This window comes from Ammodytes marinus, assembly GCF_949987685.1.
Source record: "Ammodytes marinus genome assembly, chromosome: 9".
In the NCBI taxonomy this organism is placed as follows: domain Eukaryota; kingdom Metazoa; phylum Chordata; class Actinopteri; order Uranoscopiformes; family Ammodytidae; genus Ammodytes; species Ammodytes marinus.
Window position 1 is genome coordinate 5,626,276 of NC_137213.1, and position 144,179 is coordinate 5,770,454.

General features: G+C 41.2%; 5 protein-coding genes across 9 annotated transcripts in view; 3 read left to right on the forward strand and 2 right to left on the reverse strand.

Moving 5' to 3' along the window:
- Positions 1–9,424: 9,424 nt before the first annotated feature.
- LOC307256071 (SUN domain-containing protein 2-like) lies at positions 9,425–13,763 on the forward strand (the record flags this gene model as incomplete). The annotated part of the gene is made up of 8 exons (XM_080034937.1): positions 9,425–9,513; positions 10,922–10,989; positions 11,352–11,419; positions 11,968–12,154; positions 12,249–12,364; positions 12,641–12,817; positions 12,946–13,035; positions 13,635–13,763. 8 exons carry the CDS (start codon positions 9,425–9,427, stop codon positions 13,761–13,763), a joined length of 924 nt encoding a protein of 307 aa, XP_079891063.1.
- A 2,213-nt stretch (positions 13,764–15,976) lies between these two features.
- Positions 15,977–39,313, forward strand: LOC307255672 (polypyrimidine tract-binding protein 2-like). Of its 2 annotated transcripts, XM_080034410.1 has the most exons (17): positions 15,977–16,025; positions 17,193–17,214; positions 17,579–17,630; positions 18,487–18,650; positions 19,134–19,205; positions 19,309–19,380; positions 20,032–20,190; positions 22,033–22,143; positions 22,588–22,756; positions 24,823–24,900; positions 25,779–25,891; positions 30,301–30,334; positions 32,501–32,593; positions 35,800–35,916; positions 36,932–37,031; positions 37,230–37,307; positions 37,521–39,313. In XM_080034410.1, the coding sequence occupies exons 1-17, from the start codon at positions 16,018–16,020 to the stop codon at positions 37,648–37,650; spliced, it is 1,572 nt and encodes a 523-aa protein (XP_079890536.1). In that variant the 5' UTR covers positions 15,977–16,017; the 3' UTR covers positions 37,651–39,313. The 2 variants fall into 2 exon arrangements, with proteins under 2 accessions (XP_079890536.1, XP_079890537.1); XM_080034411.1 differs by lacking the exon at positions 24,823–24,900.
- A 7,966-nt stretch (positions 39,314–47,279) lies between these two features.
- xrn1 (5'-3' exoribonuclease 1) lies at positions 47,280–80,993 on the reverse strand. 3 transcript variants are annotated; one of them, XM_080033696.1, is made up of 40 exons: positions 80,808–80,993; positions 79,109–79,341; positions 78,637–78,734; positions 76,286–76,395; positions 75,684–75,794; positions 75,508–75,593; positions 74,963–75,050; positions 74,616–74,784; positions 74,312–74,379; positions 73,682–73,807; positions 73,415–73,566; positions 73,151–73,240; positions 72,432–72,588; positions 72,105–72,224; positions 71,818–71,987; positions 68,624–68,741; positions 68,234–68,329; positions 67,692–67,795; positions 66,682–66,816; positions 65,829–65,991; positions 65,167–65,280; positions 64,907–65,005; positions 64,618–64,733; positions 64,062–64,208; positions 63,278–63,367; positions 62,965–63,100; positions 61,533–61,589; positions 60,772–60,904; positions 60,237–60,306; positions 59,114–59,300; positions 58,445–58,534; positions 58,264–58,347; positions 56,724–56,804; positions 55,391–55,528; positions 54,782–54,911; positions 54,085–54,242; positions 53,807–53,917; positions 53,599–53,704; positions 53,041–53,228; positions 47,280–51,722 (listed from the first exon to the last, which is right to left on the reverse strand). In XM_080033696.1, exons 1-40 carry the CDS (start codon positions 80,880–80,882, stop codon positions 51,375–51,377), a joined length of 5,052 nt encoding a protein of 1,683 aa, XP_079889822.1. In that variant the 5' UTR covers positions 80,883–80,993; the 3' UTR covers positions 47,280–51,374. The 3 variants fall into 3 exon arrangements, with proteins under 3 accessions (XP_079889822.1, XP_079889823.1, XP_079889821.1); XM_080033697.1 differs by having other exon boundaries at positions 54,085–54,239; positions 56,724–56,807; XM_080033695.1 differs by having other exon boundaries at positions 56,724–56,807.
- Positions 80,994–81,643: 650 nt separating this feature from the next.
- Positions 81,644–102,808, reverse strand: cop1 (COP1 E3 ubiquitin ligase). 2 transcript variants are annotated; one of them, XM_080033659.1, is made up of 20 exons: positions 102,011–102,808; positions 101,497–101,556; positions 100,241–100,338; positions 99,898–99,962; positions 99,652–99,753; positions 93,049–93,117; positions 92,532–92,591; positions 92,269–92,348; positions 91,556–91,619; positions 91,166–91,280; positions 89,409–89,544; positions 89,094–89,237; positions 88,233–88,341; positions 88,023–88,104; positions 86,871–86,987; positions 85,800–85,917; positions 85,453–85,577; positions 84,279–84,439; positions 82,972–83,016; positions 81,644–82,816 (listed from the first exon to the last, which is right to left on the reverse strand). In XM_080033659.1, the coding sequence occupies exons 1-20, from the start codon at positions 102,373–102,375 to the stop codon at positions 82,799–82,801; spliced, it is 2,133 nt and encodes a 710-aa protein (XP_079889785.1). In that variant the 5' UTR covers positions 102,376–102,808; the 3' UTR covers positions 81,644–82,798. The 2 variants fall into 2 exon arrangements, with proteins under 2 accessions (XP_079889785.1, XP_079889784.1); XM_080033658.1 differs by having other exon boundaries at positions 99,652–99,771.
- A 9,859-nt stretch (positions 102,809–112,667) lies between these two features.
- Positions 112,668–144,179, forward strand: part of pappa2 (pappalysin 2) — an 84,213-nt gene continuing 52,701 nt past the window's right edge. Inside the window, exons 1-9 of the mRNA XM_080034504.1 lie at positions 112,668–114,721; positions 123,622–123,854; positions 124,638–124,865; positions 125,193–125,791; positions 133,437–133,585; positions 137,206–137,345; positions 138,678–138,831; positions 139,276–139,468; positions 140,585–140,718. Of these exons, the coding sequence (XP_079890630.1) occupies positions 113,743–114,721; positions 123,622–123,854; positions 124,638–124,865; positions 125,193–125,791; positions 133,437–133,585; positions 137,206–137,345; positions 138,678–138,831; positions 139,276–139,468; positions 140,585–140,718 (2,809 nt within the window). The 5' untranslated portion in view covers positions 112,668–113,742. The remainder of the gene's footprint in view (positions 114,722–123,621; positions 123,855–124,637; positions 124,866–125,192; positions 125,792–133,436; positions 133,586–137,205; positions 137,346–138,677; positions 138,832–139,275; positions 139,469–140,584; positions 140,719–144,179) is intronic.

Genomic DNA, 144,179 nt, shown 5'->3' on the forward strand with positions numbered 1-144,179 from the left:
GACTCTACATAACATGACCGCGCCAAAGAGCAGACATGCGGCCAAGCGGCTACACTGCATGTGCAGGACATCTCCCCTTCACGTGACAAGCCAACTGCCATAGCAACCACACGACGCTGATTAACATAGCTTAATAACAACGTCAAACTTGCACATACACATTATTAACACTCACAATAAAGGAACAGGGTAACAGGCACTTACATTTCACGAACTCAAAACAGGGGAATTAAACAAATAAAGCAGGTAAAAGAGAGACGATGAGCCACTTGCTGGTTGCGCTCGCATCAATCACTCTCTCGGACTAACTGGCCGAAAACGAAACTTAACTTATACACTACAGACTAGGAGCAACTGCTCTTAAAGCGACAGTAACCATTAGTCTCAGAGCCTTTTATACAGCCGCCCCCAAATGTGCAAGGAACATTTGCATCAAATAAAAGGGCTTAACAGTCAGGTTCAGGGGGGCGGGGGATGAAGGTCGTCCTCCCCAGATGGGAGAGCTGGCAACATCACCAACCGGGCAACCGGTCGAGTGTACACCTGTCCTTTAATGTTCACATCAGCTGACCGGATGAATCCATCGTCGCTGCGGTGAATCCTGGTAACTCGTCCGATGGGCCACAGGGCCCGAGGCAGCTGAGGCTCCACCAACATGACGACTGCCTTATCCAGGAGGTCAGGGGGCGAAGAGTGCCACTTCTGTCTGGTCTGCAAGCTAGGTAAGTATTCCCTGATGAATCTAGACCAGAATTGGTCTGCGAGAATCTGCGAATGCCTCCAGCGTTTGCGGCTCAGGATCTCGGTCTCTGGATAGACCACTTGGGGAAGCGATCCGTCCGGCCGCCCCATCAGCAGACAGTTTGGTGTTACAGGGTCAATATCTGCCATGTCAGCAGACACGTAGCCTAACGGCTTCGTATTGAGGATGGCTTCAACTTCCAGGAGCACTGTGAGGAGGACTTCTTCCGGGAGAGTTTGGGCCCCCACACTGGTGTAGAGTGCAGCCTTGACGGAGCGGACTTCTCTCTCCCACGCTCCGCCAAAGTGTGGGGCTGCTGGGGGGTTGAACCGGAACTTAATCCGTTGGCGGGCGAGTCGATCCTGTAAGGTAGGAACCATGCTTGCATATGCCTCTCGAAGTTCCCGTTCCCCTCCTTTAAAGTTGGTCCCATTGTCGGACCACAACTCCGCAGGGGTTCCTCTTCTGGCGATGAACCGCCTCAGAGCCATCAGGTAGGCATCCGTATCCATACTGTTGAGGAGATCTAAGTGGACAGCCCTTGTTGTTAGACACTTAAATATGATCCCCCAACGTTTCTCATGACGTCTTCCCACCTTCACCAACATGGGACCAAAACAATCCACACCAGTAGAGTGGAAGGCAGGTTTGTGTAGTCTGAGACGGGCAGCAGGAAGATCAGCCATTTTGGGAATGGAAGGCCGCGCTCTCCAGCGTCGACATTCTGCACAGGTACTCTGGTGTCTGCGAATAGCCTCCCGTCCACGGATTATCCAGAATGACCTACGCAACTCGGCAAAGACCCGCTCGGGGCCAGGATGGTGCAGGTCATCATCGTACTTCCGGATGAGCAGACGTGTAGTTGGGTGAGAGGAATCCAAGACAACAGGGTGCAATGTTGAGTCCTCTTGGCCTTCCAGGCGTCGGAGCCGGCCGCCCACTCGAATGAGGTCCTTTGACTTGTCCATCTCAGGGGCCAGAGTAAGTAATCGGCTTCTCGATAAAACAGGTTTCCCTGACGCCAGAAGCTTGTAGTCTTCAGGAAAGGACTGTTGTTGGGCTCGCCGGAGAACCATCATCTCTGCGCAGCGATACTGATCAGCATTGGGCGGAGAACTGCCAGGGGTCTGCCCATGGAGTTCTTGAGCAGTAGCGTCCAAGAGCTCCTGCCAGGTGTTGTACTCCTTATCCTCAAGGCTGGTAGGGGAGGTGACTGTTACACCACAGAAGACAACTTTCCGGAGCTCTGTTTTGTCCTCGGAAGATTCTGTGATGAGGGTCTCTGGCCAGGTGTCTGGACCCTGGAGAAGGAAGGGAGGTCCCTGGGACCATCGGTTTGCCTCTATAAGGGATTCTAGGGTCTTCCCTCTTGTTAAATCATCCGCAGGGTTATTCGCTGAGTCGACATAACGCCAGGTGCACTTCTCCGTCAACTCCTGTATCTCGGCTACTCTAGCTCCCACGAAGACCTTGTAGCGGCAAGACTGAGAGTGTAGCCAGGTGAGAACGGTAGTGGAATCTGACCACAATACAATGCGATCCAGGGTCAAGGTAAGTTCCTTCTCAAGGACTTGAGCCAGCCGCGCTGCCACCAGAGCTGCACAAAGTTCCAGGCGTGGGATAGAATGCAGGCGTTTCGGGGCCACTCTTGAACGAGCGAAGATGAAGGAGAGGTGGATCTGACCTTCATCATCCTCGGTCCTCAGGTAGGCTACAGCTCCATAAGCTTGCTCGGATGCATCTGCAAAGATGTGACCCTCACGAGTAGCACCCTCAAGTTTAGCACCTGTAGGCACGTATGGACGTGGGAAAGTAAGGCGAGGTAGAGACTCCAGCTCGGACTCCCATGTGGACCAGGCTTGCAGGAGTTCTGAAGGTAGATTGGGGTCATCCCAACCACGTTGCTTGTCCCACAGCTGCCGAATGATGAGCTTTGCTCGGGTGGAGAAGGGTAACAGGTAACCCAAGGGGTCGTACTGAGAAGCTACGACTCTGTATATGTTCCTCAGAGTTAGGGTCTCGTAGGTCACCGGTCGGTGTTTGTAGCCAAAGGAGTCTGTTGCCCAATTCCAGCTGAGGCCAAGTGTTGACTCGAAAGGGTTGGACTTATCCTGTGCGAGCCATAGGTCCAGGCTCTCTGACCTGGCTTCATGAGGTAAGTGACTCAGTACGCTTGGATCATTGCAAGCCCATTGCCGCAGCTCAAAGCCTGCCGAAGCCAGAAGATCTCTGAGCTGATCCACCAGCAACTTCGCTTCACCCGGTGTACGCACGCTTTGCAGGCAGTTATCGACATAGAAGCACTTCTCCACCGAGAATCTCAGGTCGTCGTCTGGCTGGCTGTGGTCGACGACGTGGTGCTGTAGAGCGTACGTAGCACAGCACGGGCTGCAGGTTGTGCCGAAAGGCAGGACTTGCCACTCGAAGGTTTTGGGAGGTTCATCCACCTTCAGGTCACGCCACAGGAACCTTAACAGGGAGCAGTCATCAGGGAGAAGGCGTACCTGATGGAACATCCCCTTGATGTCTCCACTAACTGCAATAGGATGTTCACGAAATCTCAACAGGACTCCCAACAAAGAGGCGCCGAGGGTAGGGCCAGGTAGCAGGTACTGGTTCAGGGTCTGCCCAAGGTATTGATGAGAGCAGTTAAACACAAGGCGATTCTTTCCATTGTGGCTGACGAGGTGATGGGGTATGTACCAACATTCTTTAGGGGGGGTCTCCTGAGTCACTTCCCGCACTGCACCTGAATTAGTAAGCTTCTGCATCTCAGCTTTGTAGGCGTCCGCTTGCTTGGGGTTCCTTTGGAGACGCCTCTCAGTGCTGCGTAGCATGGCCATAACTGACTCCTTAGGTGCGTGCAGCAGTGGCATGTTCGCATGACGTAGCAATGGTGTAGCATACCTGAAGGTTCCATCTACCTCGGTACGAACGGTCTTGGCTTCAAGCAGTGCTACAGCCTGCTGATCCTGCTTTGATCGAGTGACCTCTCTCTCAGGGCGGTAAGGGACAGTATCTGCTTGCCAAAGCCTTTCAACGTGCTTGTATAGCTCATCTGTTGGTGGGGAAGATGAGGTAAACAGACACTGCACAGAATGGGCTGGCCGCCCCATGCATTGGACGGGGCCTTGGAGGGTCCACCCAAGCCTGGTGTGGACTGCGGCTGGGCCACCAGGTGGGCCGAGCCTGACTGGCTCAACAGGTGTTATGAGATGGGGCTGATCGGAGCCGATAAGGAGTGATGGCTTGGCTCCCTTCAATGCAGGTATGGGAATGCCACGTAGGTGTTGGAACTTCCTTTGAAGGCGGTCCACCGGGTAGGTATGTTGCGCCAAGCTGAGGCGACTAGCTGTGAATGCACCATCGATGATATAGCTAGTTTGAGGGTTAGCAGCTGAGGTGACACGGAAGGACACAGTGTGTCCATGGAGCACCTGGACATCCTGACGGACTGTGCGCAGTGGAAGATCTTCTGGAAGGCCCTTCATGCCAAGGGACCTAGCTGCTCCCGGTAGTAGCATGGTTCTCTCTGATCCATCGTCAAGGATTGCAAAGGTGTCTAATGTGCGCTCTCCATACTGTACAAGCACTGGCACAACCTTTAGCATGACCCGATTCCCAGCTCCATGTCGGTCGAGGTAGAGGGCGTCAGAGGCAGAGTTGGTTAGGCAGCTCTCTTCCCTAGCTGCATTACTGCTTTCTGCTCGAGCGTTTACCTCATGGAGAGCCAGCAGGTGTATTCCCTGACAGAGGTTACAGGGTTTCTTCAATGTGCACTGGGCTGCTTGGTGCTTTCGTGCACAGCGCCAGCACCGTTTATTAGCGATGATCCACCTTTTGAGCTGGTCTTTGGAGAGCTTGGCCATCTCACTACACTGACTGAGGTAATGCTCCGTGCTCTCGCAGTAGGCACAGTAAGCTTTACTCTTGGATGTATTCGTCGCCAGACTCTGGGAGGCAGCTCCTGAAGGCTCTCCAGCACCATGCAGGACTGTGACTGTTTGTTTCCCAGAACGACCATCAGTCCTCACGTTCTGCCTTTCTTTACTGCTTCTTGCAGTAGTTTGACTGTCGAAACCTTGACACCAAGACTCATAGCGGAGCCACTCTGACAACTCATATAGAGTGTGGGAAGCTCCAGGCTGCTTAAACTGATGTCGGCGGAAGTCAGCGCGCTGTTCTGGGGGGAGCTTGATCAGCAGTCGAGCTACATGTGAACCACAGTTCAGTTCAACTTCCCCTTCAGGTCCCAGGGTCTGCAGCAGGCCCACCAACGACTGTATTTGGAGGGAGAACCTCTGGAAAGCTGCAGCATCTCCACGCTTCACTTCAGGGGCTTCCAGGACTCTTGCTATCTTCTTTAAAGCAAGCTGATGAGGCTGACCAAACTTGTCGTGGAGGGCCGCCATAGTGTGAGTATAGGGGGTCGGTGAGTTTAAGTAGGCATCAGCTATGAGCTGGGCTTCTTCCAACTTCAGATGGTCCACAAGTATCTGATACTTGAAGAGCTCTGTAGCGTTAGGTGGGAGTAGGTTCTCTAGAGCTATGCGAAGCCTCGCAAACTCACTGGGGTCAGGGTGCAGGAACTTGGGGATGGTTGGTTTGGGGCCTCTATACACTTGTTCGGAAACAGGAGGATGTATAGGGTTCGGTGGCGGCATTCCAGGCATGGCTCCAGTGGGTGCTAAAGGGGTCGAGGCTGCTACAGGCGCTGGGCGCGTCAAGCCTCCGTAGGCTGGAGTAGGGTGTGAGAGTGGTCGAGGGGGTCGCCATGAGGGGTAGGATGGGATCCCCGTACCAGGAGGTGGGTACAGGGGCTGGGGTTGCTGCAGCATCGGCGGTGGTGGCAGATATGCAGCCTCTGTAGGGACGTAGTAGGGTTGGCTACTAGTATGCCTTTCCAACTTAAGGTTACGGACGGCACTTTGCAGGTCCTCTTCAGGTTCGGGCCATGGTGGAGGATCAGGCCAATCTTCTTCTGGTTCTGTATGAACAGGGTAACTCTTCGAGACTGCAGCGTTAGCTTGTTGAGGGTTCTGTGGGGTGTGTTTTGAGGCAGGGCTGGCAGCTTGACTCATATCTGCTTTCAATGAGCGGGCTACCTCAATTAGCTCTTTGATTTCACTCCGTGCCTCATCAAGGGCCTTCAGTCCGGAGTGGAAGACCTGTTGTGACTGCATTAGCTTAGCATTCTCCTCTTGAATGGCTCTGATTTCCTCGTGGTAGCGTGAATCCTGGCTCGGAATCATCTGGTATGAGGGGGCATGTTTAGGTAGGACCGCACTGTCGCGATCTCTCCACTGGCGGCGTTCTGGGGCTAGCTGAGGAATCTCTTGGTGAGCAGCATTCCCATAAAAGCTACCAGAGGGAGTCTGGTGTGACTGGAAGGGGGTCATCTGGACTGGATCCTCCCGTGGAATAAGCACCCTCTTCTCCATAGTTGAAGTTGGTGGGACCCATCGGTCTCTATAATGGGCTCCCTCATAGTCCATCTCGTAATCTCCAAGTCTGTCAGGTCGACGTATTTGCCGCCGAGGCCTCACAGCAGGGTACATCTCTTCATCTAACTCCATCTTGAATGCTATTATCCGGCTCGAAGGACCAAATGTTTTGTTGATAAATCGGGAGGGCTAGCTCAATATGTATAAATAGCATCCAGGAATGGTGCACCTATAAGAGTGCAAGGAATGAGGTGGCGGAGACGTAGCTTTCTTTTAGGCTATATTCCCTTTTGCCGTATTTATTCAAATCCTCTGTACTGTCTTGCAGTTTTCTATAAAACAATAAAATAAAACACCATTAATTTTACAAAGCATAATAAATAAATAACTATTGGCTAAACATTCATTATACAGGAAAAGGTCATACACAAAATATACTCGGATAAGATAAACAGACTCTACATAACATGACCGCGCCAAAGAGCAGACATGCGGCCAAGCGGCTACACTGCATGTGCAGGACATCTCCCCTTCACGTGACAAGCCAACTGCCATAGCAACCACACGACGCTGATTAACATAGCTTAATAACAACGTCAAACTTGCACATACACATTATTAACACTCACAATAAAGGAACAGGGTAACAGGCACTTACATTTCACGAACTCAAAACAGGGGAATTAAACAAATAAAGCAGGTAAAAGAGAGACGATGAGCCACTTGCTGGTTGCGCTCGCATCAATCACTCTCTCGGACTAACTGGCCGAAAACGAAACTTAACTTATACACTACAGACTAGGAGCAACTGCTCTTAAAGCGACAGTAACCATTAGTCTCAGAGCCTTTTATACAAATGTGGTGACGTAGGGACGAGCGAGGGGACTGCTAACTGCAGTAACTGACAGGAAGTTAGCTAAAAGACCCATTCCGCTTACAGCACCTTTAAACAAACCTTTATTTTCATGTGGCTTTCCATGTGAAAGAGATCTGTTGATGTTTGGACTTGAACTATTCTGTACAGTGTGTTTTGTTACTCCCATTGACTTTATAAGGGAAGGATTTTTAACACAATGTGTGCAGCTGCTGAGGCCTTATAGCAGCTGCACACAGTCTGCTGACCCAATCACGCTTGATTAAAGCACAGACCGCTAATGAAGCAGAATGAGGTCCATTATCTACATTGACTCTCCTTTGTCTTCCATCTTTTGAAGGACTCACTGTGCCATAACACCTTCATTAGTGTCTATTTGATAAAGAAATCAAAAAGGGTTTCACTTAGTGCTCATTTCCCCCGCTATACGGCTTCATCTGCAGAATGAAGCATTAGTGCTATATGGATAGCTTCATAATGAGATGCCCTCTGTTCCAATCCCCATACTTCCACACTATTTAGTATGCCAGAAAAAGATTTAGGATGTCCCAATACATGCACGTCAATTGTAGTATGCTGAAAATAAATGCCCCACTAACTCCAATAGCATTTTGCAGTATTTGTCTTTATTCTTGACATTTCTCGACATAATGAAGATAAAATCTTCCTTATCTGATTTTTTTTTTATGTGGCCCTAACACTCTTCTGTACTTTAATTTGTGGTGTAGTAAAAAGTAAAAGTAGGCAATGTGAATGGGAACGCAGGGATGGAATCATTGTAAGGCAGAATTCACTTAGGTATCAAGAGTATTTGCGTAAGAAGGCTATAATCAGGAAATGTACTTAAAGTAGGCCTATTTAAAGTAAAAGTGACTATTCTACTATTAATATTCTTACTCATGTATTAATGTAGAAACAGGCTTTGTAGCTTGAAATAAACTCCAGTTACATTTTATTTTCATTGTTGTCCTATTTATTTATTTGATTCATATATTGGTTGTCTGCTTAGTTCAAATGAAACCAATTCAAAGGAAAAGCAGCAGATTCTCAATTGGAGAAGTTGGAGCCATGACATTTTGCATTCAAAATGACTTGTCAAAATAGTCACAAGAAAATAAAAGTTTCATTCAAGTTATCAATTTATCGACTGATGTGTCATCTGTGCTTGTAGGCCTACATACTGTTGGAGAGTATACAATATTTTATTATATCTTTCATGTGCAAACATTTTAATTGGTAAGTGAACTAGTAAGCTTAGTTCAGATACATGTATTGAATTATAGTGGAGTAAAAGTAGAAGGTAGCATGAAAATGAAGAACTCAAGTAAAGTACAAAGGCCCTCAACCTTACTTAAACCTACTTGTACTGGAGTAAATGTAGTAGTTAGGCTACACCACTGCTTTTACTTTTGATACTAAAGTACATTTTGATAATAATAGTTTATATGTTATTTTATTAATGTAAGACATTTACTTGTATGGATGTATTTTTACATCATAGAATGCTATATTGTAGGCTACACATCTTCCATCACTTATTATTTCATTCTCATTGTTGATGCATTGATATCTAAGCTGTTTTTATTTTGATATGTTGATCATATGTTTTGTGTATAACGTCTATCAAATAATCACTAGCTCAATTAATGTAGTATCAAATAATGTAATGGAGGGGAAAAGAACATGATATTCCACTGAACACACCATATAAACTCAAGTCCAGTTAGTAGGCTATACCTCGGAATGCTGCCGTAGTCCTTAGTTACTGCACAGTTTACAGAACCCCACAGTTCCATGTCTCCATTCCGCTTCTGTTGATGACATTATTAGAATGTGACACAACAGAACAGGGCTGCTTGAAAGTGTCTGGCTGCAGTTGAGAAGAACACAGTATATTTCTGAATGCCAACAAAGACACACACACAATGCCTTTGCCTCTTCGATAATATTCAGCGGATGTTTCATCTATTTACACAGGTCAGTTACGAGTCTGCCTCACACACACGCAACACTCATGAAGACACACTGAGCTCTATCCTAATATGGAATATGAATATATGGAGGGTTAAGTTATTGTTTTACCCAACACAGTGACAGCACTGATATAAAACAGTTTGTGAAGAAATGAATAGAGTGTGCTTTAGTGAAGGTTTTAGTTTGATTTGGCTTTCAGATTTCAACTTTTCTTAACATAAAAATATCAAAAGATCACAATGGTTTGAAATGATTTTCCTTCAGTTCTGTGGATGTATATATATTGCTTTGTTCTCTAACTAATATACACTGTATGTGTTATAAAGCGCCTTTGCTTCGGCACTATGAGCCCCAACATGTAGGCCTGTTGAAGTGACCACAACATCTGTCATGTCTCGACAAAGCGGCCGCTTGAAGTCAAAAGGCTACTATGACGATGATGAGGAAAACCGCCTTTTATACAAGGAGAGTCCGTACAAGTAAGCTGCTGGAGAGAGTGTGTGTGAAGATGTGTGTGTGCGTATATATGCAATGATGGAAAGTATAAGTGTACATTTACTGAAGAACTGTCGTTAAAGGATTGTTTTTATGCTGTACTTTCCTAATGATAATGTTTAGGATTAAAATAAATGTATAAGACCTGTACATAGTTTTTTATTTATTTATTCAAAATCGGTTCTGCAAAAACTTTGGACACTAATAAGTTGTATAAAATGAAAACAATATTTTAACTCTGGCTTTATCCAAAATATAGATTTTGGGGATTTAAAGGAGATTTTTTTTAAACCTCATAATTCGTTAGATATTCCAAAATTTGCACATTTATTAAAATATTTATGAACATTTTTAAATACCAAAAACGTTTGTTTTAATGTAAACTGCCAAACTTTCATGATGTCATCTATAAGTTAAAACATGAACCCTATTCAGCTGCAATGTCTTGACTTATACATTTCATACAAACATATGATGAGCTAAAAAAACTAATATGTAAAAAAAGTTATACAACATAAAAATCTTCTCATACATAAATGATCAGTAATAGGTTCAGTAACATAATGTATACTTTTATAACTTCTATTCCTACTTTTGGTATTATAGGTTTTCTTGAGGTTACTTTTTGCAGAGCAAAACTTTGAATACAGAACTTAAACTCATAACAAAGTCATTTCATTGAGTGCTTGCTCCACCAGTGGCTGCGTGTGTTGTGTGCATGTGTGCATGTGTGTTTGAAGCAATCCCTGCGTTCCAATCCCCATACTTCCCTACTATTTAGTATGCCAAAAAAAGATTTAGGATGTCCCCGATACATGCAGGTCAATTGTAGTATTCTAAAAATACATAAATAACCCACTAACTCCAATAACATGTTGGAGTATTCTCGAGTATTTTTCGACATAATGATAAAATAAATCTTCCTTATCTGATTTGTTCTCTCCTGTGGCCCTATAACTCTACTGTACTTTAGTATGTAGTGTAGTAAAAAGAAAAAGTATGTGATTTGGAACACAGCCAAAGTATTGTCTTTCCATCAAATATCTCCACCCTTCAGTCCTTTTTTTTCAATTTTTTTTTTTGTTGCATCATTAAAAGGAGCTTTACTCGGAAGAAGAGGGGCCGTCGAAATTCTGGAGTCAGCACGGTGTCCACCACTTCCACCATGTCGGGCATATCTTTTGACGACACCCCTTGCCCTGGCTCATCCAGTGACTGGAGGGAAATCATGCTGGAGGCTGAGGCTGAGGAAACCAAGCCTGCTGCTGCTGCTGCTGCTGCTGCTGCTGCTGCTGAAGAAGAAGAAGAAGAAGAAGAAGAAGGCCCCCCGCCGCCGGCAGCGGAGAAGACAGAGACTCTGTGTCACCAGGCTCTGAACGTCCTCCTCCTCAGTAACCTCTGCACCAGATTCAGCCAGAAGACTCTCCTCAGCCTGCTCTGCGTCTTCCTCTTGTGTTTTGGTAATGATGACATCATCAGCTTTTGTTGTTGAAGTGGTATGGTGTAGTAGGGCCGTGAGTTGTTTTGGTAACACTTCACAATAAGGGTACATGAACTGATAGTTAATGCTAAATTATAAAGCTATTAATGGTAAGTTGCACAGTAAATGCACGAAGGAACTGTAAATGTTTAGTTATTAACGGATAGTTAACGGTTGGTTTAGCATGAACTATGCTTAGTTAAGTATAGTTAAACATTCACTAAGCATAAACTATAAGTTAATGCTTTCATTCTAATTCTGCATTAGCATTAACTAAGGATTAACTAACACTTAATTAATGTACCCTTATTATCCCCACTTAATGTGTGTCTGTCTACTCAGGAGGAGGCCTGTACAAACTGTATGCTTCAAGCAGGACCTGTGGCACTTCAGGACGACCATACTACATGGTACAGTTTGACCCACCAGAATGAGCTTTACGCACCGTTTTCAAACAGACATGTTCACAACTTTAGTTTGACTTTACTGCAGTTTTAATGCCACGGCTCAATTTTGAGTTCTTTTTTTAATTAACCTTTTTCAAAGTGGCTACAAGAGGAACTTTGCAATATATCTGAAACAGTCAGGAAATGAGACCATCAGTGCAAAGAATGGTATTCTTATATGATTTGTCTTAATGCCTTTGTCATGAATACGCTCACCCAAGAACAACAGCTGGCGTAGTGAAAACACAACTGCTTTTGTCCAAAGGAGGTTGCAGGAATGAACACAAACTGAAAGTTCCTCGGAGCACTTTTAGAAAGGATTATTCCCATTGCGATTCAGCAAGGCATAAAAAGCAGCGTAAAAACATAAGGGTTTCACAATATAAAAACTAAATTTCACTTTAAAAAATAAAACAGACAACAAGACAACAATCACAGTAAAACAACGGTTCCATTTAAAGAAAGTCAGTGGTGGTCAGTAACAGCAAAATGGATCTTTATTTGACCTTCAGTACGGCTGTGATAGTGAGTGGAGGGCCATGCAGACGCAGCTGGCCAAGCTGCAGGAGGACATGGGTGGAGTTGATGTGAGGGGGATGCAGCTGCAGCTAACAGACCTCCATGGAGAGGTGTTCCGTCTGAGGAACAAGCTCCTCCCCGTGGCTGACACCATGCCAAACTTTGCTCTGGAATCTCAGGGTTAGTCCTCCTCATCTTCATTGGAATTTGTAAACTTGATTTTTTTAAAAACTGCTGCTGTATGTGATTGACGATCGGGTGCGTTTGTGTGCAGGTGCGACCATCTCATACCATCTAACCTCAGAGACCTATCACACCCGGCCCCCGCTTATTACATTTTGGGGGATACCACTATGGTATCTACCGACAAACCCCCGGACTGTCATACAGGTAGGAATCCAGACATGTACACGCATGCACACATACAAACACACAAAGCACGCACGCACACACACACACACACGCATACACACACACACACACGCACACACACACACACACACACACACACACACACACACACACGAACACACACACACACACACACACACACACACACACACACGAACACACACACACACACACACACACACACACACACACACACTCACACTCACACACTATTTTACTAAACCTTCCTCTATCCCTTCCACTGGTTGTCATCAGGCACACTCCTCACCGCTGACTCCAGGTCAGTGCTGGGCCTTTGGAGGTAGACGTGGACATGTCTTTATCTCCCTGTCTCACCCCATCACCATCACCCATGTGACGCTGGGTCACATATCAAGCATGCAGGCCCCCGCCGGCTTCCCTTACAGCGCTCCCAGGGAGTTCTCTGTCTATGTAAGTCCTGAATTTGCCATCATTTAAAATTGAATCCATTTTAATGTTACACTTACCACTGTAACACAAATGAGAGCGCTATACAAGCTGTTGAATGACACGTCTCTATCTCTGTCTGTTTCTCTCAGGGAAAGAATACAGTGGATGGGGAAGGGACTCGCCTAGGAACCTTTGTATATGATCCAAACGGGGAGTCATTACAGACCTTCAAACTGCCCGTGAGTATTAAACCATCAACGCAGGCACAGGTTTTAATCTAGTCACTTACTCAAAGACAAAACAGTGACAAGTTGCCTCTCTTGTTTTACCGTACACTTTCTGTCGCTCACCAACTGGGGTTAAATGTTCACAAAATTTGGTTTTTGGTGTGTGTAGTCTGACACGCAACAGGGCACACACAACTGACATTCACTCGTCAGGGGAAATGATTTAGTTTGGCTCAAGCCTGCAGTACATACTGTACATTGTGGTGATACCATTGCTCACAGTTCAACATAGTCACAGAGGCACCAAGACACGCACCTCGCAAGCTGATTGGTTGATATGCGCATGGTAAAAATGCCTATAAAGTGCTTTGGGCATAGGGTAAGTCATTATTTGGTTCAAACAGAATATGTAACCAAAGAAAGTCACTTAGCCTACCATACCAAACATCCTGTAGCCTACAACACTGTATGCCCACAGGAGGAATATACTGTATGTGTAGTTCCTCTGCCTTTTTCTTCCTGATTTTACCTCCTCTGATTATTGTTTACTATACTCTTGTATGAGCATTTGAATAACTCTCTCAAATCTTTTCCACTTTGTCTGTCATTAGGGCCATACAAAAGGTGTCTTCAGATGTGTGAGGTTGCAGATTGAGAGCAACTGGGGCCATCCAGAGTACACCTGTATATACAACTTCAGAGTCCACGGGAAGATGCCACATATGCCTGTGACCGCTTGAGCAATAAACATATAGGCAAACTAAGAGCAAAAAAAAAGGCTTCATTTACTGGTCAAGCACTAAACTCTTGAAAAATAAAAAACAAACGTATTGGTGTTTAGTATAGAAAGAAAAGAGTATATCAGACGTTTGTGGCCCGCTTATCTCTACATGAGGCTAGCAGCTCCCAGCTCCAGGCTACATTAGCAGGTAGAAACAGACCTGAATGTGTAGTTGCATTCTGGGTAGTGTAGGCACCTACATGCATTTGACAAAAATGTAGAATGTTTGGAACAGAAAAGACGATATTGCTGGTTCATCAGCATCAAAAAGCAAAACTTATTTTTTATTTTTTTCAATCAAACTTTCCAGTGTTGTATGACAATGTATAAAATATTGAACTGCAAAGCTACTGCTACTCTTTTAGGAACATCTATAAATAATCAAACAATGACATAAAAAAGGTCCCAATCCCCCTTAAATCTCTGTCTCAAAGTTTGGGCTAAAAAGTATTTTTGAACTTCCGGCTCGGTTAGCGATGCTACAAACACCCGTGCTTGGCAGTTGAGCTGGATATGTGTTCATGTTTTTAACAAGAGGTACAGCTGCCTGTTCTAACAATGCCACATTCTGCCCTATAGTTTAAACGTTGAAAATGCATCATACTGTATTTCGTACCTATTTCTTTGGCATGATGATAGGCAGATCAGTTTAAAAGTGCCCTGACAGAATGGACTGACATTAAATGAACACAGTCTCTGATGGGCTTTCTTCCAGATTATTTGGCAGACTCTGATCCCGGAAAAGGGTGTGGCTTTTTTCAAAAATACATACATTTACTATATCAAGCAAAGAAAATTGGGGTGCCCTTAGCTCAGTTGGTAGGGCGTCCCCCCCATGGGCCTCGTCCAGCAGCGGACCCGGGTTCGATTCCAGCCCGCGGTCGTTCTCTGCATGTCACTCCCCTCTCTGTCCCATTTCAACTCTGTCTCTACACTATCAATAAAGCATAAAAATGCCAAAAAATATATATTAAAAAAAAAAAGCAAAGAAAATTGCACTGCTCCCTCAATAGTGACAAATAGCTCTTGCAGGTCCACAACATTGAATAACCTATTCCTGAATCTACTCTGCTTATCAAAATTGACTATGTAATTACAATTATTTCCCTTTGCCCCGACTAACTAGAACCTGTATACAGTGAATATTGCTATACATGTTTTCTAGAAACACAGCAGTTTCGTTGTTTATGAACTTCCATATTGTTATAATAATAATTATTATACCTTTTTATTCATGGGTGCCTTTCAGGCTGCTCAAGGACACCTAACATGTACAATTTATAAAAGATAAAAAAAACAGATGTACAACAATAAAACAGAGCAAGGATATACACAAACAATAACAAAGCAATAAAAACAGCAACATACAAAAATACTAAGAATTAAACAGAATATGCCCGTTTAAAGAGATGGGTTTTAAGACGGGATATGAATGTGGGCAGAGAGTCAGTGTCATGGAAGGATTGTGGGAGAGAGTTCCAGAGACGGCTGAAGGCTGGTGACCCCGTGGATGACATGTGGTCACCAGTGTAGGTCTGGTGGAAGTCAGAGAGCTTATGACCATTACTGTAGAGGGGTCTGAAAATGTTTAACATCTTCTGAGTCTTGTGCACATATTTGTACTTAGATAGTTTTGCCCATATTATTTAAAGTATTAAAGGAGCATGCAAGAAAAAATCAGTGAGGCAGAAATGGGTATAGTTGCCAGAAGCCTACATAATATATATTTTTTTTATCACAGGTATACTACAGTATGTCTGCAGAGAAGAAACTGATTTAGATGTAATGCCAAGTAAAACAAACACACGTAAAAACAGAGGTAAAACATTTATTTGTAAAGTTTTGTTGAGCAAGGTGACAAATCAGCAGAGGTCTTATTTAAACAAATACAATTGTGCAAACACTGCAGTTTAAAGTGTTTTTTTTAAAACTGTGGCCTAATATAAGTAAGAACATAATTATCCACACAGTTCTTAAAATGTTTAACTTTGAACGTAATTTTGAATTGTTCAAATGGTTGCCTACACTTTTGCATTATTTACTATAGGCCTACTATACTTCCAAGCAGAACATGGCGCTAATGCACTTAACGTGAGTGTTGGGTGCCGAAAGCTATTAAAATACAAGAAGAAGAACGCCCATTTTGCTTACACTAGTCTGGGCAGCATCGAAGTGTGCTGAAAATATCAACAGAAAGAGGACAAAGAGCTGCAATGGACGGGTAAATGTGTTTATGTTACAGCCAAATAAGCTTCTCGGGGGCAATTTTCCACAACTGTACCTTTGACAGACACAGTGACCGAACGAGCTTAATTTGAGATATGATAAATGCTAGCTCAGCTGCGAATATTTTGTTTCTGTAGCCTACATCATACGGGAAGAACATGACGCTAGCTAGCGAGTACACCAAGCCCCAGCCAAGAAATGCGGCATTTTAATGTTGTCTTGCTTGTAGGGAAACGAAAATGTATGTTAGAACGTGATTGAACAGCATATTTTACAATATGCTTTATATGTTATCCTCGGAAATGTGATAGTAGACATGCTAGTTGGGAAATTATATTCTAGTTGTGCATATCAGATTCTCTCTTGCGTAAAATAAATGTTATCGTTAGTTAGATATGAATATAGCTACCGTTAATGGTGACATATGTGTTAGCTGTGTGTTGAGTCATTGTTTAATAAATGGCAACAATTACTGTCGGTTAATATTAGTGAAAAGGTCGTTTAGCTCTTTGTGTTAAAATGACCACGCCATAGCCGTCACCGCACGCGCACCTGTTATTAAAGGCTCTTTTGTCTCGAGCCAGTGCTACCTCTGTCGCTGATTGGGAACTACTTCAGCTGATCCATTATAAGAGCAGGTGCCTTTAAAATTACTATGTACCTTATGAACAGTCGCCTCCATAGAGAGATAATAACATGTTACGTTGGTTTCAGATTGACAGAGCAATGTAATTTATTCTGACATTTTTCATATGTCATAGAATGAATTATTCCCTTATTTAGTATTCTAGTTTGATTTTGGATTGGTGTCGGATAACTTTGGCGAAGTAATGAAAAGTTATTATTCCTGATATACAACATAAAGAGGTTGCAAATGTAGGTACACAGCCAACGAGTTGCTGATTCACTGAACTGGTGAAACTGTTATGACTGTATACTTCTCTGTACATTAGGAACCAGGAGTCTCAAACGCATTTAAACCACTATATATCGTGTACATTTTATTCAAAAGGTCACTGAGTTGGGTTGCTGTTGGATTACCACACCACACCAGTCTTTTTTCCCCTTTGAATTGAATACTTGCATTTCTTTTTTGATATAAAGTAACATTATTTTTTCTTGTTTGTCTTTTTTTGTCTCCCTGCATTCTCACCATTGACAGTGATGTTGCAGTTGGTGTGAAGGCAAGCATTCTTACTTATTACTATTTTTACCTAAACACTTGCATTAAATGTTAACTTGATTGTGTTGACAAATGGACATCTGTTGGATTTTAGGTTTGAGGGAGAGGGGGGGGGGGGGGTTAGGTACTCATTAGTGTTGTCTGTGTGTAGTTATATGATAATATATTCACATATTACTAACTAACGTTTTATGATGGTAATACAGAGGGTGTCTTTTTATTAAGCGAAAAGGAAAGCCATACAATGAATTGGTAGAGAATATTTTGTGATTTTATTGCATTGCATCTCACTATGGCAGACAGATGATCTAGTGTGATGGTTTGACTCATGTCAAATGTATTTTTCTTTTCCTTTTTTCTTCCAGAGAGGCTCAGATGAGCTCACTATGTACAGCAGCAGCCCCAACTCCATGACCGGTACGTTCAGTCGTAATCAGGATTGGATCAGCAAACACAAGCCTCCAGCATTTAGAGCTGGAATCCAAACTGTTTTTAGTATAAATGACTAGTGATCAGAGAGTGAATGTCTGATGGTGGTCCAGATAAAACAGAGGCTATCTGAGATTTGGAAAAGTTACCTACCTGGAAAACCTGGAAATATGATAATCGTGTATGAAGAGCTGAAGTACCAAGTATCTAAGGGTTGGCGGTTCGATCCCCACCCTGCCACTTGTGTCATGGGTGTTGTGTCCTCGGGCAAGACACTTCACCCACCTTGCCTTGTGTGAATGTCGATAGTTAGCCTGCTATCGGTGTATGAATGTGTGTGTGAATGGTAACGTGTAAATTGGGAACAAGTCTCCCCATTCAAAAGAGTCTCCGGTCTCAATGGGATTTACCTGTATGAATAAAGGTTAAAAAAATTAAATTTAAATTGAAAAAGAAAGTTACTGTCTAATGTACAAACCAAAACCAGCATTACTCTCAGAAGTAGAATTTTGAATGTAGTGTTCAAATAAAGTATTCAAATAGCTGCATTGTATTTTTCTGTCAGTCGAATAAAAGTATGATCCACCAAAAAGGGAGACATTTTGACCTGGTCTGAGTAGGCAAGCAGAGGTTTATCTAACAGCATTAACATTGGCTTGGTTCAGCCATGACAGTCTAACAGTAAGCTGGAGTTTCATTTAAGTAATTGCACTTGAACTTTTTTCTGACTTGTTCTCTTAAAAAAATGAATTCCTTATTGCTTTAGCGTCAATGTGGCGTTTTGGAGGTCTATTCAAACATGTGTTGTATTGTAAATATCTCTCCATGTGTGTCCCATGTTCAGCAAACGGCAGCGACAGTAAGAAACAGCGTCTGGATGAATCCCCTCCTTCCAGAGTTCTTCACATCAGGAAACTACCCAATGAAGTGTCAGAGACTGAAGTCATTGCTCTAGGGCTGCCCTTTGGAAAGGTCACCAATATCCTCATGCTCAAGGGCAAAAACCAGGTACACCATACAACAATCTCTATAAAATCAATCAATACTTGTTCATTGTTTTAGTCCACCAACACAAAAACAAACCACATAATAAATACATGACAGACCTCACAATTCAGGGCTAACCATCAGCAGCAATAAAATACAGATATTAAAATAACATTGAAAAAAGGAAGAGAAAAAATATTTATTAATTAATAAAATAACTAACAGTAAGGATAAAGATAATAAAGATAAACTCAGTGGTCTCAAATTAATCAGAGTGATGGGGGCAAAATGGTACAACATTTTAAACAACATTTTCCGTTAAGAACTAATAAGGTATACAGCCAGTATTGAGAACTTCCCAATTAGTCCGCCTTCACTGTTAAATAACAAACTTCTCACCAGTTATACTTAGTGATGGAGATTAGACAACAACAGTCTAGTACAGCTCATTCTACTGAATATGTCCTCCCTTCTGCTGACGCTCAGTACTCCTGTGTTTTCCAGGCCTTTCTGGAGTTGGGCACAGAGGAAGCAGCTATTACTATGGTCAACTACTACACAGCTGTCCCACCACAGGTATGAAATAACAACCGGGTCCTCCACCATACATGGAACCCTTTATCAATCATTTCTGTTCTTGTGAGGATGTCTATCTGAAATGAATCTTAATTGTCTTTAGGTCAGAAACACTCCTGTCTTCATCCAGTACTCCAACCATAAGGAACTGAAAACAGACTCGGCTCTGAACCAGGTATGCACATAGATATATTGGTAACACTTTACAATAAGGGTACATTGATTCCCTTCTAGTTAAAGCTGGGGTGGAGGATTTGGGGAGAAAATTGCAGTTGGGATAGAGATTCGAATCCAAATACCTCAAGCACTCCACTTGTTCTCTTTGGTCCCTCCCCTATGGTCCCTCCCTGACACGCTCTACACTAGCAAATTTGTGCCAAAGTGAATGGACAGTCCCAACAGCCAATAAGAACAGAGAATCGGAGCCTCGCTCTGATTGGTCAAAGTGTACAGCTCATGTTAACTTTGACCAATCAGAAATCACATACTCCAGCTTTAATGCTTAGTAAATGCATACTAAACGTTAACTCTTCATTAACTAAAAATAAGTTAATTAATGCCTAGGTAATGCTTTACAAGTATTAACTAAGCATGGACTAACTGATATGCTTAGTTAATGCTTAAATAAGCATTAGTTTATGCCTATCAAAGCATTAACTAACCTATAATAGCATTAACTACGCATTAATTAACAGTTAGTTAATGTACCCTTATTGTAAAGTGTTACAAATATATTTGTACGCCAAACAGCATCCTCCAACCAAACAGGGCTGGACTTTATGCCTTTCCCCCATAATGCATCAGTTTGTTTCCCCATCCCCCCCAGAGAGCCCAGGCAGTGTTACAGGCAGTGTCAGCAGTTCAGGATGGAAGCTCTCCATCCTCCGACCCTGGAGTGTTGGACCTAGCTCCGCCCCCAAGCCCTGTCCTGAGAATCATCATTGACAACATGTTTTATCCTGTGACACTGGATGTTCTGCAACAGGTAAATAATACACTAGTTTGATTGGTATTTGAAGCTCCATATACAAGTTTGACATTTTTTCTGATGTTTGAACCTTCTTGGTGTATATAAAAAAATATATTTTAAGCAAAAAATTGCCTTTTTGGAGAGGAGAACAGAAATGAATCCGTATTAGAGTGGTGATCACTGCCACCCACTACCTACCACTTTGCTCTAATGGAGATTATGAAGTAAATCTGCATAGCTTTAAACTAGAATGCTACATACAGTCCCCTCCATAAGTATCGGAACAGTGAGGCCAATTCCTTTATTTTTGCTGTAGACTGGAAACATTTGGGTTTGACACCAAAATATGAATATGAGACAATATATCAACATTTAAGCTTTAATTTCCAGGTATTTACATCTGGATCTGATACACAACTGAGAAGATAGCATTTTTTGTAAAGGAACACCACATTTTTAGGAGAGCAAAAGTATTGGAACAGATAGACTTAAAGTAAATTGAAGTGAATAAGACTTAATATTTTGTTGCAAATCCTTCACTTGCAATAACTGCATCAAGCCTGTGACCCATTGACATCACAAAACTTTTGCATTCTTCTTTTGTGATGCTTTTCCAGGCCTTTACCGCAGCCTCATTCAGTTGCTGTTTGTTTTGGGGGGTTACACCCTTTGGTCTCCTCTTTAGCAGGTAAAATGCATGCTCTATAGGATTTAAGTCTGGAGATTGACTTGGCCAGTCTGAAACTTTCCATTTCTTGCCCCTGATGAATTCCTTTGTTTTTGCAGTTTTTTCGGATCATTATCTTGCTGCATGATGAAGGATCTTCCAATCAGTTTGGTTGCATATTTCTTTAAATTGGCTGACAGAATGTTTCTGTAGACTTCTAAGTTCATTTTGCTGTTGCCATCATGTGTTACTGTGTTGTTGTCAAGATGCACCTTTACCAAAGTGATGGAAAGGCTAAAGTTTGGAGAAAGAAAGGATCTGCTCATGACCCCAAACATACAAGCTCATCTGTGAAACACGGTGGAGGCAATGTCATGGCTTGGGCTTGCATGGCTTCTTCTGGGACGGGCTCATTCATCTTCATTGATGATGTAACACATGATGGCAACACTAAATGAACTCAGAAGTTTACACAAACATTTTTTCTGACAATTTAAAGAAAGATGCAACCAAACTGATTGAAAGATTCTTCATCATGCAGCACGATAATGACCCAAAACACACTGCAAAAACAATAAAGGAGTTAATCAGGGTCAAGAAATGGAAGGTTTTTGACTGGCCAAGTCAATCTCCAGACTTAAACACTATAGAGCAAGCATTTTACCTGCTAAAGAAGAGACTGAAGAGAGTAAACAAACAGCAACTGAATGAGGCTGCGGTGAAAGCCTGGAAATGCTTCACAAAAGAAGAATGCAAACGTTTTGTGATGTCAATGGGTCACAGGCTTGATGCGGCTAGAAAGCGCTATATAAGTCACGTCCATTTACCATTTATTGCAAGTGAAGGATTTGCAACAAAATATTAGGTCGTATTCACTTAAATTTATTTTAAGTCTATCTGTTCCAATACTTTTGCTCACCTAAAAATGTGGTGTTCCTTTACAAAAAATGCTATCATCTCAGTTGTGTATCAGATCCAGATGTAAATACCTGGAAATTAAAGCTTAAATGTTGATGTATTGTCTCATATTCATATTTTGGTGTCAAACCCAAATGTTAACCCAAAAATAAAGGAATTGGCCTCACCGTTCCGATACTTATGGAGGGGACTGTATTACATTTTGGGAACGGTTCAGATCCAACTTGGTCATACTTCTGTGTTATACTCTGTGCATTCTTCCATTCTTCCAGATCTTCAGCAAGTTTGGGACCGTGATGAAGATCATAACCTTCACCAAGAACAATCAGTTCCAGGCTCTGCTGCAGTTCAGCGACCCCGTCAATGCACAGCAAGCTAAACTGGTAGCTCAATACACACATATGAACATCATGGCATTTTAAGTTTATTGTTTTTTCTTAGAATTTTTTTTTTGCCATGTTAAGTGACTCATGTATTATTAATATTAAGTCAGCAAACAGTAGACTATTGTAGCAGCACGTAAACTGGTCTCCTATGTTTTGCAATTACATCATCAATGAGGTTTTACAGCCTTCAGTGTAGTTTGCAGGTAAAAGAAGGGGGAACAAATATTTCTTTATTCATTTATATTGTGTTCATGGCATTGGGGCTAGATTAGATGATCATAACTGTATGATCTGTATTTCAGCTAAATATGGATTTTTTTTAAATTATTTTTTTAGACTCTGGTATCATCAGGCTATACTGAGCATAAAACCCGTTATGTGTAAAAAGACTGTGAAAGCACTATTATGATTCTCTCCCCTTCCTCCCTCATTCTACTCCAGTCTTTGGATGGGCAGAACATCTATAACTCGTGCTGCACTCTGCGGATAGACTTCAGTAAACTGGTCAACCTCAACGTCAAGTACAACAACGACAAGAGTCGGGATTACACCAGACCTGACCTCCCCACTGGAGACGGGGAGTCTGTCAACAAGGATCATTCTCTGTTGGGTAAATACACCTCTATGTCCATCCATCACACACCTGTTCAAGATTCAACAGGTTTATTTGTCATGTGGAAAACAATTACAGCAGCAACAATGCAATATAGAGAAGAAGAAAAACAGGTGAAGAGAGTAACACCTGAGACACAGAAGTAGTGCAGCTAAAAAAGTCTATAGATGAGGTGCAAAATATAGATATAAAATACATTTAGAATGCAAAATAAAATGAAATAGAAATTAAATAGAATACTGTACATGGAAATAACGTTTAAAAATAATGTCCATATCTCCTCTCAAAGCCAGAGAGAGAGAGAGAGAGCTTAAGAAGGAGGTGTGTCCCGGTTGATTAATAACCCACCTGTTATCACAGAGTGTGCCCTCCACAGCTGCTATTGTGCCTTTGATGCAGAGTGGCCGTCTGAAGTGGAGGGCCCGTGGAGAGGGGAGTGACTGTTTGAGGAAAGAGCTTATCTCTTCCATGTCTTCTTGATTGGCCACTGCTGCTCTCAAGTGCTGTGTCCAGCCTTGTTTGGTGAAGCGTTAGCCAAAACACAAGCTAAGCACAGCAAGACTACTGGCCAGCAGACCAACTGAATACAGGTTTTCAGCAACATCTGAAAATGTAATTAATGCACAATAATCTATCAAATGGGATAGTCATTTGGGATGGATTTAGAATATTACTCATTTACTGTATGCTTAAAATGACTGTATGCTCATGCTACTATAAAATACATAATCAGCAATGATATTTTCTGGGACTATACACAGTAACAGACACACAAGCACCCCTTGATCCAAAAACAGTAACAAAGATGTTGTCGGCTGTAACAGAAGGAGGATGCAGATGAAAGGATGAATACATGAATAGATAGTAGTTCAACAGGACAGAGAAAGGATTGGCTTTGCTTCCACAACTGTACAAGCGAAATATGGGCAGCTAAACTTTTTTTTTTAAGAGACTTCTTTTAAGCATAAATGTTGTGAATGGGTAGAAGGTCGCATGAAGGATATATAGTAATACCACCATTACAAACAGGATAAAGGTTAAAAAAATAGACACATATAAAAAAAAATTCTCTAAGGTTGGCCCATCTTAGCTGACATTGTAGCATGCAATGTGTGACTGGTTACCTCAGTAGTGCAGCCATAACACATACAGAAATACCAACCATACTAAGAATTTTACATTAACTGCTCTTCTATGCACTAATGAATTGCATTTGTTCAGTAGATGAGGAAAATACTTTCCATGAGCTTATTGTAAATAAGACAAGCGTTTATTAAGATGTGTCTCTTCCCTGAGGGATTTGTTTCTCTGCAGTGAAGTGCATTGGCTCAGATGATTGTGTTCTGATGTGGTGAGGCTGCTACTGTTCATTAGTTCGGCTGTGATAATGATTAAGGCTTTTCACTTTAATGAGTATCTAATAAACATCTAGCCTTCTTCATGAATGCTTCTACTAGAAATGGTATTATAACCAAGTGAAAAAAATACCCGCCAATGATGTTGAGGTTTACTTTCCTTCTTACCAGTCTCTCTCTCTCTTTCTTTAAAAAAAAATCAAAGCCCTATCACAGACATGGAAACACCTGCATCCAGCAGTGCTGGTTAAAGCTCTGGCTACATGGGTTAAAAAACAGTCCTTAAATGAGTTGAATTGAATTTCAGTTTTTAAATCCAGGTTCAAATGTTTATAGTTTGAGATAAATATTTGTCACATTGACAACATTCCCTCATCATTATATAGTACTGTTAAAGTTAGGTTATTTGGGGGTGCACGTGGCGTAGTGGTTAGCGCACCGCCCTAGAGGCTCAGTCCTCATCGCAGCAGACCCGCTTAGAAATCCGATTCGTGGCCGGTTCTCTGCATGTCCTCCCCTCTTTGCCCCATTTCAACTCTGTCTTTCCAAATCTATCTAATAAAGTGAAAAATGCCAAAAAAATTATCTTAAAAAAACGTTAACATATTTTTTTGACTAAGGCTGGTTTGTTTTCCTGTCTTTACTGTGCCATTTGCTGCCATGTTAGATGAGTAGTTTGTTTTAAATGTAGTTGTCATTGTCTTGTAGGTACCCCATCTGGAGCGCTAGCTTCCTACTCTGGTGGAGGAGGTTACTCGTCTTCTATGTCCCTCTCGCAGGGTGGAGGTACCTATCCTTTGACTTTTCTTCATTCTGTGTGTCCCCTTCCTCTGTCTCTGCTCTTTAATGTCTAGTCATGTCTTGCTATAGTTTACTTAAACGTGAAGTAAGCGGTTTATTTATGTTAATATAAGTGTTAAATCACTCTTTATTCATACAGTGATCACTTATATAATGTGCGCGTTTCATAAAGCCGATCTCTGTCAGCTGCTTTGCAAATAAACTTATTGTAGTATCCCGAAATTTACAAATCGACACCTGCCTCACTCATACATACTATATACACTCCATGGTCTCACTGCTGGTGCACGCCAGAGCAACAGAGGGGTGAATGTGTATGCGCCTACAATGGCGGAGCAGGTAAAAATCCTTCCCAATGTCTGTTTTGATGGTTTTTATCATGTTTTATCACACTTATGGATCTGAGATGATGCTAGATAACTCGCTGCTTGAAGACCGCAATGCATTAATGTGGTGACGTAGGGACGAGCGAGGGGACCGCTAACTGCAGTAACTGACAGGAAGTTAGCTAAAAGAACCATTCTGCTTACAGCACCTTTAATGCACTGGGGCGGGATCATAGGTTTTATTGTAGTGGCCTCAGTGGTTACTTGATACAACAGCTACAATTCTGAAATCTCTGATCACTATAGAAGTTAACATATCTGGGATCATTGCATTATGATATGATTTCAGGGAGTCCAGAAGCCCACAGAAAAAGCCATCTATTTAAGACAGACCCTTGAAGTATTAATGAAATCCTGTTTCATTGTTGAAGGGAACAAGCGGGTGGGATCTGTCCAGTGTTTTGGTTCTACTCGACCTCTCTGCTTTGGTGTAACATCTGTGATTGTGACGGGTTGATTGTCTTGTGCTCCTACCAGGAGCCATCAGTCCACTGAGTGCTGCAGCAGCAGCGGCAGCAGCTGCTGGCCGTGTTGCCCTGTCTGGCTCCGGAGTGGCAGGAGTCCTGCTGGCTTCCAACCTAAATGAAGAGGTACGTCACCATCCATACACATAGTACTGTGAAGGAATGTGTGGAGTCTCTGCTTTAAGTCACTCCTTCTAACTATCCAACAAACAGTGCTGAGGGATTTTTATTTAGTCGATAGCAGTGTGGGTGTATGTATGCTTTCCACTTTACAGCATGATTTACCTTCCATCCACATGTAGTCTGTGTAGCATAATTACAATGGATTAAGCTCACTAGGTGGCTGTGTATGGTAAAGGGTTGAAGTATAGTACATAACCTTAAACTATAAGGTGTCTCAACTTTTTGGGGGCATTATGATAACTTAAATATTTGTGTTAGAGGTGTTTCTTCACTGGGGAATGAAAACTCATTGTTTTTAACCTTGTTTTTTGGCAAGGAAATCTTTATGCTCCATAAAATCCTCACAGGACAAACATTTTGCTGCCTGTAAAAATACATCCTACTGGAACATGGGAGGTACTAGGAAATGTCCAATAACAGATTCAGAAGACGGCCATCGCTGTTAATAACTGTTTCAGGCTAAAGTCAGAGTAGTAGCTCTTTGTGTCTGTACCACGCTGTATACAAAATGATCTATGGATTGTCACAGGTTTCATATTTAATGTCTTAAAATACTGCCTTACGTTTGAGCACATTCTATCTGTACATCAGCTCTTGTGTTGCGTTTTTGAGGCGTTGTGGATTTCTCTCAACTGAGCACCCAACATATTTCTATACTTTTATAAAATGTCAGTTTGTTCTGGACATTTTCACTTTATTCTCCAATTATAAATGTGCTCAACTCTTCCCTCTGTATCTCCATACCTTCAGTATCTATTTCTGTGTTCCATCTCTCTATCAGTTCACTCTCACTCTCTCTGTTTTCACACCTCTGCCCCTTCTGGTAAAGTCTCCTGGCAACAGCTGTTTAGTAGAAGGCAGCCTACTGTTGTGACTGTCTGGTGACACACGTTGGGAGTATGCTACAGTCCAGTGGCTGGGTAGTGGTTAAGTGTGTTGTGGCCATTCTCCATGTTGTGAGTGTTTAATCAAGGGGATGGTTTTTTTACTTGTTCATCCTCTCTCAACTTTGTCATCAAATGGACAGACTAACATCTATAGCCAGTTTTCATCACTTTGATGCAGTACACTTGCCCAGTTTAGACACCCAACATTTGCCATTTAATTCCAGGCTGATAAAATAGTAGATTAAGTGCAAGACCCTCCTGACAAAAAAACATATGCCAGTCATCATGATGTTTTATATGATATCGTGTCCTTTATTACTTATGTCATTTTTCACAAGAGACAATTATTTAGCTTATCTAGTTGATATATGCTGTGGCAGTGACCTTATACATGCTTTGAATTGTTTTGTGTTTTTAAATGAAACCTGTCTGTTGGCCCGAATTCCCCAAATTGAATAGAAATAAACACATGTCCTTGTGGTGCCCAGGTAGTGAATAGATAAGAATGTAGCCCATCCGGCTACAAGCATGACAAATAGCTTGGTAATCTTCTGCTTCATTTCCACTGAGCAGCACAGCACAGTCCAGTTTGGTACGGAACAGTAACTCTAGATCATGCTTGCGTTTCCACTTGCTGAGTCTGACAGTACCCATACTTGGTAGGCGGGGTTTATGCCAGATGGTCAGAGTATAAACAGCCTATGGGTCAGAGGCAGTTAATGATGCTCTCAGCAGCATCAATCTAACTATGGTGACATCATAGCAGCAGGACACAGTAGAACCCGCTGATTACTTCAATGAAGAGGAAAAACACCACACTAGAAACAGAGAGCTGCACGCTGACATTTGTATTTAAACACAAGACTCTTCACTCTAGCTGAGGAGATCACACACATCGGTTTATCTCTCGCACGGGAAAAATGATGAGTCTGTCGACCAATCACCGGATTGCAGTGTATAGCTCCACCCTTTAGGGACGGCTAGGTACCCCAGCGAAAGGTTGTTCGGTACGCTTTGCTTATTTTTGTACCCTTCTAAACTTTTGACAGTGTAAACGCAAATACAGTATCTCACAAAAGTGAGTACACCCCTCACATTTCTTCAAATATTTCATTATATCTTTTCATGGGACAACACTGAATAAATGACACTTTGATACAATGTAAAGTAGTCAGTGTACAGCTTATATAACAGTGTACATTTACTGTCCCCTCAAAATAACTCGACACACAGCCATTAATGTCTAAACTGCCGGTTACAAAAGTGAGTACACCCCTGAGTTAAAATGTCCAAATTGGGCCCAAAGTGTCAATATTTTGTGTGGCCACCATTATTTTCCAGCACTACCTTAACCCTCATGGGCATGTAGTTCACCAGAGCTTCACAGGTTGCCACTGGAATCCTCTTCCCCTCATTCATGACAACATCACAGAGCTGGTGGATACTGGAGACCTTGCGCTCCTCCATCTCCTGTTTTAAGAAGCCCCAAAGATGCTCAATAGGGTTTAGGTCTGGGGACATGCTTGGCCAGTCCATAACCTTTACCCTCAGCTTCTTTAGCAAGGCAGTGGTCGTCTTGGAGGTGTGTTTGGGGTCGTTATCATGCTGCAATACTGCCCTGCGGCCCAGTTTATGAAGGGAGGGGATCATGCTCTGCTTCAGTATGTCACAGTACATGTTAGAATTCAATGAACTGTAGATCCCCAGTACTGGCAGCACTCATGCAGCCCCAGACCATGACACTCCAACCACCATGCTTGACTATAGGCAATACACACTTGTCTTTGTACTCCTCACCTGGTTGCCGCTCCACACTCTTAACACCATCTGAACCAAATAAATGTATCTTGGTCTCATCAGACCACAGGACATGGTTGCAGTCATCCATGTCCGTAGTCTGTTTGTCTTCAGCAAACTGTTTGTGGGCTTTATTTTGCATCATCTTTAGAATAGGCTTCCTTCTCGGACGACAGCCATGCAGACCAGTATGATGCAGTGTGTGGCGTATGGTCTGAGCACTGACAGGTTGACCCCCCACCCCTTCAAGCCCTGCAGTAATGCTGGCAGCACTCATACGTCAATTTTCCAAAGCCAACCTCTTGGTATGACGCTGAAAACGTGCACTCAACCTTCTTAAACTGGGCCGCAGGGCAGTATTGCAGCATGATAACGACCCCAAACACACCTCCAAGACGACCACTGCCTTGCTAAAGAAGCTGAGGGTAAAGGTTATGGACTGGCCAAGCATGTCCCCAGATCTAAACCCTATTGAGCATCTTTGGGGCTTCTTAAAACAGGAGATGGAGGAGCGCAAGGTCTCCAGTATCCACCAGCTCCGTGATGTTGTCATGAATGAGGGGAAGAGGATTCCAGTGGCAACCTGTGAAGCTCTGGTGAACTCCATGCCCAAGAGGGTGAAGGCAGTGCTGGAAAATAATGGTGGCCACACAAAATATTGACACTTTGGGCCCAATTTGGACATTTTTTCTTAGGGGTGTACTCACTTTTGTAACCGGCAGTTTAGACATTAATGGCTGTGTGTCGAGTTATTTTGAGGCGACAGTAAATTTACACTGTAATACAAGCTGTACACTGACTACTTTACATTATATCAAAGTGTCATTTCTTCAGTGCATGGAAAGATATAATGAAATATTTGAAGAAATGTGAGGGGTGTACTCACTTTTGTGAGATACTGTACATGTCTGTGGAACAGAATTGCGGCCCGTTACCTCCGGGAACATGTGATCTGGTTGGCCATCTGCTTCGTGGTCCCGCCTCCTTTGGCTTTGATAATTCACTTTTTTACTCACCTAGTTATTTCAAGCTTTATTCTTTTCTCCATCCTGGAATATATGGTTTTCTACCTCCCTCCCATCGTTTCTGTCCCTCACTGGAAAAATGCATCCAGCAGTGTGTGTGTGTGTGTGTGTGTGTGTGTGTGTGCATGTGGATGTGGGTGTGTGTGCGAGCAGGTCTATGTCTGTATGTGTGGAATGGAACCAGCCATCATTCAGACGCCGTTGATGTTCCACCAATGCTCTGTTTACTGACCTCTGCTTTGGTTTTTTGTCTTCCTCTCCTTTCTCCCTTCCCCCCGCCTCCTATCTCCCCCCCCCCCTTCACACATTCATTTTCTCTCCATTTGGCCTCATATGTATATCTATCCTTTTAACGTTGTACACTTCTCTATAAACCCCGCCCCCCTCTCCTGTACACTGTCTCACCTTTCTTAATGCGCTCCAACCCACCTTTGGGTTTTGTATTTTCGACCCCTTCCCCCCCCCCCCCCCCCCCCCCCAAATGCTGTCATTCTTTGCTCCACCCCGCATCACCATGGAAACCACCACCTCCCCCCTTCGTCCAACGCTGGGCGGTCTGATCTCTACCTCCGTCTCTCCTCCTCTTCTTCCTCCTCTGCTCCTCCTCTTCCTGTCCTCTGCTCTGCGGTCTCTCTCTCTAAAGATGGTCACGCCTCAAAGTCTCTTTACCCTCTTCGGTATGTTCAAACCTCTACTATTCTATCTGTATATCTCTTCTCTGTTAATCCTTCTTCAGTGATGACGTGGACACGCTATTCTTCTGTATCTCCAAGCCCCTCCCTTCTGTCTCAATGTACACTGCACAATGCAAGTCTTCTGCCTCTATAATCAAAGTATAAGTGAGTCTTAGAGATGGTCTGATTGGTCAGTTTATCTCTTAACTGATGAGAACAAAGACACCAAAATCCACAGCTAAACCTGATCCACAGTGTTGGACTGTATATTGGGCCTTCAGTCAGCATTCAATCACATTGGGGTTCCTCTCAGTGTCAGGTAAGGTGTTTGTACCATACAATAGGGCTCACTTTGAAGACATGAATGTAGGTTTACTCCCAGCAAAAGGTTTGGTTCACATTTTATCAACCCAGTCGTAAAACAGTTGAAACAGTTTTTGCTCGCTATTATCATCCCTTGTGTTCATACTGACAGTTCCTGCCTGAAGCTTTCATAATGTAAATGATGGGTGGCCAATTTCAAGTTCTTCGTTTGATGCAAAAATAGATTATAGTAGATAGTGTATAGTATGAGAAACCAAAAAACAACCCTCTTTTTACACGCCTCCGCCTTTTCTAAAAACCTGTGTTCAACAGTATGGGCTTTTTGGAAGTCAAGACAGGCGCTGAAACAGAGCATTTCAGACAGAGGCTGTAAAGAGGAGTTTCAGAACTGGCACTGTTCAGCGTAGTCTTTTTGACTACAAAATGTCCTCTTTCACTATCCCAGCACCTTAACAGGGAAACACTAAGCCATTTTGTCAGAGCGATATTTTGGGAGATATCCACTTGATTTGTCTAACTCTGACGGCTGACTCCTCATAGAAGCTTCAGATAACTTTTTTGATAAGTCTTTGCACAGAAGGACTGTGGATTTTTTCCTTCTCACTTTTCTTTGGAAGTGTATTAACAGTGTTCTTTCTATGCTCAGCATAGAATGAAGGAAACTGATGATAATAATACAGGTTAGTAGTGAGCGCCTCCTGTGGCCGCTTCACAATACAAGATGCTTTTTATAAAAAAAACAAAAACCTTATGATCTATTGCATGAATTTATGGATTATGGTTGTGTTCCATTAAAGTTCCCTTGCCCTATTGGCAATAAACCTTAATTGCATCTCTTATGGAACTTATTTAGTTTTTTCTTCTACTCTTTTTTTGTAACAGCAAAGATCAAGGTAGAAAACATGTCAGTTCAATTCCATAATCTCATTGTACATTGTATAATGACAATAAAGATTTCTATAAGGAATTTGACAAAAAAAATTATCTTTTAAATCCCAAAGAAAAATGTCTTTGTGTATCATCAGGGACACATGGATTATGAGTGTTTATGTTCTCACCATATTATGGGTTAAATTGACCATGACAGTCCAGTGTACTCACACAGTTTCATTACATTTTAGCTTCATTGTAACTGTTCAAACTTCTGCCTTTCCTTTTTGCCCTTTTCTCTGAATTGTATTGCCTTAATCAAGTGAAAGTTACCCTTCACCGTTTCATGTTATTCTACAACCTTGCAGTTGGGATTACCTGCCTCTCATTCACCTACATTAGGCTCATCACAAGGTCACATTAGACTGTCAACCAGTCCAGCAATATTTACAGTTGTGTTCTTACTCGTATTGGAAGCTCTTAAAAAGTCTCAAGCATTACAGGCCTATTAAAAGAATGTATTTTTTAATATTCTGTGCACATTTCTGCCTTATGATAACGGCATGTCTTTGTCGTGTCAAAGGTTTTGTGAAATGTGTGTTTTTTTTCTACACCGCCCATTTCTGGTTTGACCTTTTTAAATGGGCCGATCTTCAAGCTGGATCTCTGAATCATACACACGCTGTTCAGTGTATGTCAATGTCTGACTTTTCTCACTGGTTGACAGTCATAACATTGAGCCTCTCGGTTACACAGAAGCTTTTGATTGAAGTTTCTAGTGGAAGTCAAATGGGAAGATTCCGTCTCTTCTTTTCATTTGTCTTTCTAGCACTAACTTTATTCCTTCCATCCTTCACACCTCTCCTCCTTTTGATCTTGGTCGGCTCCGTCTGTCCTGCTCTGTCTGTTCTCTCCTCCTCCGCCCTGCTCCCTCTCTCTCTCTCTCTCTGTCTCTCTCTCTCTCTCCACCTCCAGGGGTCTATGGTGATGTCCAGAGGGTGAAGATCCTCTACAACAAGAAGGACAGCGCTCTGATACAGCTGTCTGATGGCAACCAGGCTCAGCTGGGTGAGTTTCTATGGCAGCAAGTCAGTCACTCATCAATATATTGCACTGCAATATACAATTCTTTAAACTACCGTACTTTCCGTACTATATGCCGCACTGGACAATAAGCCGCAGGTGTTATAATGTTTAATTACCATATGTAAGAGTTCGTGCACAGAGGGGATTGTCGGGAAAGAGATGGCTGCTTGAGGAAGCTCCCACATTTCAACAAACAAGTTGCATATTTGCATAACGTACGTAAGCGTTACCATTTTGTGCAATAGTAGCTATTAGGGATGGGCACGAGTGTTTTCGCTACTCGTGTGATCGCTTGCATTCCTCGAGGATCAATCGATTCCTCGTTAAACTTTTTTCTATTTTTAGGACGCAACGCATCTGTCTACAGAACAACGGTTGACCGCAATAAAGCGTTCAATGCTTATGTCAAACAGTCACAGTTGCCATATGATATTAAGGATTTATTTTCCACAAGTTTAAAACACATTTTCCTAACTGAAAGTAATTAAATAAGCGGGCCACAATTTAAACCGATCGAGTAGGTCTGCGGTGGAGAGAGAAAAAAGAGAGAGAAAAAAAGCATGGGCTATAGTTGGCTAACATTCAAAATAGACATTTAAAATAAGAAGGGCAGCAAATACAATAACATTATTGTCCTACAATTTAAACACATAGATAGGCTAAATAACTCACCAAAGCAGTAGAAGTAGTAGGCTAGTACAGGTCCTTCTCATATAATTAGCATATTGTGATAAAGTTCAATATGTTCTGTAATGTACTGATAAACATTAGACTTTCATATATTTTAGATTCATTACACACAACTGAAGTAGTTCAAGCCTTTTATTGTTTTAATATTGATGATTTTGGCAAAAAAGTAAAGAAAAACCAAAAATCCCTATCTCAAAAAATTAGCATATTTCATCCGACCAATAAAATAAAAGTGTTTTTAATACAAAAAAGTCAACCTTCAAATAATTATGTTCAGTTATGCACTCAATACTTGGTCGGGAATCCTTTCGCAGAAATGACTGCTTCAATGCGGCGTGGCATGGAGGCAATCAGCCTGTGGCACTGCTGAGGTGTTATGGAGGCCCAGGATCCTTCGATAGCGGCCTTAAGCTCATCCACAGTGTTGGGTCTGGTGTCTCTCAACTTCCTCTTCACAATATCCCACAGATTCTCTATGGGGTTCAGGTCAGGAGAGTTGGCAGGCCAATTGAGCACAGTAATACCATGGTCAGTAAACCATTTACCAGTGGTTTTGGCACTGTGAGCAGGTGCCAGGTCTTGTTGAAAAATGAAATCTTCATCTCCATAAAGCTTTTCAGCAGATGAAAGCATGAAGTGCTCCAAAATCTCCTGATAGCTAGCTGCATTGACCCTGCCTTTGATAAAACACAGTGGACCAACACCAGCAGCTGACATGGCACCCCAGACCATCACTGACTGTGGGTACTTGACACTGGACTTCAGGCATTTTGGCATTTCCTTCTCCCCAGTCTTCTGATTTCCGAATGACATGCAAAATTTGCTTTCATCCGAAAAAAGTACTTTGGACCACTGAGCAACAGTCCAGTGCTGCTTCTCTGTAGCCCAGGTCAGGCGCTTCTGCCGCTGTTTCTGGTTCAAAAGTGGCTTGACCTGGGGAATGCAGCACCTGTAGCCCATTTCCTGCACACGCCTGTGCACGGTGGCTCTGGATGTTTCTACTCCAGACTCAGTCCACTGCTTCCGCAGGTCCCCCAAGGTCTGGAATCAGCCCTTCTCTACAATCCTCCTCAGGGTCCGGTCACCTCTTCTGGTTGTGCAGCGTTTTCTGCCACACTTTTTCCTTCCCACAGACTTCCCACTGAGGTGCCTTGATACAGCACTCTGGGAACAGCCTATTCGCTCAGAAATTTCTTTCTGTGTCTTACCCTCTTGCTTGAGGGTGTCAATGATGGCCTTCTGGACAGCAGTCAGGTCGGCAGTCTTACCCATGATTGCGGTTTTGAGTAATGAACCAGGCTGGGAGTTTTTAAAAGCCTCTGGAATCTTTTGCAGGTGTTTAGAGTTAATTAGTTGATTCAGATGATTAGGTTAAGAGCTCGTTTAGAGTACCTTTTCATGATATGCTAATTTTTTGAGATAGGAATTTGGGGTTTTCATGAGCTGTATGCCAAAATCATCAGTATTAAAACAACAAAAGACCTGAAATATTTCAGTTGGTGTGCAATGAATCTAAAATATATGAAAGTTCAATTATTATCATTACATTATGGAAAATAATCAACTTTATCACAATATGCTAATTATATGAGAAGGACCTGTATATCCAACCGCGTAATGCTCACTCCTGTCCGTGACTAATTACCGCGACTAATTCCTCGTTAACGGAACGTTACACCGTCGGCTTTTGAATCTCAATCCTATATTCCATAATAAAGGCTTCTTAAATGTTGTTTGCTCGAATGTGCCCGAAGTCAGCCTGGCTTCTTTACGTGATTTTCCAAGTTTTCCAGCACCGCATTCAGCTCCGCGGTGCTGTGGAGACCACACACTGGCTGCGCTGCACGGAGGTGGCAGTTATTTGCGGTTTCTGTTTGACACAACGCTTAGTTTATTTAACTTGGATCAAAATATTTAATTTTGTTAAACTTTATATCCGTTTTGTGCCGTTTTGTACACGTATATAACATTTTAAAATAGGGGCGGCCCGCCGGCCGGCCTAAAGGCTACAAACACTAAAAAAAACAAAACAATTTTCCTCATCCACCAATCGAGATCATTTGAAACGAGGAGTACTCGAGTACTCGATTACTAACGCCCATCCCCAGTAGCTACAGAATATATACTGTGCTGTGTAATAACAGGGTCGAAAAACGGGGAAAAAGTCGCGGCTTGTAGGCCGAAAAGTACGGTACACATTTCAGTGCCGAAGGTTTTAATAAAATTATTATATTAGATTATTACTCCATCAAAAAAAATGCATTAGTCCTTCGAACAAGCTTCTCTCTGAAATTTTTTTTTTGTTTTACATTTGAACACATAACACACACCCACAAAAAGATTTCTGTTTTCGGCCAAAATAGAAGATGATACAGATATTCGGCACAAGGCTGAAACTCGGCCCTGATATTCGACCGTTGGTCGACCCTTAGAAATGCTGTCAAGCTATTAGACTTATCACTCTTCCATATTTTCTGTTTTCTATTTTCTCCCTGCAGCTATGAGCCACTTGAATGGTCAGAAGGTGTTTGGTAAAGTGATGAGAGTGACACTGTCTAAACATCAAACTGTGGCTCTGCCCAGGGAAGGGTTGGATGACCAGCTGCTAACTAAAGGTAAGGGCTCGTCAGTAGCATGGATAGTATATAAAATGGATGTAGCATCCGGGCTGACCTCAGTTATTCAGACTACATCCCATTCTCCTGGCTGGTAGAAATCGCTGTGGTTGGGGCTTGGTTTATTTACACTGTCAACAGCCATTTGAGACATCCACAGGTCCACGACAAGTTTCAAATGAAATGAAGTAAAATAAAGCCTTCATGTTCCTCCTTAACTTTGTTCCAAGTGTATTTTTCTGTGTAGTGTATCTTAAACATATTTCACCTCAGTGGCCTCATAGGCTTTTATATACAAGCAAGCAGCAGTCAAGGTTCCAAACCATTATGTCATTATTATAGAAGTATTTTAAGTTGAGAACCGCCATTTTAAGTTGACTGTCCGCCATTTCAAATCAAACGCATTAAACTATCCAGATATTCTTACCCTATCTGTTTTGCAGATTATACAGATGTCGTAAACTGTTTGGAGCTCTTGGCGATTACTACTGCAAATGTGAAAACTGAGTCAGTGTTGTGTCTGAAGAATACAAGTTTGAAAAAAAAAACGAGCGACTCGCATAACACAACTGAATCTCCCAGTGATGTGTCATTTATATATTCATATTTAAAGTTTTTGTCATTATGTCAATATTAGGGCTGTCAAATTAACGCGTTAATTTCGATTAATTAATCACAGAAAAATTAACGCGATTAAAATAATTAACGCAGATTAATCGCACTTCTATATTGCCGTTTGACCCGGTGCAAAAGAGGTGAGATGATAGCGGAGCTGCACTTGTAACTTGCGGAAACGGCCCGCACGGGATTAAAGGAGAGAGACAGAGAGAGAGAGAGACGAACGGTAGCCTATACAGTTGTTTATAAACAGGCATAAAAGTGTCATATAAGTATGCGATTATTTAGATTAATTAATCACAGAGCCTGTAATTAATTAGATTAATTTTTTTAATCGCTTGACAGCCCTAATATATATACGTAAACATATACATGTATATATTTCTTTTTTTGACAGATTTCTCTGGCTCACCGCTCCATCGCTTTAAGAAGCCAGGATCCAAAAACTTCCAGAACATCTTTCCTCCGTCTTCAACACTCCACCTCTCCAATGTTCGGTAGTACAACCCACCACACACACACACACACACACACACGAGTCCAAATAGTCTCTTTGTCTGTCCGTCAAATAGTGTTATTATTGTAACGATGGCTTTATATTGGTCTCTTAGGGGACAACTCAACACTGCAGGTTGAGGCTTTAGCTTCACGCTGCTCTGCTTTAAGACCATAATCATCAGTCTTTGTTTGTGCAGGGACGGAGTTGGAGAGGAAGATCTACGTGTTCTGTTCTCCAACGGTGGATCAACCGTCAAGGCCTTTAAGTTTTTCCAGTAAGAATCACTTCATTATGATGCAATACAAATGTACAACTTCCTAATGATCATCTCACTTGACATCTTGATATCTTCTGTATTTTGTACATGAAAAGAGTAGTCATGCTATGGAACTGACTTACCCAGAACACAAACTGTACCATGCAGACAGACAAGAAATATGAGCCTTTATTGGCACTTTTCCCGTAATATTCAACTGTTTGTCTTCAGGGACCATAAGATGTCCTTGATCCAGATGTCTTCAGTAGAGGAAGCCATCCAGGGTCTGATGGATCTCCACAACTATGACATGGGAGGGAACCACCATCTGAAAGTCTCCTTCTCCAAGTCTACCATCTAAGCCCCACACACACATACACACACTGAGGTCCCTACCTTTTGGTCTTCTGTTCAACCTTTTCTGTTTTACCTCTCCCGCGCTAGCCCCCAAACCTTTTAATAGTGCAATATGTAATCACTGAAATGTGCTTCACAATTCAAAGTACAAATCAATCAACTCCCATTTGAGATTAGTTTGTAGCTCAAATATTGAGATAATCCAAATTCCACCTTGTGTATCTTCTGAGCAGTAGCAGCAGTGTGTTGGTCTGCCCTAGTCTAAAGGTAGTTTGCAAAGTAGAAGTCCTGCTTTGACCCATAAGACATGCTAAAGAGCAAATGCACAGCAACTTCTTATATTCCCTCCCACTGCTTTAACGTAAAAGCTGAGTTTTTTTCCATTCAGGATTCATCAGATTCCTGTTGTGTATTGTTTTGCGTCCAACAAAACATTTCCGCAATAACAGATTTGGTCAACCAATCACGTGACTCCTCTTTGCTTTTCTGCTAGGTGGCTATCAGCTGCTGTGTCTTTGTTCAACAGTGATGCTGCTTCACTCCTCCAAATCCCATCATGTATAAATCACATTTTGGACATTTCTTATTCTAAGCCACAGGAGTAAATGGGGTCGCAGAAGGTTAATGTGTTCATGTGTGGTTCAAGCTGTTCTCTACTCTAATCTGCAGCTCGAATATGAGCTTCAATAGTTGTAGCTACACAATGCTAGTGTATTACATTGTTCAATCACACAATGCTACTTTGGAGGCATTTTAGCGACTCAACACTAAACCAGCTCATAGCTTTAACTATTAAACTGCACTACACGGAAAACAACGTGTGGTTTAAATATCAGAAGTAATGCCATTTGACGGGGATCCAGCACACATAAGTGGATTAAAGCACTGGTGTGGTGCAATTTCAGGAGGCAGCCTCATGTAAGTGGCACCCTCTTGTGGTTGTTATTCCCCGTAGCTCAACAATCACTCTGAAGCAATGCATTCTGGGCGATGATAATACTTGGATGAGGATAATCATGCTTCGTTGTGGACAATTGAATTTACAAAAATAACTCGATGTGTACTGATACAACACCTTCCTGTCGTGTTGTAATATCTGAATGTGAAGTTTTCATGGCAGAGTAGAGCTACTGTAACTGTAATGTTCCCTTATTAAATCCTTTATAAACTATTACTGAGTGTAGGTGCACACACACACACACACACACACACACACACACACACACACACACACACACACACACACACACACAAATGCGGTCTGTTTGGACAAGGTTTCAACATGTGATTCTGGCCTTGGTCTCTGATTTTGGGGAGGAGATCTTTAGGGACCAAAGTACATGTGCCTTTAGTCTGTGGTCTGATTTGATCCGTCTTTGAACAGATCATTTTACCGGTAAAGTTTGTTGATTTTCATTGTAGGAACAGAAGCTTTTTTGTTCATTATTTCTAAATAGACAATGATCCTGGTCTTTCAAGCCCTCTGTTGGTCTGACATCAGGAGCGTATTTATGCACATAAAACTGGGTCACTTTTAACCGAGGTCATCTTGTGTGGGGTTTTTATTTTTTCACTCATCTCCGGCTTTTACTCACGGCCGCAAAAGCTTTTCTGTTGTTGTACATTTTCTTCTGGAGTTCATTTTCTTTTGTGAAAAGATTTCAGTTCAGCCCAAATTAAACATGTTTTTTTCTACCAACAATCCCTCAGTTAAATTGTGTTTGTGTGTTGGCTCAGGCCTCCGCTCTCATTCTGTATCTCTTTACCTGTCAATAAACTTCTCTCACTCTGCTCACTTCTGTCTCTCTGCTCTCACTTCTTTCTCTCCATTCCTCCCTCTTTAAGCTGTTTCTGTTCTTTCAACTTTTCTGCTGAGACACCAAGGCTTTAGGCAGCATTGACGACGATGTGAACTATTCTATAATAATAATTTGAGTGGCTTCACTAAAGATCAGTATATTTAAATGAATATAATATAAGTCAGCAGAAATCAACCAGGATGATTCTGGACTGGATTCTGAGATCCACCTTGGAGTAGCAGTATGGCAAATTTTAAATGATGGGGCATAAAGGGGTTACGTGAGCCACTTTTTACATTTGATGATTTTAAGATTTTTTTAAGTGTATTTGTTTCAAGTAATAGTTACTATATATACCTCGGGTTGTAGTCCACCCACAATAACTAAAACAAGTTATATAATAAGAATGACCCATCCAAAAAAAGGTTGTGCTATGGCAAATTAACATGATCACTGGGATTTGGGTTCATTTTGAACTTAATTTATGCCATTAATTCATAATGTAAAAAATGTGCTTCTGTACTGCATGTTGTTACCTAATTGGGGGAGATGAAAGAACAACACTTGCGTCTTCCTTATCATCACATATCACATGCTCCACTTTGGTTTTCTGGAATCCCAACAGGAACCCCAAAAAGTACGCCTTTGTTTACCAGACAAACATCTAATTGTGACAAGAACATTTCCCTTAAAGGGGACATATTATGAAAAACAAAACATTGCAGGTGTTTGGGCACCCTTTTAGGTTATTGGGGTCTCTACCAGCACACACAAGCTTCAAAAAAACAAATGTGTCAGTTTCTTCAGGGATGCTTTTTTAGAAAAAAGGGGGATTTGAAGGTTTCTTCCAAAAAACACAGACTGGTGACGAAACCGGTCGGTTTTCATTACCATAAATACTCCCACGGGAAAGCTTACCAGAAACTCGGTAGTTGATTGGCAAATCAAGACGCCCCGTTGGTAATCACACACAGCTGAGCCTCCACTCGCTCATGCAACAACAGAGGAGAAGCAAGCTGCAGTGTTAGCTCATCCTCAAGCTACCATCACACCCCAGCCTCGAAGCAGACCGGGGCTGAATGGATTTTTTGTTTGGCTATGCCCAGCAAAGGTTGGCAATCTAGTGTGATCTGCTGTTATACTGGAGTGTGGAGGAGATTGTGCCTGGAAGACAGAGAGGCTGTGTCTTGATTCAGGGGTTGCGGTCTTGGAACCGGCCTCGTAGGCTGCATTTGAAGACCGATTGCGTCATAGCGGCGCGCAAAGGCTGTCCCATTTGCAAGGCTCCTTGCAAGGCTCCTCATATGCGGTCGTGAAATGCAGCCTTCGTTTCACGGTTTTGAAGCAGTTTTGAAGGCTGCATCAGATGTATCCTTCGTGGCCCAACATATCCCATGATTCATTGCGTTTTTTTCAGAGATTGCATAAAATAAAATAAAAAATAACAAAACAGCAACGTGTTGCTCCATCTTCTTAACTTTTATCTTACTTTCTTTTTTTCTTGTACTTTTTTTTCTTTTCGTCTGGTAGACAACTTATTTTTCTTTTTTCCTCCGCTGACAGGGCTGTCTCCGTTGGCAGCAATCAGGGTTGCTAGGCAGCACAGGAGCGGCGAGTCGTCACGCAAGGTAACGGCTTGTTACGTAAACCGGAAATGCTCGTAAACGGAGACCTGCGGAGACCGTCTCGTTTAACAAGGCTCGTTGGCCTTAAAACCGGCCTTAAAATCGGCCTTCATAGGCTATACGCCTCGTTTCCACATACGTATGTCACTCGTGTACGTTTTACGGAAGGTGCTTCTAGTGTCCAACGGAAGGAAATCTCAAGAGAGGCTGGGCGTCCGTATCTCTGGCGATGCCACAGCGATCGCGGGCAGTCTCACTTGTGTCATTAAACTAATAAATCTGACTGTATTTCATATCAAAAGGACACAGATGATGACTGTATTTAATATCAAACTGATAAAAAACTATCCGACTGTATACAGTGTATCACGTATTTAAATTATTTAATATTTTAGCAGAATAACATTCACTCTTATTCACAAAGTGTTCAAACTACATGAACAAGTACTTTTTAATCATCAAACTGACTTGACAATCAACATTAACTGAGTGGAAGGACATCGCATGTAAGCTAACCTAGCAAAACTTCCATACGGTCTGTCCGTAATCCACGTAAAAAGTTAAATTTTTTGAACGTATATAATACGGACACCGGACAGAAACCGGACAGAAATATTACGGAGGGGAGGAGTTTCGGAGGCAAACGGACATTACGGAGAATCACATAGGAATGAATGGACTTTTGGACGGATGCTTTTGGATCGTATACGAGAATGTACGTATGTGGAAACGAGGCGTTAGCCTTCATAGACCGCGAGACTGCGTCCTACCAAGTGCGTGGTCTCTGAATCAAGACACAGCCAGAGACACCATCTCTCCTCTGGAAATGTAAGTAGTCCTATTTAAAAACAAGTCTCCGTTTATGAGTTCAATGTGTGTAATGTGCTTTAATTTATCCCTCCTATAATAACCAACGCCGACTGAAACGAGAGAATGTCTCTGGGTTAAGTAGTTAGCGTTAGCGCCCGTTAGCTTTTATGCTAACGGTTAGATCTGTGAGTCTGTCCGTGACAGCCCCTGTGTGAAAACAGACGGTAAAACTGTATGGTGTGTTGGAAACTGAGTATTTGTTTGTTGTTGACAGTGTGTAGTTATGCAAGCAGTCGTGGTACATGCAGCAGTAGGCCTATTACATCTCCAGTGTCATATAATAGACAGCAGGGTTCTCAACTTTTGGAAATTGTTTAGAGTGAGACAGAAGCGGATTTCCCATGCGAGCGCGCGAAGCGCGCGAGTGAAATTTTATTGTGTGTTTTTAACACAAGTTCAGTTCAGTATAATTTATTTGTTTTAGGTAAAATATAGCCTATTGTTGTAATTTTATGATGAAAGTATAACTGGATTAATACCAAATGCCAGACTAGTGAGATGGGTGTTGGGCCTAGGGTAGTTGTTCGGGGTAGTTATTTCAGTAAAACTCTTAGTTCAGTTCAGCAAATATGGATACTGGATATTACTGATGCTTGCTGTTTTGTAGCTTCGAGTGGCAGATTTTGAGGCCTTCAGGATAGGGGTTTTCTGGCTCCCACTTGAAGCACTGTGGCTCCACACCAGCCATTTTGACCATCATAATGGACGACAATGTTGCTTCTAGGGCTAGTCTGTTTCTGGTGCTGGTCTTGTTAAGACCAACCATGGAGAAGACTATTTCGGCGTCCGCATTTGAATGTGGGAGCACTAAAACCAACTTGGCCCCTCAACTAGTAGGTGAAAAATAGAAAAGCAAGACCCATATAACATGGGTCTGCAGACCAATCTTCTGAAATGTTTTTACAGTTGCAGAGTTTAAGAGTCTGGGCCTATTATCTCATAATCCATCTATGAACCAACTAGTTTCCACAATCTTTTTTTTTATTTTTGCGGGGAGCATGCACAAGCATTATTCATAGAAAAAAAAAATGTGGGGGGCCCCACACAGGGTCTTGAAACGGGCCCCGAGATCGTTAAGACCGCCCCTGCACGCTTGTCGTGCCGCCTGACGAAATGCTGCGGCTTCTCTCTGCCCGCTCGCCTCTCCATTGAGAGTGTATTAGTGGGCGCAACAAACTCCTCGGCCCGTGTGAAACGGCCTTAACTACTGAACGAAGGAAATCAAATTAGTTTTTCCCCAAAAAACAGGACAAATTGTGTCCCGGGAGAGATTTTTCTTTCCCCGGGACAGCTGGTGAAAAAAGAGAACAATTTCGGGAAAAACGGGACGGGTGGCAACACTAGGTGATGGTGGTGACGGCCAGGATTTATCGAAGCTATATATATATAAAAAAAATAGTTTGGCAGAGTTATAATTTGCGTGAGAAATGCAAGGTGTGGCGTGGAGCGTGTGAATTGCCTGAAATGCGTGTGTCTCACTCTCATTGCGTGAGGGTTGAGAACCCTGTAGACAGGAATAGCCTACTGTAAGTTGCCTCTGCTGCTGTTTGTTTCCTGTCCATTATATTTCAAAAAGCACACAGTATCACTCAGAACTCGTTTCTTCTTGAGCAAGGGCTATACTGAACTTATTAGTGGCCAATATATTTTCATTAGTTTGTAGCTTTGCCATAACTACAGATGTATCATGTATGTAGGCTACACATGATGTAACATTGAATGTGCCATGTTTTACAGCTATCTGGGTGACCTGACGGAGCGTTGACCCACAAGGACCGTCACACTATCTGTTCCATCAGAGGACTGTTCACTGGGTGGAACAGGTGGTCTTCTTCAGGGCCCACCAGCAACAACTGGACAGTTACATACAATATGGCTTTGCTTCTGTTTGAATTATGTACACTTTATATTTCCATTTCACTGGCTATGAATAAACTGCTTTATTTTTAAGTATGGTTTTGGTCATTTTAAAATGTAATGATACTGTTTCAAAGAAAAAATCTTCAGAGAGATAAAGGGTTGAATTAAAAAACGTATAAGTCAATGCATGTAGATCGGTCTGAAAACTAGTCCAACATCCTGACTATGAAAATGTGAGTTTCAAGTAATCTTTTACTACACGAAGCAAACAGTGACAGTAAGCAACACAATACATGTTTTAACAGTAAAACTTTATTATAAATGAGTGATCACAATACAAATGATACATTACCTACTAGATATTGAAAGGGTGTCAGATAATTTGCAGCTCTGACTGTAATTGTTTCTATATATATTTTTTTTACAAAAGATAATGTCTTTCCAGTGGATCTTGACATGATACATTCCTTTCCTGCCACGTTACTGTACATTTAGAGAGTTCATTCGTAAATACTTAGCTCATATTCTGTTACTGACTGTGACATATTTAAACTGTATTTACCTGAGGATAATGTCAGGGAAACCAGAAATCTTGATGCAATTTTCACAGTTTTCAGCTCAGACTCCTGCCTGACCAGGTTCAGTTGTAAAGCTTTTGGTTTAGAAGTGATAAGTGTGCTGATATTTGCTGTAGAAATGAAGGTAAACATGGTAACATCGATCTCCATGCTGCATTGGCCAAAAGTAAACAAAACTGACAGCTGGGCGTGTGCCATGCCCATATAGGTAGGTATAGAGTAAATGAGCAGGGCGGTGCATGCACGCCCATGTAGATAGGAGGGGGGTAGATGTCAAAATCAAATTTTTTAGGGAGAGGCCAAAAAAGGCCTGAAAAGGCAATGAAGAAATGGGCATTGCTAGAAAACTAATGGGCTTTTTGTACAATAGACCATTAAAACCTTTTCTAGTAGACCTCGGAAATACACATTTAAACCCGAGTTTTTGCATAATATGTCCCCTTTAATGACTGCTAACACGTCCAGTCTGACACGTTGGTTATGTTAGGTGACTGCTAACACGTCCAGTCTGACACGTTGGTTATGTTAGGTGACTGCTAACACGTCCAGTCTGACACGTTGGCTATGTTAGGTGACTTGTAAACATTTAACAGAGTAATATTTCTAGTAAGGGATCTCTACTCTTACTCAAGTATTGTTTTCAGGTACACTGAGTGAAAGGCACCTTGCAAAGGAGGAAATACAGTTCCAAGCGAATAAAACATTTTACAACTTGAAAATTTAAATATGTTCTGTTTTAGTAGCTTAATGACTAAAATCTGAATAAATGATTCAGTAGTGATGCAATTATTTATTACAAGTTGTGAACCCTTTTTAAAATGTGCCATTTGAAATTGATACGCATCATTATAATGTTATGGCAGATGTTATATGATGTGTTATCAGTGTTGTAACTGTAGTGAACTCTATTTAGACTAGTTAAACTCTAGTTACTACTACATTCATATTTGCATAATGATTCAAGGATTACTTTTTGTCTTTTTCTTTATAGTTTACTGAAACTACAACCTACAAACATTTATTGGGCTATAAAAGGAAAAGAACACAAGATTTTTCTTGTACTTCCCCAACACTGTGTGTTATACGTGGTTATACAGTGTGTCCACAACAACAACAACAACACACTGCTATATACAGTGGCAAACTTATCCATTTGGGGACCCCTTGCATCTACCGGTCTAATGTCCGCATAATGAGATGATACTCCATACAAACTATAGGCTACATACCCTACATACACTGACGTTTCGCGTGGATGTTACTTAAAGTAACGTTACTTCAAGAGAGTAATCAATGCTCATGACACATTTAGTGGCAATAGTTCTTGCTCCACTAAACCTGATTATTAGCCAACTATTACAAACCGTTAGCTTAAGCTAGTGAAGCTAACACAATGTAGCATACTCCTCCTAATAACAAGGTTTTTCGTGCGCTCTGTTGAAATAAAGCTGGTGTTTTGTCCGCTTTCATTCTCAGATACCAACTGATTTTGTGCATTGATGCTATGAAACGGTGAATACATTTTTACAACGCGAGTTAAGAAACAACCACGACACTTTTTTTCAACCAAACATGTTGCTTGTATGTAATTACGTCTAGCGACCAATGTGGTTGTAGTAATGATTGATGGCCACAGGAGGGCGACTTCACTCACGCTCTGAATAGGATTTAACTGAACGAGAGCTGGACTGACTCCATAAATGTCCGTGGGTGTAGTACCTCATTATAGCCACATGAGGGCAGTAAAGAGGCGTCATTATAAAGAGATCTATGTCTTATTGAAACAAGTACCTCTCACTGAAAATAGACAATAAACAGTTCTTAAACATCCGACAAATATACATATAATTTAATTTATAAATATAATCTTTAATTTTTACTTCATAATGTTTTCTTAGAGATTAAAGAGAAATTAAAAAGTGATTTTTTAAATTTTTATTACATTTATCTTTATCAAGTGTATTGTGTGTGTGTTCGCGTGCGCGCTTGAACTATTAATATTTCAGATATAGTATTTGTGATCAAATTTAAAATAAAAACATAATAATTATCTTAATTTGAGACATCTTTTGCTTTTGTTATATTTTGTATTCTTATTTTTCGATGATCATCCCTACAGTCAGAATATTCAAGGCATTTTGTGCACAATGTACAAATAGCAGTAAATGCACGTCTACAAGCTCTCTCTCTCTCTCTCTCACACACACACACACACACACACACACACACACACGAGTGTCAGCAGTTGCTTTAGACACTAAAGAGAGACTACAGTCGTGGTCAAAAGTTTTGAGAACGACAAAAATATTACATTTTCACAGGGTCTGCTGCTTCAGGGTGTTGAGGGGTTTTTGTGAGATGTATTCCCAAAGTTTGGTTTTAAAGGTCAGATATATTATTCAAATTTTCAGGTTAAAATTTATTATTTGGGGGCTTCTACTAGAAACTGTTTTCATGGTGTAATGTCCAAAAGACCCCGTCATATTTCTCACGTGCCATTGCTGAATTGCTCTCCTATTTTTATCCTCTGTCAGAAATGTTTCATTTTAAAGCCTGTCCCTTTAAAGCCCCGCCATGCCGGTTTGAATCTTACTGCCAGTTATTCAGGGATATCTGGGGATGTGCCTATCACAGGTAGTGCTCAGTTAGGTTAGTAATGAGGGGATAAATCAGACCAGGGTTTTAGAACACAGGTTATCAGAAAGGGTATGGTGGAGAAAAAGAGAGGGTTGTTTTTTTGTTCTCCTACTATCTCTTGACACACCAGGGACCCCTATCAATGTTGGAGAAAAAAAATCACAATAGGTGAGTTAGAAACTGTAATTCTAAAGTAATTGAGGATGGGATAACAAAAAGGACTCGGAGAGTTGTTTTAAATGACAAAAAGACGCCACATTTTAACAAAAGATTCATTTTAATTAAATGGATATGTACAGCACATTCCTGAATCAAAATAAGTCATTATCTCTTCATATTGAGGATTCCCTACTTTTAATTCAATTCCATAAAAAAAAAACCCCCAAAAAAACCCCCCATACACTTCAGGTGTGCTTCGACTTTACGACCTCCCCTTATTGCACCAGAGCCGTGTCGACTTGAGTTCCAGGGTCGGTGTTTAGGATAAGAGCCTTAAAGCACGCACGCACGCACGCACGCACGCACACACACTCGCTATGCTCGTGTCCCCCCCTAAAAGACAGGAGACAAAGTGGCTACAGCTGTAGCTCCACCACAAACATTATTATAACCAGATTGCTTAGAAAAGAGCCCAACACCAACCATAAAAATGGGGTAAAATACATAGCTTGAAAAAAAAAAAAAAAAACATTTATATATGTGTGTGTGTGTGTGTGTGAATACGTCCAGGTGTGTGTAGAGATGCCCCTAAAAAGCCAAGCATGTCAAATATCCCAAAGGACTTAAAAAAAACCACCAATCAAAATCTGTAGAACGTTCCTAAAAGCATCTTGAGAGATCTGGTAAACATAATGGAAATATAGCAGGACTCGTTAAATAACAGTGTTACAATGCTCTTTGGCCACATTTACACAGATACAAAAATAACCCATATGGGACGGTTTGTCATCTCAGTACTCTGCTCTTTTTCTTTCCTCCTTTGAACTGAATCAATCAAAGTAATTGATATGTGAACTTCATCATCAGCACATTTAAACCAAAACGTCACACAATCAATAAAATCCTAATTGTCAATTTTTTCTATTTCAATTAAAGATGTACAAACAGGTACATTGGCATTAGAAACTGTGTGAGCTCCCACACTTACAAGAAGAAAAAAAAAATCTTAGTTTAAAAAAAACACATTAGTGGAAGCAAGACAATTGAAATCTGCAACTGTGTAAAATAAGCCACAGTTCAAAAATATAGAAAGATTGACTTGTATCAAGTTTGCTTTTTGGGAATCTGGCAGTGTCCAATCATTTCTCGTGTCATAATTCTGCGTTTTACTTTGGCTGTGTTGTTAACAATAAAACCAGTAGAAATAAAAATTGCAACAGCAAGGCGTTAGGGAGGGAAACTAAGGATGTCACACTAAGCATATTAAAAACAGGTCATTTGAAGTTGAAACCTGACAAAGCTAGTGTATCTATCTTCATACACAAAGCCGGAGTAGAAGGCCCATTTGATGCATAAAGTATACACTGACAACCCCCTGAAAACATCAAACCAAGAGCAACGCAGCATCATGTGCATTCAAACTAGTTTAGTATAGATATACACATGTATAAATGTACATAAACAGTGTTTTTATGGAGCAAGGAGTTGCCGATGCAGTGGCACTCTGAGGCTGCATGTCCCTGAGAACTGAATTGAAAGAGGTTTTCAAAAACTTCAAGGAGTGTGTGTGTGTGTGTGTGTGTGTGTGTGTGTGTGTGTGTGTGTGTGTGTGTGTGTGTGTGTGTTCAATCTCAAGTCTCTGTCTGCATATAAGCCCCCTATGCTGTCCCAAGCTTCCACAGCAGCAGCCTGTGGTGAAAGGCTGGACATATATAAGGAGCTGAGCTTCTTACTCTACAGGTTTCCTTACACAAAGCTTAAGAGCCATTAGAACTCAGATTCTGCATGATTTGCACTCTGCAATTTCTACCCCCTGTAAGAATCCAGGGTTCAACATAACTTTTTTTTCCTACTGGCCCGCCGGGCCAGTGGATCTGAGTTTTACTGGCCCCTTGTATATTTTCACTGGCCCTGCACACACTTTTTTTTCTTCATAATTTAGTGTCAATTATTATAATACCTTTATTAGAAAAATAACCAGATCTAAAGGTAATATCTATACTGTAACAGTATAGATATTCCGTTTAGATTTGGTTATTTTTCTTTTAGTTAATTATATGAAGTGTTGATATTGCTCATACACATAATATAAAACCAGGCAAACATATTGAATTTGAAGCCTACAACTGAAAGTATGTTGAAAGAGTCGGCCAGTATTTTAAAGTCCAGTAGTTTGATGGTTGTTTTTATTCTTGAATTTGGGCAGTTTAATGAACAGTTCACCTGAAGAAGTCATGTTCAAACATTAAAACAAAAAAAAAATAAGAGATGAAGGTCTGATCATTCTTTGTGGTGTGGTAGACTGTTTTTATTACTTTCTCATTTCGCATTAGGGATGTGAATGTGTCGACCGAATGACCGGTTTTCCACTTGCGCTCAAGTTGACTTTAAAAATAGAATAGAAATCCGAAAATCAGTGGGTTATGCCGTTTTTTTTAATGGGAGATTTCACCGTGTATGTGAGTTCACGTCTGGTCGTGAGCGCGCTGCAGGAGTGTCACTTCTCCATGAAGTGTCAGCTTCACATAAGAGTCCGGTGTGGGACAATTTTTTCAAACTATTGATAAAAAAACAATGCAGTGCAAAATATGCAGCATAAGTTAAACGCTCGTCTAAGACTAAGACGTTAAATCACCTTAGAAACACACAATGCCTTCGTCCGATCACAGCAGCGTTTCACCGTGTGATCTCGCCAGCTAGTGAGCCGTCGCGCAGATGAACTGTGGTTTGTGGCTAAAATAATAACCGGGGATATTCTCCCCGTTAGCGATTTCAATGGGAAAGACTTCCGCGATCTGATTGAATGTCTCGAGCCTGAAAACACAGTGCCAAACTGCGCGACTATAGGAACTGTACAGTGAGCGGAGTCCCTCCGTTCGTTTCTGTCTACAACCGACACAATCACCGGAGACGCATTCACAGCGTTTAAATAAAGCCTCTCATTTGTATTACCATTGGGGCTTGGATGCAAATACTGTATTACGGCGGCAGATAAAGGAAAAGCGCAGTTATCATTTTCTGCACCTCAACCTCTGCTGTGGGAAGAAAGAAAGGGGGCAGAGTAAGTTGATTAATTTGTCGACTCGCAGGCGGACGGTAGGCAGCTCTGCCAACGGAGCGAGAGTGCACCCGCTTGTTGCTCCGCCTGTCAAAACGCCCACGCATCGTTTGTCCACTGGCCTTTCGTTAAAAAATATAATTTATATTAGGTTTATTATATTGAGTCTTAAATAAACACTGCTTTCATTCCGACTCTCAACGCGCATTTCAATGAACCATGATATAGTCTACAAAAAGATACTGAACTGTGATTGGCCAGTCACTGGCCCGGGCGGGCCAGTGACTGGTCAATCAACTTGCCCTGCATATGATTTTACTGGCCCCGGGCCATCGGGCTATACGTTATGTCGAACCCTGGAATCCATCTTTTGTTTTCTTCCGGCCAACTCTTTGCTTTTTCTATTTCATGCATATATAATGAATTGAGTTACACTGGGGTTGATGAACCTAGTTTTCTGCTTGTGCAGTTTATTACGACTTGGCTTGGATGTTTGTAGCTCTGGCCATTGCATTGTACTCACTAAGTATCTGCTTATGTTTGTTTGTTTGTTTTCCCATATTGCAGCAGTCAGGCCATCAGTCTCACTGCTCTGCTAGGTCCAGCTGGGTGTTTACAACTTCAAAAGCTGTCAACATACAACATAAAACATCATGTGATGAGAAATCTGCCACGATCGTTTGGTGAGTGCAAATTAACATAGGTGATAGAATTAATTGCCACAGTTAAAAAAAAAATCATATGAACCACAGCTCTGCTTACTCTACTCCCATTCAAAGAAATAGGCACTCGGTAAACACTACACAAAATAGCTTTCATTTAGGAAAAAAAAGAAACAAAGCTTTGGGCACGTTCTAGGAAAGTACACTGGACTCTTATACACACCGGTCAGCACGCTGTGGGCTCACACTGGCCACATACTGTAACGCTCAACAAGGTGACGTCACAAGGGGGAGGGGGGATGTAGAACTACAATAACCAGCTTTGCTAGGCTGCTATACCTCGACTCGACTCTGATCTCAAGTGAAGGGTTTAAAACGGCAGATTAAAAACTCCAAACACACACCTCTCTCTCTCTCTCTCTCTCTATCTCTCTCTCTCTCTCTCTCCCCCTCTCTCTCACACACACACACCCCAGCTCATTATTCAGAGACTTTAGCTGCCTCGAAGTTGACGGCTAACTTTCTGTGCTTCCTCTTGGAGGCGGAGCCGGGGGTGTGGCCTGTCGACGGTGCGTTCTGTCGGGGGGGCGTGTGAGGGGCGGGCTCTGTTGTCGTGGAGACGGCATCGGCCGGGCCGGCGCTAGTGTGTTGGTGAGGTCGCTCCACTCTGCCGCTGCTCTGGCCTTCACTCCTAACGGCAGCCTGTGATTGGCCAGAGGGCTGGCTGGGGCTCCTCTGCGATTGGTTCCTGGACACGGTGTGGGCGGCGCTGTAAAACTCTCGACCGTCCTGGTTCTTCTTGTTGGCCGAGACACGCTTTTTAGTCACCTGTTAAGGGTATATGAAAAAAATAAAACTTATGGTGACTATGGCATTACCATAAAGGCAACCTATGATGCGCATTTTATGGTTCAAAATTGTCATTTGGGTTTCTGCTAGAAACTGTTTTCATGGTGTAATGTCCAAAAAAACCTTTATATATATTATATATTTATAACTGCCGGATTTAATCCAACTGGCAGTTAGAGTCAGGGGTCTCTATCTGGGGGTGTGCTTATTATACGTGGAGGTATAGCTAACTTTAGTTAGGTTGGTAATGACCTAATAAAGGCTCATTTATGCTCCAATTCCGTGCGTAAAAAGAGACGTATGTTTATAACGTTATGTCCGTCACTGCCCTCATACTTCCATGCGTCCTTTATGTTGGAATCGACATTAAGCAAATCAACCATTAGTGGGCAGCATCGGCGCTCAGAGTAAAAAGTTACTCAAATAGGAAGAAGAAGAGTCAAACAGTGAATTAACTGGAATAAATATTTAATAATAGATCCATGGAAGAAACAGCTTTAGCGATATACTACCGATGGAAGAGGCTAAACTAGAGGCTGTATAATAGACAGCGGGGGTCTGTGAGGACATTAATCGCGACATGTCAACAAACTAGTCTTGCACGGACCTCCGGTACTTCTCTATTGCTGCCGTCAGCCTCCCGTCTAGCTGACATTCTTCCCCGTGCGATCCCCGCTCATGCTGCTCTGTTGTAGTTGTCTGTCCCTGTGCTCCGGCCGTGTAACTTCATAGATAGATAAATGTGTATGTAATTTCCTATCTACTCACAAAAACCTCTCCTCAAAAGTTAAGACATTTTCTAAAGTATTATGTCTTTCGTTTGTGTTTGTAAACAAATGTACAGTAAGTGAAAGTGAACTGTTGGCTAGGCGCCCCCCCGTGATCTTCGGTAGTAATGCTCCGTCCTCCGTTCTGTCCGTTTGGTACGCATCCGCAAGCTTGCAGGATACGTGCAGAAATACGGACGTAATGTACGCAGAGTACGGACAGAAGGCTCTGTCCGTATCCGTATCTAACGTAGAGCATAAATGAGCCTTAAGGGGAGAGAAATCTGACTGGGGGTTTTTGAACACAGGTTTTCAGAAAGGTGGAGAAAATTAGAAAAGTTTTTTTTCTCATACTTTGGGACTCTCTAGTCACGACGGGACCAATATTAATGTTAAACCATAAAAAAGAGCATTATGCATTATCGGTGACCTTTAAAATCAATAGAAATAAAACCAAAAAAGGCAACTAAATAAGAAATACAGCTAAATACTTCAACACATATCGGCTGCCTCTGTTGGCGCATGTTTACCTGTAATGGGACAAACTGGTTGTGTGAGCCGATGGGTGGGTTTGGTGCGTGCTGCGGGCGCACGGCACCGGGGAAGGTTCCTGCTGCTCCAAAGAAGGGCTGGTTCTGGTTGTGGTTGTGGTGAGGAGGCAGAGGCATCCCCCACATAGGGGCCGGACCGAAACCCTGGGGGGGCATCAGCAAGCCACCTGCAAGGAGAAAGAGCATACTCGTGACATAACCGCACGTTATTAAAAACACAAACGAAGACATCTTTGCTTTGGTCGTTATTCTTGAAGTGCATATAATAAAATGAAAAAAACAAAACAACAACCTCGTTTTATTTTTCTCTCCAGGGGATCAAATACTCTTCCATACTTTAGAGAAAAAAATCTCAAGAATAACAAAAGACTTTAATTGAAACCTTGGACAAGTTGTGGACTATACATTGACCCTATACCTGAACCCTATTGGAGGGGAAATGCCAACAAATAATAACCACTGGTGGAATTGTAGATGTGAGGAATCCTGTTGACAATTAGTCAAGAGATACAGCGGAAGGGGGGTAGAGAGACTGACCTTGCTGGTTGAACATGGGGGCCATGCCTCCCATGGCCGGGGGTCTGATCTGAGCCATTCCAGGGAAGAGAGGAGGAGGGAGGGGGAAGCCTGATCCAACTGAATTCTAGAGACAAGCAGGGGAACATAGGCAGAGGAGAGTTACACTGCTGTGTGGAAAACTATTTTTTCACAGCAATACATAAAGGTAATATTTGAGTAAGTGTACCAGTCTTTGGAGGGCAAAGAAGGCCGCTTTCTCCTTGGCTTCATTTTCTGACTGGCACTGTGGACCGTGAACCATCAGGCCATTTGACAGCTTCACCTGGCACACTACACCCTGTGGAGACAGAGGACAGGGTTAGTAGTGGTATAGGGCCAGCACACACAGACATATATTAAGCCATGCAGGTAAATAGAGGGGGAAAATTCAAAGTTTTCTGCCGATTTCTATCTTTTCAGACGTGACATGCAAAAAGACAAGACATGCTTTGGGGCTGTGTTTACCTGTCTGTTGCGTATGAAGCTAGAGTCGGGCGGTGGCATTCCCAGCGCCACACACACACAGGCCAGCTCCGACACCTTGCTGTTCATCATGGCAGCGCCCGACAGCCCGGGAGGAGCCAGCGCCGCCCCGTCACCGTGAGGCGCGTTCATGTTGGCTGCTGGAAGGACAGAACACAGGAGGAGAGAGAGTTGAGAAGAAACCCACCCTGCTTTCCAAAATCGCATACTCTTTCTTTTTTTCTATTCAACATACATACATACATACATACATCTGACCATAAAAATAATCTAGTTAGGATGCAGTAGGCATACACTAGGGACATACTTTTACTTATTTATTTCATCGTAATATTGCGCCTTGATCTTGCCTCTTGCTTTTATATCCGTCGCATCCCTGTTTGTTTTCATATAGAGGCTCCCGTCGATGTGACGTCACCTCCGGCGCGCACTGGATTGTGAGTCAGAATCCCTCAACACTTAAAATTTTGGCCGGATGTAGTAGACATCTGGATATTTCGAAGCATACTAAATCTAGCCAGACGAATCGGGACATCCTTGATCTTTATTTCTACCATACTAAATAGTAGATAGTAAGGGTATTGGAACGTAGCCAAAATGGCAGAATTTATATTTGTATACAAATGTATTGGACATGTGGTTGTATTGAATTAGCCTGTCGGGTGAAGGAGTTCTGTACCTAGTTTCTTGGAGGATCTTCTCCTGTTCTGCTGCTGGCCACCGCTGTTAGCCATCTCCTGGGGGGAGGCGGGACTTCCTGTTCCAGGGCTGTCAATCTTCAGCATCTCCTTCAGCATCATGGTTCCCTTCTACAACCACAGACAACACACAAAGCAAGAACATGTTCGAAGACTTCGAGGAACTAAAATGGGCTTTGTTCGGTTATTGTGGACAACGGGCTCACATTGTCACCGTGCTGCTATGTAGGAGCAAATAATGCAATTACCGCCGATAACATAATCATTTTTCAGTTTTCAATGTTATCAAAGCCGATAATGTAGTAAGATGCCATTAACGATACTGGATAAATTCTGGATAAATAATATATAATTTTATTTTATTTCAAATACCCAAATAATATTACCTTATTGGTTGATGTAATAAAATAAGGTATTATAGCATTGGCAAAAAGTGATGGAAATTTTATAAAAATTTTAGGCAAGTTTCTACATCATCGTATATATATATATTATTGGCAGTTACGAGGCTACCGACCGTTATGACATTAGTGGCTGCTACAGGCACTGTGTACACATGTTAATTCAACACCTCTGCCTCTGACACTCACCATGGCGAATGACTGTGGAGACAGCGGGCCGTCCGATTGGCTGGCGGGGGCTTGTGCGGGAGCAGGAGGTGGGGGCGTCTGCTGGTTGCCTGTGGAGATCTTCAGGCTGGCTATCAGGTCCTCAAACTCAGTCGTAGCCTGAGGGAGAAGCAATAGGTTAAGAGATGGAAGAGAGTAATGGCGCTTTTCCACCGCAAATGTAGCTCGACTCGACTCAACTCGACTCAGTTTAACTTGGTTTGGTAGCAGCACGGGTCGTTTTCCACCGAAAATAGTACCTCCTGAACGTGGGCGGGGTTGTCGTAAGGGGCTGAAAGCCAACTCCGGAGTCAAGTAGCAAAGCAGAAATTACGAGCAGTTGTTGCACTATTAACTGAACCAACCGCCAAAAACACGGATGAGAAATGTTTAAGAAAATACTCCCCTTGTATCTGTTTGCTAAAAGAAGTAGAATAATATTGCTACGGGCCGTTAAAAGGGAGGGTTTGTGTCCTGATGTGTGACTGCCACACAGCTGTAGGGATGCGTCACGTACATCCCTATGCACGTAAACACGGCATGATAAAGTTGACTGTTAAGTGCTTGTTTCAGGATACGTGTTTTCAAATGCAAGCCGTGTCTCAGCCTGAATATTTTATTGAGGTAATCAGTGCAGTCCGAGGCTTGTAATGTAATCGCTCGCTATCATGTCTGTCCCAGCTTGCTGCTATAGGCTATTTAGCCTAGCTGCTATGTCTCCTCTCGTATGTTCAAAGTAACTTCCCCAACAGCCAACACAACTGGGTGAGCTTAGCGAATATATGGAGAGAAAAAAATCGGGTCTGTGATGCAAATCAAATGAAAGCGAGCCAAAGAAGGCTGCACGCGGCGAGACAAAATACACATAAAAGTCCCGGAGAGTTGTTGAGAATCAAGGGGAGAATAATCAACAGAATGAAGCCGGCAGACGGTAGTCTCTGGCCAATCAGCGGCCGGCCGTCTGCCGACGTCACCTTTTAGCTCGACTCAGCTCGCTTGGACCCTAGAGCAAGGCGATACTAAAAAAGCAGCCGCTAGCAGGTACCAGGTACCATGAAATTGCGGTGGAAACGCCAAAAATGCGAGTTGTGTCGAGTCGAGTCGAGCTGATACCATGCGGTGGAAAAGCGCCATTAGTTTACACTGTGGACCCATACAAAAACAAGATTCTAACAATTCAGTGTGTTCTAAAAAATTATTATTATTATTGTCGGACACTGCAGCAGCAACAGCAGCTTAAAGATGCACATGAAGCCAGATAAGTCATTTAATTAAGATATACAAATTGTGTGTGTGTGTGTGTGTGTGTGTGTACCTTATTGGCTGTGTTCTGTGCGGGGAACAGGGTGTGGGCGTCTTCATTCTTCTTCAACAGTCGGATGCCACCAACTGGGGTCTGCTAAAGAAAGACACACAACCCAACATGATTCTAGCCACACATCCATGCATGGAGCAAAGCACACACTTACATTAAAAGCAAATGTCAGCAACCAAAATCACACTGAAAACACACACACACACAAATATACATAAACCATCCATGATTCGCTGGTGGGTTCATTTCCAGTAAAAGATCCTACAATGGCCAACAATAGCACATCAGGCTGCCTCAGTGGGAGCATATCAAGTAACTTCAATGGAATGCTAACAATGTGGTGCAACAGTATTCTGTGTATATTTGTGTAAAGCTGCTGATAAATATTCTTCCACACAAGCAGCTCAAGTTCATGAAGCTTTTAATTCTGCTTCTGAGTATAAAAACTCTCAGCCTCGTCCTGCTCTCGACATGCTGCACTGTTTATCTGCTGGGTTAGCGAGCTGCGCTTCTGTCCTTACTGCTGTGTCTGACTGCTGGCTCGTCCCCTGTTGGGAAGGTTCTTCCTAGAATCGGAAACACACAAGTTTTTACTTATTATCTTTAAACACAGTAACAGTATTTTGTAATCTTTATTAGTGGAATATCTACCAACAAAAATGTTGGAAAACTCAGTATAACTTCTTGTCAAAGCTACTGGCTGTATTCGTCTGCTAATGCCTCTTGTTGTGCCTATCAACACAACCGTACTTTGCACATAACTGTGACCCAAAGACAGTTATTTGCCTTTACAGTAAACCTTCCCTGTAGCAGAATCCTGTGCCATTTCATTTTCTTTTCATTTAACTTTTATGTATACTCAGGAGATCAGCCTTATTTCAGCTTAAAAAAGGTAAATAATGCTCGGTATTGTTAGACTGGGGTCTGTTTCACAAGGTTTTGCCATTCCTACTTACAAGCAGAAATCACAAAATGGTGGCAGCATTAGATTTTTGCAAATGATTGTTGCAAATAAACGCATGTCACTAGATTTGATCAATACAGTACGTCAAAATGAACACGAGGAAACTGGAAACTGAAAAAAAAAAACGGAACAAAAGATGATCTGAAAACTAATATGTAACTCAATGTTTGTTCACTAAATTAAAAAGGAGAAGTAAGTGATATGGTCCTTTTAGTTAACTTCCTGTCAGTGACTGCAGTTAGCAGTCCTCTCCCTCGTCCCTACGTCAGCACCACATGAACACACAGCCGTCTTCATCAGATAGTGCCGCGATGGAGAGCAGTGAGTTATCGTTCACGGGCACAGAGACCCGCCTCTTTATAGCGCCCTGTCTCCTGATAAAACGAGCGGGATACTCCAAATTTTATCTAGCAATTACTACAAAACTGAATGACTGGGAGACCTGCGTTATGAACTGCGCATACTGTTTAAGTGATTGCTGTGTGAATATATAGTGATTTGACACGTATATTAACAAAAGAATATCACTTACTTCTCCTTTAATAATGTCAAAAGCCCTCAAACCGACAGACTTACATTATTTTGCCAGTGAGCGGGAGGTTGTTGAGGAGGGCTGGTGTCCTGCAGAGTCTGCCACACATTACCGTACTCGTCTTTTCCCTGGATGAAGGAGGAGAGACACGGTAAAGAGGCCTATATAAGTGAAGGTTAGGGGGTTAGGGTTAGGGGTTAAAAGGGTCTAGACACAGTACGTTACCTTGGCCTGTTGTTTGTGGTTGAGACCTTTGGAGGGAGAGCTCCTGTTGCCCTGGGAGGCTGCCTTCACCGGGCCCTGTTTGCTGTTGTGCTGCAGACGAGGAGTGGAGAGGTGGAACGGAGAAAGAGAGAAAGAGTTTGCATGGAAGATTTAGATTCAAAAACTTTATTGTCCATCTAACGGTAGAGCAAACCTGTCCAGTGCAGGATGAGAGAAGCATTTCTCCAGGGCAGTAACATTTCACTGTAACTTATACGGAAACAATACGAGTATCAGGGCCACGTTGAGAAAAAAGAATTACAAGACCAAAGTCGTCATTTGGCGAGTATGAAGTTGTAGTTTGAGACTGTGCAATTTCAAAGAAGAAATATCGTCTTTTTCCCTGCATTTAAATGGTTACAGATAATAGGTTCGCCTGGATTATTTAGTTCTCATGAACATATAACTTTATTCTCGTAATTTTATAATTATTTTTCCTCCGTTTAGCTCTAATATTACCTCATAAAACAGTAAAAAATTGTTAAATTTTTTTGTATTAAATGTTTTAAAAGGCATATATAAAAAAAGGCATAAATATATATTTAAAAAAAGAAGAAGAAAAAGTCAGATGAAAAACAACTAGCTCAACTATTTTAAATTCCAAACAGGAAAAAAGCTGTGGCCTCTTACCTGTGTGGGGATGAAGGGTGAGCGTGGGGAGTGGTTAAGGCTTCCCATCTGGCGCTGGGAGTTGTAGTTTGCGGGCTGAGGCTTGACGATGGCGGTGAGTTTGTGTGAGCCGTGATCCACTCGCCCTCCGTGGGAAAGGTTGATGAGAGCGCAGGAAGGGAGGCGGTACCCACGGGGAGTAGTACACCTGAGGACCAATCATAGGCCAGTTACGGGTTATTGTTATACAGTTATTGGTGGGGAAAAGGAGCGAGCAGTTCCGAGCAGCTGTTTATTTTCATAAGTCAACTGCTGCTATACAACGATGGCCAACATTATTAGAACACCAGCCATTTCAGTTATTTTTGTTGAATTGGCCCTTAAAATATCCGTTAAACTAATGAAATATCAACAAATTCATCATTATGGTTTATTAAACATAGAATAGAGCCATGATAAAGAGATTTAGGTCAGTTTATTTACAAAAAAGGCCTATTACACACAAGCACTGTAAAGTACACTTTTGACCATGATGCCACCAATTCACACAAGAACCGAAAGGTAAGTAAAAAAAAAAGAGACTTTCAGGCGGACAAATTAAGCATCTCTAAATTCTCAGTGCCGAAAAAGACCTCAACAGTGTTTTTAAGAACTGCACCGGAAACTGATATACCAGGTGCATCTTAAACAAGTAGAATATCAACGAAAAGTTCATTTGTTTCTGTAATTTAATTTCAAAAAGTGAAACTTCCATTTATTCTAGATTCAGGGAAATTAATCTAGAATAAACATTATTTTCAGAAGGTTGACATTTCTGTATTACAATCCTTTTTTTGATTGGTTTTAAGTCATGTTCTAATATTTTGAGATAATAGATTTTTATGTTCCATGAGCTGTAAGCCATTATCAACAAAATCAAAACAAAAGACCAGTCATATCTCACTTTGTGTAATGAATATAGAATATACGAAAGTTACACTTTTAGAGTGGACTCATCCATGATATTTAGGTTTTTTAGATGCACATGTGTGTTGCTTTTTATTTGAGGTGTTGTTCTATTTTACATTTTCTACCAGAGGAAATGTAAAGCAGTGTGAAAGAACCCACTACATACCGCCTGCAGCAACAGTAACCACAGTATTACCTGATGTTGAGACCTCCGGCAAATTCTTCATCAAAGAGCACTTCATAGAGGACCTCGGCCTCACGCTCAGCTGAAGGGCAGACACAAATAAAGAACCGTGAGAATGATATGTCGTGTATAAATTGTATCCTTTGTAACAAAAACATTCATGTGCATATTAACTAGGGATGTAACAATGCACGTATTCGTACCGAACCGTCACAATACAGGCCGCACCGAACCGAACTGTACCATACCACAGCACATAATTATGGCGTAGATAACGTCAAGAAGACGTAAACAAACAGAATGTACCAGCTTTTTTTTTTTTTTATAAATCAAGATCTTTTTATTTTTATTTTTTGTATAGAAAAGTGAAACAGTTGTGAAGTTGTTACAGACAAGTAGTGTGAAAGAATAAAAAACAACTTGGGATTTTTCCTCTTTGAGAACTGAACCGTGACTTCAAAACCGAGGTCACGTACCAAACCGTGACTCTTGTGTACCGTTACACCCCTAATATTAACTTTAAAATGAGAGCATGTCTCCTCCTCACCTCCCTGTATGCCCATGACGGTGCCTCTCAGCCCCAGAGGGACGGTGAAGCTCTCCCTGATGTTGACCACTCTGTCAAACAGACGATACTCTGCGTCCGGGTCTGGAACTACGCCCTGCTGCTGCTCCAGAGGCTGCACACAATACAATACATTAGAAATACATCTGAAAATCATATGTTCAAATCGGATTGATTTTTGGTCAATGCCAACTACTATCTTCTAAATCCAAAGAAAACATCTTACAAAATGTTTTACTCCGACAGTCCAAAACATTTTTGAGCTTGGAAAAATTACTTGGAAAAATAACCAAAATAGTGGGGGGTTAATTTTCGGTCAATGGAACAAAAAAAAATTCTGAATGGTTTTGGTTTGATGACAGAATATGACAAAATGTGATGAACAATGTCTAAAACTTTTAATTTAAAAATTATTTTGGATAGTGATGGACATTTTTTAATATTTTCTACCACTCATTGTATTTAGATACGTTAAACATGGTCACACTATAATATTGTTCTAATGCATTTATTCCTTTGCCTGTTGATTTAAATACAACTTATATTATCAGCATCACTGTTACAATAACTAGTCTCTAAAACCAGATTGTAAAAGGTGCTTAATATTTTGAGTTTTTTCAAAGAACTTTAAAAAGTCTACATAACTTCAAACAGACCAACTCCTTCTTCAACACTACTTTTCACATATTTGTATGATGTCCCATCCTGAGATTATCAATGAATGTGAAAGAAAACCTTCTCACCCTGAAGAGCAGATGAGGCTTGACAGTCACACGGACCTTCTTGGTGCTCTTCTTCACCTGAGAGAGAAGAAGAGAGCAGAGGGGTATTTAAACTGGGTGGGTGGGTACACAAGGCAAGGCAAGGCAAGGCAAGTTTATTTATATAGCACAATTCAGACACAAGGCCACTCAAAGTGCTTTACAGGGGCAAGATTAGAATACATAAAACACATTATAAAACATTTAAAAGCGAATAAAAGAAGCAAATAAAAATAAAAAATAAAAACATGAAAACTGGATTTAATAAAAGAAGCAAATAAAATGAAAATTGCAGGTTAAAATGGAAACAAAAAAGTCTTCAGACTCGATTTAAAAGAACTGAGAGTTGCAGCACACCTCAAGTTCTCTGGGAGTTTGTTCCAGATTGTTGGTGCATAAAAACTAAAAGCTGCTTCTCCTCGTTTAGTCCTAACTCTAGGGACTGTAAGTAGACCTGTCCCAGACGACCTAAGGGCTCTGGACGGTTCATAACTTATCAGCATATCAGTAATGTATTTTGGCCCTAAACCATTTAGTGCTTTATAAACCAACATCAGTATTTTGAAATCAATTCTTTGAGTGACTGGAAGCCAGTGTAAAGACCTCAGAACTGGGGTAATGTGATCCACTTTTTTGGTCCTAGTGAGGACTCGAGCAGCAGCGTTCTGAATTAGCTGAAGCTGTCTGATAGATACCTGTCTGATAGATACCGGCTTCCTAATGCTACATTTCACAATATTACATGGAACTTATCACTATGATGTGACTACGCCAAATACTCATTTTTACTGACAGCCCTTGAACACATCACAATCTACGTTCCAAACGAGGGAAAGGAACGCATGTCATTTACTTGTAAGGTATTTTAAACTGCATTCTTAGAACACAGATACTATACAGGCATACTATCTTCAAACACAGGCATTGGTGCTGCTGTGGCTGGACATAGACACACACACTAGGGCTGGCCCGAATAATTCGAATATTCACACACACACACACACACACACACACACACACACGCACACGCACACGCACACGCACACGCACACGCACACGCACACACACACACGCTGCAGTTTTTATGCTTTGTGTGTAGGTGTGGTAGGATGGCCTAGAGTTAAGGGGGCCGACCAGTAACCATGAGATCGCTGGTTCGATACCCTGGCACCGGACAGGAGGATGTTATTTGTAACATTAGTGGAAGCTGGTATTACATCTGCGGTGCCCATCATCTCTACCATTGTGTCCTTGACACAAACCCCCACACTGCTCCAGGGGCGCTGTACTATGGCTGACCCTGCACTCTGACACCCTCAGAAGTGGGAAAACTTGAGGTGATATGCAAAAAGACACATTTCAATGTGCCCTGTGTACAATTGCCTTAAAATTAAACTAACTTAACTATAATTACCTTGGCTTTCTCCGTGGCTTCCTCGATCTTCTCCACGATGGCCGTGTCCAGCACCTGCAGGTCACATGAGGAGCGGCTGACGGAGCTCACTGGGTGACCCTTCAGCCACGAGGTGATTTCAGACACCCTCTCCGCCCTGTCAGAAAGAAACACACACCATTCATTATATTTAAATTCAAATGAGAAAATTCCTTTTTCCTGTGCTGGTAAAAGTGCAACAGAACACAATACAGTAGAGCAAGAGGAAATGCTTTGTGTTTTTTTGTATAAGTCCAACTGCAGGTTGGAATGTGTGGGTCGTTTGTTTTTTTACCCATTCTGCTCCGCTCCAGGCCAGATGTCGTCTTCGTAGAAAACATCGTCGTGACTGTTCCTGGACACCAAGTTGAATACCTCTGAAAATCTATACAAGCAGGAAAAAAAAACACATACCAAAAGGTTAAATAGTGCATTATTCAATATAATAACATGGCGCTGATAAATGCCCTGTTCTGATTGGTCCATCGTGGCATTCTACGGTCTGATATTTCCCCCTAACTGACCGTTGCTACGGACATTGGTCTAATGGGTCACTTTACAAGCTTTAAACAAAGCATTCCACTCATACCTTTTGGTATAGGCTTCCTAATGCTACATTTCACAATATTACATGGAACTTATCACTATGATGTGAATACGCCAAATACTCATTTTTACTGACAGCCCTTGAACACATCACAATCTACGTTCCAAACGAGGGAGAGGAATGCATGTCATTTACTTGTAAGGAATGTTAAGCTGCATTCTTATAACACAGATACTATACAGGCATACTATCTTCAAAACACAGGCATTGGTGCTGCTGTGGCTGGACATAGACACACACACACTCTTAAGGCATGTATTATAAACATGCACCAGGCATTACACGCCACCACATTTTTTTATGACGGTATCCACGGTAATTAAAGGAATAGCATTGCTATTTTTAACAAATGGTATACGGTAATTCCTCCCAACCCTAACCTTTAACGTGAATAAAGTGAAGAATGAAGGTGTAACTGGTCGGCACTATGACCCTGGATGAGTAGAGAATGAGACGGGAGCTAATGGCTTACCGGTCCAGGTATTCTGCTAGCAGGTCCTCCACGGCATTGGAGTACAGCCACTCCTTCTCCGTTTTCTTGGTGTAGCCGGGAACCTCTTCGTTCTTCTTGTTGAACTTCAGGTTCAAGCCCACATTGGCTTTCTGCTCCCCACAGGGGCTGCAGACAGAAAACACAGAGAGAGAGAGAGAGAGAGAGAGAGAGAGAGAGACAGACAGACAGACAGACAGAGAGACACAGAGAAAGAGAAAGAGAAAGAAAATAAATAAAAGCTCTGACCAATGGAACAAACAAAACACACAGCACTACTCGCAGTGTTAGCCAGCTAGCTAACGAGAGCTAACCCCCTTATAGCTGATTAAAACAAGCCAACTCTGTGTGTGCGAGGGCAAAGTAGTGTGTGTGCATGCTTTCTTGACATATGGCCTAAATGGCCCCTCATATAACTAAATATATACATGACTGCCATTCTCGCATCACAGATTATATATATATATTTTTAAAGATGGTTTTAAAAAGGTGAGAACAGCAACAGCAAAGTGAATGAGCTTGTAAAACGTTCACTCACTTCTTCTTGGAGCCTCTGCCGATGAAGATGCTTCCAGAGAAGCGGGACACGAGGTAGCTGGTGACCCCGAGGCGAGAGGCCAGCACGTACCCCGGACTGTACCTCACACAGTACTTCTGCAAATATACAAAGGCATGCAAGGCAGAAAGCACACGTTAGGCAAAAAACGGGTGGTCCAAGAGTCAACACCATTCCTCCATTCTCTCCCTTTTACATATATGTGTGTGTGTGTGTGTGTGTGTGTGTGTGTGTGTGTGTGTGTGTGTGTGTGTGTGTGTGTGTCTCTTACATGCTGATTCTGGATCAGGGAATCGAGCTGTGGTTCATGAGGCACGTTGAACACCACCCGTACCCGGCCGTCGTTGATGACATCACTAGAATCTTGCACCTAAAAAGAGAGTAATGAAAAGAGATTCAGGAGGTGGTAGGGTTTTAACAACACCAGCTTGGTTTGACTTTTAGACATTTGAAAAAGAAAGCTGCCGTCTTGCATTATTTCCTTACAATGAAGCGATGCTGCGGCTGAGGCAGTAAAAAGCAGTGACATACCTCTCCCATGGCTCCGTAGTACGGGTTGCCCACCATGAAGACAGTGGCTGTGGGAGGGAACAGCTCATCCAGGCTCTTGAAGCAAGTCAGAGACGAGTAGAAGGCCTGGATGTCCTGAGAAGATAGAGGGACACGGGGAATGTGAGTGAGATAGGTGAGGAGGATTCAGGATTATCAGGTACCAAGATTAGGTCTACATTATGTGAATCAGTGTGCTGTGACAATACCTTTATACCAATATTACATTTACAATAACTTTTATACATCTCTTTGAATATACAAAAGGTGTGACAAACTTTACCCAACAATGCTCACACTGTGACAGTTGCATTTATTGTAAAGCTTGGACTGATTGAGCTCGCCTCAGCAGAGGTGGTATGAGACTAGGTAAAATAATTGGCTAGTATCATTGTATTTTTACCGTTTGGTATTTGTACCAAATATAATCTAGAAGTTAATACTTTGTCTACCACTGCTTTTGCGTTCAGATGAAATACGAGAATGAAGGTATGCGAGTCGGGTATTGCCTTACTTTTATCCAAATAAGTGTTTCTAGTTTTAAATATAGTGCATTCGTAGAGCTCAACTGGTTTTCCATTTCTTGTATCCGTGTATTTTTATTTTGAATATATTTAATGTTGTGTTTGTGCACACGTGTGTACCTTAACCACGGTCTGGTAGGCGAAAGGCAGGATCTGCTTGGCCCACTGTTTCTCCAGCTCCACCACTCCGTTGGCTTTGGGGACGTATTTCCTGCCAGTCAACAGCTGGCCGTACAGAACCACTGATGTGTCGTTGATTATGATTCCTTTCCTCTTCACGAAACTGATAGACAGAGAGATAAAATATATCTCTTTAAGAAAGAAATCAAACAAGGGAATGTAACGCTGTATAGAAGCTTTAGGAAATAACAGGTTAAAGCCTCTGGAACCTTGGTCTAAAATAGTAAAGATCAATACATGATATCAAAGTTGTTCTCAATACGCTTTTATAAACATCTGATTAAAAATAAATGTTCATGGGGCGTCCTTAGCTCAGTCGGTAAGGCGTCCCCCACCGCCCAGCAGCAGACCCGGGTTCGATTCCCGCCCGCGGTCGTTCTCTGCATGTCACTCCCCTCTCTGCCCCATTTTATCTCTGTCTCTCAATAAAGCATAAAAATGCCCCAAAAATTATCTTGAAAAAATAAATAATAATAATAATCCTTCCCAATGTCTGTTTTGGTGGTTTTTATCATGTTTTATCACACTGACTTATCTGAGATGATGCTAGATAACTCGCTGCTTGAAGACCGCAGTGCATTAATGTGGTGACGTGAAGGGACTGCTAACTGCAGTCAGTGACAGGACGTTAGCTAAACTGACCATTCCGCTTAATGAACCTTTAAATGATCAAATCTTTTATTTGGATTGAAAAATATGCCTAACTCTTTTAAAGATGCTTGCTATCATGAAACCAACTGGGTTTACCAGGGCTTTAATAAAGAATGTGTGTGTGATGTTTGTGTTGTCGTACTGTTCAGTGAGTCCCTGGACGTCCTTGACCCAGTCCTTCTGCTCCTTGTCAGACAGACAGGTGACTTTAGTGGGGGGAGGAGTGGTCGGTCGGTCGTACAGCTTCTGCACACCGGGCGCTTCCTCAATATTAAACCTGACAAACACAGAGGAAGGTTTCACTTTAGGATAGGATAGGGAAACTGGTTTGCCACCATGGTCTGTATACAACCTAAAACACACAAGTACAAATATAAAACAAGCATGGTCACAGAGGGAGTATGGTCCACTACCATAGTAAAATAATAGAAGGTTAAAAGTGAGTTTTAAAAATAGGGAATAAATAACAATGTTAGGAAGTGCAAATGAGCAATGTTCAAGATTGTATCACCCTTATCAGTATGCCATATTGCCACAACCGGTAGTAATATAAATACAGCAGTCTCATGTTTTGCACCCATACAGAGCCAAACCTACATGCACGCTGCATTTGCTGATTGTCACTTTGTGTTGAATTTGGCGCCCCCCAGTGGGGAAGAAGTTTTCAGCATCAACAAGAGTTAACATGGGGGTGTGACTTTTTCCAACCCAATATTCTTTACATTCATAGCGAGATATTGCAGGTAACTCACAACTTGACAAGGATTCGTTAATACGTTGTTAATTGTCTGATTTCTGATACATTTGTTCCTACAAACGTGCAAAACTAAAAAGGCTTTATCCAACATCAACATTTGGGTTTTTAAAAAGATGCCAATCATGTACACATCATCAGTTAGATATTGACAAATGTGCATATTGATTCAAACATTTCTGAAAAGATTGTAATACAAAAATGTTTCACGATGAGTAAAAATAAATAATCCAAAATCACCTGCAGTGTCTCACATTTACTGATAGAATGTTCGCAATTCAAAATCACAGGGACACTAATAAAACATTTGGACAGTAACTTTGTTAATTAATTTGTGTCCATCGTGTGAAAGACCTGCACCACAGAAGGATGGTAAGAGGCCCTGTACTAACGCTTACCTGATATCTCCGTCTGCCACGGCTACGATGCGAGCTTCCTCCAGATGAGGCCAGTTGACAAACACAGACTTCCCCAGGACTAGAGCAGAGACATCATCACACACCTGAAAAGAGAGGTAGAAGGTAAGAGAGTACGCAGAAACAAACCAAATTTCACCAAAAAAATATTAAATAATGGTCATTCTTTGACACTTTCTTCACTGATATTATAGATGGATAACTTTGTTTTTTGATATTGATATTTCAAAGCTTCTAATTAAAAAAAAAAAAAAAAAAAGTACAGCTCTAGAAAAAAATCCCATTTGATTTTTACTAAACAGTATCTCTCCATTAAATAATTTATATAATTATCAAATTAGCTAAATTACAATATTTTGTATCTGGAATTTGGTTAGTTCTCTATAGAATAAAGACTTGTGTTCATTTTAAAATGGAAAAACAAGAGCTACTGATCATTTGGGTTGGTGTATTCATTTTAAATCCAGAGCTGGATTTTGAGCAGCGTTTTTTCTAAAATGAGTAATCAGGTAATACAAAGTCACCTCGTCTGTTTCCTTGCTGGGGAGGATGTTCAGGATCATGTTCTCCCCTCGGCTGGGCTGCTGGAACACCATCACTCCATTCTTCTTCTTGTAAAACTACAAAGAACCAGAAAGCCAAAGTTACGCACTATAGCTTTATGTGTGTGCACTTGATAAGAGATGGCTTCAGTAAATAAAAAAAGTCTCGGCTGAAAAGAATCAAGACACTATTGTTAAGGCATAGAATACACACACACACACACACACACACACACACACACACACACACACACACACACACACACACACACACACACACACACACACACACACACACACACACACACACACACACACACACACACACACACACACACACACACACACACACACACACACACACACACACACCTTGTGTTTGATGTGTTGCAGTGTGGGGAAGCCACAGAAGTACAGAGCAGAGCGGTCCAGAGATATTCTGACGTGGTCCAACGCTACGTGCCAGGCGTCCATAGGGATGTGTTGTTTCCTGGGACAAACAAACAATACAATGAATCATCAAGTGGACTAAGTGGGTCATAGATCTGAATTACATTTCTCTGGTCGTGTGCAATGTGACCATAAAACTATGGCCGACTCAACACACAAACACATATTTACTCTTAAACAGTGAGCTGGGGGGGTTTTCATGCTTTGTGAGGATAAAGCCATCTGGAAGTGTAACATCTTCATTTAATATGAAGATATTTGATTAATAAACTCCATCACTACCTATTTATTGCATTTTACCTACAGTTGAGATTGCAACGTGTAAACCTTTAGCGGTTTCATAATCATCAGAGTAAATCTACTTGACTCTTCCTTTCAAGTGCATTGAACAAATCAATGACTGGATGTGCCAAAATGTTCTTCAATTGAACAACGACAAGACTGAAGTCATTGTCTTTGGTGCCAGGGATGAACGATTACAAGTCAATGCACAGCTGAAATCTGTTATGTTAGAAAGCACACACCAAGCCAGAACATTTGGTGTAGTCATAGATTCAGACTTGAATTTCAAAAAACACATTAAGGGTGTATTCACACATGGAAAGTACGTTAGTTCACTTGCTTTGGTCCAGACCAAATAGAATTTGGATTTTTTTGTTTGGTGTGGTCCACTTTCATATTGCCCCTTTTGCAAGTGAACCAGCATTACGAAGCAAAACCACACGTGATCTAAGGTCATTCATTCATTGGACAGACATTCTGGGGTGGAGAGAAGCAGGAAGAACGAAGTAAAAACTGCGAATTTATCATTGATATAATATGGAGTTAAAAATAACAAAAAGGCCTACATCTAGCCTATAAATAAAGAAGAAAAAAATCTAATTATTGTTGTTTCATATGTTTATAATATGTAGCCCTATGACAATGCCACGTTATGTGGCTTCTAGCCTACGATGTGAAACATCATTTTTACTGTATTTTTGCTGCTGGACGCGCGACTCGCGTGAAGAATAGGCTCAAACTGAAACACAGCTGATTAAGCTGTGTATCAGCTGGGTGTCAGTTCGGTGCAGTTCAGCACCAAACTGACACGGGGACAGTATTGACGGTCCCGTTGGGAAGAACAATAAAAACACACACTTCATGCAAAGCGCAGCGTGAACCTGTTGGCACTGTAGGCTACGGGAGACGCTCCTCTCCATCTGATCGCTGATCCGCACGCATCATTATCAAATGTAATATTTTCGCTCGGGGCTCCCGGTCAAACCACAACTAATCTTCCTAACAATGGCGACAACAACACTTTCCCATAATGTGAAGCTGATGGCGATTTATTAAAAAAGAAAAGAAAGAAAAGGCCCAGTGCTTCCTGCAATTGGGTCGGATCGAGTCCGGCCAAATTCACACCACAAACGAACTGCAGCAGAGTGCGTTTTGAAGCGCATCGAGACTACCTCTTCAGCTGGGTCTCGCAGCGTTTGTTTGGTCCGCCCCCGAGTGCGATTGCTGTATTCACACCTGTCTGAAAGATGCGCACCGAAGGTGGAAGTGCACCTGAGTTCGTTTCAACCGAACTAAACACAGCATGTGTGAATACACCCTAAATCAATTACTAAGTCAGCCTACTACCACCTTAAAAACATATCAAGAATTAAAGGGCTAATGTCTCAGTAGGACTTCGAAAAACTTATCCATGCGTTTATTTTTAGTAGACTTGACTACTGTAACAGTGTCCTTGCAGGCCTTCCTAAAAAAAAATCAGACAACTTCAGCTAATTCAGAACGCTGCTGCTCGAGTCCTCACCAGGACCAAAAAAGTGGATCACATCACCCCAGTTCTGAGGTCTTTACACTGGCTTCCTGTCAACCAACAAATTGATTTCAAAATACTGATGTTGGTTTACAAAGCCCTAAATGTTCTAGGGCCAAAATACATTACTGATCTGCTGATCCGCTATGAACCGACCAGAGCTCTTAGGTCGTCTGGGACAGGTCTTCTAAAAGTCCCCAGAGTTAGGACTAGACGGGGAGAGGCGGCTTTCAGTGTTTATGCACCCAATGTCTGGAACGGACTACCAGAGAATCTGAGGTCTGCTGAAACTCTCAGCTCTTTTAAATCGGGTCTGAAAACTTTCCTGTTTCCCTTTTAACCTGTAATTTGTATTTTTTGTTCAAATGTTTTATTTATTTAATTTAAATTAGGGCTGTCAAATTAACGCGTTAATTTCGATAAATTAATCACAGAAAAATTAACGCGATTAAAAAAATTAACGCAGATTAATCGCACTTCTATAATGCCCTTTGACCCGGTGCAAAAGTGGTGCGGAGCTGCACCTGTAGCTCGCCGGGCCGGGCGCGTGGGTTAAAGGGAGAAAGGTAAAGAGAGAAGCAGGGGAAAGGGGCCGACTCGAGGGCTCTATGGACGGTTTATGGGATGCATGAAGGTAGGAAGACATCTTACTTAATTCTCCGCAGTGTCCATGCAGTATTGATTTAGTGGGTGTAACAATGTAGGCTAGGTTCAAAACAGTAGGCCTATCTCTCAATCTTCCTCCAATTGTGTTTGCTAGCTGTCTAGCACCCGCCCTGTGTGTGTGTGTGTGTGTCAATATTTTTGCATATAAGTAGGCTACGAAATGGTGGCAGTGCAGCGCTGTCTGTTGTGGGAGATGGAAAGTCGTAATTTTGTCTGCTTGTTTTTTTGAGAAAATTCGGCGCTAGTTCATGTATAAAGCTGGCTGAGGGGAGGAGACAGAAGTTACGAGAGACGGAGAGCGAGCGTGCGCGCGCGAGAGAGAGAGAAACAAACTGTAGTAGGCTATACAGCTGTTTATAAACAGGTATAAAAGTGTCATATAAGTATGCGATTAATTTAGATTAATTAATCACAGAGCCTGTAATTAATTAGATAATTTGTTTTAATCGCTTGACAGCCCTAATTTAAATGTTGAATGGCTTGAATGGCTCTGTGTCTGAAATGTGTTATATAAATAAAATTGCCTTGCCTTGCCTTCCTTTCTTCTTTCAATGACATTCTTATATTAAAGATCATTGAAGAAGGACAGATTATAGTCATCTTAAGTATTAGGGTTGTGTGTGTCTGTGTGTACACCTACTTCACATGGCAGTGGACTATGTCGGGGAACAGGTGAGGCAGGTAGGACTTGTACATGAAGTCCATCTGTTGGTCGTATGAGTAGACGGCGCACTCTGTGTGACAGTTCCTGGCCTTCTCTGCAGTATTTAGACAGGTATTACAGGGATCCATGGCTGCTAGAAGGCACCTCTGTCAAACAAACACACAACATTCACATTTAGCTCATAGTTGTTGCCATTGTTATTTCCAAGTGTGTGTGTGTGTGTGTGTGTGTGTGTGTGTGTGTGTGTGTGTGTGTGTGTTTACCTCATCTATGAAGGGAATGAGGACCACAGCCTCCCATTCCTGCTGCTTGCCATTGAGGTCCGTTTTAAAGTCCTGAGGGTAGTACTCGATGATGGACGAATTTTCACTGGTCATCAAGGGCTGAAATGTATATTTAAAAAATAAATTTGTAATACTTTGACCAAGAGAAAGCCAAAGATTACGGCTAGACTGTGTAACTTATGTAGCCCCAATGAGGAATTCTGAGTAATATCAACAATGTGGAAAAAAGTTACGCAGCATAGCTTTAAGTGCGTGCACATTACTACCTATACATTTGCTGTGTTTATATGGATGTGGGTGCTTTACCCTGTAAGACTCGGGCAGCAGCTCCATACTGGCAGCGGGCAGCACGGCCAACAGCTGCTGGAAGGGCATGAAGGGCGTCGCGAGGTCAAAGGTCAACTTTAACCCCGAGATGTTCCTGATGTCGGACAGGAAGGGAGCGTAGTGGTAGGGGTAGTACCTACACAGAGACACACACACCGTTTAAAGGCTGATTTGAGCATGGGGAAATAATACAGAGCATGCTGAAAAATAAAGATCAAATGGTTTTTTACATTATTTTCTCTAACTTCGGCTGTGTTCGAAACGGCCCACTTAACGTCCTCCCTCCTACACACTCAACTTGCACATGCACTACATACTGTCTACTTACTACGAAGTATACAGAAGCAATAAAGAATTTAAAAAAAAAAAAAATCCTTGTTGTTTGAAAAGACGCAATGCATTGTGGGGCGGTTGAGTAGGAAAAGTAACATATCGATCCATACACAAAATCACGGAAGTAAGTAGTCATCCGGGCATTTCTCGCCTACACAAACTCGCATACACAACCACAACATACTCAAATTGACGTCAAAATGAGTATGAGTAGGACGTTAGTAGGGCTTTTCGAACTCATAACTTACTCATACGTTTAAAAAAAAATCAAATTCATGGTTCTAAGACACTGTAGCTTTCACCAAAGTTGTACCGATATCTTGAGAAAGAGACTTGTATGAATGAAGAGTAGAGAGTGATCTCACCAGCTCCAGGATTGAACCCCGTGGTAATAGTAGTGGAGGATCCATTGGATGCCTTCTACGTAACACTTGGCCTGATTGGCTAGAAAGTCACTGCAAATCACAGAATAAAAAATAAATACATTTTAGGGTCGCGTTAATTTTTCAAAATTGGGCTATAGATATACTTTAAAACTGCACCTTAATGTGTACAGACAATTTTTAAGTAAATGTTTCGACCCGTTTCCTTTGTATTGTATTGTATTGCGTTTGTGTCTCTACACTCACTCGGACACCACATCCACTCCAATCTTGGTCATGTAGTAGGTGCGTTTGTACTGTCTGAACTCTGTTTCAAACATGTCGTCCTCCTCTTCCTCATCCTCTGCTTTTCCTCCTGCAGGTACTATCTCTGATGAACTCAGAGCCAGAGCTAAATCCTACACACACAGACACACACAAGGATTCAGTAAGTATTTAAATGGATACTACGTGACTGAATATGAATACAATGCGTATCTGTGGGGTGAGAGATATTTGAACAGAACAACAGACCTGGTTCTTGCTTGCGGCTTCCTTCTCTGCTGCCAGCCCGGCCGCCTCATTCAGATACTTGTTACCGACTTTACTCTCGAACCACTTCAGGTCCACAAACACCTCGCTGAAATGTTCCCGGTCGAACTGGAAGGGAAGAAGGCAAGGGGTTTGATAAAGGCCAATATAAAATGCTAGTAAGCTTTTAAATCAAGTATGCAATCATATACCTGACATAGAGGAATCAAAAATATATTTCTCTCCAACCCATGGTGCAATAAGTACAAAAGGATAAAAAAGATAAGTAATAACAATAAATCAATTCTAGATAGAGCAAAAAAAAGTAAGAGAAAACCAAGGCAAAAATCAAACGCAAAAGTTGAATCGTTGAAAATGTAGAACATTATTCACAATATGAAATTATCTATAAAATTGAGAAAATAAATAAAGAACATGAAATATCATAATAAGTGGGGAATCAGCAAACATCATTTGCTCTTTAAATGAGTTCCAGATGGGCCTTTTGCCTAACACTGGCACATTTACAGAATCAAAATGGAAGAACATTTAACAGTAGCACATTGTGCTATTTTGCTGTCGACTAAATCATTCAACAGAAAATACCACAGATACTAAGTGTTGTTGTCTCACCTCGGCAAGCTTCTCCAGGTATTTCTCAAAGTTTCTCATGTTAAGGTGGCCGTTCTCATTCAGATAACCTGAGTCAGAAAACAAAACAAGGATTCAGTCTCTTGGGATTCTTTTTGAATATACTAAATAGATTATAGAAGCAGGTAATATAAGAGGTTAATGCAAAAAAATACTTAAAGCGTTTAAAATACAATAGAAAGAAAATTTGAAACTCAGCATCTTGTAAATGCTTGATTCTTATAGAGAACATTTTGTCATCTGTCATTAACATAAAGTCTAGTGTGTGTGTGTGTGTGTGTCTTACCCCCCACGCTGGGCAGAACATTGATGTAGGTCTTGTAGAGCAGAGGCAAAGCGTCGTGGCTGATGTGTAGATGAGGGAGGTGAGGGATGAAATCATTCCCCACTAGGAAGCCCATTAGAATCCAGTCGTCTATTACTCGCTCCAAGTCATATTCAAAGCTACAGGTTTTCTGAAAAACACACGGAAAACATAACCAGAACAGACATCACCATGTTGCATTATACTAGCGTGGTATACACGGATAGACTACAACTGTCACATTGCGTGAAATGGCTTTGTGTTAACCAAATGTGTCCGCTTACTCCATAGTGTGTGTGTGTGTGTGTGTGTGTGTGTGTGTGTCTCACCCTGAGGTCAGAGAACTCATAGTCGATGTATTCCCTCATTAGAGACAGGTGAAGCAAGTGAAAGGTTGTCTCTTCTGGAGCCGTTATCCTGAAAAAAAAAAACGAAAAGGGTTCACTAAAGAACTACAAATACCAGCTGGTGGTAATGTACCTTAGCGAGGCATACAGTTGCCGAACGGTGAAAGTCCAGTGGTGTGTAGGAGGAGCTTTAAAAAGAAGGTTAAGCTCCTAAAATGCTACAATATGGTAAAAGGGTTACTGTGACCTAAGAATATGTAAACTTGCAGTAACCTTTGACTTCCAAAATCTATGTTTGTGTCAGTCGACAAAAGTGCAACGTTTGAAAAAAAAGTGTTTAAGAGATATGGCGCTGACAATTCACCGGGTCACAGTGACCCTTTGACCTCCATCTAATCAGTTTACATTCTAACTGAAGTGTGAGTCTGTGCTAAATTTGAAGAAAAAAAAATCCCTGAAATGACAAAACAGACATGCAGACATTTTAAAAAAAAGGAAAGAGAAATCAACTATTGAAATAGTCAAACCTTTTCTGGTTCTTCTTTCCTCCGAAGCGCACCTCTTCTCTGAGCAGGGAGAAGTTTGGCTCGTGGCTGGTCAGACCCAACATGATCTACAACACAGAGAGCAAGATGCCGTTAACATCCTAACAAGGTTTCTTGGCCATAATGTAATAATGTTAAGTCCTCATGTAGAACCATACCAAGTCAGCATCCAGGCCGTACAGACAGTGTCTGGTGTTGGGGTTGTGAGTGGGCTTAGAGCTCTCAGAGCGAATAAACTCCATGATCTTATGCTCTCCTTCCCCTGGAGTCTGTGAGGGAAGAGAAACACAAACGTTTAGTACAAGCTGATACTGGTATTAGACTGTACCTGAATCCCATGAACTAAACAGTGACACAAACAATTAGCCTGGTCCTACCAGACCATCGTACTTCATTTCATTTGTACAGAAGGTCTGGAATCGCTCAATTGACAAACATAAACTCATTTGAAGGCGGGTGTCTGTTGAAGATTAAAACTATTGGATCTGCCCAGTGCCACTCTGGATATGTCAACCAATCGCATAACGTTTCGTCGTCACGTAGGTCATGCGCCGGCTCCTGTTCTGACTACAACTGAAACTCAATGTCATTGTTCTCAGCCACTCCCTCTGTTCGTTGATTGGAGAAAACCCGCGAATATACCGCGGACCCAGACTGACTACTGAAGAGAAATGAAAATTGAGCGCAAGTAGGTAGGCGGGCGGTGCCAGGCTAACAAACTATGGCGAAAGTGACTGTTTTCTTTCAAACACACACACACCTCGTGACCGGACAGGTAGACGTTGACGTTCTCCCACAGCTTGTCGGTGGAGAGCTTGTTGTGGACAAAATACTTGAGCTGCTCCTGGAGTCTCACCATGAAGTCAGTGCCTGGAAGGAGGAGGTAGAGGGATTAATAGACACATTCACCTCTGATATGTTAGCACTGGATGAATCGTATCAATGCTAAAAACAATATCATATTTTACTGACAATAATAATGCCTGCTGTAAGCAAGAAAATGGGAATATATACAAGAAATGACCTCAATCCACACTGCCTACATTTCACAACACTATCCTGTGTACAAATAAGAGGAACAGTGGTGTGATCTTACTTTCATTCTGGCACACACTAAGTAGATGACTGTAAATGAATGAATGGTGGATCAGTAAAAACAACACATGATATCAGCAAAATGAGGCCAAACAGGCAACCGCACCAGAGTTTATAGGAACCCACCCTAAACTGTTTAGACACGAAAGCAGCATTACAAAATTGCAACGCTGAAGTTCAGCTGAACTCTGACCCATATGCCGATTGACTGTGTGACTGTAATGTACAAAATGGGGGAAAAAAATGTTGCAGGTGGCAATTATTATTAATAGAAGGTTGAAAATAAAGTGAGTTCCCTAGCCTAGAATGGACAGGTACAATCATATGAAAAAGTTTGGGAACCCCTCTCAGCCGGCATTATAATTGACTCTGCTTTCACAAAAAAAAGATAAAAGTGGTATGTCTTTAATTTACCAGGAACAGCTAAGTACTGGGATGTTTTCCAAACAAAGATTTTTTGAAAAGCAGTATTTGGTTGTATGAAATAAAATAAAATGTGAAAAACTGGCTGTGCAAAAATATGGGTACCCTTGTGGTTTTGTTGATTTTAATGCCTGTAACAGCATGTAAAACTGATGACTTTAAACGCAAAATTGGTTGGAGTATGTTGTTATGCCTTGAACCTCATAGAATTGTCTGTTTAATCATGAGAAAATGTATTTTAGGTGCCTAAATGCAAGTTCCACTTCTCTTTGACTCTCTGCTGAAGTGAGACAGAATGGGATCATCACAACTGCTCCCAAAAGATCTTAAAAACAAAGATTATTCATTGTCATGGTTTAGGGGAAGGCTACAAGAAGCTTTCCCAAAGGTTTCAATTGTCAATTTCTACTGTAAGGAACGTTGTCAGGGAATGGAAGGACACAGGCACAGTTGCAGTTAAACCCAGGTCTAGCAGACCAAGAAAAGTACAAGAGCGGCATATGCGGCGGATTGTGAGAATGGTTGCACACAACCCAAAGATCACCTCCAAAGACCTGCAAGAACATCTGGCTGCAGATTGTGTATCTGTACATGGTTCTACAATTCAGTGCAATTTGCACCAAAACATCTGTATGGCCGGGTGATGAGAAGGAAACCCTTTCTGCGCCCACGCCACAGATACAGTTGCATGGAGTATGCAAAAGCTCATTTAGACAAGCCAGCTTCATATTGGAAGAAAATGCTTTGGACTGATGAGACAAAAATTAAGTTATTTGGTCTTTATAAAAAGCAGATGTTTTGGTGCAAATTGCGCTGAATTGTTGAACGATGTACAGATACACAATCTGCAGCCAGATGTTCTTGCAGGTCTTTGGAGGTGATCTGTGGGTTGTGTGCAACCATTCTCACAATCCTCCACCTATGCCACTCCTGTTTTTTCTTGGTCTGCTAGACCTGGGTTTAACTGCCACTATGCCTGTGTCCTTCCATTCTCTGACAACGTTCCTTACAGTATAAATTGACAATTGAAACCTTTGGGAAAGCTTCTTGTAGCCTTCCCCTAAACCATGACAATGAACAATCTTTGTTTTTCAGATCTTTTGGGAGCTGTTTTGATGATCCCATTCTGTTTCACTTCAGCAGAGAGTCAAAGAGAAGTGCAACTTGCATTTAGGCACCTAAAATACATTTTCTCATGATTAAACAGACAATTATATGAGGTTCAAGGCTTAACAACATAATCCAACCAACTGTGTGTTTAAAGTCATCAGTTTTACATGCTGTTACAGGCATTAAAATCAACAAAACCACAAGGGTACACATATTTTTGCACAGCCAGTTTTTCACATTTTATTTTATTTCATACAACCAAATACTGCTTTTCAAAAAATCTTTGTTTGGAAAACATCCCAGTACTTAGCTGTTCCTGGTAAATTAAAGACATACCACTTTTATCTTTTTTTTTGTGAAAGCAGAGTCAATTATAATGCCGGCTGAGAGGGGTTCCCAAACTTTTTCATATGACTGTATCTTTATGAGTTCTGCTGGAGCTGCAGGATAGACAGGTTGTGAAACACTGAAGAGCATTCCTACCAGGAGTGATGCAGTTGGAGTCGAAGCGAGCCTCTGTGGGAAGCACCTCTCCTTTCTCCAGAGCTTTCTTTATCTTGTCCTCTGCTTCTTTGGCTGACCTGCACACACACACACACACAGAGAGAGAGAGAGAGAGCAGGTCAAAGTCAGAGTCTCACGCTGGTTTAAAAGCAAATATTGCATTTTAGTTGAAGTGTATCAGGGGCTCTTCTCTGCCTTATTAGGCGACTCATGCACGGCCCAGGTTTACAACTGTTATTCCAACAAAATTATCGATCCCCCGCCTACCTACCACATGTCAATGTGTCCCTGAGCAAGGCACTGAACCCTAAATGTCTCCTGATAGTTAGCCAGCACCCTGCGTGGTATCTGCTGCTATCGGTGTGTGAATATATGTTCCGGTTGTAATTCGCTTTGGATAAAAGCGTCTGCTAAATGACATGTAATGTAATGTAATGCAATGCCCTTCTACCTGAATCTGCGTCCTCTCTGCTGGTTCATCTTGGCCCTGGGCGCCACTCCGTCCACAGCCATGAAGAAGACCTGGCGCGGCTTGATGATCCTGAAGAGAACCTCCAGGTAGTGGAAGATGTCTGCAAAGATCTTCTCCTCGGAGATGCGGAAGTGAACGTCCTCGTCGTTCGGGTGAGAACACTGGTGGATGATCCCGTTCATGTCCAGGTACAGGTTGTCAAACTCTGGGATCTGAGGATGGAGAGAAGAGAAACAAACAATCAAAACAAAGAAATGAAATGACTACAACAAAACATTTAACTAAAATGGCAATATTCCTACAAAGCAACACATCTGTTGATTTTCCTAGACTATCTGGAACAGAGTGTTGCAACTGTGTACACAAGCCAATAGGCTAGCACGCAAATATAATAGTCATATGTGCATAGATAATGTTAAAATTCAATTAAAAACAACTTCCGGGTGCTGTTAATGATGCATTCGGGATCTTGGACTAATGCAAGTCATGTGTTTTGACACACAATGATCCCACCTTTCATGCTATGTTGTTGAGGAATTGTTTGTATACATTAATTGATAAACCATTTGAATTATAATGGCCTTAACTGACAAAAGATACAGTTCATATTTTTTTTTAATTGAACTTATTTTTTTTATATGCGGTTTAATCATTTCGAACTTAAATGAAAATTGAAATTCATTAACAAAAACAATCCTGTTTTACTCACTTTAAAACTGTGTGGGGGCCACAAGTCAACGAGTCAATTTTTGTCAGTCACTAAAAGCATTCTGTTCGGCTAATCCACAATAACATAAAAACTCTCAACCATAACACGGATTCTCATCGAAGTTTAATGGGCTACATTCTTATTGTGTTGCTAAACAGTTACTGTGGATCAACCTTAAGTTGCAAACAAGGGGGAATAACATCCTGTTTTACATAAACCAAGATATATGGAGATGTTACTTCTAGCATAGCAGACATTGCACTTTTCATAACACACTTATCAAAGACAGTCTGACGCAATGAGAGTGACACAAAGAAACGTCCGTCCAGCTGATGAAACTGCTGCCTGAGTATTGTAACACGGTCTACATACTATCTCAACACCGGGAACTAGGTCACTGAAGTTAACTCCTGTGCCAAAGAAGTGGCCACAATAACCTAATAAAGGGAAGGACAACTAATATATAAACGCTGTCTCCCTTGGTGTACTGACTGAGTACATTGGCTGTTGCATGTTAAACAACTTCACTAGTAACACAGTAGCTAGCTGCAGCCTCCATACATCGCTTGTTTGGGTAAAGTTCGTTAGCTAGCTTGACTGTGTGGCGCAGTTTATTGTTGTTCAGAATGTTTTTGTCCAACAAAACACTTGAACTAACTGGTTACTCGTTTAGCGTTATATTTACTTTGAGCTGTTCAAAGCCAAACTGTGAAGAGGTAGAATTCCAAAAATAGAAAGCCTGTTCTGTCTTACTTTAATGTTTTATTAATTTAAAATTTGGGTCATAACATTAGCATTTGTGTTATTTTATTGTAGTCAAATAATAGAGTCAGAAGTGTTTGGCAACAGGAGAACCGTCCTGTTTTTCGGACACTGGTTCCACGGCCCGATTCAGTTAGCTCGCAGCTAGCTGAGCTAACGCCGCGGCCATTGGCAACAGTGGATTTTTGCAGCTAACGATGTTCTTACCTGGTGCTCCTTGACAACTTCACTGAGACAAGGATAGCGCTCCGATATCCATCGGTAAAATTTCGGCACTCCCATCTTCAACGCAAAAGTATCAACCTTTTGGATATATGGTTCGTCAGCAGTCTACACTGAGAGGAGGTCTTATCTTGGGCTAGCTCTACTACTGCCAAGCTTGGACTGGTAACATAAGAACTTGAGTCCGGGGTTTTTGTTTCCAACGGCCGCTAACCAGCTACTTGTCCGTGGTCCGTCTGTTAAAACATCCGGCCCCCAAATCTGAAAACGGTCGTTCCGCTTTTTGTTTTCCTCTCTATGGAAACACATTCCCGCCAGAAAATAAATAAAGGTGAAAATAAAGAAACTAAGAAATATCAAATGATTCACTTACAAACACTAAACCAATGAGATACTATTTATTTTATTCATCATTATGTAAAACAATACTCTAAATCTTATGATTTTCTATTTAAAATCTAATAATTTGTTTTCTTTTCATAAGCCAGCATGTTATTCTATTAGGTTGAAGTAAACATTTAAACATGATCATTTTGCCATATTAAAGGGATTGTCATTACTAGAAAATGTATGCAAATGCTGGATGCTGCAAAGCTGACTGGATAGCTTAAAGTATGAAGACATGGACATTTATGAAAAGCTCTTAATTGGTACGAATGTGAATGTGATTGAATAATACAATTCATGAAAATGGAATATGCGGTATGCAAGTCTTAAATTAGTTTTTTAGCCGAGTTTCTTACCCCTCATTTCTCAGGGGGGATATTAATGTAAAAGATAAAAATCATAAAAAAGGATCAAAATGACACATTTTGTTTAGAAATAATTTATTCAGTTATACAAGTACAAAACACCCCTCTCACTCAGTTATCATAAAATAGGCAGGTCTTGATGGTGTTTGCCAAATCCCCTAGATGTCAATGTCGTCAACACCGATCACAGAAACTGGCAGCAGTTACAATGCAGCTTGGATATGTTAACCTACACTATATGAAGAGTAATTGCATTGCTTCTTTAAAAAGGAACTAAATCTGCTACTGCCAGGTTCTCATTTTCTTTTAACAAGCAACAAAAACGCGTGGAAAAATAGTCGCCTTAAGTTCCATGAGAATCGCGTGATCACAGACAAAGCACATCTCATCTCATTTTGTCCCGACACTGAACATAATTGTCAGAGAAGTTTCTCAACATTTCCTTAATCCATTGGTCTTCCTTGACGTCCGTACACTACCTCACATTCTACACTCTTAAGCCAGAAAAGGAAGTGACGATGCGCTCGACAGAATGAAATTCAAGTCATATTTTTATTAAAACTGCTTTCTCCCAATCTGAAACACACAAAAGATGTACACATAAAGGTGGGGGGAAAAACATGGCTGACAAACAAACAATGAGGGGGGAAGGGAGATTTAAAAGCTTCATGTGAAGACATAATTTTTTGCATGTCACTTTGTCTTGTGCTTTGGCCTTTTTTAAAAGGGAAACTGCATCACAACAGTAGCATTTGGCTGGATGTAACCCCCCTCTAGAGAGCAACGGCTTCGTTTAAAATAAAAATTAAAAAAAGGTACGAGTTTTGATTTGACCTAAAATCAGAAAGAGGGGTTCTATTGTAGCCGATATCACTTCGCGGAAAAACGAAAAAAAAAAAAAAAAAAAGCTTTTTCTTAAATCTCCATGAGTTCCATTTTGTGCCCAAAGCTAGGTCCTGTCGGTTGTCCCTGCTGTAGAATGACAGCACATCTTCTCCTGCTATACGGATGTACTGGTCCAAAGTATTTTTTGCTGCTAACCCAAAAGAGTGTAGCTCATTCAAAATAAAACCGGTTCCGGTTTATTTCAGCTTTCCCCGCTGTAGTCGGGTATATCCTAGTTCAGCAGGCAGCTCCCGGGCTCTCCCTGCAATCGGACTGATCCTCTACCAAACAAAGAGGCCCGTTGGTGGTTCTATCATGCGCTGAAGGTACGCTCGGCCTTCAGACCAACTCAAGTACCTGTGTGGAGAGGAAGAAAACAGACACACTATGTTACCTGCTAGCTCACTGTAGTCACAAATATACTGTTGATTTATTTTTTTTTTTCACTGTGATACTGTAAATTAGTCAGTCAGCTACCATTTTAGATTCTAAAGCACAAGTTTCACACAAACCTTGATTGTTCCTTGACTGTTTGCAGCAATCAGTACATTTGACTCCTGAAAAACAACAAAAAGTTATTCAAGGATAATACGTCAGAAGTAGTACAATCTAACAACTAGTTAAACAAAATGTCACGTCAAATCGGGACTCGCGTGTGTGCTGTGAAAAGAGTTGTGATCATTTTGTGGAGTGACTTTTTTGTATTACAATGTCATGCGGGCTGACATCCTTTAAGAGATTATGTAAATCTATCATTGTGATTAGGGCTGTGAATGTTTTGGAATCCCACAATTCGATTCGATTTGGATTGCTTGGGGGTCACGATTCGATTCAAAATCGATTTCGGGATTCAGTTCAAAAGAGGATTTCAATATCTACTCCAGTCCACTGTGTGCTAAGAGGCATGTTATGGCATGAAATCAAATTAAAGTCCACGTTTTATTTATCTTAATTTAAGTCTATTTTAGTGTGAAGCTTGTAATGCATGCCATTTTAAGTCAAGTCAACATACATATTTCTAAAAACTATTTTTTTTAAAGATTGAATTTTATTTTTTAATCAATTTTGGTTAAATTATGAATCGATTTAATATCGAGGGAGATGGGAATCGTGACTTTTACATAGGGTTGCAAAGGGGTGGAAAGTTTCCGGTAAATTACCGGAAACTTTCCGGAAACTTTCCATGGGAACTTTCGCTCAGGAATTTTGGGAATATTCGATTTTTGGGAATTGACTTGAAATTGGGGGAAATTTAATGGACTATCATATTCAAACTTAAATGTAGTTCAAATGTTCAAATGTGTATCTTCAAAAGTCTTGTGCTCTGGGCTTAATGTAGCCTCAATGCTCCAGGGTTCTAGAAATCATCTGTGCATGTGATGGAGGAATGCACAGTGCATGTAGGGGGCGTGGCCTCAATACCCCTGCAGTAAGCAGTGTGCTGTGTGCATGTGATTGAGGAAAAGCACATATTCTCAAGTGTGAAAGCATGAAAGCTGGTTTATTTAGTCAAGAATATGCTAAATATACATTTCCCCCGACTATATTTAAAATCACTGTTAAGGTCAAACCTTAAATTTGTTAAATTTTTGGTTTATTCCCGTTAATTCCCATTAATTCCCAAAATTCCCGTTAATTCCCGTTAATTCCCTTGGAAAGTTTCCAACTTTGAAAATTCCCGGAATTTTGCAACCCTACTTTTACATCATTAGATTTTTCACCACCCCTAATTGTGATGTGTTTAGTAAGAGCAGAGTGCCATTCTAGACCACTAGTGAAAGTGAAGGAGGAGGACAGTATAATGAGGAGTTGGACTCACTCCATCGGGCATGGCCCTCCAGCACACAGCGCTGACAAACTCATTGGTGTCGTCTTCCTTCTTGTCCTTGTCCAGGACGCTCTTCACTGTGTCAAACTTGAACGTTAACAGTGTCTTGGAAAGGCCTTTGTAGTAGAGGTACAGGGAGTTGTTTTCACTGCCTGTAAAAAAAAACACACACACACACACACGTTTCATTTACATCATTAATTAGTTATAGCTATTTGCGTTAGGCCTACTGTAAAAAAAAAATGTTCTGGGATTTTTCTGAGCAGTTTTCATAAGTCAGTTGAAATGAGTGGAACAGACCAGTAGCCTACTTGTAGGCTACAAAACCTTCGATAATTATTGCACATAAACAGACAGCAAGATAAGAGGTGTATCCTGCAATTCAAGTAGGCTATTTTGTGCTCAACAAAAGTAAACATTCTTTGACGTTAAACAGCTGTTGCGACCCGCGGCCGTTTAATAACGTGCATAAATTATAACTTATAATAGAGATCGGGAAACTCCGAGCACTTACTCACAAGGGCAACACACTCAGGGAAAGCTAGTTTCAACTGTGGATTGATAGGTGGTTATTGCGGCAACTTGCACGCTCACACAACAGAGAGAGAAAGAAAAATAAACTTCACTAAACCGGCGCTCCGGCTGACTGACGTGACGGCGCTAACTGACAGTTATAATGTCATCCACACTGAATTAAAACACATCTTAAAACACTATGGGCCGGTTTCACAGACATGGATTAAGCCTAGTCTTGGACTAAATTTTGAATGGAGATTGTCCATTGAAAGTACAATTTAGTCCAGAACTAGGCTTAATCCATGTCTGTGAAACCGGCCCTATAAGAAATAACAATCACTTTTCTTGTTGTTAACCCACCGGTCTCCTTACTAGCAGTTTGTGTAGTATGGAGCCAGGTGTGCGTTCGGATTACACAGTTTATTCAATCAATTCACAGTAACGCACCGCATTTAACGTTCAGTAACGATAACGGCGTTGTAACGACAGAAACAGTAATTAGTTAGATTACCCCGTTACTGAAAAAAATAACGGCGTTAGGTAACGTTATTCCCAACACTGGTATTGTTACAGAGAACTGGGGCCAGTTTTTTAACTGCTTGGGCAATAAGTAATCCAACTGTTTTTTTCTTCTTAAATCAATGCTTACCACAGGCAACATAGTCTCCATTGGAGGCCAGACCAACAAAGTTCTTCTCATTGATGTGACCCTTGAAGGAGCGCAGGCAGTGAGGTTTGTTGACATTCCACAACTTCAGCTGACTGTCTGTTGAACTGTTGAATACAGACAGAGTGAGTCAAGAGCTGCGTGGGCTATTTGGTGACGTGATCATGTGCTAGAAACATTATCAACTGTCAAGCCTGTAAAGCCCAAGCTTTTTTTCTTTTAGCCACATTTTTTTTAACACATATACATAAGGCTGTTCTTATAGGGACAATATCAAAAGCAAAGAGTTTACAGTAGATGACATGGGGGCATCTTTCCCCAGTACTTACGCAGAAACTATTTCCTCTCCGTTGACAAACTTAGCGTAGGATACGGCCTTCCTGTGGCCTTTGAACACCATGATGGGCTGCTTAGTGTTACGTAGATCATAGTAATGGACACAGTGGTCTGCGGGGAAAACCAAAATAAAGATGAGGAGTGATGAAGTATTGAGCTAGGTGTCACTGTCCAGGCATCTATGTGAACAGATAGATGAATATTTTCTATATTGTGTGTTCCTTCCAAGCTACAGTAAAATCTGGAGTTAAAGACGCAATTTTAATGCCCCTTTTCCATCTAAAATGTGGGGTGCGTCCTATATAAGCAAATGTACCAGTATAAAATGCGTAGAATTATTTAGACAAAAAGATGGCGCTATAATCAAGCTAAAGCTACATTGCCCCGCCTCACATTGATGCGACAAACCCCTTGGTTTGATTGGTCAGAAGACTCTCCCAGAGCATCATGTGGAATACAGAAATCAAAGCTCACGAAAAGAAACGATCGATCGATATTGGAATTAATTATGGACATAAAGACTACCAATCTTTGAAGAGTTTGGATTTTTTACATTATTTGTTCAGTTCTGGTTAGGTGACTGGTACTACTATGCAGGCTGGCTTTGATTCCAGTGTCCTAGCCTTACTCCAGACAGTAAACAAACAACTTCCAAGATGGAGGAGGGTTTTATTTCTTAGTGGACTTTTGGCCTTAGAGACACAGTGAATGGGGTAAATAAGCCGAAGCGATTCATTGCTGGTTAACACAATTGTCCCTGTGCTGCTCTGTTCTTCCATTGTTAGGTCACATGAAGGATTGTTTTCTGTGTGCAAGAAGAAAACACCCAATTCATATCGCATCCTTTGGGACAGTAATAAATTACATTGTCACAACTTTTGTCTGGACCACCGGTCAGAGTGACCGCGGAAATGTAGTAGTCTGCAAGGGGGAAACCGCAGTGGTGAATGAGGTGTATGTGTGCCAAAAAAAAAATAATAACAACAATACATCACAATGACAGAATAACAACTTTCTTTGCCTGAGAGCACATTCGTGTTGTCCTCAAACTGTCCTGCTCTCACCTGCACAGCCAAAGGCCAGATGATACCTGGAGGTGGGACTGAATTTAACACAGCAGACGTTGGCCTTGGCCTCGATGCTGGCCACAGAGTTGTCCAGGTTGGTCGACCATAACTTCACTGAGACACAAAAGCAAGACGTGTCAGGTTGTTGCAGATGTAGGTTGTTATAGAAGGTGTTAAAAATGCAGAAGATGATTTCTGGAAAAAAAAGTGTGATGGTCATGTATAGAAACTTATTGGCCAAGACAGCAGCAAAAGTGTACATTTTGTCACTAGAAATCCGAGGCCGTCTCCCGCAACCAAAACAGTGGCTGACAGAACTTTAATCTTATTGTATGCCTGAAATAATTGTGTTTTTTTTTTATTTAATTTTTTTGATCTTTATTTCTACAGGTAAATCCCATTGAGACCGAAGACTCTTCTGCAAGGGAGACCTGTTTTCCTTTCCCACGTTACCATTCACACACACATTCATACACCGATAGCAGGCTAACTATCGACATTCACACGAGGCAAGGTGGGTGAAGTGTCTTGCCCAAGGACACAACAACTATGACACAGGTGGCAGGGCGGGGATCGAACCTCCAACCCTTTGATCATCGGCCGACCCGCTCTACCAACTGAGCCACAGTCGCCCCAAAATGTGAAAGGAACAACAACTATACTTCCAAAATGTCTGGAGCTGTGTTGTAGATTATATTCCCAATATAGAAATTGAATCAGTGATAAATATAAATAGTTTTTGCATGTTCTTGGAAACAATACCGGAAAGTGAGGGGAGTAAGAGAAAGAGGTCAAATGGTGTAGTGCTGTTTAATTATGTACATATACAGTATATCTATATTTCCTCATATTCAATCATGTAAACAAAATGTGTTATACTGAGAACATGCACCTATCATCTCAATTCCCATCACTGTCAGATATTTATATATATATTGTTGATCCTTTTTTTTAAAAGTTGTATTAATTTATAAATATCTCTTCCTATTGACTTGATTGGTATTTACTTGGGCAGGGTGGGAGCATGGACACCATTTGTTGCTTTCTGGAGTGAATGATTGCTTGGGGAAGAATTCAAACAATAATCACAAAAGAAAATGGAAGGTGACGTATGTGTGAAAGCCTGTCCGGTGAACTATCCCTCCTTACCTTTAGCATCATCAGAACCGGAGGCTAACAGCTTGGGGTCCATCAGATTGAAGTCAACGCTCCAACACCTTTTTTCATGTTCCTGTGAAAGCAAGCAGAGGAAAGCTTAGGATGGTGTGTCATGAAAGACGTTAAAAATACAGTGTTATTTACCGGGATTGAAAGCAACAAAGAAGGGAAATCTCAATCTCTACGAGCCGAGTGTCATACCTGGTAGACTTTAGACCTCTGTCCAGTGAATCCATCCCAGAGGATGACGGTGCCTTCATAGTCACTGCTGGCCAGAAGGTTCTTGTGATAACTGCTCCAGCTGATACAGCTACAAACAAAAACAGGGTCGGAGAGAGCACTTTTACCTTCAAGTCACAGTTTTAACATCTTCTATAATATTTCTTATTCTATGATCTTTATAAGTGCTTTATTTTGGAATGAACTTGATAAAGATGTCAAAGGGAGTTGCAGTTTGCACAATTTCAAAACAAATTATGTTTCAAAAATTATTGAAAATTACAGACTAATAAGCTGAGCACAATGTGAATGTCACTATCATAAAAATATTGTAACGAATAATAGAGGTCAGCAGACAGACTTGTATGTTTTTGAATACTTTTGCGGATGTGTTTAGACTACCAGATAAGAAATTGCCACTTCACACTTTGCATTGTCACAGACAAACTGAACTGAGCTGAGAACTGCTAAATTGGTCTCTGAATGCCATTGACCGCGTCACGTCTGTTTGTTTTATTTTTTATTTTTTATTGTTTGTTTTATTTTTAAAATTTTATCTGTGTATCTAAATCCAAATCTGATGAAAATGGGGGTGGGACCTGATAAGCCTTTGGCTTCTTCCGTCACCCTTCGGACAACACAAAGTAAGATGTATGAATATATGAAAGAGAAAATAGTGTATTGTGTGGAATTGTCCGAAAGAATAATAATAAAAAAAAAAAACAATATTTCTTTAGCAACATAGGTCTTGGTTTCTGGACTGATTTAGACAAAAAAGATATGTTTGGTTTGCACTGCTATGTGGGTCTGAAAAAATATCCGTAGGTGCATGAAATAATTTACCTGATTTTTGAATTGCAGGTCATTTCGTTGACAGGATAATGGATGTCCACTGCGTCCTGGATGACTGTGCCGTACTCAAACACCTTGATCTTCTTGGTCACACCGGCGATGGCAAAGTAGTCACAGTCACGGTCAAACTCAATACTGAATAAACACAGGGTGGGAACAGTGAGTGGTTTTTCTGTGCAGCTACTCGTTACAATGGTGACCAAAAGCATAAAGCCAATTCATATAATAAATATCAAATAATAGCACACCGAGCCTTAAAAGATCACTGCCTTAAAAGTGTATAAGAGGAAAAACGAAGGTGTGTACCTGGAGACAATACTGGAGCCGTTATAGAGGTCACTGGCGTAGGAGAGCGTGGCGAGCGGCCGCACCGAGTTGTAGCGCGTGAACTTAGACAGACACTCCATGAAGTCATCCAGCTGGTTCAGGTTTCTGCCTTCATCTGGACGCCACACACACACACACACACACACACACACACACACACACACACACACACACACACACACACACACACACACACACACACACACACACACACACACACACACACACACACACACACACACACACACACACACACACACACACACACACACACACACACACACACACACACACACACACACACACACACACACACACACACAGTTAAAAATACTGGGTTAAGGAATTAATGATGACACAAACTACATACCGTGTTTTTTTACGGTAAGTTGAATTTAGCTATACGTCACTTTTTAACAGTAATTCTCATCACATTAAACAATAACCAGAAACAAAGAGCCTTTCTTTTGGGACTGAGTGCCACTGTGTTGATATTCTCTGGAAACAGAATGGTGGTTTCAATTCCTTCAATGCAAAATAAATGGCCACCCTTTCATCAGAGACAAACCCACTCTAAAGAAGTAAAGCCAGAACAACACTCAGTGCGTTTACATGCAGACTCATAATCGGCTAAATAAATGAATAAGACTTCAACAGGACTTATAATGCATGTAAACACCTTTATCCGATCTACTTCGCACAGAAATCGGCACATAAACGGACAAGCGATGTCGGATAAGAACACCTTGATAACTCGTTCATAGTCGGCATTCTACCTGCATGTATACAGGGATCGCATATCTCATATCGGAGTTATTGTTCTGCGCTTGCTCGAGAATCCCTGCGGAGGATTTCACAAGGAAGTGGAAGGAGACGACATAATAAATAGTAGTGTTGTTGCCGGAAGGGAACCGGACGTGGCTCTATAACCACTTGTTGCTACAGCGCCACCTAGCATAGCGGAGTCAGCTATGCTCCAGACTTTTATCGAACATTTGAAAGGCCATGTATACTCAGACAAGTGACGCGGTCTGTTTGAGTGGGAAGTTCGGTATATGTCTTAATCCAATCTAGTTGTCCCATGGAAACGCACTGACTGATTCATACATTCAGGACAGCTGAACATATGGCTCATTAATGAACAGTTATGTGTACATTAGGACTGCAACTGCTTCTCCTGCCGACTTCTTAGTGACTGTCGTGTCCTGTTTGCTTGTCTCTTATGTGCTCCTGTCTTGTGTTGTGCATGCTAGTGTCTAAATGAATGAGTTGGTGCTGCATGTTTGTGCGTTATGCTGCTGTATATGTTTGTGCTGCATGCTGCTGTATATGTGTTTTTATTGTAGGTGTGTTTGTCTAATCTACTGTTTTGTGCACTTTCCTATAATGTTTTATGCACGCTGTGTTTTATTGTCTGCTTATTTTATTGTCTGTTTGCCATTGCCTGTCAATTCGTTCTTACTATGTGTTACAGTATCTTCGGTCCCCTATGTTGTTTTTTTAATATTTATTTATGGATGCATTTTATTTCTGTCATTTTAGGTTGCCTTTTGAATATCTTAGGCCTAACTCTGGCTCACTGACAGTTGGACTGTTGATTAGTGTGCTATGTCCCTGAAATAAACCGATAAATAAATAAAATAAAATAAATAAATACACATGATTCTGGAGAAGTTGCTGTTGTCACCAATAACAGCTGAGAGCATGAAGCCACCATGACACCGTGGCTTTAGTACCTGAGATGCGTGACATCTTGTTGGAGAAGTAGCACTGCTCCAGATCCTCAAAATGAGCCGTCAGCCTCTTCCTCCTGGACGCCAGCGTGCTGTTATACCACGTCTGTCTTTTGCCCTGGGAAAAAAAAACACAATATTTAAGGTTAAGACCACTAACGTTTTACTTAGTGAGTGTGATAGAATTAAACTAATATATACTGCTTAACTTGACAAGGCCATTAGATTAGACCACTAATCAAACCACTTTAATTTGAAGGTAAAATCAATGAGCTGGATCTACATAACAACAACAACAACAGTTAAATAGATACCATCTCCGAACAAGACAGTGAAGAAATGTGAAATAGAAATGGCCGTAAAAAGCGATCAGCCGATCAGTGTTGATCTCACCTGTGTTGCTCCAACAAATCCTGGAGGATGGTTGTAGTCTGGAGTGTCCATAATACTACTGCAGCTATGAAATAACAGCAGACAGAATATACCAACACATAAGGCATATTATGTAATACAGTAATGGAGGAGCATTTTAACATCAAGACTATATCTACAGAGTTTGCTTTGCTATGGGATGGATGGATGGATGGAGGGATGGATGGATGGATGGATAGATGGATAGATGGATAGATGGATAGATGGATAGATGGATAGATGGATGGATAGATAGATAGATAGATAGATACTTATTGCTCTACATTCCCACACTTGTCAAGTTAAAACTGTACAAAACTTAAATAATAAAGTACTTTGTAAAAGTACACTTTGATTTATGATGATAGAACTCTTCAATACTAAAAATTACATGTAGAAAAAATATGTTTTGTAAACTAACTGCAGGCACTGCAAATGCAAACAAATCCTCCTTCCTTTAAACTACATAGTGCACCTTTAAGCGTTACTAGGTATTAGCCAAATAGGAATAGTACTCATTATAAAGCAAAAAATAAATAAAAATCAGTAAAGGACATCTGTGCCGGGAATGGGTTGCTACTTTAGCAAACAGAGAAGCTGAATGTGAATGGTTGCACTCTGATGGCTATGGATAAAAGTCAATTAATATCTATCAGTATTTACAGCAGGGCACTGAGGGGGCAGTGATGTGTTACCTGGGAGCTGGTGAGGGAGCCTCCACATTAGGCACCGTGCACTCAGCCTCCATCATGGGAGAGTACAGCCCGCTCATTTCCTGGAAGATGACACATAAACAACATGTTTTCTCTCTCATCTCAGGCTGTTGTTGTTGCTCATTTTCACAAAATAAAATACAGTCAGGTTATTGTGTTTACTGCTACTCTACATATCCATTTTAGAACATGCCTTGATTGAGGGCTTGGGGACAACATGGTGGAACATTATCTTGATACTTTACCTCGACGCGCTTAATGTCGTCTTCCAGGAAGTTGAGCTCTTTCTGCAGTTGCTCCAGTTGCTGTTGACGAGGACCGGGTAGACAGGTAAATATGCATTCGGACATTTTTTTTTTTTTTTTCATGACATATTCCCAGCGTTCCAAATACTTTTTACTTATTTATTATTATTATTATTATTCATAACATTGCGCCTTGATCTTGCCTATTGCTTCTATATCCGTCGCATCCCCGTTTTTTTTATATAGAGGCTCCGTCGATGTGACGTCACTTCCGGTGCGCACTGGATTGTTGGTCAGAAACACTGAAAATCTCTGACAGATGCAGTAGACATCCGGGTATTTATAACCAGCCTAAATCTGGCCACAAGAGTCAACACATCCTGAATCTTTTTTTTCTACCATACTAAATAGTAGATAGTATGGGTATTGGAACGCAGCCATTGTTTTTGTAAATGTCCCTCAAAACTGCATTGGGTTTGATTTTCTGTACTTTAGAATAGTGAGTACAGTACAGTACCTCTCTCTTGTTTCTCCTGGCTTCTTTAAGGAACTCCATGAGGATCTGTCTCTGAGCTGCTTGAGATTCCTAGTGGAGAAAATAAGACAAATAAAAAAATACATATTCTCACACAACCAAACGCACAGCTGCAAAACACCTTTGATTATCCTCTCAAGAGATAAAATATATATCATATAATATAAAAAAACATTTTAAGGTGCCAGTGGGGGGAAAAACATAATAAATGTCTCACGCTCACATTCTTAGATTGACATTGACGACGTACACACATTTGGTTTTTGATAGCGTGTCCGAGGGGGGTTAATAATAATAAATTACATTTACGCTTCGGCAAAAACAAAAAGGGTTGTATTTTAAGTGGTGTACTTCAAAAACATTTCAGGGCGCATCTGTTACATAGTAAAACAAAAGTCCCATGAAAACGTCAGGATGAAAATGTGTGAGCATTGAACTGTAGAAGCCAAATCAGCAGCTGTGTGTCTGAGAGCTCCAGAGACATGACACTGAATGCTGAATTTATGGGAAAGATACGTCAAAATCTAACGCCAATACTAAATGTGTATGTTCATTGATGGGAGTGTGAGGAACAAGGCTGTACACACTCACACTGGGCCGAGCGATTTTGTGAACAACAGTACACAAAATGCCCAATCTCTGCCATGCTGATGCTTTCTTCTAGGGATGCGCGTAGCGACTACATTTTCCCAAACGTTTAAAACAGACATTTTAATTTGGACTAGTCGACTAGTATGTAAGCGACACAACACTGAGAATCCAAAGCACAATGCAAACTATTACGTTCAAACTGTTTGAAGAGCCCTTCAGCCGTAACATTCCTCTCAACAATCACCAATCCGTAAATGGAAATGCTGTTGTTATGTGAGGGGATCCATTTCTTTTTTCGGAGAGCCGTAACTTATTATTATAGATTGTGCACATAACGGACGTCATCGGGCACACATGCTGGGGCACACATAAATTGCTCTGAGAAGCGGTCCAAGTATGATGTTTTGTCTGTGCAGAGATAGTTATATTAAGTGTGTTTTTTTATTCTTGTTAAACTTTTAGTGCTGTGCCCGTTTTGCTTCTCGCCGGACCGCAAAGTCCCCGCTGTGTGTTTTAAATTATTCCCCCCGCCGCGCATATAGCAATGAAGCCATTATAACAAAAAAGAAAATAAATAAAATAATTCATTTTTAGTTTTGCTTTTTATCTCTCTCCCCGCTCGTATTCACCTATAAACACACACATGCATATCCCAAACAACCTATGATCCTCATATATTTAAATCAATGTTGTGCTGTTTTTCCACGTGCCGGGCATTAGTTTACTAATCGACTAGTATTCGTGGCTCCAACTAGTGACGCAGCAGACGTTTAGACGTTTAACCAACTAGGTAAATGGTAAATGCCGGTAAATGGACATGACTTATATAACGCTTTTTAAAAGATTTTCTCAGCCCCAAAGCGCTTTACATTTCTTACTACATTCACCCACTCATACACCGATGGCAGTAGCTGCCATGCAAGGCGCTCGCTGAACCATCGGGAGCAATTTGGGGTTCAGGGTCTTGCCCAGAGACACTTCGACATGTAGCGGGTAGGCGTGGGATCAAACCTCCGACCCTGTACTCCAGAGGCGATCTCCTTATCCACTTCGCCACTGCCACCCTGTGCATTGCTACTTCTGCTGTTAACTGTAAACTAATACAAACACCATGGAAGGTAAATGACTGCTGTGTACAGCAAATATTTCCATTAAGGTTTGCTTAAAAGGCACATCCCTAATGAAACAACAGGACAGGGTCCCTTTATCCGACACATTGATTGACAAGTTGTGTAACAGTGACTAAGACTAGACCAATAAAATGTCAGCTGTTAAAGGGGTTGTTTACACCAGCAAAGATGACAAATACACGTGTGTAAACTTTAAAAAATCCAGTATTTCCTATCAGCTACAATACACGTGCAAGTTAATGTCATAGACCAGTGTTACTCATTGCGCGGCTCGCCAAGCTTCTATGTGCGGCTCGCATGGCAGTAAAAAAATACTGTGATATGATCATGCAGTTAATACAGATATTTCATAATACCATTAAAAACAAGCAGATCTATAACATCAAACCTGTTAAACTAACGTGGCTGCTCTCATACAAATAATGAATAAAATAATAAGTCAACAACGGCATTACAAGGTGGAAATACAGACTAGAAAATATATTTAAACTTGCTCAGCCGTACGCTGACTGACTGCGGGGTTGCCAGATTTGCGGTATTCATGCATTACAAGGGAGAATGTGCTCTTGGATAGATTGGGCTACGGTGGGGGGAAAAAAGAACTCACGGTCAATAAAAATATGTTATGCATACCGTCTATCACAAGCATGCTCACGAACATGGAGTATATTAAATCATTTTCAAAAAATAAATCTTGTTTTATATCGCTAAATTGGACATTGAAATTGGAGGAGACTAACAACCTGGCAACCATACGCACGGTACCGCAACAACACTAACTTGGATGCGATTTCAACATTTCATGCTGGTTATTTAACTGGTGTTATAAGGACTGAAAGTGATTGAACATGTGCTGAAAATTGATAGTTGTCTATTCATAACCAGTTGGGCACCAGGTGGACAGATACAAAGCTCCACAAACGAGGAAAATTAAGTGTGTTGGCTAAACTGCATATTGTAGCCTATGTTCACTTTGATCAGGCAGGGTTCCCAATGTCTCTGAATTATTCCAGAAAAATAATAGGCTGCTAAACAGCTCACATATGACACAGTTGAATTAGCCTCTTAATTTTCCTCTCATAGTGCACCTGATTGATGCATTTACCTTTTGAAAGGTAAAAAAAAAATGTATTCCAGGGGGGTATTATATGAACACACCCATGTTGATTGAATATGTCATTCATAATTCTTTTTTACAAATATTTGACTAAAAAGTAGGATAATAATTTATTCTTCAATAGCTTTGATGTTATGTGACCCAGTGTCTTCAAATTATTCCAGATAATAGTACACAGTCACACAACTCTTAAATTTTCCTCCAAAAGTGCACCAGGTTAATGCATTCTGGGTTAAAAAGGTACCAAATTTTCTGACCCCACTAAGGACTGGGTTCCCTCAGTTTCACAAAATTCTGTGGGAAACACTGGTTCAGGAATTAGCCTACATATTAATATGCAGGCATGCTTGTATGACTGGATGTATAGCTTTTGATACTTTGCGGTAAAAATGGCTCTCCTGTTGACTTTGCCCTGTCAGTGCGGCTCTCCTGAAAAAAATAGTGAATACCACTGCAAACATCTGGAAAAACAACTACAGATTCTTGTGTGAGTATTGAGATGCACTAAATGCAATCTCAAACATGTTAACTACACATTTGTAATTCACGACTATTGAAGTCATCATATAATAATATAAAATGACCACAATATAAAAGTCCAAACAGATAAAAGATAAACGTGTCCAGAGGCTAAACAGCTTGGCTCAAAGAAGAACACGCGAGACCAAAAATGCATCAAGAATGCGATCTGTTCTGTGAAAGACATAAAAAAGCAGATACCGCGGCCAATAAGCAATATGAACAATTCCAACCAGCAGGGATGAACCAGATGACCCCTAAACTTATAGTTCACGTGTTTTTGTCCCGTCTGAATCAGAATAAAACTAAACATATTCATAAAACAAATATACTGTATGAGAAGGAATGGCATGACAGGGCCAAAGGAGCGGAGGGTTACATAGGAGAAATAGTACCAAAAATGTAGCAGCAGACTAGGCCATAAATCTGACCCGGTCCATTTGCTTCAATATTAAAAGACGAGATATGCTGCAAGATATGAAACTAGGCTGGTTTTTGAATGGGAGTTATGGAACCCATTGACTAGTGGTTGGTGAAAAAAATATATATTAATGTTAAAATCGCGATACATATCTCCGGCTATTTTAAATCTATTCCTAGTTAGCTGAAATCGATTTAAAAAAAAAAATTGATTAAATAATAATAATAATAAAATAATAATAAAATTATGTTTTTTTTTTTTTTAAAGAAATATGTTGACTTGCTTTAAAATCACTTGCATTACAAGCTTCACATTAAAATAGCCTATAAGGATTTCATGCCATAATTTGCCACGACGCCTCTTAGCACACAGTGGACTGGAGTAGATCCTGCAATCCTCTTTTAAATTTAAAGTAGAAATCAGGAATAATTTCAAAAATATATATATATATATTTTGAATCGAATCGTGGACCCGGGAATCAGAATCGTATCGTGGGATTCCAAAAGATTCAGCGCCCTAGTATTAACAGACCCCTTCAAATGTCATCATCTTTGTCATTCGCAACATGTAGGATTAATTACTTATCTACACGCTTCCCCTTTTACATCAGTGGACTAGGGGGTGACGGCTTATTATAGTGTGTGGCTCATTATAACATGGACTAGTCTATATTAAAACAAAAATAGTGGGAAAAGCAGCCTGAGCAACACAGTGTCAATAATTTGGCCATAAGCAGATTGAAAGTAAAAAGTAGCTGATGTGATAGACCGCTAGTCAACAGGATAGGCTGTGGCTCCTACTTCTTTTTATAAGTGCATTCTTCATCTCAGACCCACACTGAGGTAAAAAGGGGGGGGGATGGTCCAGGCTATTGGAAGAGTATATTTATTTCTATTTGTTAATTAATAGATGCTGATCGAGACAAGTAGACAGGGTGATCACTCTTGTTAAAAAGCAAAACTACAACATTAAGCGCTCGCGCTCTCCCTCACTCTGTCTGTCTGTCTCTTTCTCCTCACTGCACACTCAGTCACTCCGACAGCATCATATATTTTTTTTTAAACATATTGCCGTCCCTTCAATGGAAACAAACCCTACAAGAAAACATTATGCAACTATGCAGAAAATGTTTTAGTATTTTTACAAAGAAAACATGGGGGGTAAAGGATGCACGCAGATTGAGGCGATACTAGGGCTGTGTCAAAAAATCGAAATATCGATATATCGCGATACTTAGTTTCCCGATATCAGTATCGATTTTTATATCAAAATATCGATTTTTTTAATAGGGAATAGAATGCATAGAACAATCACGGGTCAGATTCAAACCCATGTCTGCTGTCAGGCCTGAGCCTCTAGGATACTGACTATTGAAGTTAGATCAGTTTTGTTTATAAAAATACTTAAGATTCACTGTGTCACAAAAGCACACTGATGTGTTTTCATTTTCATTGTGTCCTGTACAGTTAGTACAAGAGTGAATTGGATTTGTTATTTTGATGTTATGGCAGCTGCAGCAGTGTTTGATAATTTGCCAAAACAAAAAAAAAAGGAAAAAAATTGTAAAGGAAGTTGTGAATGAAATAGTTTTGACTTCATTTGTCTGTACAATTATCACTATATTGTGCTGTTATGTTTGACAAGGCAACTTGTTTATGGAATATCGCAATATATCGCGATATATCAAGATACGCAATACATCGTGATATATCGTGATATATCGTATCGTGACCAGTGTATCGTGATACGTATCGTATCGCGAAGTCCTTGACGATACCCAGCCCTAGGCGATACTGTGTTTCCCCTTGCACGAGGACGGTGCAGTTGAAATGGCGTGTGGCCCATAATTGGTTTAGCCTACTAAATACTGAAAGTATAGGCCAGGGGTTTGTCAAACTCATTTTGGTTCGAGGGCCACATACATATCAGGGCCTCCCTGATCTCAAGTGGGCCGGACTAGTAAAATAATGGCAAGATAACGTACATATGTCAACTCCAAATCCTTAGCTTGGTTTTTCAGTAATATGCTTTATCACTCAGCCTACATTTGTAAACTACATTATCATGGATCACAAGGGATCTCTGTACCGGCCAGGAAATGTCTTAGTAAAGGCTGCTGCTGGCCAAGGGAATAGGGAACATTTTGGGGGTATTTTGCTCAAAGATGCCAATACGCACTAATGAAATGTATGTTTGACACCACTGGTAGAGGCTAACAGTTTTTTGGAAAATGTTCACATTTCATACAAATACCATAAGACTATGCACTCCTGTAACTTGAATTAGGAGGTAAAAAAAACGTGATGACGGTTTTTGACGCCACACCTAGGGGTTATGTTATATACCGCAATGTTGTGTGGCTGTGTTGGGGTTTTTGTCACGGCTTTACCAAGTGCCCTAAGCTTGCCAAGATGCTAGCCTGGTCATACCAGACCATCGTACATCATTTTATTTGTACAGAAGGTCTTGAATCGCTCAATTGACGAACATAAACTCACTTGAAGACAGGTTTCTGTTGAAGTTTAAAACTATTGGATCTTGCCAGTGCCACTCTGGATCTGCCAACCAATCGCATAACGTTTGGTTCTGAGCCACTCCTTCTGTTCCCTGATTGGACTGGCAGAAATCTGGTTGGAGAAAACCAACTAATATACCGCACACCCAGACTGACTACTGAAGGGAAATGAAAATTGAGCGGAAGTATGTAGGCGAGCGGTGCCAGCTACAATATGCAACTCAGTGGCTTGACAAAGACACCACAGCTAATGGAGCGCATGTCTGATCACCCTGGGAGCTCTTTACTTACAGCCTCCAGCTGCTTCTTCTTCTGGACCAGCAGCTCCAGCATCAGGTTAACATTGGCCAGGTCCAGGCTCTCCTGGTCTGGACTCAACACATCCTGGAACACCTGCCAACGGGAGCCATTCTAAGTGAGGGGTCGGAGACACACATCAGTCCTAAGTAAAGGGGAATTTCTACCAATGTGAGGGTCGGGGGGTGGGGGGGGGATAAAGGGCGTGGGACCTTCACAGGAGTCACAGTATGTACTTACAGGGTGATCTAACTTTAGCCTCTTCTCCTCCGACCGTTGTTTCTGCTTCAAGATCAGTTCGTTTACTGGAAGACAGGCGATGACAAATCATTTGTTTTAATATGTTTACATTTCATACAAAACAAAAGACTGTGCACTCCTGTAAGTGTGAAAGTGGGGAAGAGGGGGAACGAGACAAATGAAGTAAGGTATTTGACGGACAGGCGATTTAACTTAGGTAAAATAAAAGAAGCAGCAATGATATCACAATCTGTTTGTTTACTGAGACAGTTGCGTTACATACTGTTAGTGATAGAGTATAGTTAGACATAAAAGAAAAGCTCAATTGTTTTCAAATACCTACCGAGAAAGTTTGGGTAAAGCTGGTCCACGTTGTCCACGATGTAGTTACACTTGGGACATCTGTTGCTGTCCTCCAGACTCTGGCGGATACATTTGAAACTGGAGCAAGGGCAAAGAAACAACTGAATGATGGGCACATTATAATACATAACTGAAACAGTACAACGTTAAGAGTTATAGTGTGGGTTACTTGTTGTCATTATAAAAAAGGTGCTACGAGGAACGTTTTTATATTTCTGAAACTGTCTAATTTTTCCTCTGATGATCATAAATGAGATTAAGTTCAAAGAATGCTATTTTTATAATGTTTTTCTAAATGCCTTTGTCATGGGTACGCTCACCCAGCAACTACAACTGTCGTAGTAAAAACACTACCGCTTTTGTCCAAAGGAGGTTGCAGGAATTGACAAAAACCTGAAAGTTCCTCGGAGCACTTTCAAGTTGTGCTCAAATGTCAATGTAAAAATAAAAAACATACACTCGGACAAGTTTGACTTCTCGTGTTGTTCTCACGTGACTTTTTGAAGTGAAAGTTTAATGCTTTTCTCCTTTCATAATTTTTGTTAAAAGTTATGCTGCGTAAGATTTTCATCTAGGTCCTATCTATCAAATAGAGAGTTAAAAGAATGGTGATTGAGCATATGACCCACTGATGAAAGTGCCTGTATTAGCTGCTTTGCCCAGTGATACTATTGGAGGGGCTATGACGTATTAACTGCGCTGCCTTCTTTTTACTGAGGACACGGGAGCTTCAGACTCGGTAGTACTGAGTTCAGACCTGTGTGCATTCCAGTACGTGTTAGTTTTTTAAATTTCTTTTTTATCTTTTACATACAGTCTATGATTTGTATAATACATGGTCCTAGGTATTTGTTGTTTTTGTTATTTCCTGTAACGTTCCTGTTTGACATTGCTAGTCACTCCATATGCACACACACAAACAGCGCAAATGTTAAGTTCAAATCATATCCGACGGACTATGACACATTTTGCTTCTTTTTTTTGTTTTTGTTTTTTAATTTGTTTTCAGAAGGTTTGTTTAGGGGTTTGTTAACTTATGGACAGGTGGAAGCTCTACCTGTAAGCATCATCAGTTAGTTGAAATGTGCAAGCTTCAAGTTGCCACTTTATAGTCTTGACATTTTGCACTGATGTTGGGCATTCAAACAGCTCATTATTCTCCAATGAACCTTCAAGTCATTTTTTCAGTGAACCAACCAACCCACCCACCCACTCACTCACTACTTCAACACTTACCAAAAACTGTGCCCACACTTTGTCATGTGTGCCTCTTCTATCATTTCGAAGCAAATGGGACTGGGGGGGAAAGTAGACAAAAAGCTGGGTTAAGTGAATGTCAAAAATGGAGCTTGGAAACATCTTAAAACATGCTCATACATAACTTCCTGCAACAAACAGTCTTGGAAAAGAAAATAGGGAATATTTTTTTTTGCAGTTTCTAGGTTATAGCATCTCAAACGTATTAGGGCTTCTGCTAGTATGAAAAATCAACAATAACAATATACAATATATTGTTTTACTTTGACATTGCTCTTAAAATGTCTGCATTAAAATGTCGATTAATAATGACATTAAACATGACAAGTGTTTCTGGAAAAGTTTTAAAAAAAGTATCTCATTTCATATGGGTGCCTCTTTACGGTCTATGATTGGCACCAGTGTCGAAACAAACATTTTGGGTATTGTGACAACACTACGTACTGTCTACAGATACAACAGCCTTCCACGGTAGCTCTGGGAGAAAACTAACCAGACAAAATCGTTGCTTTTATCCTCGTATGAGTTCAAGAGGCCGTTGTAAAGGGGCGCTTGGTGGAGGGACTTCTTTCTGCTGGAGGACGCGACTGGTCTGCTCAGTGAGGCGAAGCTGCCCCGGGACGAGGGCACGGCGGCCAACGTTGGCACCGACGACAAGCCTCCCTCCCCGGCTGCTACTACTGCTAGGCTCCGGGAGGGCACTACGTTTACAGAGGAGCTGCCGTTCCCGTTGCTTGTGACGGAGCTACTGCTGCTGCTCCCGCCGCCACCGTTTGAGTTCCCCGTGCCTCCCGTGCTTGTGCTGGGCACTGAACTCGCCCCGCCAGGGCTCTGCTGCGGCCGGTTGCCTGACATCATGCGAGGCCAACAAGAAGCTCCCCAAAAGCCGCTGCGTAGCTCTTCAAAGCATCCGCGCAGTCAGTGCTGCTGTGCTATTTGACTACTTTAGCTTAGTTTGGCTAGCTAGCATCCTGGGAGAAAAGCAACAGTGGCTAAAACACACAGCGCATAATAAACGTGTCCGTTTCCGTCTGCCTCGCTTGTGTCACTGACAGCGTACTGGAAAAATCACTCTAATATAAGGAACACGCAGACATGAGTATTGAAACGGACAATAACACAACAACAACTGCGTTGTCCAAGGGATTAGCCGGTTAGCTACTGTTAGCTACGAGACTCTCGCTCTTCAGTTTCCTCGATTACCCAGGTAGCCAGTGTGTGTATGCTCCCGGCTTTCAAACACCGCCCTCTATCGAGAAGGAGTCTAAGTGCGCCTGTGGAAATATAGGTTGCGTTCCGAATCGCATACTTTCTACTATATAGTATGTAGAAAAAAGATTTAGGATGTCCCGATTCTTGTGGCCAGATTTAGGATGGTTAGAATACCCGGATGGTCTACTTCATGCGGCCAAGATTGTTAGTGTTGAAAAGTGCATCCTATTTGGGCGATTCTGATCCACAATCCAGTGCGCACGTGAAGTGACGTAACATCGACGAAGCCTATAGGTCCATGTTATGAAAACAAACGGGGATGCGACGGATATAAAACCAAGAGGCAAGATCAAGGCGCAATGTTATGATGAAATAAGAGAGTAAAGTATGTCCCAATAGTATGCCTACTGCATCCTAACTAGATTCGTTTTATCGTCGGATGTAGTATGTAGAATAGAAAAAAGAAAGAGTATGCGATTCGGAACGCAACCATAGACACTTTGGAGTAACTTTGCTGTTTTGAGTCACCAGCACTGTTTGAATAATTTCTGTCCAAATACCTTACGTAATGAAAAACAGTAAGGATGCAGCATTACACCGATTGACCCACCTTTTTTATTGTAAGCAATTCCCTTTTTTTTTGTATCTTTTTTTTGTGTCATTTTTATGCTTTATTGATAGTGTAGACTAGAGACAGAGTTGTACACCAAATATACCTCCAACTTAGGTTTCTTTTTATTTGGTCTCGTTAAATCAGGGGTGTCAAACTCATTTTGGTTCGAGGGCCACATACAGCCTCTCTGATCTCAGGTGGGCCGGACTAGTAAAATAATGGCAAAATAACTCCAAATCCCTAACTTTGTTTTTCAGTAATATGCTTTATCACTCAGCCTACATTTGTAACCTACATTATCACGGATCACAAGGGATCTCTGTACCCCCCAGGAGATGTCTTAGTAAAGGTTGCTGCCGGCCATGGGAATAGGAGGTGCGGCGCGTAGCGCCGCAGCAAAAATTTTGGGGGTATTTTGCTCAAAGATGCCAATGTGCACTAATGAAATAAACAACTGACCTTACAGTTGTCCAATTTTGTTTACTATATGTACAGGGACACATTTTGTGCAAACATGCAGACAAAATACAATTAAATAAAAGTGCAACTTCTACTGTTTTGATTTATTTTTAAATACAGAGGTTATTGGTTGTTTTGGAATTCGTTTTTCCCAATTTAAAACATAAAAATAAAGCAGCATTGAAAATTAGGAAATAAATCTTGTAGGCCTACACTAGCATGCTCCTGCTCGTTTTGCGCACACAGAGCCGCAGACACACCACGCTTGCTAGTACATTAATTGTTCAGCACTAAAAATAAAAATAGTTTTATTTTTATAAAAAAGTAATAAAATAAATGTACTAAAAATAAAAATGTTTTTTTTTTTTTGGTTTTTACTTTGCCATAAAGCACTGTAGGAAACATTAATAGCGGTGAAGCAGGATTGCCATTTACCATTTCCCACGTTGCTAAAATGTGCTTTTTTTATTTAGGCTGCCCCCTAGCGGCAGGAGTGAGCATTTCGGTTATTTCTTTAAAAATTCATAACTCCTCACAGGAATGGGCTAGAGACTTACTTTTTTTTTTGACATACTCAGAAATTTATGCTCTACAGGTCGCGGGCCTGATCAAATCATCTCGCGGGCCGGATCCGGCCCGCGGGCCGTATGTTTGACACCCCTGCGTTAAATAGTTCCCTCTGATTACACTGGTTCAACTTCAACAGTCATTAAGAACAGCTTTATAAAACTCAAAGCAAATCAAAGGCTTTGCATCAGTTTTGATGTGCTTTAATTCATATTGAACACAATTCTTTATATTATTGTATGGTCGATTGGATCAACTGACAAAAGATGAATATTAAGAGCAAGCGTCACAGCTCCATAGCTCTAAAGTTTGAATAGAAATCGAGTTATGTCTCAATTTATTTGTAGACATTGCATAACTCGTTTTTTTAATGTGTATTTGTTGTTGTTTTTATTTCTCTTAATTTTTTAAAAACTTATTTTAATTTATTTAAATGATTTGTTTACGCTGAATAGTCAATGTTAAGTGTAGGGGGAAATAGGGTGTAATTTAAGTGTTAATGTTATGGTAATAGGCTCTTTAAATGCCTAAAACCAATAAATATAATGTTACAAAAAATCCAGTTATATATCTATATAATAGCCTACCATACTTTTCAGAAAGATACTATGAAAAAGTGTGCACAAAGTTATGAACACAGGAAGTTAAAATTGTCTCACAAAAGGAATTTGTAATTTTCTTTTTTTTTGAGACAGTTATACATATAATTATCCCTTTAGGAGATCAAATGTATGCCTCAAACCATGTTAGCATATATTGCCTTTCATTCAAAATACAAGCAGGTAGGTCGCATTCACAAAAGTGCAGCCATGCATGTGGCTGAGCCAAGAACAACACTGTCATGTCATTCAAGCATCCACCTGCAGCTTTGCAAATACAACCTAAGTAGCACTAACATATTCACACTCACAGTTTATCCAGTCTGCTCCTTGCTTTTTCCAAGTTTTTTTCCTTATTTTTTAGCCCTTCCACGTGGGCAAATAAGGGGATCCTCCATGTCGGCACGCACAACATGGATTTTCCCATGTTTATGTTTGTGGAAGAAGTTTATATGTATGGTTACGGGAGGCTCAGTTAGGATGTGTAATTAGCTTTTTTCAGCCAGAGGGAAAATTACTGGATACATTGAACAATAAATTAATTTCCCTGTAAAAGGACCACCGTGCATAGGGTGAAATGTATTTTAACTGGGGCTGCATGGATCAATCATGCTATGGGTTCAATTAGATATTTGACTCAGAAGAAAAGGGATGGAAAGTCAGCGCGTCTATAGCAAAGAAACGATATGCAATGTTCAGGCTAATTGCATTATTACATATATCCAAATGGTGTCAAAATTTTAATCATGTTGGTGCTTGTTGCAAATGGGGCAATGTTTGTTGTATTACATTTTGTCGCTGCTTCTATAATAAAAGAGATAATGTACGGTGAGGTTGATAAGATACATGGGGGACAACAAAAATATTTTGAAAAGGGGCTTAAAAAAGTGTTCAACTTGCATATACTGTAAATGCCAGGCGCAACTATAACTTTTAGCTCATGCAATTCGAACAACTTAAATACCCTGCACATGCAACAACTGATTCCAAATAGGTCTCCTTTGAAACCAAACACCTGCGCTACTGTACATACACCGTGTTGCTGCATTTGTCCCCTGTGACCCCACTCTTCCCTCCCCCTTCCTCTATGTTATACTAGTGGTGGTGAAAAGCTCGCCTTCTTCTTTCTTTCTTTCATTCTTTCTTTCTCCGCTTTCTTCTTTCTTTCTTCCCCTCCTCATTTGTCCGGCACATCAGCCCGGATTTTCTCCCATCGGGTCCCCCTATTTGCATGAGTAACCTGGTCCTGCGTGTGTGTGTGTGTGTGTGTGTGTGTGTGTGTGTGTGTGTGTGTGTGTGTGCATGTGCGTGCATGTGTACTTGTAAATGCAGCTTTGTGAGGACCACGCTATTATCCATCGGAGTGAGGAAATCTATTCAAAGTGAGGACATTTCTTAGTTCTTTAAAGGAAATAAGGTGCAGGTTAGGGTTAGCGTGAGTTAGGCATTTAGTTACAATGGTCAAGGGTATGGTTCGGGGCTAGGGAAGGCATTATTTCAATGAGGGTCCTCACAAGTAGAAGAATGTTTGTGTGTGTGTGTGTGTGTGTGTGTGTGTGTGTGTGTGTGTGTGTGTGTGTGTGTGTGTGTGTGTGTGTGTGTGTGATTGTGTGTGTGTCTGTTTTGGGGAATGGGTGTAGCTTGGAGTTGATGGGTCAGCGGTGTTGGTGCGTTTGAGGTTAGTGAGCGGCAGACAGGTAAGAGAGAAAGAGTGAGTGACACAGAGAAAATAATGAGGGTGTGTGGAGAAATGAGTGATTGAGTGAGTGAGGAAATGGGTGTGTGTGTAGGTGTGTGTGTGTGTGTGTGTATCTGTGCACTGTAAAAATGAAAATGTTAGTAAAAGTCAAAATGGCAAGGCAACTCAGTCAACTAATTATCTTTTGTTGAGATAAACTTAATATTAATATGTAATGAAAACCTAAGAATATGTATAAAGAAATTCAAATAATAAAAACCCAAAACCATAATATAAAGAATACAAACAAAACCAAGGCAGTCTAAATGTTTTTTTTCCAAACATTAAGCATTACATTTTGATTTTGATATTGCTACCATTAGGAATTTCGATCCTTATGGTACTTTTTCAATACTTAAAAGGATTAGAAAAATGATGTTGATACATTTGTCATGTTGGCAGAAGCCCTAATTAGTTTGAGATGTACCATTCGCTAGAACATATCTACTGTTCATTTGACTGATTAAATATAGCATATTGTTTGCTAATATTTTCTATATCATAAATTCTACTAATAATGAGATCAGACCCAAATAAAATGAGTCCCCATGTGCATGAAATTATAATTGAAAGGTTTTTTGTTATGTAACGACCCAAAATTAAGAAAGTATTTTATTTACCGTAACCGTGCAAGACTAAAACAGTGTTAAAACGGTCTGAGAAACTTTCCCAACAGAAGATTATTAGTTGGTTCAAATGCAGGGAAAATCCAGAGAGGACAGTTGAGTTTGCCTAACTTTTCCATTTCTACAGTGTGTATGTGTGTGTGTGTGTGTGTGTGTGTGTGTGTGTGTGTGTGTGTGTGTGTAACAGAGAGAGAGAGAGAGAGAGAGAGAGAGAGAGAGAGAGAGAGAGAGAGAGAGAGAGAGGGGGGGGAAGACAGAGAGAGGGCCCGGGGTTGGTGAGGTCAAGACCGACAAACTCAGATGAAGGATAATCTGTGGAGGTCCCTTACAGCGGGGGGTGAGGCCCCAGTGGAGCACGCCCATTCAGACTCTCTCTCTCTCACACACACACACACACACACACACACACACACACACACACACACACACACACATACACACACACACACACACACACACACACACACACACACACACACACACACTTCAAACACCTCTTTACCGCCCTCTTCTTATACTGTCTCTTCTCCCTCATCCTCCCTTTCCCTCTAGTTTGTGTGCTTTATCGAACACCCACCCCTCCTATTTCTCTCTCTCTCTCTCTCACACACACACACACACACACACACACACACACACACACACACACACACACACACACACACACACACACACACACACACACACACACACACACACACACACACACACACACACACACACACACACACAGTTGCAGCTGGATTTCAAAGGGCACTTGGCCAGCAGCAGCAGCAGCAGCAGCAGCAGCAGAAAAAGCTGAATGTTTAGCAGGCAGTTCCCTCAGCCAGGCAGGGCTGAGACTGTGGAATTCCTACCTCCCACTCTTTAGGGGAACTTTTTTTTTTTTTTTTTTTTGTCTATTTGGGGGGCCCCTGCCATAACTGCCAGCGGCCTCCCTCCTCCATCTCCATCTCTCAAGCCCCGAGGCCAGGGCCCTGTTTACAAATTGAGCCTGACCAAAAAAAAAGAAATAGCTGGGTCGATGTGTGTGTGTGTGTGTGTGTGTGTGTGTGTGTGAGAGAGAGAGAGAGAGAGAGAGAGAGAGAGGGAGGGGGCACACATTTTGGAAGGTGTGGAACAGCAGCAGCAGCAGAGGAGGCCTATAAAGCCGCTGTTGTTTTAATCATCACTCAGGAGGGTAAATCACGAGCGGTTAAATGCACACATGAGTCTGTCATATACACATAAACACCACAAACTGCACAAATCAAAAGGACGAACGTTTCCAAAAAAAATCCTCCTGTGGTCACACAACACCAAACTTTTACAAACAAGCTGACAGTATATTGTAGCTATAAAGTTTTATAGCATTTTAAAGATCAGTATCAGTATAGATTTATTTATTTATTTACAGTGTCTGGGAATATCTCGGTAGAAGAAGAACACCTGTTTTTTGAGTTAAGAGGGGCCCCGTCCGCGACTTGCAAAAAAAAAAAAAGCAATTTTTCCATTTGCGAGGTATTTTTTTTTTGTTTGATGATGAGTAAAAAAATATTGGTCCATATATGATAAGCTACAAAACACACCGCTTGGCTCCTCCGAGACACAAAAGGTGAGGACATTAATGAAGGGGATTGGCAACACTAAAATAATACAGTATGTCACTGTGGAGGATTGTGAGAATGTACCATTTTCCCACAATATGGCCACAAATACACAATTATTAGAGGCACCCCGGACCAAATGTGAGACTATAATACTGTATATTTGTATGGAAAACTGAGGGCCCTGCTGCTGCACGCAACAAGAGCGAAATAGTAACTTTGACGTACAGTATATAGCTTTTTGACTTCAAACTGTGTTCCTGTGATCCAATTTTCCTTTCCTTGGAGAAATTTAGTTTATTCAGTTATGACAATTCACCTCAGAAAATGTTCACTTCTCTGACAACCCCAAAGTTTGCAACTTTAATGAGTTCAAATCATCTTTTTCCTTGGTGTTTGAGTGTTTCTGCACAACTGCATGTACTGTATGTATCCAGGTATGTACATGTGAATGCAGCTGCATCTAGTTAACCAAGATGTTGTATGATGTGCCTATTAGATGTTTTATGTTTATATAGCTACTGTACATCAATACAAAGGATACATTAGAAAACCTTTGTGAGTTATTTAAACTTTCACTTGTTTCGTCATGTCATTGTAATGTATCAAATCCCTCCATGAATGTCTCCTTGCATCTCTCACCCGATTTCTTCCTCTCCCTGTTTTGTACAGCCCTGTTCTGGGTCCACACACACCAGCACAGGGGCAAAGCGCACAAAGCAGGTAGCAGCATATTTGAGAAGATAAAAAAGCTTGCGAAAAAAGAAAAAGAAAGAACCCTTTTCATGTGCGAGACAGATGTTTGCGGTGTTGTACCGCTGAAGACAGCCAGAGCGTGAGTGAGTGAGATAGATGGATGGATCAAGGGGAAGAGAGGGAGGGGGTGAGGGGGGGGGGGGGGGGCAGGGTAAAAGGAAGAGAAAAAGAAAGAGACGCAGGGTTGGAAGAGGGGGCGAGGGGAAAGGAGGGTAACTCAAACCTCACCCCATTCACTTATTGTGTGTGTGTGTGTGTGTATGTGTGTGTGTGTGTGTGTGTGTGTGTATGTGTGTGTGTGAGTGTGAGTGTGAGAAAGAGTGAGGGGCAGGGAGGGAGAGATCAAACACACAACAAAACAGTCCTCCAACCCCCAGCTCTGCCACCACCAGCATCATATATCCAGGTCGACAGTGTGTGTAGCCTTTTGAGAAAACATGGACAGTAACTTAGTTCATGTATTCCCGTAACACTGTGTGTACATGCTTTTGAGGTATTTCTACTTGACCAAAGTATCCATCTACTGTATACTTATACTTACAGCACATTTATCTCACAGCTGGTCACTTTGGCCACTCGGATTACACACTTAAAACTAACAGTGCATTGCTATAGATTTAACTGCCAAACGGTATACGAAGTACTAAAAAAGTAGCTCCAAAGGGACCAGCTGCAACGGTCAACTGCTGCTCATATCCATAAATCCAGTACTACAACCGTATAATGAAATTACACTTACAGTGGGGAAATGTTCTGCTCGGTAAGCACTTCTTATCCTTACTAACATTACTATGTGTACAATGTTGCATTAGAACAAGTCCCCAAATTGTGGAATCAGCATTAAACTGCAAATAGAAAAACTAGAATTGATAGTCACCGTGAGTGCAGAACGGTGACAATACAGTGGTGATATATAGGCAATGATTCAGAGAAAGTTAAAGGCCTACTTCACCGATGGGAATATGAAGGTGTATTGAATTCTGAGATCTTATGTAGTATAAATGTGCAAAAAAAAATTGAAATTGGTTCATCCTAGCCTGAGAAAAGGCATAAAGAGTGTTTTATGGTCTCACTGTCTAACCCTACATTTCTCTTACTGTGACATCACACACATTTTCTCAGGCTAGGATGAACCAATTTAATTTTTTTTTTGCACATTTATACTACATAGGATCTCAGAATTCAATACACCTTCATATTCCCACCGGTGAAGTAGGCCTGCTCCTAAGAAGCTACAATATGGTACAAGGACACTGGGACCTCACAATATAAGGTTGCAGTAATATTTGACCACCAGTTCACCCCTTGAGTCCAAGTTTACGTTTGTGCAAAAACTTGACAGAAATTCCTCAATGCAGTCTTATAATATTGTTCTCACTGGATTTGTCCGTTGACATCCAACATGTAAACAGGTAATATACCAGTCCAAGCTTCAGCTTTTGCCAAATTTGATGAAGTGTTTGCCTATCTGCTCCCACAATAGGGCTCTCTTCCTGCAACAACCCCATTCTCTGCAACACTGACTGAACAGCATGACTTTACTTACTGTAACTGCAGGTTTTTTTTTCCCGGATAAGTAGGCCCATTAGTTTTTAACCAGCGTCTGATATCCATTTTCAAAACACCAGAGCAGGCTAGGCTACTAATTTGAATTTGCCGGTTAACGCTGTCGTTCCGTGTGACGCATTCTGAATAGTGATAGGTTTACACATATGTCAATCACATAGTCTCTATTTTCTACACATTTTTTATTTAGTTTAACAATTATTTTTTGAGATTTTAAATAGTATCTGACATCATATATATACCTTAGCATACAAAAAGCTCGCTTAGAGGGGAACAAATGTAAAAAGTGTCTCACATTACCCCGTTGTCCCCTATATATGGATGGACAGACAACCTGAAACATAATGCCTTGGGCCTTGGGCTGTCGCTGTGAACTGAAAGTGCCCGAGCATGCATTATCAAAAAGTTCTTACAGTAGAGAGTAAATGTTCTCATAACTCGGGAAAAAATATTATATTATATTTGATTTATATTTACTTCTTGCTGATGCACTCATGTGAAAGTGCTGTGCCTGTATATTATACAGGTTGCGTCACACGTTTTGCATGTAAAGTCTTAAAACAACTTGTGACTGAGGCTGTCAAATAAATGTAGTGGAGTCAAGTGCGACGTTTTCCTCTGAAGTGCAGTGGAGCGGAATAAAATGGGAACACACAAGCAAAAAGTACAGCGAGCCTGAATAAATGGTGTCTACTTTCCACATCTGCGTTTATCTGTCTGTGAATGCCATTCTCAATGCAGGGCTTTATACTTTTTGTTGCTACTTTCTATTAGTTCCACACTGTTTTATTGATATAGCAAAGGAAGGAAGAAGGATCATCTGGATGCTTCTGTTTCCAGCGCTGGCTATGGATGGATGGATGGGTGGATGAGGTCAGGGGCGAGAATAAATAAATACATAAATCAACTTTTACAACCTGCCGGTCTCCTGACGCATCACAGGGATGCAGTTAAGAGCGCGCGCATGGACCGCTGCATGGGCATATACAGTGTGTGTGTGTGTGTGTGTGTGTGTGTGTGTGTGTGTGCGTGTGTGTGTGTGTGTGTGTGTGTGTGTGTGTGTGTGTGTGTGTGTGTGTGTGTGTGTGAGTGAGTGTGTGTGTGTGTGTGCAGGGGGGATGAGGAGAGAAGAGGATTTCCCTTGTAAAACACCACTGTGTGAGGCAAAAGGAAAAGGACCCACCCCCCCCTCTCCAAAACCACCGCACTTCCCCTACCGGTGATGTCAGGGCGGGCAGGGGCTCCCTGAACTCTCTGATAGAAAGAAGAAGGAGAAGAAGAAAAAAAAACTTTGGACTCCAGAGAATGAGGGAGAGAGAGAGAGAGAGAGTGAGAGAGAGAAATGGAGGAGTGAATGGAGGAGGATATTACTACTACTGCTGCATGGACCGGTGCAGAGAAGCAGCAAGTCACTCTCGGAGGCGCACCACGGACGGACACATTGAACGCGCACACGCCGATCGAGCCGTGATTTTCAACCGGACTAATATTTGAATTTGTGTTTGTTTGTCCACTTCTGAGCTTTTTTTTGCTCAACAAGTATAGGGGATAGTGGCTTATTCAAGAGGTCAGGCACTTTGCACTGCACTTCAATTTGCCAGTGGATTGACTTTGTCTTCTTCTTTTTTTCCCTCTTTCCAATCATCATTAGGCTACTCTGATTCACCTTGCATTTTGGAGCATATAGTCGCAGTCAAATGATGGTCAGGTCAAAATAAACGAGAAAGGCTTTGTGCGCAAAGAAAAAAAAAATCGGAATGCACCTGATGATTTTTTTTCTCACGCAAATGGAAACGGTGTCTAAATTTTTTCCTGAGTGATAAAGTAGTCCTGTGTCGGTCATTTCAAATTTGAAAGCAGCCTATACTGATAGGTGACGCCTAGTAATAGTTTCTTTTTCCCTCACCTTTTTTGCTGGGACGCAGCAATCTAGTTTCGCTATACCTGTAAAAACAGACAACAGTGGCAAAGGCTACAGATTTTTTCGTTTGATTTTTTTTTGTTTTTTTGTTTGTTTGTTTGGGGGCTCCACGAGTTTAAAGGAGGCAAAGCGTCGCCTCTAGAAGGGACCGCGCAAAGTGCAGAGGGGGGTGCGTGCGGAGACCCGTGCACTGCAGCTCATGCGTCAAGGAAGAAGGATTTAAATTAATTCAGCTTGAAGATCGGAGTGTTTTTTCTGCGATTCTTCAGGAAGCCTCAAACGCCTTATTTGGTTAGAAAATACTTAAAATAACCCCAATACGTCCATGTGATAAACTTTGACTGTGACTACATCTTTCATTATTGGACTGATCCTTTGGAATGCACTGACTTGCTTAAATTGATTTACAAATATATATATATATATTCAACCCAAACAGACAGTTTCTTTATTTGCTGGGGACATTTCTAATAACCAGTCTGGTGTGGGACCTCTATACTGCTGTCCACTCCCCTTCTCCCTTTATATTCAACCGAAAACATCCTTCTTATAATACCTTCCCTCTAACCTGAGAAAGAAAAAATGTTGTTGATCAGACTACTGGCTCCCTTCCTGGTCATCATCACCAACACGTGGCTGCTCAGCCCGGTGTGCTCCGATGCGCTCAGTCGGCACAAGCGCGCCCTGGCCCGGCGGGCGGACCGAGAGCTCTCCCGGCTAACAGGTGAACCGTGCACCGTCTCCCGGCGGCTACCCCTCTCCTCCTCGTCCCAACACCGCCCTCCAGCGGCCCGTCCCAGGACACACACGACGACGACGAGCCGAACCAGTGTGAGTTCCGCTTCTCCCACTGCGCTGCTGTGTGCGGGAGGAGGCTGCGGCGGTGCGTCTGACATCACCGACCGGGTCGCTCGGGACAAGGGAGGCCGGGGCGACGCAGAGGAGGGAGCTGGGAATGGATACATAACGGTGACTGGACAGGTTCATGAAAAAAGTTCCACAAAGGACGAGAAAGTGCACCGTTATGGCACGCAACGACCCGGGGTGTCTTCGCGTAAAGACGCCGGGCAGAGCGCATTCTCAAAGGGCCAAGCGCACTCCCCTACTCGCGGCTCTCGCTCCAGGCTCACCCGAAGCTTGGACGGGACATTTCGCTCTCCCTACGAGGAAGAGGGCAACTCAAGTTGGGAGAACGTTTACCCAGACAGCTCGACCGATTCCAGGGGGCTCCAAGTCCTTTATAGGCTTCAGAAAGGAGACGGAGACCAGCAGCAGTCCACCACCACCACCGAGACCGTGGTGCACGTAACCGAGCTGGACTACTCCTCCGGGGAGGTGGAGGATGAGGAGGAGGCGGATCCGCCGGCGAGCAGCTCCTCTCCCTGGGGGAGCCCCGTGCCTCGCGTGCCCCCCTCCTGGATGAGCGCCCTGTACTTCAGCGGGCGGAGGGAGCAGCTGAGGGTGAAGCCCGGCGCGGGGGTGGAGCTGCCCCGGGCCAGGTTCAGCCTGGAGCTCTGGGTGAAGCCCGAGGGAGGCCAGAGCAACCCCGCAGTCATAGCAGGTGGGTGACAACTGAGCATGTAGTAGAGGAGAACGGGGTACCATGAGCCACTGTTTACATTTGATGATTATATACAGATCATTTCAAGTGTAGGCTATTTGTTTCGAGTAATACCCTCAGGTTGTTGTGAAGCCCCATTAATTAAAACAAGTTATAATTTTTTTGAGAACAATGACCCAATCTAAATTGTTTGTGCTATCACCTGGCCCAAGGTGAGGGTAAGATGATCATGGGTATGGAGTACATTGAGCCTTTAGTGGTAAATGACAACAGTTACACAAAATATGATAATTTTTTTTAGAAAATTGCATTCTTGTAATGCTTAAAAAAAGAAAATGTATCATAAGTCTGAGATTAACCAACGGACAAATCCTTCTGTAATAAACTTCAGAATAGTGCTAAGAATGATTATTTAAAAGTGTAGTTGATGTAAGTGCTTTAGAAGTACTGCTATTTGGTTCAGATTATTGCAGAAAAAAATTATGTTGAGATAATGGCTGTTCAATTAAAGTCAAATTCAAATCACTTTATTCGTCCCCGAGGGTCAATTCAAAGGGGGCACATGACAGTAGCTTGAAAAACACAACAAACATAAGCAAAGCACACACTGTATAATCAACAGCACACACATCACACTCACACACATTACACAATCAAGCAGCACACATATTTGCAACAACAATATTCAACACACAAATAATAATTCTAAAGTGCTTTGTGAAGTGCTCCAATCATAAAGTGCATTGCGGCATGTTATTAAGAAGTGCATTGCAGCATGTTCATAAGCTAGTGGTCAGCATTAAGGAGCCCTGGGCATGAAGGTTGTCCGACAGAATGGACAGCGGCATCTGCGTCCTACGTGTAGATTTTACAGTCTGTTGGTCATATGGGGGTTGGGGGGGTGGGGGGGCCGCCCAATGATCTTTGAACAGACCTTATCCACATTCAACAGGCGGTTCTTGTTTTGCAGGGTGATGGAGTGGAACCAGCTAGTGAGAGAAAAATTTATTACATTTTTCAATGAAGGCATAGTAGAATGTGGTGAGAATGTCCTTGTTGTTTTGCATTCCTCTCTCTGCAGAGATGGTTGCATAGTTGAAATATACAAAATCAAACAGACAAGGTTTAGTCAAATAAACACCTAAATATACATTCAATACCTTTTATTTATACTAGTGTGAAAGAAGACATGTTATGAAAGCTATATAGCCAAACATCTCAAAATTGACCAGTGCTAGGAAAAAAAAGTGCTTGTGTTTGCCTGCTTTGTCTAACCTTCTAGATTGCGCTGTGACACACAAGCATTAAGTGGCCGATTCAGACACACTATAAGTAACCCTTAACAGCATGTGGGTTTGTCCCTTTTCCAAGCATTCACTTTGGGCTTTGTGAAGTTATTTTGTCACATGCGCCCAGTTTTGCAAAAAAAATGACACCGGTCCCATGCTGCTTTCCACCACCGAGGTCAAACAGAGTTCAGGGTTTTGCTCTGATGATGTCAGAAGTCCCAGTGACCATGGAACACATGACAACACTGCGATATTGACATCAAGTGCTGAAACAAAGCACATTATTGCATACCGACAATGATGTTGTAATTACTCAGAATTCCTCATGGGGGCGGCAGAAGTTACGCACTATTGCTTTCACATTTTGATCCTGATCTCAGTCATTTATTATCAGGCAAAGTGACCAAAAGATTCTCCAAGTTCCAACTCTTCAAATGTGAGGATTTGCTCAGTTTTATATGATTGTCAATTCAGTTTGTTTAGGTTTTTGGACTGTAGAATGGGAAAATAATCAAATGCAAAACTTGTGCGCATCTGAGTTGAGCTAGACCGATGAATGAGCCAGGCTGATACAGTATATCGGCTGATATGAAGTTATTGCAGTTATATGGTTATTGATGTCTGTGTTGCAGAAAAGTTCTCCTCATTACAATGACAATGTGTATGTCATGTATGTATCTTGGTCACAATGCAGAAAAAAATAATCTAGGGGATCAGTATCAGCTGGATTTTGAATACTCTTAAATATCGTGCACACACTGTATTTGATTGCTGTATTAGCAAAAATGAATCACTTACTTCTCTGCTTGAACCGCTTACCCATGGCATTTTTTAGGTTACGATTTCACCCCTGCTGACAACACTAACAATCATCATGAATGTAATGGGGTAATAATACAGACAGTAATTTCACAGAGCAAGAAATTAATGAGGCTATTCGAAAATTAAAACCAGGAAAAGCTGCAGGCATAGATACAGTGCTGAACGAATATATTAAAAGCACCTCAACTATTTTTATGCCTTTATATGTCCTCTTGTTTAATAAGATCTTGGACTCAGGTGTTATTCCCGAGGACTGGGTGCTTGGTCTAATCGTGCCCATATATAAAAAGAAAGGGGATATGAGCGACTGTGATAATTATAGAGGAATCACACTTTTGAGTTGTCTAGGTAAATTATTTACAAATGTATTGAATGAAAGGCTATGTACATTTTGTGAAGAGAATTCTATCCTGAAGGAGAACCAGGCAGGATTCAGAAAGAACTACTCGACCGTTGATCATATATTTTTACTAAAACAAATTATTGATTTGTACTGCTTTAAAAAGAAAAGTTTATTTTGCTGTTTCATTGATTACAGTAAGGCATTTGACACAGTCTGGAGAGATGCACTCTGGCATAAGCTCTTACAAATAGGCATTCAGGGTAAATTCCTTAATGTAGTTATCAATATGTATAAAAATATAAAATCATGTGTATATGTTAATGGCGCTAAATCTGAGTTTTTTGCAAGTTTAACAGGAGTTAGACAGGGTGAAAACTTATCACCACTGCTGTTTGCCCTCTTCATTAACGACTTAGAGGATTATTTATTACAAAAAGGTTGTGAGCCCATTACTTTTGATGATGCTGTGTTAGACAATTTTATACAACTAATGGCACTGATGTACGCTGACGATACTATTATCTTGTCTACAACTAAGAGAGGGTTACAGAAAGCTATAAATCATATGTGTGACTTCTGTGAGAAATGGAAACTAAAAGTTAATAGCGATAAAACTAAAGTTACAGTTTTTGGATTTAGGAGAGCGGATACTAGTAAACTACAGTTTGTGTGCAACGGTCAAAATCTAGAGACTGTACATTGTTTTAGATATCTTGGTGTCATCATGAGTTATAATGGCTCATTTAAAACTGCTGTTGAGGAACTGCGTAAGCAAGCATTGCGCGCAATGTTTGCTTTACTCAACAAATGCAGAAAGCTTCAGCTTGCTGTAGATGTCACTCTGGACCTTTTTGACAAATTGGTTACTCCAGTTATGTTGTATGCATGTGAAGTGTGGGGGTTTGAAAAACTACATCTGTTAGAAAAACTACATCTCAAATTTCTAAAGTACATCTTAAAAGTAAAAATGACAACCTGCAGTCATATGGTGTATGGGGAACTTGGACGGTACCCACTCTGTGTTACAGTTAAAAAAAGAATAATTGGTTATTGGGGGAGACTGTTAGAAAGTAAAGACAGTAAACTTAGTAAAATCATGTACAATCAGCTACACAGCCTGCATAGCAGCAGTGTGTATGCATCACCCTGGGTATCACAGGTGAAACAGATACTGGATGACTGCGGGTTGTCATACATCTGGATAACACAAAAATACAACAACATTAACTGGCTGAAAAGAACTGTTGAGCGGAGGTTAAAAGATCAATTCATTCAGAAATGGCAGAGCGAGCTTACAAGCATGACTTCCTGTGACTTATACATAGAATTTAAACAAGAGTTTAAACTAGAAAAATATCTGTTGTATGAAAATCAAAAGTCCAGACAGGCCATCTGCAATTTTAGAACCAATAACACCCGCATACCTAAAGTCACAGGAAGATACAAAGGGCTGGAAAGAAACCAAAGAATATGCAACCTTTGTGATGCCAATTGTGTTGGAGATGAATACCATGTACTTTTTGAGTGTAAAAATGTGGATGTAATGTATTTTAGAAAAAAGTATCTGCCAAATTATTATGTTTATTTTCCATCCATGACCAAACTGATTTCACTTTTGAGGGCAAGTAGGCCAGGGGTTATTGTTAAAACAGGTGCCTTTTTGAGAAATGTTTTGCCATTGTTTAAGTGATGTTTTTGTTTTGTTTTGTTTTGTTTTTCCTTGCCGTGCACCATTGTTTTGTTTTGTAATGATTTCAGTTGAATTGTGTGCTCCATGCCATGTGCTATGGCCGTGAGCCGTAATAAATAAATGAAAAAAAAAAAAATGAAATTAAAAAGTTGCGTGGGATAGTGTTACTGAGCAACAATGGGTTTCATTCTGATGATAAGATAATCAAACGGGATGGTGAATAGGATTATTTTGATGAGGCTGATATTAATTGTTGGCTGGTAACGATGATGATGTCTGTTCTATATTTCATTGTATAGAATACGCTACACCTTTCATTGCACAAGGCTTTACTGGGACGTGCATCACATAGCCATTCAAACAATAGGCAGTTCAGTCAAGGTGGAGTCAGCCATTTCTGGAGAATGCTTGTTGTCAAATGGTATGTGAACAAAGCGGGCCCACCTTAGTTAGCCACATGCCCGTTTACAGAGCCTACGCAGTGTATTGAACACTAGATTTCTTTTCAGCACACACACAATAGCCACTGGTGAGATATTCACTGATTTTGACAACAAGTGATTTTGACACCACATTTAAATACATGTGATCATGTATGCAAAGGGTTAACGCTAGGCTAATAACTTCTACAATGATCCACAGTATAATGCGCTATCTAATTAGAATACAATAGTTTTTTAAGGCATTTTCCGTCACACATTTTTCAATTGTCTTTTTTAGATACGTGGTGAGTGGTTAGATAAGGCCCAGGGTGTGCTTAATTGACTATTCATTTCCGAGCAGCCAGTCACACACTGTGGACATATTGAGCGTATGAAACCTTCATTCAAGCAGTCTGTTCATGTGAGGACCATCAATGTTTTTTCCAGGGATCTGGCGTCAAGAATGTAACATTTGGAGAGAAAAAAAAGCTTCACATTTGACAGAACAACACATGGATCAGAACAATTTGACAAGGATGAAAGCACTACGGTGCAGCTGTCCAGATAGTGAGGGAGACCACAAACTGTTACGTCCACTCACATTTGCTCTGATCAAAGATCTGACTCCATTACTCCAACTTTTTTTCCCCCTCATTGCTTCCTTATGTGAGGGCGGCATTTCGTGGCATGGGCCTTTTCCCCTTTGTAGTGGCCTGAAGGAATCTGACAAATAGGGAAAAACAAATTCCTATTGTTTCTGCCAGACATGACACTGACATTGGTTTGACCTCTGATGGTGTTATGAATCCAGTTTGTTTTGTGCATTTCGTCCTCTGTGTTAATGTGACTGTGTGTGTTTTCAGGGTATTTGGGAGCTGCCACATTATTATTGGATGCATAATGTATAGTTGTTTGTTGTATTTTTACTGTATGTTGCACAACATCTATGGCAATACTAATGCGTTAATAATGGTAACCAGTATTGACCATTAGCCTATATTGGTACGACTCTAGCATATTCAACAATTTACCTCCCCTTATGATGTCATAAGGGGAGAGAAATCTGACTGTGGTTCACGCCCCCATTGCCAACCTAACTTAGTACTACCGCCACCTGTGATAAGCCACACCCCCAGATACCTCTCAATCTAACCTGAAGTTAGAATCAAACCAAAAATCAGAGCAGACTTGTTTTTTTGGAAGGCGGGGCTTAAATAGACAAGCTCTAAAATGGAGCGTTTCAGACAGAGGCTGAAAAAAGGAAATTCAGCAATGGCACTGTGAGAAATATAATTTTTTTTTTGTTTCTTTAAAAAAAAATACATTAAGTAGTAGAAACACAAAATAAAAATTTGAACCTTAAAATGAGCATAATATGTGCCATTTAAATTATACATTTTGTGGATACAAAAGTTAATAATGATTAACTGTAGCCCACCTCAAATTTACCAAATTTATAATGCACTGGGAAACGCTGCTACCTGGTCAACACACACAACCCTGCAAATGGCAAATTACTGTGAATTTGCTTCCTGTCTGCTATATCTGTAAGCAGTCGATTACTTAATATATTCTCCATAACAACAGAAGGTGATCTTATGTCAATGTTTTACGACTAATTACGCTTGCCCCCATGAGGCCCAGACAAAAAGGAAATAAAACTTTTAAACATCACAACCTAATTGAATTGGGTATAATACTTACGCTAAACTAATGAGACCACATGAAGATGAATGTCAACCCGAACTAGGGCAACAGTGCAAGTGTCTCTCAAACACAAAGACCACATTTCCCATAAACTTTGTAGTTTCCTGTTGCAGACAGAATGATGTCACTTTTTTTGGCAGCTCTCTTTCACCATGACCATCTGTTGTTGCGTGGAGCGCTGACAACTTTTTAGCCCGATTCAAGTTTGATTCAAAACAACGCCCTACTCTTGTGTCCAATTAAATAATATACCTACAGCATGCTGAACGCTGTGAAGCAAATTCAGCACATTTCCCAGGAACGGACCTTGTGATAGAGCATTCTGTAATGCAGCTTAGACAAAGGCTGACGTTTTGCCTCCATAGATATGAATTATATTGATGATTAAGTTTAATTTAAAGCGCTTTCAGCAATCCATGTGCTTTGCTGTAGATATGTATGAATTGATACTAATACTATATTTGTATACATTTGGCAGTACAGTTAGTTTTATGTAGTACAGTATTTACTTCTGCAAAGCGGTTGCCTCCTAGGCTGCTACTCTCTTCAACTGAATGAAATGCCTTAACCGTGGAACTGGCTCACCTCCTTGGGGATGTTTTGCTACAGTTGCCCACTTCACACACTTACGCACACACATATGCATGTAAGCATATGCACATGCAGACAGGCATACAGTGTTGAGGAGGGTGAAGGGGTTCCCTGACCCTTTGCTGTCCCAGTATTAGACATGTGGGGAGCAGATGTGTATCTGTGTGTGTGTGTGTGTCTGTGTGTGTGTGTCTGTTGCAACAGCAGATGGAAACATGGGGGCCTTGCCTTGCCTGAGTGAAATACCTCCGTCCCTCCTTCCCCTCTCTGTTCTCTCCCGCTGTCTCTGTCTATTCTCTAGCTGAGTGACACACAGCCTCACTGTGTCCTTCTCAATTGTTGTTTTTATATATCCACAGGCGAGATTGGTTGTTTGTGTGTTTTATTGACTAATTTCAAAGGCCATATTGTGTAAATTTGCTGGACTTTGACTTTGCACGTTTTTACCAAATTAAGGCGAGACACTGCAGGCAAAAACATTGTTTTGTCAAGCTCAATTTTGAGATATTCGTTATTTTGCTTCCATATCGTGTTTTCTTTCATTCTAGAAAAAAATAAAGGGCTGAAATGTACATTTGAATGTTTATTTGACTAAACCTTGTCTGTTTGCATCTAGGGGAGAAAGGGGTAATCTGAGCCGGTTTTTACATTTGCGCCCCTCTAAGCGAGCTAAAATGATTTATCACTCAAATTGACACATTTCCCATTAATTCAGGATGTTTCCTAGACATAGAATTTTTTCAAGACAAAGGGCAGTGAAAATATGATTGTTTTAAAAAAAGTTGTCATGTGGCTCACTTTACCCCAGCTGTGGGGTAAACTGATCCACTTACTTTTTCCACTCTGAAACTACCATAACAACACATATTTTAACAGTAAGAATCCTGAAAGCTAGCCACACATTCCAGAACTAATGTCGGACTAGTAAAAGAATGATGGGGTTTGGTCATATTAAGCAAATCAAATTTTCTAAACACTTGAAAGTAACTCTGAACAAAATCAAATACAACATATTATAATTCAAAAGGTTTTAATAAGATTCAAATGAAAGATAGAACCAGTTAGATTAGAACACAGTCTGGGGGTCAGAACACAGGAGAAGACCCAACTAGATTATAACATCAGCCTGTCATACTCTACAACTAGGCCTACTCTACATTCCAGCCCTGAAGGTTACAGGGAAAGATGAGAAGGTGCTCTTTCCGTGTGGTTGCCCCAGGTCGTCTTCCTGGTGTATTTCCTTGGCATGATGGCTTTTCTACAATGTGTATGACATTAAAATTAAATATATGTCATGTAATATTACATTAAAATGTGTAAGACTAAACTTAACTTGTGCCTCATGGTGGGGGAAAGTGAGACAGTGGCTCACTTTCCCCCACAGCATTTGGCTCACTTTCCCCCACCACCACAATTTGAGAAAAAACTACCTCTCTTAGCATTTCAGGCTAATCTTTAGGTAATATCATCACATGTTTTTTATATGTTGGTAATTCATCAACACCTATGATAGAAGTTTTTCTACGTGAATACATTTGCTTTGGCACAACAGTTGATTAAGTTGACAGCAAGAAAATTACTTTTACATGCAAAAAAAAAAAACTATTTTGGTGAAAAAAACACGCTTACCACATCACCATGAGGTCCTCTCTTTCAGGGCCATGGGGAAATGAGAGGGGCTTGAAAACATATATCTCACATGACCACAAATGTTTTCCGTTGCCTAGATACAGGGGGTTGCTCACATTACCCGATGCCTCAGATACTCTGAACCAAAAATCTCAACTTCTATAGCACTTATATCAATTAAACTTTACATTATCATTATAATTAATCATTAATTAGTTGAAATGTGCATATTTATTCAAAAATGTCTGAAAAAATCGTAATACAGAAAATGTATGATCTCATGTATGTAATCAACTGGCAACGTTTTATGATGATATCTGTAAGTTAAAAATGTTACCCCATTCACCTGCAGTGTCTCTCACTTTCTCACACATATTTTACTTTCCCCCATTTCCCCTTTGCCGTAGGTGTATTTGACAATTGTTCCCATTCACTGAGTGAGAAGGGCTGGTCGGTAGGCATCCGCACTGTGGAACCTGCTGGTGCCAAAGATGCCCGGTTCTACTTCACGCTTCGCACGGACCGAGCCCTGAAATCTACCACCATCTACAGTCACCAGCGCTACCGAGCCAACGCCTGGACTCACCTGATGGCTACTTACAACGGCCACAACATGACCCTGTATGTTGATGGGGCCAAGGTGTGTGTGTTTTAGTGAATGGTTGAACTTTGGTTCACTGTTGTGTCATTTTCCCTTTTCTCGCAGGAACGGTTTTTCACGCTTCACTAAAAGCAACATCAATGTAATCATGACAGCTACTCAGTCGCATGTCAACAGGTCGGTCTTAAAAAACTTCCCTCTGATGAAAGCTTGGGAAAAACTAGTCAGCAGATCTTGAGTTGGGATTGCTTTTTTAAAACTATTTCTTAGGTGGAGAATAAATTCCAGTGTTAAAATGTAACATTGTTCTTTTCTTCATCACCAATTTGTATTGGAGCCAGTTGCAGAAAACAAGTTGTAGGACAGAGTGAGAGGCCATGCTAGTTTCTCAAATGAATGTTTGGGTAACAGATCTTGTGTTTCAACCCCAGCACCCATGAACAATCCATCAGCAATGCATCATAGTTTTGACATGCAAGGAGTTGAATTTTTTTGGACGGGACACCTGATTAATTCTAGGGGTATACTGCGGTGTCAGCCAATCAGAGCATTCGGGGAATAGAGTTCACATGCGATATGCCATCATTTTGTTGAAAACCAGATGGAGAGCTTCTCAAGTGACATTGCCACAACATTGGCAGCTATTAAACTCTGGTGACTTCATATGTTCTTTTTAAAAATGTCTAATGAAATTAAGAAGTTGTCTTTGGATTAGACCATCACTCATTTGCAATGATCATAACACAATTAGAATGGAGAGACATTTGTTTTCGGCCTCTCCTCTTGCCTTGGCTGTCGCTTCGACTCTGCTTTTCTTTTCAGGTGGGAGAGAGCAGTATCCAGTCCGGGAATCTCTACAGTCCCTTCATGAAGACGTGCCGAACCCTCTTCCTCGGCAGTAACCAATCGGATCAGGGACCCAGCTTCAGGGGCCATATAGGTGGTGTGGTCCTTTGGGGCTATGCCCGCTCTCATGAGGACCTGCTGATGCGACCACTTCAAATTGACAAGAGCAGGCCACTCTTGGCCATGTGGGCCGACTTTACTAATGTAACGGAATATATTTAAATTGTACATTTTTGGTTCAGATGAGTTCTAGCAATAATCCCATCACATTAGACACATGATAAGGGCTGTGCTTAAAAAATCGATACAACAATATGTATTACTAATTATGACTAAGCAATGACTCATGATAGATCATATCTTGACCCATGTGCCGTGATGAGTATCATACATCCTTAAGTCCTTGCCAATAACCAGCACTGCAAATGATATACATTTACTTATCAGCATTACCTTTTCAATGTTATATACCAACATATTGAAATTGAATTGGAAATAGTATTGAAGTATATTTTATTTTATTTGGCTCAGGTCGAACAAATATGGACTCCACACAAAGTTGGCTTCCATCCAACCATCATGGCCACTCCTCTCCCTGAACAAGAACTGGTGTCCTCGTTCCTGCCTCCACCCTGCGGCCTGACGCCCTGCGACAACACCGACATTATCTCTGGCTACAACAACAACTGGCAGCTCCGCACCCCCAAGCGAGTCCGCTACCGGATCGTCAACCTCTCCAATGACGACGGCGGGATGCCCACCGTGTCACAAGCCCAGATTCAGCTCCAGCACCGGGCCCTTGCTGAAGCCTTTCGCCCTTACAACATCACCTTGGATCTGAGCGTGCAATCCGTCAAAAACTCCAGCCTACGACAGCGGTTCATCCTAAGCAACTGTCGAATTGGGAAGATCGGGAACCACCAGTGCGATCCTGAGTGCGACCACCCACGGACGGGCCACGACGGAGGGGACTGCCTCAGACTGGGACCCTGTTACAACTGGAAGAGACAGGATGGAGTTTGTAACATGGAGTGCAACAGTATACACTACGACTACGATGATGGAGACTGCTGTGACGAGGAGGTCACCGATGTGCTCAGGACCTGCTTTGATCCCGAGTCCCCCGACAGGTGAGGTTAAAAAAGACCAGAGGTTTGGCCATTCTCACCACTGCTGTTCTATGTTTCTTTTTTTAACAACATTTTTCAAACCAATTGGTCTAACATTAAACACATCACATTAAAAGCCTATCAGGGAAGGACAGGATTATGACAACAGTCAATTTTCCTCTTTCCATGACTGCTTAGCTGGCACTAAAAATTTGATTTTCCACAATTTTGTCAGACTAAACGCTGATCAAAATCTGAAAAATTCTTCTAATTGGACCTGATAATTTCACCACAGCCATTGATCCCTTTACTGGACCATTTAATTCAAACACTAAACCTACCGCCAAAAACCGAGGCATAATTTTTCGATCAGAACATGACATTTGAACACCATGTTATCAATCTTGTCCAATCCTGTTTCCTTCAACTAAGAAATATTGCAAAATCCGCTCCATGCTGTCCTCCTCTGACTTACATTAAATAATCCATACTTTAATTTTTTCACGTCTCGACCACTGTAATACAGCTGCCTCAATGAAGCTGCAATCAACCGGTTGCAATTGATTCAAAACGCTGCCGCCAGCCGCCAATTTCAAAATCCTTCTGATCACCTACAAAGCACTGCATGATCTTGCCCACGGCCCACTTACATTTTGTATATGAAGCACTTTGTAACTGTATTTTTTTAAAGTGCTATATAAATAAAGCCTTACTTACTTACCTTTCTGAAAAAACTGTTTTCAAAAACCCTAGTCAGATTTCTCTCCCCTTGTGATGTCATAAGCCACGCCCCCTCATTACAATCCTAATTTAGCACTACCTCCACCTGTGATAACAAAACCTTCAGATACCCCTGCCGGCAGTTATATCCAGAGTAAATCAGAGTTGACTTTTTGGAAGGTGGGGCTTAAAGCGATGGGGTGATTCAGACAGATGCAGAAAAGAGGAGATTCAGCTATGGCACTGTGAGAAATATAAAGATTCTTTTGGACACTTCTCCATGAATACAGTTTCTAATAAACCCAAGTTACCTGAACCTGAACCTGAAATATGCATACTATGTTACCTTTAACTTTCAGTAACACTATTGTATCTGAACTGCGTTCCCAAACAGTGGCATACTTGATAATAAAAGTTGAGTGTGTGTATGTATTTGAGGGCTAAAAGGAAATTTGGAATAAAGGTGTAGTTCTTCTGCCCTGGAGGATTAATAAGGAACCAGTCCTCTGTCTGATCATTTGTGGTAATCTCTGTAAATCAAAATTCAAATTTGTATTCTGTCAAGGTAGAATTTAAATAGCAACGATTCTCTTTGTCCATGAAGGAGTAAGAAACTTGAGTTGTATTGTTATTTTCAGAGTACAAGTAAATCATTTTCAGAAGGATGTTGTTGCCGGTCACACATTTTTAATTTTTAATTTATTTAATACAGGGACAGTGCATATTATTAAACATTTCTGTCAATATGCCAGAATTAGCCAGAAGGCTATTTTTCATCTGCAGTCCCTAGACAGATGGTAAAAGTCACCCTAAAAGAAAATAAAGTTACACATTTACATAACACAATATACCTATAGTAAAACGTACTATTAAAAAGTAAGTAAAGTAAAAAGTACTATTAAGCTAAAATATACAATAAAAACACAGCAGAGCAACAATCAGACAACAGCAGACAATGACATGAACAGGTTAATGGTAATGTAGAGAGCTCTGAATGTTTGACTGAATATACAGTATGTAGTCCATCTATATAGATGAACTTATATTGAGACAGAAGGAAAATGTGAAAGTCTACATAGTTGGAGATAAAGCACCAAAAGAATAAATATTTCAGCCAGAGAGGACAACATGTTTTTCCAGAGGCAAGAAGTCTCTTGGCATAAACGGCCAATAATAAGACTATTTCTCATCACGAGGTGGATATCTTGCACGCTGCAGTGCTTCGGTGGGATGTGCAACAGCTCAACATGCCTCATGTACAAATTGGTGCTTTCACTTTCCCCAGTGGTTTTGGAGAGAGCTCTGTGAAGCAGGGATGGTGGGTTAAGAGGCCAAAGTACACACTTTAATTTTTACTAAATAACTCGAGCGGCAGCCCGCTGCCTTCCATTTGGTCTTACAGACTGCCTCATGCAGAGTTCCAAATAGCTTGAATGAAGACTCCCCATGAATTTGTCAGCCCAGCTTCTTTAAGGGCCAATCCTTAATCCAAATTGTGACCACAAGCTTTACACTGGGCCACTGGGAAACAACATGGGAACTGGAGATCATTTTTTTGTTAAAACAATAGCTTTAATGCTTGATGTTTGACAGTTGACAGAATGTCACAGCTTGACACAAGGTTGTATAACCCTATAACCCTTTTAAAACCAGTAGAATATATACACATTATTATATTCTGAAAACCTGTGACTTCATAAGGGGAGAAAACACACCGCTCATCACTAACCTAACTAAGCACTACCTCCACCTTTGATAAGCCACCCCCCCAGATCCCTATGAATGCTGGCAAGATTCAAACCGGCAGTTGGATCAATGGCCAATCAGAGCAGACTGGGCTTTTTGGTAGGTGGGGCTTATATTTCATAAAGATACAGGCTCTGAAATGGAGTATTTCAGAAAGAGGCTGCTAAGAGGGGATTTAGAAATAGCACCGTGAGGAAAATAAAGTTTTTTTTGGACACTACACCATAAAAACAGATTCTGGTAGAAACCCAAATTACAATTTTGAACCTGAAAATGAGCATAAAAAAACAAACATGAACTGGCTGCCAAAGCTGAGAATGGGTAGCAAAGGAGTGACCTATTGCTTCTTCACTTTCCTGTTCCAAAACTCAAGGCACCATTGAGCAAGGCACTTGAACTCAGCTCTGTCAATGGCCAACAGAAGAATACAAGTTTAAACTGGATAGGTCCAAGTGGTCAACAACAGTGGGAGACTGCGGTTGTCCCGTGCAGCTCCTAGGTGTGAATTTGGGCATCTGTGTGAATGGGAAACAGGCGGATGCTGAATGAGAACACATAGCATGTTTGAGTGTCCCTGGAAGACAGAGGTTAAAGTGAGGTACAAGTAAAACTAAACAGAAAAGAAGCTGGCACACGTGTGTGGTCTCTTTGGAGGAAGTTCTTCAAATGTGTCATAAGTAAACATCCATTTATGTTTGTCCTGTTGCGAGCTTGGTGGGATAGACACGGCGAGACAGACAGGAAAGACATTTGGTTTGGTAGTTGTTATGGTCAGATGTGCTCAGCCTGCAGCTCACTGCCCCGTGGAGAGGAGATGAACCACGATGAAAAAAGTTGGACGGCAGACAGGGCTCCACTATGTTGTTTTGCACAAACATGGGTCTGGTCCTTTGGCCTAAATTATAAAAAAAATCCCAGTTATTTATTCAAGACTTAATTTAAGGGTTGGAGCAAAGCATCGTCCAAAGGAAATATGAAAATGTACCCAGCACATTGAACATGGGTAATAATTGGAAAACATTTTACTTTGTTATATGAGAAGGAATTTTGATGATCAATCTAAGGCATTGATGTTGACTGGAGCACACGTTTATAGATCATGACAATGGATTTGATCTGGTTTTGTGCTAATCTTTTTTTTTTGTTACTTTCACAAATAAGACCTTGCTTTTCGTTTTGAAAGTTGCTGAGGATGAGGAAAGCAAAACTCCAAAGTCACAGTATGTGTGTACTCGAAGGCAGTGATGTGAATCCTGTCTTCAGACCAGAGTGTTGTAAAACCTGGGCCAAGCAGACAAACAGTAGTTCGGGTCTACTGGAAAGGTCCTGACCCCAGCGTTGAAAATGCGAATGCATGTGAGCGCTCCGACATGCCTGTGTGGATGTGTTCTGTGTCTGTCCCTGGATATCCGGGCAGGGAGAGAGAGAGAGAATTAATGTGCAGATGACATTTCGCTGGCATTTGTGGAGCACTGAACCATTTTTATGTTTGGGATCTGGGTTTTCTGATATCTCCCCCCTTTCCCTCTGAGCTCTTGGCCAGGTATGCGAGTGGGACCCTACATGTGTGCAGCTGCTACTGGCCAGTTCAAGGCCAGAGGTTTTTTCCGAATCCAGCTTCTGTCACGACGCAAACTTGCTGTCAAGAGCCAATTGTAGAGCGATGGCCAGGTACGCCGCCGATTCTGGCATTGCAATAAAGAGAAAGGGAGCGGTGGAAAGGGAAAGACGGCAAAAGTGGAGAGGGAGTGATGGGGTGGTGGGGAACATCATGTCCATTTATGCTGAGACACATGTGCTGGATTTGCTCAAATCCTTTTTGCTTGGGGAATCCTAGACCTTGCGATAGTGTGCAAAGCTCAGAGCAGTTCAACTTGAAAGAACAATCCCTTTACAAAATAGTTGAATCTAGTAGTAATCTAACTCTCAGTTAGATTCAATCCGGCAGTTATATTCAGGATCTTTCATAGCAGATAGGGATGTGTATTGGCAATAATCTGACAGATGTATTCCTTACCTTACCTGTGTCTATATTGACAATAATATAATCCACCAATCTAGTTAGAAAGATAATCTTAGTACACAGCCCAATGCAATGCTTTAGTTTAGAGAGAAAAGCAAAGCTTGATAGGCCTGCCATGCCTAGTTATAGTTGCTAAGCTATGATCGGACAATTACTGGTCAGATGACGAGTTTTGGGTTAATTTCTCTCCATATTTGGAACATTGTCATTCCACGAAACCACTGCTTGGGGCTACTGGGGGTTACTGCTGCTAGTAGGCCTTAGAGTCTGTGCTCATGAAAGTGACTTTTATACTGTATATACGAGTGCTGGTATCTTTTGTCCGAGTACTGCATTCATCAAGACCTGAGGAGCTACTGTTTGGGTTGTGCATGCTTTGTACGTTGTTTATTTCAGCACGTATAAGTGTAGGCCTACAACAGCAAATGAAGTCCTTGTAATATATAATCAAATGCTTGACGGATGTTGCCGTGATGTATTTAGAGTCTGTCTTCTGGGTTCCTCGACAGTTCAAAGTAACTGACTGGTAAACAATAATATTGAAAGTGGACACACATCCCAACTGTTTGACGTGGTGACAGTGCTGGTGCTGACTCGGCTGTTGATCCACACAGGGTCTGACTTGCCCACAAAATGGTAATGTTGTTAATTCATTACCAGGGTTTCCGCTTCAATCGTGCAGAGACATTTATTTTATTTTTTGCCATGTTGGCGGTACACTTCCATCCGAGGCATCCTCTGAGTCTCAGAAGTTGAAGAGTCAACTGTTTAGTGGTCGACTTTCTGTCACTTGTAATTGCCGGGCCCGGGGTGATGGATACTGCAAGCAGCCTCGGCTGAACTCGGCTTCAGTGCCGTAGTGAGAGCGGTGGCTTCCCTGGTGCATCTTAAATCTTGAATCCTCATTTAGTCAGGTAAGAAGCCCGAGAAATAAGCCTGTAATTTACAGTACAAAACACATGCACTCGGAGGGATTGCATTAGGGGTGAGGATAACACTCATAAAGTGCTCTTGGCTTAAGACCAATTAGGAGGGGAAGTGCCTCACTTAATGATACATTGACTGTAGTGAATGGGAGGATGGGGATTAGGCTAGTGCTTACATATTTCTTCTTTTTTCAGCTCATTTCTGCTTTTCATTTTAGATAGGAGAAGTGACTGAGGTAAATATTAAAATGTGTCTTAGCAATTTTGCCCTAGTTATAGCCATACAATAACCTGATGTGTTAGCCTACATGATAACATAACTCCCAGCATGACAAATCCAACATGAAACAATGATTCATTACACGATAATCATCAAAAAACACTTTTCGCAGCGTTTTCTTTGGGGGATAAAATGAAACACCAAACGTATGTAGGTTTGATACTTTCAAGTTAATATGAACTGATTTGACCCAACAAAACTGCAGTTCCAGTGCACTTTGCAGTGTTGTATTCCTCTATACATAAAGCAGACCCTTGGAGGTGCTTAAACACAGATATACATAGCTTAGCAAAGCTTAGCAAGTTAGCCAGCATAACACCTGTCCAACATCAATGCTCTTATATTTACACATTGCTGCCTGTACAGACTGCCTTGCACTTAGTTAAAGCAGTGTCCTAAGAAGAGGTCTAATCAGGTCATGTGAAAACACCTGTGTGGATGGCCATGGCGATTAGTGTTCTCAGGATAAGCAAGCAGGGACTGGAACATTTCTGTATTTAAAATCCCTTTTTTATTGATTTCATGTAATATTCTAATTTTCTGAGATTTTAAATTTGGGGTGTTCATAAGCTGTACGCCATAATAATCAAAATTATAATAAATACAGGCTTGAAATATCTCACTTTGCATGCAATGAGTCTATATAATATATTATTTTCACCTTTTAAGTTTAATTACTTAAATAAATGATTTTTTCTGAGTTTCACCTGTACAGTAGGGGAGAACGGGGTAAGTAGGCACACTTTTTACTCTAGTGAGAATTGCTCATCACCAAAACATCTGTCAATAGCCATTCCTACATTAAATTGAAGCTTAAGGTGTTGGCTAGAAATGTGTGTCTCTCTTTTTTTCCAACTTATTGTAATGAAGAAGTAATTTACCATCAAAGACACTCTGACACATTGTGACAACCAACCCCATCAAGGGGTCGGTTGTCACACACTATGGGGTTGTTTGTCACAATGTTATCTTAATGGGAAAAATCTTAAAAAGAAGGCAAGGAGGCAGAACCAAATTTGAATGTTTAATTGCATTGTCAAGTTGACAAATAGGCCTACATAATGTTCTGTAGCCTTGGCAGCTGGTCTAGTTTGGGATGCACTGGGTTGTTTTGATTTTGTTGCCCTTTTTTCTTTTGCTTGCTAGCTGCCTTTTCCTGCTCTATTCTTTCCTTCTCTGGGGTGTCAGTGAGGATACAGCTTGACAATTTCTTTCGTTATTGGGTTCCTTTTCTGGCTGCAGCCTTGAGATAACATGTGACAACCAACCCCCCAAAAAATTTGACGACCAACCCCAACTTGAATTTCTTGCTAGCATCAAGGCCAACAACCATCTGACAACTAATTAGCTTGCTAACCACAATCTAAACTATAGTTTACCCTTCACACTTTCTGAGGGTAACAAGTGTTTTGTTATAAACCCATTGTGTAAAAGCCTAGAAGAAAAATACTGAGAAGCAAAATATTTTGAATTTGACATGAGAAACACAAAACATCCTCTCACCTGAAATGCAGCTGTCTTCCTCCAAGGAAGTCTATGTATGTGACCTCTGATCCCAATTCTGGACCTTTTTTATATCAACATTTCAGAGCTAGCGCGCTCTGGTGGCGAGATATAACGAATGTGACATCCAACCCATGTGACAAATTACCCCGTTCTCCCCTATATATTATGTTTAACAAACAAAATGTAATTATATAATGTTAAAACTATAAAAAAACTATTTACAAATTTACACCAAAAATCCTGCATAATACAAAATAACAGCTACTTAATAGCGGCCCACTGAAGTGACCACTTTGAATGAAAAAAATTATTATTACTCAGCACATCTGGTGGCTGTGTGTGTGTCTGTTGTCACTGCTGTATTCCGTAATTGTAATTGTTCCGTTTAGCTCCAAAAAGGGAAGGTTACATTTGCACACATGGTCACTTAATACTGTCATGTTTTCTCTCTTGCCATTTCTGCAGGGCGTATATGAGCGTCAAAGAGCTGAAGGAAGAGCTGCAGCTGAGCGGCACTGACACGCTCAATGTGTTCTTTGCCAGCAACTCGGTGCGTGAAGAGCTGGCAGGGGCTGCGACCTGGCCGTGGGCAAAGGAGGCTCTCACCCACCAAGGTACGTTCAAACAGGCTACATCATGGGGAGAGCAAATGGAGCTGGCAGAGATTTTCCCCAGCACAATGCCCCCTTTCCTTCTACAATCATCCTTTCCACTGGAAAAGGCTTATCGACTCAACAGCAACCAAACAAACAGTGGACAGTGTTGGCTCCGGACCATTGTTGCCACCCAGACCCCACTTATCAGCTGTTCTTTATTTATTTTTTCACATCTTTTCCCTGCGTATGCCGGTACAATGTAGTGAGCGGACTCAAAAGTAGTAGACCGATGGGGGTAGATATGCAACCAGTTGTCTCAATGGAATCAGTTTAATGTTGCAGTAACAAACACAATTTGTGAAATGCTTCTTCTACAGTATAGAAAGATGGTTATCCCACTGGTCACATGATAAATATCTTGTGACCACTGGATAACAACGCTTGTTTCCCCTCATTACTTATAATATAAGGTGCTGCTATCTGAAGTTCACAAGTTAAAAGGTGTAGTTTCAGAGCTTACAAAACACATTTGTATGGTAAAATATATTTTTAATTTTACTTCGAGTATACCAGAAAAAGTTTTATGCCGACCGGATTTTAGCAGATGAATAGGGTTAAGTAATCATCAAATTTGAACAATTAATAAATTTAACAGTAGCCTGGAAATCCAGACCCTGATATCTTGAACGATAGAGGGTCTGGCCACGATCAATAGTAATTTCCAACTCAAGGGGCGGCTCCTACTCGTGAACATTTTTTATGAGGAGGGGAGGAGCTTAGTTAAATCTATGCAGAGTTGATTCAACTCTGACAATATTAACTCTGAGAAATAACCCCAAAACTGAACATTAATCATCACAAAGAAATCTTAAAGTAACACTTGGGGAGTTGAAATCAACTCGGAAATGTTTAACCCCAAAATTTCAACACTCCAGTTTTTGCTGCGTACAACCAATCAGAGCGATGCACAAGGTGACGTATTAAGCCCCGTTCGTTTAGCGAACAGCTGTTAAACTGTTAAATTAAACTTTTGCCGTGGTCGGTCGGCAGAACAGAACATTCCACTTACTTACTAATGAAAGATTTGAGTGCTGTCTTCCAAATTGTAAAGGGTTGAGGCCAAAGCAGTCTCAAACTCACACAACATATCCGCAGCCATCTTTGATGTTTACTATCACAGCTTTGACGTCGCACGTCACTGTCGTCATCCGGTTACGTTCGCCCTAGAGCACCATATAAAGGGCTCTGGCGCGCCCATATTAGATAGAACCAATTGAAACGTGAGTCGGAATTTCTCGACTTTTTGAAAAAGCTTCAATGGAGAGTGTCCAGACCAACAGGCGCAGCAAATTTAATTTGCCAGCGCCTAGTGGCAGGTCTGGGAATGCCAGGCTAATTTAACAGACCTTTTCTGTTTATATAGTGAATTCCTATGCAGATGGCTACATTTAAAAAGTAATTTCTTTTTACATACTTGCTGTAAAAGGGGGATACACAGCTCTATGCCTAGCCACTGAAGCCACTGTAAATGGTGGGAGGGCTTACTGAACAGCTTCCTCCAAACACAGGATGTCAAACATCAGAATTACATACACAAACTTTTCACTAGTTTTTAAATACTATCTATGGTTTGTACGTGTCCTGCAGAAGGACACACAACTTATATTTCGGGGTAATAACATCCCTCGTCATTTCTTCATAGGATGAAAATTGATAATATGATTGAATACGTTATTGTTCTGTTGATGTTGAGGTTTAAGGTAGGCGCTATTAATTGATTTAAATAGCAAAGTTCAGCCAGATGTATGTAAATTCTCGAGTGTAGTTCTCTACCAAGTGTCTCCGTCATGACGTTTATTTCACTTGCTCAGCATCTGTCCCTGTTTAAAACTAGTTAGTGGAGGACAAGTGGTCTCCGGAGGCTCTGCTGTTTAGTGTCATTGTACGTAATGTCTTCATTGTTCCACCTCGCCGCCACTGAAAAAACTGTTTCGATTAGAAAAACAATAACTGTCAAAGTCTGTTCTTCATTTCCACTAAAAAAGGCCATCTTTGTGAAAATTCACCATGGTCCCAAAACCATTGCTGATTTCAGAATGGTTGTCCCTGGCACAATTCGTAAAGGTTTTGTATAGTTTACTTGAATTATTTGTATTTTCTAATTTAATTAGCATTCTTAAAAGTATAAACAACATTAGCAGCAATGTCCAAAAATGGAAATATTGCAGTAGAGCTTTTATGATATTTGATCACAATCAGACACAGATTACATGTAGGTCATTTTTATAAAAGGAAATGTAAAGATCTTTTTTTTTAGACGTATTCTTCTTATAATACCTATGACACAGTTTAAGCACGTGCAGTTTGAACATTCTGCTTCATCTTAATCACTAGACATTAGATCTCATGAGCTTTGCATTCATTTCTCTCCCGCAGATCAGTCTGGACTTGCTCCAATCTCCATGGGGATTGGCCTGGCCAACAAATGGCCAGGCCAATCAGGACCCCATATTCTGAACTATAACGTTCGCCCCTAGTGGTAGGCAGCTTCTGGTTGGTTCATGAAGTCGTGAATCTAGCCTCGCTAGCTTATTCGTAGATACATGTTGACATCAACAACTTCAAGAACCCATCAGGGACTGCCCTCCACTAATGGAACGGGAATTGGCGAGGGCCCAGTCTGACTGCAGGGTATATTGATGACAACTAAAACCAATCAGGGACTGCATTCCACTAAAGGACGGGCAGGGCTCCTCCCACTGATCTGTTTGAGAGAAACGGATGGGAAGCTCACAAAATCAGACTGGTCTCACCAGGCTGCTTAAACACGACTCATGCAGTCTAGCAGCTATCCAATATCGGTATCTGTTAATTGAATGATACGTTTTTAAATTGCAATATTTATATTGAATGTAAAATGTTTATAATGCAGCTATTTCTATTGTTTTTTTTAAAAATTGATTTTGTGTTTTAGATGGTCAATTTTTGCATAACTTTCTTCTGTATTCAAATATGGCCAATATCCTGTGGCACCTTACCATATCCTCTTTCCTTCATTAGGTTTTAACTACATCTTTAGGTAATACTTAATTGTTTTGAAATGTCACAGTTCTTAGTCTTTTTGATATGGTTGTGTGAGTCCCTTTTTAAAAATGCAAGCTTTCTGTGATGGCGTGTGAGAGTCATACTGGAATTGAACAAACACAAAGTTGATAGAATCTGGTATTTCACAACAATAACATAGCACATTTCTTTGAGATCAGTTGTTACATTGTGTGCTTCTGAAATATCATCAAAAAACTATCTTGGGTGGGTAATAGATCTGAACACGGTGTTAATGTTTCAGATACAGACCAGACGCTAAATGTGTGGATTATTTATTCTCTTGCCAAAGGGCACTAAACTGATTAAACTGCTGAAGCAAAAGTTTGTCAAATGATTTCATCCAGTCAGAGTGGTGGAATGATGTGTTCCAGCCTTGAGAGAGAGAGGAATTTTAGATTTGGATCTTGTGACTCAGTTATTATTACCCTTTCTCACTTTTTTTTAAAACTACAAATGTATAACTGCGACTGAGTGTCTTCTAAAAAGAACATAATATTATGGCCTATGAATTTTGTGTCCTCTTTGTCCTTCAGGTGGGATGGTGCTGAACCCATCCTACTTTGGTACCCTGGGCCACCACAACACCATGATCCACGAGATGGGTCACATCTTGGGACTGTACCATGTGTTCAAGGGGGTTAGCGAGCGCGACTCTTGTGATGACCCATGCCAGGTAGGGCGTACTGTTAAAACCTTTCCCTTTTGACCGCACTCAATGTGACTTTTTGTCTTCCTGACGCTGTCCTCCATTAACTGTTTTGTCTGTATGCTTCAAAGAAACTTTGAATATTTATATATTGATATTAGGGCTGTCAACTGATTAAAAATTCCAATCCGCGACCACAGCCTAGGGGACTGTTCATTTGTGCCAGAAAGCTGACGTTATGTTGATGATATTTATTAATCACACACCTCTGAAAACTGCAGACGTTGTGTCCTCACCGTGCACTGAATAGAGCGGACAATATTTCTCCTCCTGTTGCTTCCGATAGCAACTGCCGCCCGCGACACGGACGTGGCCGTTAGCAGTTCAAAACATAGGCTAGCGTATTTTAATAGGTCCATGGCTAGCGTGCTGCTTTGTTTGGCTGCGCGCAGATACTGATCCTAGGTCAGCCACAACGCTAGAGCGACTGTTGTGCAGAACGGGTGGGATGCACAGGGCGGGTCATTCTGCACATGCGATAAAAAAACGTACGCATTTATTCCAGAAATGAATCACCCAACTTTAACGCAATTATTAATTTATATTTAAATTGTTTTTGCTTTTGTAACTTCCAGTTCGGTATTTGTTTTGCCGCCCACAGTGCATGCTCACAATGCTCCTCTATAGTGTTTGACGTGACACATTATCGCCACCTACTGGTCTGGCATGCTTACGTCATTGTTTTGCTTTTGTCCTGTCTTATTGTAATGCACACTTGACTGACCAACGTCTCGACTTGAAGGGTCTACATCGACTGCGGAAGTCCAAACTGAAATTTCAAATCACTGGCTGTGTTTGGAAAGCCATACTAACGTCCTCCCTCCTACATACTCAACATCTATATACTACATACTGTCTACTTAAAGGTCGATTGTGTATGCGAGGTGCGTCGAAACATTCACACTGAAGTATACTCAAGCAATAAAGAATTTCTTCTTCTTCTTATAAGATTCAGGCCGTTTAGACGCTGTTTAGCGTATTACCGCCCTCCACAGGTCAGATATAAAACTACATTTATACATACAGTCCATACAATGCATTGTGGGGCGGTTGAGTAGGAAAAGTATCCAATCGATCCATACCCACAATCTTTCCGGAAGTTAGTACTCATCCGGGGATTTCTCGCCTACCCAAACTCGCATACACAACCGTCACATACTCAAATTGACGTCAAAATGAGTATGAGTAGGACGTTAGGACTTTCAGCGGGGAGCACTACTTCTACTACTACTTCCTTGACAGAGCCTTTCACTCTTCTCTGATGGTTTGGTTGAACCTCTTGTCATATGCCCTTTTAAGGAGAACACCCCATCCATGGAGACTGGAGACCTGTGTGCCGACACTGCACCCACACCCAAATCCAAAGCCTGTCACGATCCTGGAGCCGTCAACGATACCTGTGGCATCACCACGTACCAGGACACACCTTATAGCAATTACATGAGTTACACAGGTGCGGTCAATAAACATTCTTTACTTCACTTACTAGCGATCAACAGTTGGTCAGACGTGTTGAAAAAGACCACAAAACATGGCGATGTTTAATTCATGATGCACATTATTGAAATAGTGATGATAGAGGACATGGAACAGCCCCACATTCTTCTGCATAATTGGAGCTTTTTTAGTGTCAGACAAATATTTAAAACACACAGGTCTTCGTTACAACAGCCTAGTATGCCGTATCAGTGGTTTATTTAAAAAAAAGAGGCACAGTTGTGAGGCACCTATGGCAAAGTAATCCACCCCTTGGCATTTGTGGCCACACAAGCATGTACAAGACTACACATAGCCTACTTCATACAAATAACTTTAATTTATTTTGTGTAAGCTAATTGCAACTTGTTTCATCATTATAGTGGTGCTGATTTTTTCCTATTCATTTGCACAACATCAGATGACAACTGCACCAACCATTTCACTCCCAACCAAGTGGCCCGGATGCACTGCTATCTGGACCTGGTCTACCAGAAGTGGCTGAACGACCGGCGACCTGCCCCCATCCCTCTGGCCCCAATAGTGACCAACCAGGCTCCAGATTCTGTCTCTATCTATTGGCTATCACCCATAAGAGGACCACTTTATCAGAGGTACAATCACTATCAATTCTCAATCTCAATTATTCATCTGTTCAAGGAATACACCAAAGTGTGCCTGTTGTCTGCCCTTGTCTCCTTATTCAAAAGGTAATTCTACCACAAAACTTACCCCAACTAAGGGTCAAGATTAGCCTGGAAATCCAGACCCTGATATCTTGAACGATAGAGGGTCTGGCCACGATCAATAGTAATTTCCAACTCAAGGGGCGGCTCCTACTCGTGCATTTCAAATGCCACTGCACACAATTGGATTGCACTACAACCAATCAGAGCGATGCACAGGGTTACGTTTTAAGCCCCGTTCGTTTAGCGAACAGAGGTTTAAATGTTAAATTAAACTTTTGCCATGGTCGGTCGGCAAAACAGAACATTCCACTACTTGCTAATGAAAGATTTGAGTGCCGTCTTCCAAATCGTAAAGGGTTGAGGCCAAATCCGTCTCAAACTCAAACAACATATCCGCAGCCATCTTTGATGTCTACTATCACGGCTTCGACGGCGCACTGTCGTCATCCGGTTACGTCCACCCCAGAGCACCATACAAAGGGCTCTGGCCCGCCCATATCAGATAGAACGATTTTATTGGTAGCTCAGCCTAAATCATATTTACTCTACTCTACTTTTACTCTACATCTACATCTACTCTATACTATAACTGTTTAATGCATTATAATAACTTAACTACAACCAAACTATAACTGTGTAAATCCATATTGTGTTATATTTTCAGGTTATTGCTTTGTTTTTGCTTTTTTTTCAAATATTGTATGGTATTATATTGTATTATGTTATGGTATATTATATTGCATTGTTTTGTATGATATTATAGTATATTATATTTCATTGTGTTGTATTGTATTATATTATGTTGTATTATATTATATTATAATTAGATTATATTTATATTTATGTTATATTTATATTATGTCATGTTATATTGTATCATTATATTATATTATATTATATTATATTATGTTATGTTATGTTATGTTGTATTTTGCTGAAAGTAGAGTACAGTAAATATGATTTAGGCAATTATGCTATGAGGCTACAATATATTAAGTGTGATATTTCTTAATGGGCAACTCTGGTTTCCTTTCATCCCAGCTCCTCCTTCCATGTGCCTGGTATCAACTGTGGAGACTGTGAGAGCGACAGTGTTTTCCACCAGTACGCCCATGAGGCCAGCTCACCTCGCATTTGTGACACGTCAGGCTACTGGACACCCGAGGAGGCGGTCGGTGAGTGAAAACTCCACTGTGTGTGGTTGTTTATAACGTATAACCAAAAAACTGAATACTTATACACTTGTTGTTGCAACATGCTCTACATATTCCCCTTCTTAATGTTAATACAGCCCTTCTTCAGATCAGAGTCAACATAAACACAACTGAATATGAGAGATGGTTGGAACTGGATGTAAACCCCGCTGTTCTTTTCGTGATTAATTATTTCTATGTTATATTGGAATTTATACAAATTAATAATGACAAAAGTTGAACTGAAAAGGTAGTATTCAAAATTGTTAATCCTAAAATCTACTGTAGAGTTCTTACCAATATACACTCTTTGTGGCCCTCTTTTTGTCCTTGAGATCTGCTTGTCTCTTGTTTCCAAATCGACCCCCCCTCCCCCCACACACACACACACACACACATACACACACACACACACACACACACATCCATTCCCTGTAAATTTCAGGTGCGTGCAAGCCTAATGGCTCCTGGAAGAGGAAAAAGCAGAAAATCATTAAATGATAATTGCCTCAGCTACATACCTCTCTCTGTCTCTGTCTTGTTTTAGCCAAAGCGAGAAACCAGGATTATTAGGCAAAAGCGTCTACTCTGGGTAATGTTTGGGTGCCATTCAAACACTGAACCGTCATAAACAAAAAAAAAGCCCCCAAAAGAATAAAACGTATCGTGTTGCACTGTACTTTGAAACATTACACTTCATGTAAGCACATGGTCCTTGTTATTCCAATAATCATTTCTGGAGAAGCCCGGGTTTCCTTTAGACATAGGTGAGTGTACGAAAAAAAATAAGAGAGAAAAATGTAACAATGGGAATCAAAGCAAGAAAGCAAAGAGAAAGAGGGAAGAATAAGAGAAAGAAAGAAAGAGATATTCAGACTGAAATGGAACACCGTGCTGCTAACACAATAACACTTTTCCCTTTCTCTATCGTTGGAAACTCTACCCAAATATGTGGAAATCCTCTGCTGGAATTTTCTTCCTTTTGAAAAACAAGCGGTGAGGAGGAACAGGGGGATTAGGGCTCCCTCTCTTTTCGCTGCGGGATCATAATGATGATAAAGAGTCAATTACAGTCTTACTCTAAACAGTGGTATGCAGTGCACACAGCTGAGGAGACAGCCAGTCTGCTTGGCTTCCTCCCGGCTCCCTTTTCACTCTTTCTCCCACTTCTAAAGACTGGTAGCCGGGGGTCACTTGGTCAGCCAAACGGAGATGGGCAATATCGGCCATCAGCAGGGGATGGGGAAGAGAAGGAAATTGGAGAAATTGGAGAAATTTGAACGTGAATATTATCATGGCTGGCAGTACAAAACAAGACACGTTTAATGGCAAAACATGTTGGCGAGAGTTTTTGGCAAAATCGTCCCTTTTAAAAAATATATATATCTCCTTCATTATGTTGCTTGTGTCTCACTGACTGGAGGGAAAAACAAGGATCCGGTCCCGTCGAGAGGGATGCAGTTAGTTGATTTCCGTCAGTGTCAGTTAAACCAAGTGCGGCTCGTTGTTCATTGTACTGCATTTAGCAAAGAATAGATAAAGTAGGCCAAAAATAAAACAATATCATTTGTTTTAAAGCTAACCGATGAGTAAAGATGGAGATGTATAAAACTATTGGCATAGAAGAATGAAGACCATCAACAATATTAAACATAACCGAAGCATTACATTATCAGGGGAAATATGAAATAATACGCCATAATGCTTGTACAAGAAATGGCTTTACGAACCCAGTATACAATCATACTAATTGTTTTAGTGTTTTACTGCTTTAACTTTCAATGTACCAAAGCCTACCTTTCATCTAAATGTATGTCCGACAAGCTGTACATTTTTTCTAATATATTGCGATACATTGCCATACGATGCATAGGCCAATTACGACATTCCACATACTTCACTGACAATGTAAAAGCATAGCTGGAAAACAAGTTGCAGTCTACAACCTGGGATGTCTTCATACATCACAACTCACAACAAGTTGAGTCGAAACCATTTAATTAAAAACCTTCATTCGGTTTTCAAAACCTGGTAATTCAGGGCAAATAACCGTACTGCTACATCTACAGTAGTGGAGGTTGTAGTTCACCCCTCATTAAAACTAGATTTTTTTTTTAAAATATCGACTTTTTGGAGCAGATGATAGGACACTAATATCAAACAAAAACATTTCCCGATATATTGCTGTATCCATATTTTGCCACAGCCCTACTCCACCAAGGCAGTATAGTTTCTGTTATCCCTCAGCATTGTTATTTGGTTTCGCTCCAGCGTGTCTATTAAACCAAAGTTTTTATGAAATTAAGATACAATATTGTATTATGTCCAGTACTTCAATAGCCATGAAAATGTAGGAAACTAAAAAGTTGGCCACATCCTTCAGAATGTATTCATGTATCTGCGTATGTAGTCAAACCGTGACGTCCCTCTACCTGGCCCTCTTTGGCTTTCCATTGTTCTTCCACACATGGCTGACAATTCGCAACACCTCGTTAACATCCGGATTTTTCCTACTTTAACCCGGGACACGGCTGATATATAACACTAATAACACTACTGTAATGTTATTCCATTGTGTTAATCACCAACACTGTAACAATTAACAACTCATTTTGTCCACGGTAATGAAGTTGCTACTGTGTTTTTTTGAATGTGGGCCATTGTTTTACGTTGGGAGGGGGCGGGGGGGGGATAACTCGTAACTTTCCCAACTGGAAAATGCTGCTCTCTCTTTACACTAATAGGAGAGAGCTAGCTGGAAGTTGTCGTGAGAAAGGTGTCAAAATCAGTTGCTGCTAGAAAAAATAGAAGTGTTATCATTTTGGATTCAATCGATATATTGTAAGAAGCTGATCTTTTCAAATAGTTCAAATGAATCCCAGCCGTGCAGCCAACGCCATTAGCCTCTTTATTCTTATCTGGTGTCTGGTGTTCCTGTTTGCTACTAACCCAGGTATTCAGACTCGTTTTAGCCTGTACAATCCTTCACTGACTGGTCCAAAGTCAAAGTCAAAATGATTTCTATAGCACATTTAAAAAATAACATCAGTCGACCAAAGTGCTGTACAAGATACAATACAAAATAACATATAAGATACATGAGAAAAAAAGTTAGGAGTGTCAAAGTCTCAACTTGTGTTAAAGGCCAATGCAACAAAAGTGAGTCTTCAGCAATGTATTCAACTGTTCAACTTTACAGGGATCCAGGTTCTATTCATTCACACACAGTCATACTGGTGGTGGTAAACTACGGTAGTAGCCACTCATTCACTTTACTATCAATGGCTGTTATATGTGCTTTGCTGTTATATGTGGAGGATGCTGCAGGCTCACCACACTTAATAGTCATCGTCATGGCTGAATCAGGAATTTTGATTGGGTCGTACATAGCAGTGTGCTTTTTCCAGCCTCAGGGTTATGGAATGGATGAAAGGAATGAGATC

Bases quoted from the DNA above. Each gene is read 5' to 3' on its own strand.
- xrn1 (XM_080033695.1), bottom strand. From the start codon at position 80,882: ATGGGAGTGCCGAAATTTTACCGATGGATATCGGAGCGCTATCCTTGT. The intron at 73,808-74,311 runs GTGAGACAACAA...CTTCCCTTCCAG, and splicing joins ACCTGGAGAAGCTTGCCGAG to TTCGACCGGGAACATTTCAG. The intron at 67,796-68,233 runs GTGACTTTGTAT...CTCTCTTTTCAG, and splicing joins CCAGCAAGGAAACAGACGAG to GTGTGTGATGATGTCTCTGC.
- cop1 (XM_080033658.1), bottom strand. From the start codon at position 102,375: ATGATGTCAGGCAACCGGCCGCAGCAGAGCCCTGGCGGGGCGAGTTCA. The intron at 88,105-88,232 runs GTATGACACTCG...TTGCTTTCACAG, and splicing joins AGAGGTCTAAAGTCTACCAG to GAACATGAAAAAAGGTGTTG. The intron at 84,440-85,452 runs GTAAGCATTGAT...TTTTTTTTACAG, and splicing joins TGGAGACTATGTTGCCTGTG to GCAGTGAAAACAACTCCCTG.
- LOC307255672 (XM_080034410.1), top strand. The intron at 17,631-18,486 runs GTACGTTCAGTC...TCCCATGTTCAG, and splicing joins CAGCCCCAACTCCATGACCG to CAAACGGCAGCGACAGTAAG. The intron at 37,032-37,229 runs GTAGTACAACCC...TTGTTTGTGCAG, and splicing joins CTCCACCTCTCCAATGTTCG to GGACGGAGTTGGAGAGGAAG.